The sequence below is a fragment of the Rhinopithecus roxellana genome, chromosome 11 (assembly GCF_007565055.1).
Source record: "Rhinopithecus roxellana isolate Shanxi Qingling chromosome 11, ASM756505v1, whole genome shotgun sequence".
NCBI lineage: Eukaryota > Metazoa > Chordata > Mammalia > Primates > Cercopithecidae > Rhinopithecus > Rhinopithecus roxellana.
Window position 1 is genome coordinate 134,955,475 of NC_044559.1, and position 121,896 is coordinate 135,077,370.

Consider the following 121,896-nt stretch of genomic DNA (forward strand, 5'->3'; position numbering starts at 1 on the left):
AGCCAGGATGGTCTCGATCTCCTGACCTCGTGATCCGCCCGTCTCGGCCTCCCAAAGTGCTGGGATTACAGGCTTGAGCCACCGCGCCCGGCCGAGAGGGACTTTTTTAACCTGATAAAGAGTATATATAAAAAACCTACAGCTGACATTATATTTAATGGTTAAAGACTCTGTGTTTATTTCCTAAGATTAGGAACAAGGTAAGGATGTGCACTCTCACCACTGTTATTCAACTTAGTATTGGAAGTTCTAGACAGTGTAGTAAAACAAGAGAAGAGAAAAAAAAGAGAAGAGAAGGGAAGGGAAGGGAAGAGAAGAAAAGAGAAGAGAAGAGAAGAGAAGGCATATATATGGGAAAGAAAGAAAGAAAGAAAACTGTCCGTATTTGCAGATGATATGATATTATTATCTATGCAGAAAATTCCAGAGAATCTACAACATATCTCCAGAAACTAACAAGCGAGTTCAGCAAGGTTGAAGGATACAAACTAACATACAAAAATTAATAGTGTTTCTATATACTAGCAATGCACATATGGACATCAAAATTTAAAATATCATACTATTTACAGTTCCTTTAAAAAAAAACTGAAATAGGTGAAAATCTAACAAAACATGTCCAGGGCTTTTATGCTGAAAACTATAAAATGCTGATTAAATTAATCGAGGAAGATTTAAATAAATGGAGAGACATACCATGTTCATGGACTGGAAGACTCAACATGGTAAAGACGTCCATTCTCCCCAAATAGATACAGAAGTTTAACCTGATTCCTATAAAAATCTAAACAAAAAGTTTGTAGATGTCAATAAGATTATTCTAAAATTTGCATGGAAAGACAAAGGAACTAGAATATCCAAGACAATCTTAAAAAACGAAGCTGGAAGTCTTATACCACTTATATAGACATCAAGATGTATTTAAAGCTACAGTAATTAAGAGAATATAGTGTTGGCACAATGGTAGATGGAAAGTCCAGAGACAGGCCCACACATATATGAATACTTGAATTTTGATAAAGATGGTACTGCAGAGATAAGGACAATGTTTTAAGTAATGGTACTGGGTTGAATGGATATTTATATGGAAAAAATATATATAAATTTTGGCCCCTATCTTACACCAAACACAAAAATCAATTTCATATTGATTGTAGATCTAAACGTGAACAGCAAAACAGTAAATCTTCAGAAAATAATAAAAGAGAATTATCTTCATAACCTTGGGTAGGCAAAGATCTCTTAAGACACAAAACCCACTAACCATTAAGGACAAAATTGATAAATTGGGTTATGTTAAAATTAGGAATTATTTTTTCAAAAGACTGCATGTAGACACAGACAAGCAAGACACAAAGGAGAGAATATATTTGCAACACAAATAACTAAAGATTTCTCTAATCATTAATTTCCCCATCTATAGGATTACAGGAGGTAATATATCTAAGAGGTTGGCACAGTGCCTGGCACATAGGGAGTGTTCCATGAAGTTTATATTGCTTCTGCTGTAACTGAGTCATCCAGGCCAAGGACTGTACCTCAAAGCACTCCCAGGCTGACAGATCTCTCTCCAGTTTTTGACACTCTACAAAGAAGTCAGAAGAGTTTCCTCAGCTCTTCTTTTACAAACCAGTGTTGAAGACATTTCCTGAGGAACACTTTCATCCCCCCCCAGCTGCAATCCCTATGCAGACTCCCATGCTAGATTGTAAATAACATAGTTGAAGCATTACAAGGCACCAGTGGGGAGGATGAGAGTGGGTTTTCATCTCAGATGAGTCAGCTCACGTGGTGGGAAATGCCCCAAGAGTGCTGAAAGCAGGAGGGAAGAGTGGCTTGTCATGGGGAAGAAAGCCTCTCTTCTCCCAAATGCTGTATCATCTATCTTCACAGCTGCCAGGATGCCCAGAAGTATGAACAGGGGGTTTTCAGTATGATTTCAAAAGACTCACTTTGTTCCTGCAGAGACAGGCCCAGAAAAAGCCAGGGAACATCCTGACCTGCAGAAGGATGAGTGGGCATTTGGAGTAGGCCAAGACCCAGAGGCCAGCCCTCAGGGGGGCCACCATAGTGGTATGAATCCCCACCCCTTAGCCAGAGAGGCAGAACTTTTGAAGGGCTTGGGTTTGCCTCTAGCTACCCACCTTCCTTTTCTTGCTCCCCAGAGAAAAGACACAGAGTCTGAAAGCCTCAGAGCACCAGTATGAAGCCAGGGGTGCTGACAGCAAAGGCCCTGGGAAAAGCCCACCCCATCATTCTGAGGGACAGCACCCGGCACTATCTGCAAGCCTTCCCATAGTTTACAGAGCCTGTCTACACCCTTCCCAGCATCTGATCGAGTTACTGCCCTGTCGGCCAAGAACTATCCTTACCCCCATTTGACAGGTGTCCAAGTTGAGCCTCAGAGAAATAAAGTGAACTATCCAAGATAGTTCTCAGATGAAGGTCTCATCCCACTACCACCATCAAGTTACCGATAATAATGATGATTCTTATCCTTTTTGAGCATCTCTTGTGTGCCAGACATATGACTAAGGGCTTCACCTCCATTAGTTTGTCTTCAGAACAACCACAGAAGTAGGCGAGTATATCCCATTTTATAGACCCAGAGAAGGCAATAATAGTAAGAAATTATACTTGGGGCAGATACTGTTTGAAACACTTTAATATTTATCAACTCACTTAATGTTCTCAAACATCCTGTGAGAATAAGTGCAGTATCATCATCTCCATTTTAGAGATGTGGGAACTAAGGCTCAGAGAAGGCAGGTGCATTGTCTGAGGCCTCACAACTAGGAAGTAGCAGAATAGGGACTCGAAGCAAGGATTCTTCCCACTATTTTGCATCTGTGGCATTCCAGGTGATTTACCCAAAGTGACAGGTCTATGGGATGTTGAAATCTGATTAGAACACCTGTCCAAATGAAAGCCCAGAATCTTCCCACCCAGCTATCATGCAGAGAGAGGGACTGGGGTCCCTCTGGGTAACATGGTTTGTCACCTTTTCTCCTTCTAAGAGCCACCCCCCCCCCCCCAGAGAATGAGCCCCCAGAACCAGAATGCACATAAGCTGACCCCTGTGTGGTGGGAGCAGGCCAGGTAGGGCTGACAAAGCTGGGACGCAGCCCACCAACGGCCCTCTGCCAGTGTTCCGCCTCCGTCCGCTGCTCGCTGGCTAAAACCAGCCCCAGACTCTCCTTCTCTCCCTTTGCCCCCATTGAAAGTGTTGGATGGGAAGCAGCGAGGAAGTCAGGAGGGACAGAAGGTCCTCAGCCCTTGTCTACCCTTCCAGGAGGGGGAGACTGGTGAGGGGTGTGGTAGAGAGGTGCTGGGCAGAGGTTCTGGAGTTGTGGGAAAGGGGTAACCTAGCAACCACTGAGGTCACTGTCACAAAGCAGGCAGACTTGCACACAGAACCCACAGCCTTCCCCTCAATTTGTCCCCTTGCTCCTTCCTGCTGGGACAGCAGGGCTTCTCACACACATGCTGTAGTGGGCACTGCCTTGGTGAGTCCAGGGACCTCTTGGGAGAGGAGATGGACACTGGAGAGCCCAGAAGGGCAGAGGTAGAAAGGGAAGTTCTGTGGCTGGATTGGTGGGAGCCCTCAGGCCCCTCTGCCTGGCCAGCTGGAGCCCCAGGGACAGACAGCAGGGACAGAAAGCTCTGGACAAGGCAGGCTTGGCCTACTAGAGTCCCTGTCGGCCTCTCTACAGCTGCTGTGGGTTATGACCCCCGATGGCTTATTAGATCAATTTAATGGATCATATCGAACATTTAAGAAATGAAACCAAAAATGGGGTAAAAATACCAGTGTGCATCATATGTAGTACTGATAAATATTGCTTCAGGATATTATTGTTTTAGTTTCACACACACATACAAACCCGTGTGTGAATTGGGTCATGACATAAAGAATTCCTTACTGTCATTACAGCCAAACACATTTGCAAGTCTCTGTTCTAAAGAGTACTTTTTCCCACAGGCAGGAGGATTTGGGGCTTCCAGATACCCTGTTCTCAAGATTGTAGCATCTAAGTACTCTAGAGCCCAGTCCCTGACATCAAGGATGTCTGAAGCTTCCTTTTAAGGAGAGAAAAGATCAGCAAACTGTGAGTCAGACTGCCTGGGCTCTGGTTCTTTCTGTGTGACCTCAGCAAGTCTCCCCTGTTTCCTCCATCTCAGACAACACCAACTCATCCCACTACCTGACGAAGGCTGGCATTGGGAGATCTCTGGGGTCCCTTGCAGATTCTGTGACTCTGAGGGTTAATTCTCAGAATGCACTGATGTCCTGTCCCAACCCCATCCCTAGCACTTTGGCTAGATATATATATTCAGGTCCAGAGATTTAATCACAATTCTTGGTTTTGACACCTATCATCTTTCATCTATGTCATTTAACTAGTTTACTTAATAATATAATAAACACAAGCAAATACACCACCCAAACCAAGAACAAGAACATCACCACTAACACATCTCCTTACATGCGCTTCTCCTGCACAGCTCCCCTCCCCGCCTTCCCTTGGAAATAACCACTGTGTGAATTTCGTGCTTAGCATTTCCTTGTTTGATGCTGTTGTTGCTATTTTATCGCATGTTCTTGATCATTTTGCTTTGCTTTTAAATTTTTATTTTTAGAAAGGATCTCAGGCTATGTGGTCCTTTGGAACTTGTGGTCCTCCAGAACACACATAAACTAAACCACTTATGAAAGAGAAATAATATGTTTTTAAACACATCATTTATACAGTTTAGTAGTTACTTTATATTATCCACACATTATATATAGTGGATGACAACAATTGTGTTGTTTCAAATGCATATATCTTGTTACACTGTAGCCTATTAATAGTAATTAATAAAAAGCAAATTGAGTTAATAGGATTGCATAAATATAACATCCCAAAACCAAGAACTGTAAGGTTTCTCATACTGATTATAAGATTCATTCATGTTGTTACATGTAGCTGTGGCTCATTTATGGCTCATTTATTTTCATAGCAATAAAGTATCCCACTGTCTGAATGCACCACAGCTTACTTATCCATTCTTCTGCCATCAGACATTTTGGTTGCCACTAGGTTTTTGCTATTTTGAACGGTGTTTGTATGAATATTCTTACAAGTAGCCCCTGTGGTACGTCTGTGAGAATTTCTCTTATACCTGGGAAAGAAATTGCTGAGTGATACAGCATGCAAATGCTCAATTTTATAAGATGTTACCATTTCTCTCTCCAAAGTGCCTGTTCCTGTTTACACTTCCACCGCCAGTTCGTGAGAGTTCCTGTTCTGCATCTTCAACACTAGTATTAAGTGCACTGGCCTTTAGTCTGTTAGAAAGCATACAATGGCTACAGATGTTCAATTGGCTGAATATCCACTGATGAGGTGAGGCTCCAAATGCCCACCCTGCTGACTGAGGAGGGCTTGGGGTAGGGCAGGGTGGAAGACAAAGGTGGCCTTGGGGGATCTCAACAGATTAGGAGTCCAAGAGAGGTGGTTCTTACTGAACTGCTGCTGCCAGTCAGCCAGACCCCCCAATGGATCCTCAGGCCCAAGTTAGCCCAGGTAATGGGCTTTGCCCCTCCTGGGCAGGGGCCAGAAGCACTGAGCAGAGGAGTTCCAGGGGTTCTCAGCAGGTGATTTCCTCTGTCACTTGGGAGTAGAAGAGGACAGCTAACTGCAACTTTCAGAGAAGGTTTGCTTTGTTTCTTTAAGCCCCAGATCCCTTAGAGGCGAATGGAGAATGGATCAGGAAACTCAGGGGCCAGGTCAGTGGAGTCCTCAGAGGGTCCGGGGGCAGCACACCTTGCTTAGCACATCCAGAGTCCATCTGTACTCCAAAAGGACTCCCTTCAGCCAGGGCCACCGTGAGAAGGGCATACAGACAGCGATCAGGCAGGTGGTTCCAGCAGGCCTCTGGTGGAGAGTGGGCCACCTTTGCTGATGTTGACCTTCCTCCAAGGGCAGATGCACAGCGTTCTCAGGAAGGGGAGGGGTGGGGGTAGAGGACAGAGGACCTGAGCTGGCTTGTCTCCAGCAAAGCAAAATAGAGCTTGAAGCTTCCCTCAGCGTCACAGCCCCAGTAGCTGCTGCATCATCTCTTCCTTTCCTAGGAGGGACCCCCATGGGAACAGAACTTGCTGGTCTGATCTGGCCTAAGCTTCAGCTCTGGCTTCTGGACGCTGAGTCTGAGCCAAGGCCGCTCCTGAATGCATGCGGGAGGATGGCAGCCTATAGCTGGCCTCTGGGCTATCCATAGCCTGGCTTGGGGGAGGCCCTTGCTGGGACCAGCCCCATCCCCAGGGATGTATATAAGGTGACTTTGCTCCATCCTGGGTATTTTGATGAGTAGGTGGGTCTGCAGCTTCTCTTTCTGGTTTCAGATATGGTCTCTGGGAAAAAACTGGGGTGCTGGAAGAGTCTAAGTTCCCTCAAATGGATGCTAGCTCCCTGATAAGGAAGACTAATCAGGACAGGATTGTACCAGTTGGGAAAGGACTCTGGGGGAGGCCTAGCTTGGTGCTATGGAGGTGGTGGTGAAACCCAGGAAACCAGATTTCAGAGCTCCTCAGGAAGGGGCCTGTCATAAGCACTGAGCTCTGAGCCCAGGTGGGCCCACTGCCAGAGGAGGCTCCATTAGCTTCTCCTGAAACCCCCTCCTTCAGTCCAAAGGCTAAGCTGAAACCCGAGAAGAAGTCAGGACGCAAGCCAAGGAGCGCTGGGGACAGTGGGCCACAGAAAGAACTGGTGATCCCAGGGATTGTGGATTTCGAGCGGATCCGCCGGGCATTGAGGACCCCCAAGCCCCAAACTCCTAGCACCTACTGCTTTGGACGCCTCAGTCACCACTCCTTCTTCTCCCGGCACCACCCACACCCTCAGCATGTGACCCACATCCAAGGTAGGGCCCAGCTGGTTGGGGTGGGAGCAGAGGGAGTATCACAAATTGGTCTTGAGAACTGGGAAGGAAGAATTGATGGCAGAGCCCACTTCCAGGCTGGGGCCCAGAGAGGATAGGGGCCAGGATCCCAGGGCTGCCAAGAACCCAGCCAGGACTGCACTTGGTGGGCAGGAGAGAAGCCCTCCAAGGGTGGGTGACAGGTTCCCTACAGGATTCCCCTGACTGCTGGGTTCTCCCATTTTACAAATCAGAGAAAGGGGTAAGTTCTGTCCTGGAGCAGTGCTCTGTTCTCTAAGTCCTCTAACTTAGGCCATGTCAGCCACTCAGCCACCCAGCCAGCCATCAAATATTTCTTGAGTGTGAACTATGGGCTAGGCACTTTTTTAGGCCTTGGGGATACAACAGTGAACAAGACAGACATGGTGGCCGCCCCCCTGGACTGACCTCCAGTGGGGAGGGATGGGAGATGGGGAAGGTGTCAAGTGCCCAGGCTGCAGTGGGAAGATTGCTGTTTTTAAAAGGTGGTCACAGAAGACATGGCCATTAACATGACGTTTGAGTGAAGGACTACATAGGAACTGTGCACACAGCAGGGGGAAGGATGTCTCAAGCAGGTATATCAGCAAAAACAAAGGCCGGGAGGCAAGAGTGCTCCCACTCTGTTGGAGCAGCAGCAAGGAAGCAGAAGCTGGTCTGGCTGGAGTAAAGCAGGAGAGGAGAACGAAGAAGGCATCAGGGAGACAGTGGGCCCAAGTCAGCTATGCATCTGGGCCACTACTGTCACCATTAAGCCACCTTCCTGAATCAGCTGGAGCCCTTGGAAGGCTGAGAGCACGGAAGTGAGATGTTTTAGCAAGGTCATCCTGGCCTCTGTCTTAACTGTGGCTTGGACCAGGGGCTAGAAGTGGAAGACTCCATGGCTCTATCCTGGAGATATGTGGAAGGTAAAGTCAGTAGGACTCGGTGATTGATTAAAAGCGGAGTGAGAGGAAGAGAAGAGGCAAGACCGACTTAGATTTTTGGCCTGAGCATCTGGGAAACTGGAGTGCATTGACTGAGACAGGGAAATCAGCGGAAGGGCCACTGCAGGCTTCGAGGGAGTCAGGGGTTTGGTCTTGGATGTGGGAGGTGGGTGACGTGAGATGCTTTCTAGACCTTCAGGTGGAGGTGCAGGGGAACAGTCGGATCTGGTGTTCAGGGCAGAGACACAGATGTGAGAGCCATTCGAGAGGGGGTGTTTTAAGTGGTGGGCCTGGGTAGGATCACCAAGGAGTCCATGTAGGTACAGGAGAGAAAAACCTGGGGACAGGTCCCTGGGGACCCCAAGATTAAGAGGTTGAGAAGATGAGAAGTCAGCAGAGGAGATGAGGAGAGGTAGTGAGCCGGAACAAGAGTGAGGGGTCCTGGCACCAAAAGGGAAGTGTTTCAGGGAGGGGAGAGCAGCCCTGCTAGGTCCTCACCAGGCCGGTCTTCAAGCCTCACTATCAATACTGATATAATAATCACCCAGGGTTAGCCAGAAGGGTCCTCACGTGTAAACGGCCCCTACTACCTCCAGGCCACCCTGCATGCAGCCTTGCACAGGCTGACTGATAGCAGTTTTCTGTAGAGGGTGTGGCTCAATCTCTTTCCCTGTGATGTGAGCCCGGGCCTTGCCCATCACGAACTGTGACTTAATGCCCTTGCCCCAGCATTCTCATATTTAAGCTGCCTACCTACCCCTGTGTACTCACATCAGCAGTTTGTTGCACTGTCATAGGAAATCAGAAGATCCTCGGGACTAGGGGCCCAGGAAGCCTAAGTTCTTGTCTCACCTCTGCCCAACTCACAGTGTGGCACTGAACAGGCCCTTCCCCTGTCCATTCTAAGTTCCCCCTGTGGGTGAGGTGGTCTCTGGTCTAGGTGGTTGCAAGGCCCTCCCAGCTCTGATAATCTATCAGCCTGTGGTTACTGGAAGAGGTGGAGCTGGAATCACCCTGCCCTTCAGCCTCTTCCCAGCCTCCTGGAGCTCTTAAGGTCCACCTAAGCCTCCCTTCCCACAGCCTCTAACCCTTTGCAGATCTCACCGGGAAGCCTGTTTGTGTCGTCAGGGACTCTCCAGCCCCCTTGCCTGAGTCGACTATCTTTTCCGGCTGTCAAATGGGGATGCCAACCATCTCTGCCCCCATTGGAGACCCACAGTCTAATCGGAACCCCCAGCTTTCTTCTGGTGGGTACTTGGACCATACCTCCCTCTACCCTGGGGCTCATGCCTCTCCCCAAGGCTGCCTCCCTTGGGTGGGTGCCCAGAAGGAAAGGGCCATTGCTCTTAGGTGAGTGAGGTCTGTTGAGGGAACCCACTTTTTCTCCCCTTTCCTTGGACAGCCTAATCTCTGCATTACTCCCCACCCAGCAAGTCCTAGCCAGCAGAAATGCACCCCTGCTTGGATTTGAGGTGCTTGAGGAGTAATAACATGCAGAGGGCAAGCAGATGTTGAGCCTGCAGTCATGTGACTGGCAGCTGTAGGCCAGAATGCTATAGGAAATATTTAGTAACTGGTGTGCTCAGGCCTTGGCCAACCAGAACGATCAGCCACAGTGCTGGCTTGGCGTTCCAGAGGTCTCCACTCTGCCCAGCGTTATCCTTTCCTTGACTGAGGTGCTGGAAGCCAGTTTGGTGGGGACAGGGGAGAGATCCTGGAGAAGGGACTGGGGCTGCCGGTGCAGGGCAGACAGACTTGGAAGGCTGGCTGCGGCTCTCTTTGCCACCCTCTCCAGGAATTAGTTCGATTTCTTAGTAACAGGCCCATTCGTATCTCCTCAGCTTCAGTCTTGGCCTCAGGAACCTAAAAGAGACCAAACTAGATGAAACCATGTGCATCTTGGCACAGGTAACCAAATGTTCTCCAGCATCCTCTAGAAATGCACAGGCTAGGACATCAACATCAGCCCTTGCTAGAAGGAAAGCAACGCCCCACCCCCGCACCTCACCCACTGCCACAACCACCACCCATGGTGTGAATCCAGAGCCTTCTCCCTCCAGGGCACTGCCTGCCCCTTTCCCTTTAAGATCCAGGCAGGGAGGCCAGGAAGGAGAGCAGACTCCTCTACCAAGGCCTGGTGGCACAGGGAGGGGAGGAGGGCCCCTGACTTCAGTTGGCAGGACCTTGTCCCCTCCTCCAGAAGCCTGGAAGAAGGAGTTGAAGGACCTGGCTTCCCGGGTGGCCTTCTTCACCAAGGAGGATGAGCTGAAGAAGAAAGAGGTGGGTGCGGAACACAGGAGCTAGTCTGGGAAGAGGTGAAACAGATCCTTCTCTGAATAAGGAGATCCCTCCCGAGTCAGTTCAGCCTACCAGAGGTGGGGTAGAGGGGACTGATTCTTACAAACATCGGGGGAAAGGTCACAGTGAGGGAGAGAGCACACCTAGGTGGAGAAATCCAAGCAGGGGTTTTAGGACAGGCAGCACTTGGGGGCCTGCGATATCTAAGTGAGATGTTCACAAGGGGACTGAGGAGTTCCAAGCAGAGGCACCTAGCTCAGCAGCTCAAAAGCTGGCAAACTCAGGGCATCATCAGAAACCAGGCTATAAGTGGGCAGCAATGGGAAAGGTGGCAGGGGGGTGGGTGCAGACTTTGAATGTAGGGAGGAGCAGCTTGTTCTTAATCTCCAAACTTTTTCGTATCTAATCACATAAGGAGCAGAGAATCTCAGAAGGTTTTCAAACATGGTAGGGGTGACTCCGTGGGTGCCATTTGATGATAAAACAGTAAACTCACCTGAGAGGCAGCTCAAAGGTGACTGGAATTGCTCTTATGACAGTCTGCTCCTGCCCCTTGTCTTGGGCAACCAGAGTGGGCAGGCAGAGGCCCGGCTTCTCATTCCTGCTCACAGCTAACTCACTGTGGCACTCAGGACAACTCAGCTAAGCTGTCTGCGTCTCTGTTTTCCTATCTTTAAAATGGGGGGAAGGATACTACCAGTCTTAACTAGAATTGCAAGAGCAGGAGGCCCCAGGCCCCAGGCCTCTCTGGGACAGACCTGGGGGCAGCTGAGCTGGAATTAAGGTAGGCGGTGGGCCCTTGCTGCAGGATGCTGTTTTCAAATCTCTGATGGCTATGGGGAGGAGCAGCAGGGAGGATCTGCCTGGGAGGAAGAATGAGAACCACCTGCAGGCGTCCAGCGATCGACCCTCCCTTACTGAGTTCAGGAGGAAGAGTTTTTGCTAGTTTGAGCATGATAGCTGAGAGTGGAAGGGCTGGCTGCCAGAGAGTGGGCTGGGGATGCCCAAGGAGGGGGTCTAAGGCAGGTGGCAGGGAGTGAGTGGCAGAGCTGGATGATACCCTAGGACCCTGGCAATGCTGTGATGCTGGGATATGGGGGGCAAAATGCCCTGGGGATTGTGACCCGGCATCCTGCTCCTCTCTTCCCCTCGGCCCTCTTCCTCCCCTCTTGCTGACTGCCTGGAGTCTCTGGCCACTTTTGTCCCAGCAGGAGGAGGAGGAGGAGGAGCCTCTGCGGGAGCAGGGCGCAAAGTACTCAGCGGAGACTGGGAGGCTCATCCCCGCTTCCACTCGGGCTGTCGGCCGCCGCAGATCCCACCAGGGCCAGCAGAGTCAGTCTTCCAGCAGAGATGAGGGAGTCCAGGCCTTCCTCCTTCAGGATCAGGAGCTGCTGGTGAGGACCCAGTTCTGCTCCCAGGGTCCTGGCTCTCCATATTAGGAGTCCTACAAACCGCTTTAGGGCACGGCCCCTCCCAGGGATACTGATGCCTAGGACCGTTAAGACCAGAAAACTCCAGCCTTGGGGAGCCAGCAGCCAGGGCTATGACCCCCTGCTGCCTCTAGGTTTCCATGTGAGTCCTTGCCCCTCCCTGGGCCCTAGTTCTGTGATCTATCCACTGGAAGCATGAACGCATTGCTATCGAGGGTCCCTTCCTGCTGTGGCATTTGCTGAGTTAGTGAAGGGAGCTGCAATGGTGGGTTGAAGAAGGAGGTCCTGCCCACCATAGCAGGCCACACCCCACAGCCTGGACGGCTAGGCCCAGCCTAGTGTCCACACGCAGAGAGGGGCCTGGCTTGCGCTTCAGTGAGCACAGAGCCCACCATGCTCATGTTTCCCCAGCAAGGCCTGAGATGAGTCCATGCCTCATCCCGGTGGGTGAAGGCATCAGAGGTCCCTGTGAAAATGCATGGATGTCCTCCAAGAAAGGCCAGAGGTAGAGCCAGCATCCTGCCACCTTCCTTGTGACCAGTGCTGTCAGGCACACACTCCCTCTGAAACTTTGCCACAGTGCAGTCAAGTGGATAGAGCAGACAGGGCCTGGCACCCCCATGCCATGGATGGGGAGGCTGAGGCCCTGCCAAGTGATAGTCCATGGGCCAGGTCCCCTGAGGCGGAGCAGCATAGCCAGGACTAAGGTGCTTTCTCCACCATAGGGCAGCCTCACCTCACCTGGAATTAGGTTCTCGGGTCCTGTGGGGAGGGGGCACAGGGCAGGTAAGTTGGATACGGAGAATGGAGAAGGGCCCAGGGGCAGGTCAGGGTGGGTTAGCACGGCGGGTGGGCATCTGGGGATGAGGGTGGGCCCCTAAGCAGACAGAGGCCTGGGGAGAGGCCCAGCCCAGATTCCACTCTGCTGAGGATGAGGCTGACCTGCTGGGAACCAACAGGCCCCTCCAGGTCCTGGGATGACTGACCGCCAAGAGCTGAGGGGGACTCACTTCCCTAGGACTCCAGGGCTTCCACCTTTCACCTCGGGCCCCAACTCCAGCCTGCCATAGCTACAGCCACCAGCAGCAGTCTGGCCTAGGGAGCCCCCATAGCCCATCCGAGACAGAGCTGGATCTTTTCCTGATGCTAACTGACTGGGGAACGCAGGGGAAAATGAGCCCAGAGGTAGCAAGATGTCAAAGGCTGAGGATGCAGCAAGGAGCCAAGCATGCCCACAGCTCTGCAGGAGGGAACCCGGTGCTGAGCAGTTTGCAGAAATGGCATGTGCTGCCCCTCAGGCTGCACTCTGGGCTTCCCCCACCCCTTTTCCAACATCCCCAGACTCTGGGACTTTTGGTGTGTGGCATACCTTGGGGTTCCTGAAATCCCCACACCAAGGCCCTGGGCATGTGGGATTTGGTGTGTCTCTGAGGAGCTGACTGGCCAGCTCTGACCTTGGGCTTCCCAGTGAGGGGCCCTAGAGAATAACCAGCCAAGCAGGCTTCAGGGATGTGGGGTCCACAGAGCCTTCCGCTGAGGCTGCGTTTTACCACCAGCTTCCTGCTAGCATCCCCTCTCAGGGCCTCGGACTCTCCACCTGTCCAGCAGGAAGGTTAAGAATCTTCCTCCCGGACTGTCGTGAGAGAAAGCCCTCTGTTAAGTGCAAAGGCCAATGTGGAGGAAAGGCATGGACTTCGTGGGAGCAAGTTTAGCCCAGCAGACACCTCTGAGAGCCCACTTTGGGGGAAGGGTTCCCTTGGTGCCCTCCAAACCTACATGTGCCTGTACTCTGTGCCTGTACTCCTGGCTGGAATGTGCTGGCCTCCTGCCCACAGGTCCTGGAGCTCCTGTGTCAGATCCTGGAAACAGACTCCCTAAGCGCAATCCAGTTCTGGCTGCTCTACGCTCCGCCCAAGGGTGAGGACACAGCGCTGCAGTGCTCTCTCAGTGGAGGCTGCCAAGGTCCTGCCCTTGATCTCTGGTTCTGCAGTACTCAAATGTCACTCAGCTCCCACCCTGGAGGGGGCCTTCCACGGAGGCTTCTCTGGTTGGTTAGCCCCAAAGTAAACCTTCCCAGCTGGACAGCATCTCTGCTTCCTCCTCCCCAGTTCCTCAGCAGGATTTCCTTACCCTTGCTCCTTACCTCAGCTCCTCTTTCACACTGACCCCAGGCCTAGACACCGGGGAGGAAAAAATCCAAAGACTGTACTTAGCAGACACAGCCCCTCACACATTGCAGTGGGAGACCCACACATACAGGTGCAAGTGTACACACATAGGGCTACACATGTGTATACACATAAACACATGAATACACACATGGACACACTGGGACAGTGGGTGGGGGGTGCATCTGAGTAGAAGGGTGAGGAGTGATGAGAACCAGGAAGCTAACTGGAGAAGACTTCCTGGACAGGAGAGTGAAGGAGAAGAAGGAGGAGGAAAGCACGTCCCCAGTAGACTTCCCAGCGTGGGCCTGGGGATATGGTGGGCAGGAGGGCCGGGCCAGCTAGGGCCGAGCACAAGGCATACACATCCTTATGTGGCAGGACAGGGATGTGAAAGGGCTAGGGGCTCTGCACACATGGGCCAGGAGAGAAGGGGGAGGTCTCCTGAGGGGACCCGAGGGCAGAAGGTGGGATGCTTAGAGAAAGCTGCCCTGGATGGAGGCCCTGCTTCTGGCCCCACCACAGGGGCAGGAAGGGGGCTGGGGGCTGAGGACTCTGCCCCCGGGTTGTGCTTTCAGAAAAAGACCTTGCTCTGGGACTCCTGCAGACAGCAGTGGCTCAGCTCCTTCCCCAGCCCCTAGTCTCCATCCCTACAGAAAAGCTCCTAAACCAGCTCCAAGATGTGCACCAACCTCCTCAAGAGAAGCAAGAGCCACCCTGCAGGTGGGCCCCCACCCCGCCCCCGCCCTTCTGCAGCCTTCTGTCCTCCCAGGTGAGGCCAGTGGGACCTGGAGAAGGGAGCCTGGTGCTGGCCAGGGCCTGGGTTGACTGAGTCTGTCCTGGAGGCAGAGGCTCAGCCCCTCCCCCAGGGATCTTCTAGTGCTACCCAAGCCACTTCAAGGCCGACACAGCCAGAGCAGCCCCCGAACTGCCAGGGGTGGGGAGACCCCGAGGGGGCCACCAGTGTCAGTTTTAACCAGCTGGGCTGGTCTAGCCACATCTAGCCCTTCAGAAGCTCTTTGGTCTATGGGAAGACATGAGTGGAGACAAAACGCTAATGGAAGACAGTGCTTTTATACTAGTACTAAGTGCCGTGGTGGCTGGAAGAGAAAGATTAATTACAAACTGGGGTAGGCCTGACAAAGCAGGTGAGTGGAGCCTGAGAGTCAACAAGGCCACACGGAGCAGCAATAAGTTTGCCTAACACCGCTGGGTGTTCCACGGTTTTCTAGTCCATCCAACAACCCACTGAGGCAGTATTAGCTCCATTTTACAGATGGGAAAAACTGAGGCTCAGGAACAATAGAATGGCCTTCCCAAAGTAACCTGACTGGTCAGCAGAAGGGCTGGGATTCAGACTCGAACCCGACTGACTCCCAAGGCCAGCAGCACTCAGAGTCGCCCTGGGAGCTTGTTAAAAATGCAGACCCCTAAAGATTCTAACGTAGCAGGCCAGGGTGAAGCAGGGTGGCCTGTATTTTCAACAGTCACCTGAGTGCTTCCAACAGTTTGGGAAAAACTGATAGGAGGGGTAGGATTTGATTGAGCAAATGAAAGCGTGGGAAAAGGTCATCCTGGGAAGTGGGACCAGCCAGGGCGAAGGCATGGAAGTCAAGAAGGTATACAATTGGGGAATGCCAAGTTTGGGGTGTCTGGAGCATGGGTGGGCTTGCTGAGAAGACGCAAGGGTAGGGGTGAACTGAGGTTTCTTGAAGGCATGGGTTCTTGCGTGGCCTTGGACTTGGTGTTCCCTTCCACTCTGAGAGAGCAGAGGAGGAACGGCATAGTGAGGAAGACAGGCTCCACTGTGACCTCGGGCAAACCACCTCCCAGCTGCGATCGTCAGCTTCATCCATCTCTCAAAAGAAGCCCCTCCCAGAGTTGTAGGGAGGGAAAATAACATCAGGCACATAAAGAGGCAGGGAGAGATGTAAAGCCCAATACAAGACAGAAGAGCATCTTTCATACTTTTAATTCATTTGAGACGCAGGGTTCTTGTCTTGCCCACTCAAAGGGAAGTCCACAAGGAAAGCAGTGGAGCAAGTGAGTGAGGGCTAGGGGAAGGGCTGGTGCAGAGTCCATGCCTTGTCGCTCCAGGGACAGGTGGGCCTTGCTTCCCAGTGGAACTAACTGCAGACAGCAGGGCCGCAGTAGTCTGGGTCTGGCCTGGGGTGACACAGGAAGGCCACCTGGGTGCTAGCCACGGACAGATGTTCTCTGGTCCTCCAGGAGGGGTGACTCTTGCCTCTCCCTGGAGCAGACAGCTGACTGCACCTGCACCACCTCCCCACCTCCCTGTCTCCCCTGCCACCTGTGGGGTCAGGTTTCCAGCATGACCTTCCCAGCCCCTTCTTTGTATTTGGTCACAGTCAATCCCCGAAGAAAACGAAGATGTCACCTTTTTCAAAAAGTGAAAAACCAGGTAAGATTCCAAGTAGTGGGTCATTCGGGGGGTCACCAAGGCCCACTCTGGCTGGATTTCTCAGGGGATTCCAGTCAACTTGGAGATGAGTCCCTGCCCAAGGAAGCTACTCATTTCATCTATTCATTCACTTATTCATATTCATTCATTAACAAATATTTATTGAGCACCCACGATGTGCTGAGCTCTGGGGATCATTGAAGAAGAATTCAGACAAGTTCCTGCTGTCACGGAACTTATATCCCAGCAAGGAGGAATACAGACAACAAATTAAAACACCTGGGGAGGAGTGGCGACAGATACTGTAAGGAGAATAACAGGGCTCTGTGGTCAGTAGTGAGACAGACTGGCAGGTGGGGAGAGGGCTCCTAGAGCTGAACAGCAGGAAAGATACAGCTCTACCCAAGTCTAGGAAGAACCAACCAGCAAAGCTCCCACCTCTTGGTGTGCTGGTGGAAAAGCAAGCAGACCATGGTGGCTGGGGCCTTCTGGGTGAGGGACAGTGGTAAGGAAGGGATGAGACAGGTGGGAGGAGCTGGCCCGCGGTAAAGGCCAGGTGTGTGCATGGGTGCATAAGGGTTATGAGCAGGGTGCGCTTGCCCCCTCTGGCTACTGTGTGCAGCATGGACTATGGGGGACAAGAATAGGTGAGGGAGACCAGGAGAGGCTGCTGCAGGCATCCCAGTGCCTTAGACTAGAGTGGAGGGCGGGGGTGGCAGCAGGCTGGAGGGGAGAGAAGAGGAAACACATCCTCAATGTATATTATTCTCCCTGTTTAGACCATCAAGAGTCCAGAGTGCCTGGCAGAGGGGCACAGAGTAGGTATCTCATTGATATTTGTTACTTGGATGTTGAAAAGAGAGGTTGGATTCCATTCGCTCCATTCCTCTCAGGTTGGATTCCCTCCTCAGTCACTAGCAGAGCTCAGAGCAGAAGCTGGGCATGACTCAGGCCTTCCCCCTCAGCACTCACACATCCACACATCCACACATCTACCTGCAGCTCCCAGGTGGGGGCCCCACCTTCCTGGTCCTCTCCTGCCTGCTGTCTCTCCTCCCACTAGAGTACATTGGAGAAGCTCAAGTCCTCCGGATGCATTCAAGCCAGAACACAGAGGAGAAGACATCGAAGCCGAGGGCAGAGAGCTGAGGGACCCTAACACCTTCCCCTGCCTTGCTCAAGAGCAGCCCTAAGGGTTCAGGGGTGTTTCTGTCTCCACCACCTTCATAGCAGTACCTGATTCCCTACCATGAAAAGTCTACTGAATAAAACCTGTCTTCCCTGGGAAAGGACAGTTCTGCTCTCCTAGCAGTGGGAGGCCTGTGCTTGGGGTCACCGATTCCAGGAGAGAGCTGGGCTACACGGAACCATCCCCACTCCCCACTCCCATGGGAAAGCCCGAGTGCTACCTCCACTTGGGGCTTCCCTGGTTCTTTTATGTTCTAGAGAACTGAAGGGCAGATGGCAGTTGGGGCACCCTGAGAAAGGGGCTCTGCCCCTCCTGGAGCTAAGACACATAGGACTCTGGGTAGGATAGAGCAGAGGTCGGGGAACATGCAGGCCTCCTTAGAATGATCACTGTTGCCAATTACTGAGTTTCTGTTTTTGTGTGTGCTGGCCACAGAGGCAGCGACTTAGGTAAAAGCTGGTGATGAGCACATATGTGCTTTATATGCAGTACATATCTACACACATGCAAGTCAAACTTGTCCAAAGTCCTACAGTTTACTAGTGGCAGAGTCAGGATCCAAAGCCTGGATGTCTGGCTCCAGAATCCCTGCTCCTAAAAACTGCATTCTGCCTGGGTGCGGTGGCTCACGCCTATAATCCCAGGACTTTGGGAGGCTGAGGTGGGCGGATCACCTGAGGTCAGCAGTTCAAGACAAACCTGACCAACATGGCGAAACACCATCTCTACTAAAAATACAAAAGGTATCCAGGCATGGTAGTGGGTGCCTGTAATCCCAGCTACTCAGGAGGCTGAGGCAGGAGAATCACTTGAACCTGAGTGACAAAGGTTGCAGTGAGCCAAGATCATGCCAGTGCACTCCAGCTTCGGCAACAGAGCAAGACTCCGCCTCTGAATTCAAAACAAAACAGAACTGTATTCTACTGCCTTACCCATCCTAGCCAAAAGCTGTGGTTACATTTCTGAAATCATAAGATCTAGAAAAGACTCTCTGGGAAGTCCAAATGTCTTCCATGACATTTCTGCAAATTCCCTGGAAAATTGGGGTGGGAGGAGGCATTGAGGATTTACAAGGTCATGGTCCCCTGTGGCTCTGAGCTGCTATTTTACTGGCTTAGATCATGAAGTAAGTGGACTTAGTTACATGGATTGTGGCTCCATTCTATTCTTGCAACACTACCCTACCTTACATTCACTCAGATGGATTCCATACCTCTGGGTTTTCCCAAATACTCCATTCACACAAAACTTTTCTGTGCAGCAGGCTTCAATCAAGATTAGTGGATGGATAGGGATTTGCTGTTAAGTAAACAGCTTCATGTTCAACATTAAGCCACCTTGTTTTTAAAGGCCCTCGCCCCTCTTCCACCGGGGTTGTCTCCCCAGTGGCAGTGCATGTAAGAATGTTGTGGCCATGTTCAGGAGAGTCTCTAGGCCCTGCTCCCTAAGGTGCTCCCTGTCCTCTTGGGTATCCAAGTGATTTCTCATTGGGGTCAGGATGCCATGGCCACTTCCTGGTCACTCCTAAGTTTTCTGTGTCTCCAGGCCCTGGAAGTTCTCTTCTCCCTTTCCCCTGATTCTCTCCCTGAAGTATGGAGACAGATTTTCCCTTTCATCTTTTCTCTGAAGGCTCTAGGTCCTTCTTGGGACCCCGTCTCCTTAGCCATGGAGGTAGCCCTTGTTCTTGGCTGTCCAGGAATGTGAAACCTAGCACTGTCCAACCAGAATCCCCTATCCCTTCGCACAGTGAAGCAACCTCATTGTCTAGGGTGATTCCTAAGGTTTGTTGTCTCACAGACAAGGAAATCAAGGACACGGACACACAGAGAATGAGGTTAAGAGTGGAAGTTTTAATAGGTGAAAGGAAGAGAAGAGCACTCTGCTGCAGACAGGGGTCCCAGAGAAATGGGTTGCTGGGTCCATGGTGAAATGCAGGGGGGTTTATAGATGAGGTTGCAGAGGCAGTGTCTTATTTACACAGAGTGGGAAAGATTGGTTGGACCATGTGTGCCTTTGCATAGAGCACAAAAAACTGGTTAGGGCTAGGTGTGCCACTTGCATAAGGTGATAATTTCTGGCCACCCTCACCCTAATCTTTTATTACACAGGACTCTGCCTGGCCTGTGCCATGTTGCCCATTCCTTTACTGTACACATGAAAACAAAAAAAGGGAAGATGGAGCCTCCATGTTGGACATGCCTGGCTCCCAGGTAGTCCTTTTCTATTGGCACAGCTGCCAGCAGTATTCCCCTGTACAAGCTTCCAGCTTGCTTATCTATGCTTGCAGCTCGATTTTTCAGGCTGCTCTTTGTTAGAAAAAAAAAAATTTATTGGACTGTTTTTTGTTAAAAGGGAAGCTCTGCCAAGGATTCTTTTGCCCTCACTATCAGCCTAAATAATTTCTTTCTACCTCCTGTATCAACAGGACTGGTCACAGGTAGGATAAGCATGTAACCCAAGCTGGGCCAATCACATTCTGTCCTTGGAAATGTTTTTTGTGGGGGAAGGAAGGTTGGAGTTTCAGAAGATTCCATCATTGTTCCATGGGGACAAAGTCCTGGATATAGTCACACTCAAGGCTCCTGATTCTTCTCCACCCTTCCCCATATGTGAAGCAATGAAATTCCTTCTCCATCCAAGAGTTGATTTTTATGTGTATTTTTCTACATAAAATTTATCACCGTAACCATTTTAAAATACACAGTTCAGTGGCATTAAGTACATTCACATCACTGTGCCACCATCATTCCCATCTGTCCACAGAACTCTTCATCTTGCAAAGCTAACACCATGCCCATTAAACAATAACTCCCCATTCTCTCCTCTTCCAGTTCCTGGCAACACCATTTTATGCTCTGTCTCTATGGAATTGACTGCTCTAGGTACCTCACTTAAGTAGAATCATACAGTATTTGTCCTTCTGTGACTGGCTGATTCACTTAGTATAATGTCCTCACTATTCAGCCATCTTGCAGTATATGTTAGAATTTCCCTCCTATGAGCCTGTAAAATCAAAAGTGAATTAGTTACTTCCAAGATACAATGGAAGTATAGGCAGTGGGTAAATGCTTCCATTCCAAATGGGAGAAATTGGTCAAAACAAAGAGGCACAGGCCCCCAGGCAAGTCTGAAACCCAGAAGGGCAGTCATTAAATCTTAGAACTCCAAAATAATCTCCTTTGACTCCATGTCTCACATTTAGGCTACACTGAAACAAGAAGTGGGCTTCTAAGTCATTGGGCATATCCATCCCTGTGGCTCTGCCAGGTACAGCCCACTTGGCTGTTTTCACAGGCTGGCATTGAGTGCCTGCAGCTTTTCCAGGCACGAGGCACAAGCCATCAGTGAATCTACCATTCTGGGGTCTGGAGGACGGTGCCCTCTTCTCACAGCTCCACTAGGCAGTGCCCCAGTAAGGACTCTGTGTGGGGACTCCAATACCACATTTCCCCTCTGCACTGCCCTAGTACAGGTTATCCATGAGGGCTCTGCCCCTGCAGCAGACTTCTGCCTGGACATCCAAGCATTTCCATACATCCTCTTAAATCTAGGCAGAGACTCCCAAGCCTCAACTCTTGCCTTCTGTCCACCTGCTGGGCCAATACCACATGAAAGCCACCAAGGCTTCTTATGGCTTGCACTCACTGGAGCAGCAGCCTGAGATGTATTTGGGGACCTTAGTCATGGCTGGAGCTGGAGTGACTGGGACTCAAGGTGCCATGTCCTGAGGCTGCACAAGGCAGTGGGGCCCTTGGCCTAGCCCATGAAACCATTTTACCTCCTAAGCTTCCAGGCCTATGATGGGAGGGGCTGCCATGAAGGCCTCTGAAACTCCCTCGACACATCTTCCCCATTGTCTTGGCTATTAACATTTGGCTCCTCTACTTATGCAAATTTCTGCAGCTGGCTTGAATTTTTCCCAAGAAAGTGGGTCTTTCTACCACATGGTCAGGTTACAAATTTTTCAAACTGCTATGCTCTGCTTTCCTTTTAAATGTAAGTTCCAATTTCAGACCATATATTGGTGAATGCATATGAGTATATGCTGTTAGAAGTAGCCAGGACACCTCTGGAACACTGCTGCTTAGAAATTTCTTCCACCAGATATCCTAAATCATCTGTCTCAAGTTCAAAGTTCCACAGACTTCTAGAGCAGGGGCACAATACTCTCCATCTCTTTGCTAAAGCCTAGGAAGAGTGACCTTTACTACAGTTCCCAATAAATTTCTCATCTCCATCTGAGACCTCCTCAGCCTGGAATTCATTGTCCATATCACTATCAGCATTTTGGTCACAACATTCAACAAGTGTCTAGGAAGTTCCAAACATTCCCACATCTTCCAGTCTTCTTCTGATCCCTTCAAACTGTTCCAGCCTCTTCCTGTTACCCAGTTCCAAAGTTGCTTCCACATTTTCAGTTATCTTTATAGCAATGCCTCATTTCTCTGGTACTAATTTTCTGTATTAGTCCATTCTCACTTTGCTATAAAGAACTAACTGAGACTGGGTAATTCATAAAGAAAAGAGGTTTAATTGGCTCACAGTTCCACAGGCTGTACAGGAAGTTTATGGAACTGGGGGATTTGGTTAAATAAATGGTCATCTAGCCATACTGTGGGGTACTGTGCAATCATTAAAAAAGATGTGGCTGGGCACTTTGGGAGGCCGAGACGGGCGGATCACGAGGTCAGGAGATCGAGACCATCCTGGCTAACATGGTGAAACCCCATCTCTACTAAAAATACAAAAAACTAGCCGGGCGACGTGGTGGGCGCCTGTAGTCCCAGCTACTCCGGAGGCTGAGGCAGGAGAATGGCGTAAACCCAGGAGGCGGAGCTTGCAGTGAGCTGAGATCTGGCCACTGCACTCCAGCTCGGACGACAGAGCAAGACTCCGTCTCAAAAAACAAACAAACAAACAAACAAACAAAAAAGATGTGGCTGGGCATGGTGGCTCATGCCTGTAATCCCAGAACTTTGGGAGGCTGAGGTGGGCGGATCACCTGAGGTTGGGAGTTCAAGACCAGCCTAACATGGAGAAACGCCATCTTTACTAAAAATACAAAATTAGCCAGGAGTGGTGGTGCATGCCTGTAATCCCAGCTACTCAGGAGGCTGAGGCAGGAGAATCGCTTGAACCTGGGAGGCGGAGGTTGCGGTGAGCCGAGATCGCGCCATTGCACTCCAGCCTGGGCAACAAGAGGGAAACTCCATCTCAAAAAAAAAAAGACGTAGTTCAACGTAGTTCACGGTGCAAAGGTGTTCGTATTATATTGTTGTAGGGGTGGTAGAAGTGGGAGCAGATCCCAGATGACGTGTATGCATATAGTATTAATAATATCCACCCAGTGTGTGTGTGTGTGTGTGTGTGTGTGTGTGTGTATAGACACGCACAATCTTGCACATGCACACATCTGGAATGGATGACCAAATTATTAACAGTGATTATTGCTAGGTAGAATTATAGATTTTTTTTCTCAGGTTGTAAAATTTTTCAATAATGAGCATATATTTCTTGCATAATTTTTTAAAGGAGAAGATTTGTGGTGTAGGCCCCAGAGATTTCTAATCCGTGGCAGCTGGGTCCCTGGGACTGCCCCAGCTACATTTCCACCCCTTCTTGCTCTTTCCCTCCTCCCCCACACCCCTACCTTCCCCCAAGCCTTCAGTCTCCTGAAGCCAGGTAGGGAGCAGGGGCTCTTTGGAAGAGCCCACAGAGTTCCAGGTCGAATGGTCCAGGCTCTGTGCCTTCCTCTCTTCCCCTGCCTGCTGTGTCATTTCAGGTGGAAGGCCTGGAGGTTCACCAGGAGGGTAAATCAAGAGAGGGCCCAGAGGCCAGTCTATTTTCCAGGAACATGACGAGGCTTCAATTGCCCCTCTTCTCCTCTGGAGGAATGGGAAGGTAAGTCTCCTGCTCTCCCTGAATCCTTGCCATCCCCCTGATCCCTTCCCCACGAGGAGCTTTCAGGCCTTACTAGCCCAAATGAAGTCATAGGCTGGAACCTCAAGGAGGCAATCTGGACACAGAGGACAGCCATGGTGAGGACTTCCCAGGCTCTTTGGACAAGAGGGTAAGGAGGACTCTGTGCAACACTGTCCCTACTGACCCCAAGGACAAGGAGATGCTGGAACTTCAGGGGGCTTCCTCCAAAAGGACGGGTGTGCTGGCCCCTGGCTACGGCTTGAGGAAGCTTGGCAGACCAGGGCAAGGGCTCTGGAAGGCAGTCGGGGCTGATAGGCTAGACTCTAGGTACCTGGCTGTCACTGCGGCAGGGCTCTGCCAAGCATGGGGCAGGTGTGGATACAGCCTTGAAGTCAGAGCGGCCTGGAGAATCCCCTCCAGGGAAGAGACAGGCAGTCTGGCACCCAGGCACCTGCACCCACCAGACTCCAAACAGGAAACAGTTTAGGGCAGGAAGGGATAAAACCATTCCCATATGGCCTTTCCCAGTGGGCTCCTACAGGAAGTGAGGGATGTTTCGGAGGCTGTGATGGAAAGAGGGCCCTTGGTGCTGTTCCTCTATTTTCACCCGTGAATCCTTTCATTTTCTCAGTTTCCACCAAAACAAGCAAAAATCCTGACCCATAAAAAGCCCTTAATTTGGGGAGTGGACATTTCCAGATGTTTGGGGAGACAGCAACACAAATTTAATTGAACCTTATACATATTAGACAACATGCATCCTAAAAAGCCCCCAGCCAAAGATAGATGGAGAGGCTGCCCTCTCTGTGTTCCCACTGCCACAGGGGTAGGAGTCTCCAAACCATTTTCTCCTCGGCCTTAAGGGGAGGAGTAGGAGTAAGCTGACAGGAGGCCCTTTTGCCAGCTTCACCTTCTCTCAGTGCCCAGCAGGGTAGATTATTTTACTCCATGACACAAATTCTGCCACTGCTTAGAAGGTAAAAGTGGTTGTAGTCATTTTGCTTTCAATGATGATCTCTTTGTTCTGTGGTTGCCAAGATTCCTTTAGAGAGCCCCTCTTGTTGCTTTTTTGTTTTTGAGACAGGGTCACACTCTGTCACCCAGGCTGGAGTGCCATGGCACAATCACAGCTCAGTGTAGCCCTCAAACTGCTGGGCTCAAGGGATCTTCTCACTTCAGCCTCCTAAATAGCTGAGACCACAGGCGTGCAACACCACACCTGACTAATGTTCTTTTTATTTTTCGTTGAGACGGGGTCTTGCTATATTGCTCAGGCTGGTCTGGAACTCCTGCCTCCAAAAGTGCTGGGATTACAGGCATGAGCCACTCTGCCCCACTGGCCTCTAGTTGCATTTAAACAGGTTGAGAATTTCACAAATTTGAATCACAAAAGATTTTTTTTCTCCTGAAGCACTAACCTGAAATAAAGTGTTGTCCTGCAACTTGGGCCTCAGGGAAGCAGGAGATTCAGTAGCCAAGAAACCAGTGGCAACCCTCTGCCCCACCTGGCAGTGCCGCAGCAGGGCATGGGTGGAAAGGTGGAGGGACAGGAGACAGCCGCAGTGAGCTGTGCCCCCACACCCAGTTCTCTTGCTACAGCCCAGCCCTCAGCCTTCGAGCTCTGTCTTCATTATCCCCTTCCCATAAATCAGAGAGAGAAAAAGAAACACACACACAACTTTTTGGGGTCCAAGGACGATGTTAATAAATACATAAAATTTTAAAGATCTGGATTTCCAAGGCACAAGAGTTTAACACAGGCCAGGTTGGTTCTTACAGGAATGACTCCATGTGTGCCCCAGCATCCCAGGGAGGGGAGGGCAGCAGGGGGAGGGCAGGGAGCCCCCCAGGACCTCCACTCCCTGGGTTGCAGGCCAGGGACCCACTGCTTATGTTCCTCCAGCCTGGTTCAGAACAGCCCCCTTGCCTTGGGGAAGGAAGAAGTGAGAAGCACCTCTATCACCCGGCAGGAATTTAGGAGACATCCTCCAAGACCCTGGAGGTGTCCAGGGACCTCCTGCCACTTCCTGAGAGCCAGAGGATCTAAGGCTGTTACCTGTCCCTTGGAGGTAGCATGGCCAGCAGCTGAGCCCAGCTGAGGCCCTTACAGCACCGCGGGTCAGTGTGTCTTCCCCACCCCAGCACTGTGCCAGGGGCTGGTACCCTGCCCTGGGGCACTTGGCCTGGGTGGCCCTTGTCATCTCCAGGGCCAGGCTATGAGTGGACTCTGGTCCTCAGTCCTGGGATCCGACCACCCCTGGGAGAACCACACACTCTGGCCCAGCTTGAGCCAGGTAGGAGACGAAGATGCCTGACTCCAGCAGTAGTGATCTTTGGAGAAGGGCAATGATTGAAGGGACAGCCTGAGAAATCGTGTCCCCTCTGTGTCCCACAGAGTCCCCTTCCAGGCTGAGAGTGATAATTGAAGTTGCCATCCTGGTTGAGCCAGGGGGTGAGCACCAGTTTGGAAACCTCTGGATGCTGAGGACTTGGGGTCCAGGGTGTCCTGAGCACCCTTCTCTGGTGGGCTGGGGGTGAGATTGAGGGGCCAGTCTGTAATCTGGAGTCACCAGAAGTAACACAAGTGACATCTGCAGGGCCAGAGTATGGCCATGAGCACCATCTTCCAGCCAGCAAAAACAAACTGGCCTCTGCTGCCTGGCCTCGCCTGGTGGAACTGCATGGAGCTCTCGGCTTCCAGGGCTGGGCCTGCAATCACCTTGTGTCCCACCCCCGCCGGCCCTGCAGCTGGGAAGCCTCATGCCACATTCCCAGGCCCCCTTCCTCTGGGCCTGGCTGCGAACAGCCTCCCACCTCCCCTGGCCCTGCTTTGCCTTTCTGGGGAGAGGGGCCAAATAGGCAGGGCCTCCACAGGGGTCCTCACAGTTCCGGAAAGGCAGGCAGCCCTGACAGCTTCCAGCTACAGACCAGCTGGGATTCAGACCTGCCCGGGCCCAGGGTCTGTGAGGAGGGGGTAATAGTTGACCCTGGTCCCGGCAGGAGAGACCAACAGGGCCCCTGAGAAGGTCAGTCCCGCCAGGGGCAGCTTGCTGAGGTATCTCCGATTAGGGCTTTCCCTGATCTTTGTCTTCCTCCCACCCCACTTTGTGGGGTAAAGAGCATCATAGCCCCAAACGAGAAGAAGGCGAATGATTTAAAATGAAGTCTGTGCTTGCGCCTGCCCTGCGGTGTGTATCCTCTGAGCTGGGAGTCGCGGGGCAGTACACAGAGTGTTAACGTGCCGGTGGGATGGCAGGGCACAGCTCATGTCACGGGGGAGGCAGCAGGGAGGCTGGTGCCTGGATGCCTCAGGTCTTCTCCGGGCTGCCCTTTATCCTCGGGGACTGGCGTATGTGTCTGAGTCCAGCCCCAAGGCAGCCCCCCGGGGGTGGTAGGGGAGATGCTCCAGGATGCTCCAGGGATCAGTGTCTCAGGGGCAAAGGGGTGCTTGGTCCCTGGGGACCCTGTATCCAGAGCTCCTGGGAGCTGTGTGGCTCCACCATGATGACGGTCCTCTGATCCCGTTGGCTTTCCAGGAGGCTCCACAGCATCTGGAGGGGCCTGGGGTCCTGGTAACGGGCTTCCAGGAGTGGAGGAGGGGGACAGTGAGGTTGGGCCAGGGTCTGGGCTAGGGCTGGGGCCCGAGGCCTTCTTGATGCAGGACACACAGCAGAGCCGGTGGTACCCAGGAATGGAGCAGTAGCGATTGAGCACTTCCATCTGGCAGAAGACGGACCTGTCTCCTGTGCAGGGCTCCGCTGCACACACAGCACAAGGATGGAAGCAACGTCGCGATGCCTGTCAGTCAGGTGGCCCCGCCTCCCACTCACCCACTGACTGCCGGCCCTCCACCTCCCGTCCCTGCTGGACCCACTGTAAAGCTTTTTCCCAGAGCTACAGAGCCGCCTGACAGGAGAGTAAACCCTGACTACATGGAAGAGGAACTAAAATCCTCTAGAGTGGCAGATCTCAAAGTGATGTCCCCACATGCAGCATCAGTGTCACCTGGAAGCTTGCTGGCAATGCACATCCTCTGGCACCACCCAGTCCTACTGCATCAGAAACTCAGGCTGGGGCTCAGCGCTGTGCTTTCACAAGCCCTCCAGGGGACTCCACGTGTGGGCGCATCTGAGAACCCTGGCCCTTGACCATTCGCCCTCAGCCTTGCTGCACACTGGAATCCTTGGGGATGCCCGTCTCCTTCACCCACACATTGGACAATCTAGGGTGTGGCCTACCACCAGGTGGTTCTAACTTGCAGCTGCTCTGGATAGAAGTGGGAACCCTAGCCCCTCCCAATCAACCCAAGATGCCTGACCCACTCCAGCCAGGGTCAGGCTAGAGCCCAGGCAACTCATGCTTGGGACAGGCAGACTGACCATCCTGCCACAGTCAGCACATATCGGGACATTAAGACTGCTACTGCTTAATTTGGAATCAAGCAGATTTCAGTTCAAATCCAGGCTCTACCACTTAAAAGTGTGAGGCCTTTGGCAAGTCACTTAAACCCTCCAAGCCTCAGTTTCTTCACCTATAAAATGGGGCTGATGCTGGCCCTTACCGATGAATAATCACATTGCAGATAACATCTTTAAAGTACCTGGCAAAAGTAAGTGTTCACTACACTAGTTGGCTTTGCCCAAAATACCACACCTTTCTGTGATAACTCCATGTAGGTTTCTCCAGACAGAATGTGAAGGCAGAAGCTTTACTGTCTACTAATTTTTGCCAGAGAGAGAGAGAAAAAAAGAGGGAGGTGGGAAGAGTGGGAGGAACAGAGGGAAAGAGAGAGACACAGGTGGAGGGGCAGGTTTAGGGGAACAAGAGAAAGAGTAGAGAAAAATGGAAAGCCAGTGGCCTCTAGATGGCGCCAGATCTCTGGCACCAGAATCAGAGCCTCCTCCTTTAACTTTGGGAAGGAAAAGTGCAGGAAACCCAGGGACTCCCCCGTTCGGAACCTCAGCCTAGGAGCAAAGAAGTAGAAGACTGGAGGTAGAATGTCCTTTGAGGACATCTAGTCAGAACCCTTATTTTACAGATGAGGTCACTAAGCTCAGAGAGGTTAAGAAATTTGCAGCCAACTGGTCCTCTAACTAGGAGTTAGGGTCTTTGATCTTTCCGCTACTCATCTTGCCAGACCCTGGTCCTCAGGAGGGTGAGGAAAGAAAAGAGAGATGGAACCTAGGAAAGGGGTGAAGAATCTACAGGCTGGCACGTAGCAGATGCTCAGTAAATATTTATCTGTGGGTGGATGAATGGAAAGATGGGAGGATGAACTGAATCATGGGGCTGAGAGAAATTGCTAAGCCTATGGTTACTGGAAACTGATAGCCAGACAGGAGTGCATGCGTTCTCTCATCCAATTCTCTCACCAATCCTATAAAGGCAGCTCAGATCTATAATTGCTTGTTTGAAAATCTTGAAACCAGATATAGTTCAGAATTCAGAACTTTGGGGATCAGAAAAGTAATATTCTGTGTTTATATTATAGAACATCCTCAGTGGAGCCTGAGATATCACCTTGTAACTAAATATGGCTACATTTCTATAGCAAAAGAATAAATGATCTCATTAGTTCAGGTCAGATTTTGCTGCCAGGTAGGTTTGCACCAAACTTAGAAATAAACATTTTGGAATTGCAGGTAAGGGGTCATGGACCAGTAGAGCCTCCTCCCCACTTCACAGCTGAGGAATCTGAGGCTCAGGGAGGTGAAGGTCACACAGACAGTTACAAGCTGGGTTTGTTCCACTGCATGGCCCATGCTGCAACACAAGGGCCACTGAAAGGTCTGGGGAGCTGGGTAGGGTCCATAGACTGTACTTACTTGATGATATCTTGTTAATGGGATGTAAGGGTCCAGATTGTGGCACCCATTGCCCCTCTGGCGTCCCACGTTCCCAGATATCAGCCCTCACCGTGGAGTTCTGGCGATTTCCTATGAGCAGGGAGAAGCAATTCTAGTATTTGGGACTTTGGTCCCAAGGGACTGGACCTGGCCTCCCCATCCCCTCTGGCTCACCTCCACAGGCGGGCAGGCTGCAGACCTGGACGGTGTCTGGCCTATCCCCCTCGCACTGCCCGAGGCTGTTGGCATTGGTCCTGCACACCACCTGCCGCTGCTGGATGCCCTCTCCGCAGGTGGCAGAGCACTGCCATGGGTGGGTCAGTGCCAGGCACAGCGGCCGGGGTCAGGGCAGGTGGAGAGAAGAAAGACGAGGCAGTGAGCTCAGAGCCCAGCCAATGCCCAGGGACAGAAAGGGTATGAAACAGAGCATCAAGTCTTCACTTGACCAGAGGGACATGCAAGGACTGCTTCTAAGTAACCTCATTGGGACATCGCACCCACTATCAAATATTCCTGATACCAATGGTGAAGAGCCATTGCCCCGAGCCTGTAGCCCCATGGGCCTTTCCACAATCTAAATGGTTAACCTGTGGCTCAGGAGGGAACCTCTGGGATCCCATTCCCTACTACCACCTGCATGCACTGTGTCTGGTCTGTGCCTGGGTTCTTAAATATTTTGTGTATCACTTTAGCAAACTCCCCTATTGCAGTCCACTACATGGTGTGACCTGGGGCAGGTGGATTGACGTGATGATATCCTATTAACAGGATGTAGGGGCCTGGATTGTGGCATCTGCTACCCCCTCCCCTAGCTCAGTGTCTAACACTGTAAACCGAGAGAGCTGGGCAACAGGGTCTCCACGGACCCTTCTCTGACTAGCTCTGATAGTCAATAATCTTGTGACTTGATTTACCAAACATGGGCCTGCAGAAGTATGTTCAAAAGTGTCTTCTTCCCTGAGGGGGAAGGGTGCAGTTACAAGGAGCAGGAGGCAGCAGAGGACCACCGTTTGCAGGGGGTGGCCACACACATCATCCCCTGGACCTGACCCACTCTTACTCTGACAAACAGGGCCTATGGAGGTCCTCAATGGAGGGGCAGGGACTCCAGGAAAGCAGCGTTGCCCATTGTGACTGGGTTACTTTTTGGGTCCTGACCATAGCCTTACCTAGATGGAAGGAGAGGAACTTGCAGGACCCCACTTCCCACACTGGAGCATGTGACCACTGAGACACAAGGGTCATGGGGCCACACAGAACTACGAGACAAACATGGCTCATCCTCCCAGGATGAATCATTACAAACAGCAGTTAACAGCTCCTGACTGCTCAGTCAGTCTCATAAGGGGCTGTGAAAGTTGATTATATGAATAGGGTCATACTTGTCACACCCAACTAAATCAGAGTTGAGGGGCCAGCGGAAAAAGCACTCAGGGCACCTAGCACCTGCTCCAAGAATTAAATTTTCCACAAGGCCAGCTGCTGAAACAGGCTGATGTAATTCCAAGACCAGTTTTACCTAGCAACTGCTGAAACAACCTACTGTGACTCCAAGGCTAGTTTTACATAGCACCATCACTCACCAGTCAGAGCTTGCCAGCTCCCAAAAGCTTGTCTAGTGCCAAGGAGTTTGTGTTCAACACAATACATATTATATCTCCTTCTAATAAAACCCCCAACCTTTCCTCTGTTCTTTGGACATACTGAAGACCATCCGGTCTCTGTGTATGCCTTGAATTGCAATTCTTACTTAATCAAAGTTACATTTAGAGATTCATCTCTATGTTTTGCCTATTGCAGCAGGGCCAGTATCTTCCATTATCTGCCATCTCTTTGTTACTTTTATCTGTGGAGTCCTTTGAAGACCAGCAATCTTTCTATTTTATATCAAAACAAGTGAAGCTATATATTATGGAGATGGATATAAAATGCATGCGTTGTGTACGGATTTTTGGTTCTTTACAAATACTCATAATGCAATATTTCAAGCATACAGAAAAGTATGCAGTTATTCACAAAACCCTATCCAGATGCCACTACCAGCTTTAATAAATGAGCATCCCGGAATTTTTGCAAATTGCATTGTGCCCCTCTAAACATTAAGGAAGTGACATCCATTGGAAGTGCTTTTTTACCTCATACTGAAGTGCTTTTTCTCACCTAAATGTATCCTCTATTAATAGAAGTTTGTCTATTTTGGTAAGTACAGTTCAGGCCTGTTCATTTTTCTTGTTGTATAGTACTGTATTGTATGAACAGACCATGATTTTGGTCTAATCTTCTATAGATAAACATTTGGGATATGTCCTAATGTTTTGCTATTACAATGAACATCATTGTGATCAAATGAGGTTTTTAAATTGGGGTAATATCTATATAACAAAAAGTTTGCCATCTTAACTAATTTTTTCTTTTTTTGAGATGAAGTTTTGCTCTTGTTGCTCAGGCTGGAGTGCAATGGCGTGATCTTGGCTCACTGCAACCTCTGTCTCCCAGATTGAAGTAATTCTCCTGCCTCAGCCTCTTGAGTAGCTGAGATTACAGGCATAAGCCACCATGCCCAGCTAATTTTTGCATTTTTAGTAGAGATGGCTTTTACTATGTTGGCCAGGCTGGTCTTGAACTCCTGACCCCAGGCAATCTGCCTGCCTTGGCCTCCCAAAGTGGTGGGATTACAGGGTGAGCCACCACGCCCAGTCCATCTTAACTATTTTTAAGTGTACGGTTCAGTGTCATTAAGCACATTCACATTGTTGTACAGTCATTACCACCATCTGTTTCCAGAACATTTTCTTCTTTCCCAACTGAAACTCCATGCCTATTAAACACTAACTCCTCATTCTCCCTCCCCCAGCCCCTGGAAATCACCAGCAAAGTGCCCTCATATAGTGTTTGTCCTTATATATCTGGATGTCTGGCTTATTTCTTTTCTTCTCCTCTCTCTCTCTCTCTCTCTCTCTCTCTCTCTCTCTCTCTCTCTCTCTCTCTCTCTCTCTCTCTTTCTTCTTTTGAGACAAGGTCTTGCTCTGTCACTCAGGCTGGAGTGCAGTGGCATGGTCATAGCTCACTGAAGCCTTGACCTCCTGGGCTCAAGCAATTCTCCTACCTTAGCCTCCAAAGCAGCTGAGGTTACAGCACACACCACCATGCCCAGCTAACTTTTTACATTTTTTGTAGAGGCGAGGTTTTGCTATGTTACCCAGGCTGGTCTCGAATTCCTGGGCTCAAGCGATCCACCCACATCAACCTCCCAAAGATCTGCCCACCTCAGCCTCCCAAAGTGTTGGGATTCCAGGCACGAGCCACTGCATCCAGCTTGGCTTGTTTTACTTGGCATGATGTTCTCAATGTTCACATCAAATGAGTATTTAAAAGAAAACCCAAGACAATTTCCTCGAGGCAATTTCTCCTTGGTAACCTCCAGGGTCTAAGCCACAGAGCACTCAGATAACTAAGCAGGCTTACTGCTGTCTCCCTTTTGCTACCCTGACCTCCTGACAACCTTCTACAGCACTGCCAGAGTGGTCTTTACAACCTGAAATCAGAGCTTGTAAGGCCTGTGTTAAAAGGCTTCCCTGGTTTCCCATTGCTCTTAGAAAAAATGCAAACTCCTTGCAAAGCCTGTAGCCATGGACCCCCACCTGCCTCCCCAGTGTTATCTTGCAGCCCCTATCCCTCCCAGCCAGCTGCAGCCCCACTGTCCTGTCAGTTTCTGGAACACTGTAAGATGGTTCCTGCCTTGGTCTCTTCCTGTGGCTTGTCCCTCTGGTCTCAGCTTGAGCAACACCTCCTCATAGAAGCCCTCTGACCACCGTCCATCCTCCACCACATTGCCCCACTACTCCCCACACAGCTCCGACTGCAGTCTGTCAGTGCTTGGCTGTGGGTTGACTGATGGTCTAATACGTGTCCCTCACAGGACTGTGGGCTACACGAGGGCAAGAATCAGCTCTGTCTGGTTGATGCTGGGTTCCCACATTCTTAGTACAAGGTCTGGCACCTTGTGCTAGTGCTCAGCAAATATTTCTGGAATGCAAGAGTGTATTTCGATCTGCTCATCTGGAACACAGGGACGTGAACCCATGCCTCCCGGCACTGTGTGAAGCTTACTGGCGATAACGAATGCACATAAAGGCCTAGCACAGAGCCATGGCCCAGGGTATGCGGGAGCTATTCTACTTTAAGAAAAACAAGATTTGATGTAGGGGAAGCAATTCAGGCAGAAACTCTCTTGCCTGCAGGGAGCACCAAAAAATCCCTCAGACCCACCTCCTCCTCAAGCCCCTCCCACCTCCTGAGGACAATCACCTGGGACCAGGCTCCCAGCCGCCACTGGGCTGGGCAGGGCACTCGGAGACAGGGCCGTCGGGCCTCAGGCCGGTCCCCGGGGCAGGCTTTGGCCGGCATGACCTTGTGGGTTCCATTGGAGAGGGGCAGCAGGCACTGTATCCCCCGTGTCTGCACCCCCAGCTTCCCACAGCTCCGGCTGCAGGCACCCCACTCCTCCGTCACCCACCTGGAAACAGGGTGAAAGGAGAGGAGGTGAGACCAAGGGGACACTTCATCCCAGAGGACACTTCCCATCCCCAGACAGCTGCAGCCAAGAGCCAGAGAGTGGGTTTGGGATTCAGAATGTTTGAGGCCTAGGACAACTGTCCACCTGGCTCTGCAGCTACCTGGGTATGTGACCTCAGGGAGGGCACTCTTCTCTCCTGCCGTGTCTCGTCTGAAAAACAGGCATGATGCATATTTAAATCCTAGCACCCTTCGTGTCCTTGGGCAAGCTATTAGCCCTCTAAGCCTCAGTTATCCCATTTTCACATCATGATTACTTCAAAGCCACATACATATTTGAGTACCTACTGGTGCAGGCACTGTCCTGGGTGCTGAGAAGCATCAGGGCACAAAACAGATCAAAGCCACACTTTCAAGGTAGATCCCCCAATCTCCATGGGGCTCCTGGGACAAGAACACTGTTACTGTCACCGTCATCACCCACAGCTTCCGCACAGAGTAGCTATGCTGCTGGCCTGCAAGTGTCTTTTAGCCACTGAGCAACTTCCAACAGCATCTTAAGCGCATGCCCACTGGGTGCATTAGAGGAAACAAAACTGCTCTGGTGGGGATGGAAGGAGGGAGAGCCTCAACTCCTACTCCTCCTTGGGTTCCCAAGGCATCTTTTAGTCACTTGCAGGCAGGTTTCCTAAGTCATCCTCTTCCTTAAAACCCCAAAGGGGTAAGGGTTGGGGGACACCAGCCAGGAGCTCAGGCAGAGCTAACCCTGCATGCTCCGTGATTACAGGCATTAGTGGGAAAATCAGTCTGAATAACAATACAAAGGAATGAGTGAAAGAGAAGCACAGGGGGCTGGTTATGAAGCTGTCTTGGGCAGAGGAGGGGCTGGGTATCATGGTCTGGCCTGGGCACAGACAGGGAGGCCACAGCAACCTCTAGCTAGTTCCCACCCTTGCCCCGATCATATGCCTGGCCTTGGGATTCCCCCAGCCCAGGGGAGCAGAAGCTGACGAGACCCAGGCAGCACCCTACCCCTGCCAGGGAGGACTCCTGGGGAAGCAGGAGGATGGGCAAGGCCCTCTGCGGTTGCTACCCGCCAGCCACCCTCGGCCTCAGTCTGCCTGGGATGTACTAGGGGAGCCCAGTGGAGGCTGAGGAGGTCTTGAGGCTGGCTCTGCAACAGGTTCAGAGGCCTGGCCATGAGCCCTCCACCAGGCACAGCTCTCTCCTCTCCCCAAAGGCTCTCCCCCAAATAATCCCAAGGTCATCCTTGTGCTCAGAAGAGCGTGTAGCCTCAAGCCAGGGAATCCCAATTAGCGGCTGGACCATGGCTGAGGGCTGGCGGGCTGAGTCCCTAGACTCCTGATAATCGGTCAGAGAAGAGGTAGAGATCAGCATCCTGGCCTGGGCCTGGAGCCCAGAAGCACTGAAACCCATGTTGCCTATATGGTCGTGTCTCCATAACCCAGTGCTGAGGGGAGCAGGCTCAGCAGCCCCGCTGCCTGGGGCCCGGGCTAGGCATAGAACCAGACTCCCTGTCCCTCCCCGGGAGCACTCACGTAGGCTGGGAGCACAGGTGCTGATTGCAGCGCCGGCGGATGGGCTTGGGCCTCTTCTTGTGGTCACACAGGTGCCGCTGCACCATGTGGTGGTCTCGTCTGCGCCGGCAGCCATATTTGGCGAACTGGATCCCTATGGGGTGGGCAGGCTGCCGTGGGCCTAGTCTGGCCAGGCCCCCCATTGCCCTGCTGGGGCCTCAGGGGCAGTACCCATGGAGAACCTTGTGGGCCAATCCCACCTCCCTCTGCCTATGCCCCGCCTGCCCATGTCACTTTCTGAGGGACACCTTCCTGATCAGCTCCATCTCGCTCGTGAGAAGATGGCTTTGGACAGCTGTCTGTCCTCACAGTGGGTGAGCTCTTTTAGGGCAGAGGCTCTGCCTGGATATGGCTCTAGCACCCCCAGCCTCATCCCAAAGGCCCTGCCCAAAACGGGCTTCCACACACTGGAGATCTTCAAGGAGAAACTGAGTCATAGGCAAGGACACATCAAAAGAGACAACATTAGCGCCCACCCCTGCCTCTCAAGGGATCCTGGGCTGCCCCAACAATGCACTGGCGGGTCAGGGAACCGGTACCTCCTCCACAGGCCTTGCTGCAGGGGGCCCAGCTCTTGAGTGCCCACTCATAGGTATCCGTCTCCTCCAGGAGCACATTGTTGCTCCCAATGAGGGGCAGCAGGTCCTCGTGGATGATGTACTTGTAGGCCAAGCTGCTGCGGGGGCCACCCTCAGTTGGGGGGAGCACCTGAGGAGAGATGGGGAGCTGGCACAGGACCAGAGAAGGAAGCAAGGGTGGCATGCACTGGGAGGGGAGGGGCTCAAGAGAAGGCCTTAGGGTCGGAGAACCTGTGAAAGCTGGGATGAGGTTGTGCCCAGCATGGTTGGGGTGCAGTAGGAGGTTGGATTCAGACCAGCTGCCATGGGACAAACTCAGGCTGGACACTTGCCGTGTGCCAGGCGCAAGGTCAGCCAGTGCACCTAGGAATGCTCTTCTTTTCATAGACCTAAGTTCGGATGGGAGGGCAGGGCTGTCTGTCTGTCTGTTCTGCTCACTGCAGCATCCACACTGCCTGGCTCTAGAAGGCAGTTAATAAGAATGGTCTGGATACTGACCCTCATCAAATATATGACTTGCAAGTATTTTCCCCCATTCTGCAGGTGGTCTTTTCCTTTCCTTGATAATGTCTTTTGATGCACTAAAGTTTTCAATCTTTATGAAGTCCAATTTATCTATTTTTTCTTTTGCTGTATATGCTTTTAGTGCCTGTCATATCTAAGAATCCAGGGTCATAAAGATTTGCCCCTCTGTTCTTTTCTAAGAGTTGTATGGTTTAAGCTCTTATACCTATTTGAGTTAATATTTGTATATGGTGTGAGGAAGGGGTCGAACTTCATTCTTTTGCATGTAGATATCCAGGTGTCCTGGCACCATATTTTGAAGACACTATTCTTTCCCCATTGAATGGCCTTGGTACACTTGTTGAAAATCACCTGACCATAAATGTATGGGTGGTCAACAAATATAAGGTGAGTCAAAAATATGTGCTGGATTGAATTGATAATACTGATACCAATAGGCCACAGAGCCTGTCCTCCAGGATCCCCCCAGCTGGTGAGGGTGACACCAGGAACAAAACCCATCCAAGGTATCCCTGCCACCAGCCAGTGCTGAGGGCACCATGGACAGAGCTCCTCATGGTCTCATCTGCTGGGTTAATCCCTGCTCTACAAGCCCTGGCCCATGCTCTAGGAAGGGGGTTACGGGCAGCAATGGGCCCCAGTCAGCTCCTTGTTCCCTTTTCAGGAGGCTGGAGCCCCTGGATCAGCTGCCTTAAAGCCCAAGGAAGCTGCTCCTGGACTCCCTTGCCAGCCATGCTATGATGCACACAGATGTGGGATTATACCAGGATGACCCAGCCCTGCCCAGCCTCCCTCCAGGCTCCATTTCCAAGACTGCCTCAAAGGCTCCCTGCATGTAGCATCTGGGGTCTGACAGTGAGAAGATAACTCTCTTTATCTCTCCTCACTTGCCATCCTGCAGGCTTTTAAGTACAAATGAGGAGCTGACCCCAGGATGGAAGGTGACTTGCCCTCGCCCAGGCTCCTAAAGACACCAAAATGGTGCCACGCTGGCTTGGCAGCAGATGTAGTGATCTAAGGGGACAAGGGGGGTGAGCAGGGGCTGCCACTGCACAGAGTGGGGCTCACCAGGATGGCAATGGCTTCAGGCAGGGGCCCACTGGTCTTGAGACTTTCCTTGGCATCCTCCACTGCAGTCTCCCACTCCAGGCCCATGGCGGTGAAGGTCCGGCTTGTGGCTTCCTTGCCCTTAGGGTTGAGGATGAAGCTGCCGGTGACCTGGTTCTTTACCACTGGGCGGTGAGGAGAGAGAGTCACACAGATTTCTGCTCCTCTCCACAGGGGGCAGGCCCCAAATATGATATTCAAGGCCTTCCCAGTGAGCCGTCTGGGCTCCCGTCCACCTGCCTTTCCTCCCCACCCAAGCCCTCCCAAGTCAGACAGGTCAACACACTCCCCGTCACACATAACACACACACCTGTCACGGCCTCTGGGTGCGCGCGCGCACGCGCGCACACACACACACACACACACACACACACTCTTGTTGCTGCCTCTGGATCCTAGTGCACACCATTCCTCCCACCCTTATTGCCTTCCTTTCTTCCTGCCTAACTAATCTCTACCCATAGTTGAGGCTCAGCATAATCCCCTCTCCTCCAGGGAGTCTTCTTTGGTTTCCCAATCCTCAGGGATTCTGCCCTCCCTAGAATTTCTATAGCAGAGCATAGAGGTTGAGAGTACAGGCTCTGGAGTCAGATTGATGGGGAGGAAACTACTCAGCCCCACTGTGTTGCCTCAGTTTCACCATCTGGAGAATGGGAATGATAACTGTACCCAGTTCACACGGCTGCTGCTGCCCCAGGAGGATAATAGAAATCCCCGCCCCCGACTACTGAGGCTCTCAGGACAATGAGAAGAGTTCAGAAACATAGCCAGCTTGGCAAGTAGTGACGTGAGGTAGGCACTATCGCTAGACCACCAGAAAAGTGCTGGCTTTTGGCACTGCTGTGATTGCAGATGCCATGCCTCTCCCAGCAGCCTGTTGGCTCATCTCCATCTTGGTGTCCTCGGCCCAGCACAGGCCCTGGCACAGAGGCAGAGATTTTAAAAATCCATAAATTTCTACCCCTTAATGTCCCAGTCAGTGAGTAACTCACAACTTATTACCAAAAGACCCCAGGAGGCAGGTGGGTGGGAGACATGTAGATGCCGACAACTGGCCAAGGTCCCTGAGTGGTACCTTTGGTACCTGAACTTCCTAGGGCCCAGCAGCCTGAGACCCAAGCCCCCTAGCCAAGTAGGGAGGGCAAAGTCTCCAGAGCCCTGGGGTGTCCAGGAGGAAGGGCCCACAGAGCTCCTACCTGGGACAGATTTAAATGGTCGTAACTGTCATATAAGAGCTAAGGATCCAAGAACACTAACCATGTGCCAGTCACTCTGCCAACTGCTTCAGTTCAATCCTTAAATACATCCTAAGGGCTGGGCTATTGTTAATACAGATGGGGAACTGGATGCTCCTAGACACACAGTGTCCTGGACACACAGTGGGCTACAGTTGGAGCTGGGCCAGAGCCCAGGTGCCCAGAGACACAGCAGCAATGTGGGGGCGGGAGGGGTTGGGGAAGAGGGGTAGAAAAAGAAGAGCCTTGCCCCTTCCTGGGAGGCTGCTGGAGAGATGCCCCTTGCCTCCTGCCCACCCAGGCCTCTCCCTCAGGCTCCCTGACTGCTCTTGGCCCCCAGCAGCTTCAGACTGTCTAGACTAAGGCTGGGCAGCTCCTCAGGCCAGGTGCAGACTCCAGTCCTCCTAATTGCCCTTGACTGCTCCTGCACCTCACTGTAGCAGAGCCCCGACTATGCACCCCTCATTCCAGACAGTGGGGGGTGGACCACCATAAACTCTCCGCTGTCCAGACCCAGTCCTGAATCCAGGCTCCACCACTGACCTGCTCTGTACCTAACCTCTCTCTGAGCCTCAGTTTCCTTTAACTGCAAAATGGGATAACAATATTCATAGATGGCCATGAGGCTTACTAAACATAATGCATGAAAAGTGGCAACTCATGGCCCAGCGCATGGGAGATACTAACAGTGTGAGTTCTCCTTCTCTTCCATACACTTCCTTTCAGAGAGTCCATGTCCCCAATTCCAGGAGAGTCTAATGACAATGGACAGAGCCTCTCCCTTCATTGCCAGGGCTGCCACCTGTCCTGGGCCTCTACATACCCTGTTGGGTACACACACCCCTACACGGGCATGCACGCACAAGCACACACTCACACTCACATACACATGTTCACACGTTTTCACTGAAGGCCACTGTGTGCCTCACACCTGTATAATCACACAACCTGTGCCAACTTCAGAGTTCAGCTCCTGGGCCGCCCCTGCTTCGCTCTCCCCATCAGACTCCCCGGAAAACTCTAACCCTTCAGGGAACTCACCCAACAAACAGGCAAGCAAGCCTGCACTCGGCCTGCCCCGGGTGCTAGCAGCCTCTGCCATGACCTCCACAGAAGACTGGTTCTTCGAGGGGACCGAAGAACTAGATTTCTGGAGACAGCAGAGGGTGGAAGGGCTGCTACTGTTCTGCAACCGTTCCCAGGCGATGCAGTGTCAGTGAGCTCCGCCTCTTTTTGGAAGGGCTGCTACTGTTCTGCAACCGTTCCCAGGCGATGCAGTGTCAGTGAGCTCCGCCTCTTTTTGGAAGGGCTGCTACTGTTCTGCAATCGTTCCCAGGCGATGCAGTGTCAGTGAGCTCCGCCTCTTTTTGGAATAGATGTGCCCCTTCCCTCCCCCGGCCCCTAACTCCAGCACATTCCCCACAGCCAGGCAGGCATAGCAGGCAGGACTTGCCTGAACCAATGTCCTCTAACCTGGGCTCGCTGTGGTAGAGTGGCATGGCTGGCAAGGGAACAGGGCTGGGAGGCAGGAGACCTGGGCCCGGACTGGCTCTGCCCACACCCCTCAAGGATGAATCCGGGCATACCGAGGCCCCCAGTCCACTTTGGTTCTCAGTTTCCCCTTGTGCCTATGGCCTGTTGGGATGATGCCTTTCAGGTGCCTTCAAGAATATAAGTTTAGGAACCCACTGCAGCTGTGTTAAGGGGAGGTGCCAATGCAGATGCATTCTCCAGGAAATGCAAGCTATCTAGGAAACTTTGAAGATATTTACAAATTGCTGTTTTGATGATAACCTAAAAATATGAATGGCAGCATTTGTGTGTGATGTGAGCCTGCCAAGAGATATGTGTTTTGTTTTTCCATTTATGATGAAATTGGTGCCAAGCAGTGTGACTTGGCAGATGTAATAGGTAAGAGGGGCCTCTGTGACATTTCAAGGGGACATTGTGGCCTGTATGTCCTCTGCAAAGGGGTCTGAACACAGACGCCACTGCCCAGCGTGAGAGAAGCAGCCTGCTGCCCAACTTGCCACTGGGACCCTGCTCTGAACCAGGCTCACAGGGTTTGAACCAAAATATAATTCACATGCCATACAACTCACTCGAATAAGGTGTGCAATTCAGTAAAATGTTTTTTGAGACACTCCAGCACCCCAAGTAGCTTAGGACTACAGGCATGCACCACTATGTCTAGCTGATTTTTGTATTTTTTTGTAGAGACTGGATTTTGCCATGTTCCCCAGGCTGATCTCAAACTTCTGAGCTCAAGCGATCCGCCCACCTTGGCCTCCCAAAGTTGTTGGGATTACAGGCGTGAGCAACTGCACCCGACGTGATTTTTAAGTAGATTCAGCCATCGCCACTGTCTAATTCCAGAACATTTTCATCACCCCAAAAAGAAACCTGATACCCATTAGCCATCATGCCTCTTTCCTTCCCCAGCCCCTGGCCGCCACTAATCTATTCTCTGTCTCTACGGATTTGCCTTTCTGGACATGTCTATTTTTTTGACAGCCAATTTAGTTTCAGAAAAAATGAAACCAAACATCTATCACATTATATTAATGGCCTTTACTTAAATTTATTAATTTATTATGGGGTTCTCATTTTTAATCCAGCCTGGCTTCATAGTTGGATAACTGTTACAAGCATAAGGATGTCACCTCATTTAGTGGCTTGGTGTTTGTTATTATAATGAGAATAATGTAATAATTATAATGAGAATAATGTGTGGTAGACTGCAGAATGCCTCTATATTCCTCCCCTTCCTCTATTCATGCTCCTTTGCGCTATAATTTCACCACTTCTACCATCAAGAGCTAGTCTATTTTTCTACCCCTTAAATCTGGGATTGGCCATGTGACTTGGACTAATGGGATACTAGAAAACATGACACAAGCCGTTCCTGAGGACTATGTGACAGACATAATGTGAATAATACTGGGTTAGCCTGTTGAGGACAGGGCCCTGCCACCTCCATGACCCCAGCTGACAGCCAGTACCAACCACCGGAAGACATGTGAGTGAGGCCATCCTAGACCAACCAGCTCCCAGAGAACTACCAGCTGAGGGTATCTGCATGAGTCGGTTCAGGCAGACAAGTAGAAGAACCATCTCACAGAGCCCAGCCCAAACTGATGCCCTCCAGGACTGCAAGATAAGAAGCAATTCTTGTTTGAAGTCACTAAGTTTTGGAGTGGTGTGTTAGGCAGCAAAAGCTGACTGATATACTCTGTGAAAATGGTTTTCCTTGAGCCAGGCGCAGTGGCTCACGCCTGTAATCCCAGCACTTTGGGAAGCTGAGGTGGGTGGACCATGAGGTCAGGAGTGCCAAGATGGTGAAACCTCGTCTCTACTAAAAAATACAAAAATTAGCCAGGCATGGTGGTGGGCACCAGTAATCCCAGCTACTTGGGAGGCTGAGGCAGGAGAATCACTTGAACCCGGGAGGCAGAGTTTGCAGTGAGCCGAGATTGCGCCACTGCACTCCAGCCTAGGCGACAGAGCAAGACTCCATCTCAAAAAAAAAAAAAAAAAAAAAAGAAAATGGTAAAAAAAAAAAAAAAAAAAAAAAGAAAATGGTTCTCCTTTAACAGCCATCTATGTGCGCAAGAAATTATTAACAGTAGTTGCCCTTGGGGAAGAAAACTGCCCCTGGGGTACAGGCATAGGAAGGGGACTCTTTACTAGGTCCCCTTTTAGACCTTCTGAAATGTAAACCATGGAATGGGTTACCCATGCAGCAAAAATTTAAAATAAAATGAAAAGGGGGTCCCTGCCCATTATTCCAGTTAGTACAATTCCACTTGTACTAGAATCTTGCCCTCTGCTCTCCCGGCTCCCACAAATCAGAGGGCAGGGCCTGGGACCCCGCTGTCCCTTCCCAGCACCCCGGCACTCACCAATGCAGTGGGGGGACTTCTCCAGTGCCTCAATCTGGATGTGCCTGGCACCTGCCGGGATCTGCACCAGCTTGAGAGCTCCTGCCACACAGGGTGATCCAGAAGTCATGAGCATTCTAAGCTGGTGGTCCCACTGCCCAGCATCCCCCACTCCCCTGCTGGGCACCCAGGAACATCTCATTTGATCACAGAACCTCTCTGAACCTCTGTATCCTCATTTGTAAACTGAGGATGAGACCTTCTCCATAAGGGTGCTGGGGGGATCTAATGAGACGTGTCCTGTAAACTCTAAGGGCCTCTGTGTGTGTGAGAGCGGCTATTACTTCCCTCTTTCCTGACCTTCCTCTTCCTCTACCTCTCACTTCTGCCCTTCCCCCCTCCCTTTGCGCTCCTCTGACTCTCTCTCCCCCATTTCTTCTCAGACCTTAAACTACTTGCTACTGATGGAATTTAAACGATAAAGGCCGTGAGGACCCCACATGACTGTCCTGAGCCCCCATGGCCCTCCCGACCCAAGGCCTGGACTTTCTCAGAGCCACCAACCTTGTCCCCAACAATCAAAGGGAAGACAAAGTGTAACATCTCCCAAGAGAAAATAGGCCCCATTTACACTAAAGTGTGAATGACTGATATCGGGTTCTTTTCCACAGCAAGTTTGGTCAGATTGGAGATAGAGAGGAAAGTCAAGGAACTCAAAGATACCAGGAATTCAAAGCAGCAAGTGCCGCAGGTTTTAAAAAATGAGAAAGAGAGGAAAAGAAAATTATCAGTCCAGTCTTGGCTGCCCCTTTAGATCTGTCTGACCCCTCCCTCCCACCAATAACCCCAGGGTCCAAGGGATGGCCAAGCTCCCATCACAAAACATCGCCTAGCGGGAAAAATGCCTCTTGGAGCTCCTGGGCCCCAGACTCAGGGAGGAGCTTGCCTGGAAGATGAGGTGATTGGCTGCAGCGCCTGGCTCATCAGCCTGGGCAGCCCAGGAAGGCCTAGAGATGGGCCCCAGGGCCCCTTCTCCCCACCCCAGACAGTGGCACAGTTCAAGGAGGGAGGGCCCCCCGAGGGACGGCAAGAACTCCAGTCAGCCCTTGTCAGCCCTCCAGCCCCAGCCCAACTCACCTGTCTGCTTGGAGGCCTTGCCCAGCGTCCCCTTCACAGTCCTGCAGTGGGAGTTGTCACCCCCGCAGACTCCACACTTGTCATCCGCCTTCATGGACCCCACCTCCTTGTCACAGCCGACAGGCTGAGGCCAGAGGTGAGGTCAGTGGGAGGAGGCTCCCCTGTCCCCACCGCCACCCCGGGGCTCCCATTCCCATCCCTAGGCCCTGGTCAGGAGAGGACTTCTGGCCTGGGAGGTGTCCCTGGACAGGATTCTGGCACAAATTCACCGTGGGACCTGGGTGAGGTCTAAACCCCGGCATGATGAGGATTCTTGCCATCTCCTCTCCCCTCCAATGGGGCTCAGCAATAATTAGCCCCTTCCAGCAACCCAGGGCTATGCTGAGGACCAACAGGGTGTTGCGAGTGGGCCGGTGAGGCAACGCTCATCTTCCCAGGCAGGAGGAGTTGCAGTGCAGCCCTCCAGTCTCCCTCTGCCGGTAGTCGGGGTGGCCCAGGGTGCACCCACCACACACTCGCCACGCGCACAGACGCTGTATGGGTCCCGGTAGCTGCAGCGTGTCCCATCATGAACCACCTGGTTCATGAACACCACGTCCCCCGTGTCCGCCGACTGGCAGATCAGCTCACACTTCTGGGTATCTGTAGGCAGAGGGACTATGCTGAGTCCCCAGCTGGGCTCAGAGAAAGTGGCCCAGGACAGATCAGTGCGTGGTCCAGCCAGAAAGCTCCCGGGCCAGCTCTGGGCAGTTGGGGGAGCACTGAGTGTGGTGCTGGGGCTGAAAATCCCTGCTGTGTCACTTATCAGCCATGTGACCTTGGGTAAATGTTCCGGCCTCTCCCAGCCTTTGTTCCCTATTTTTATTATCCCTAATCAGTAAAATACCACATCAGCTTATTGAGAAAAATCAAGTGATAAAGTAATCATAAGCCAACACTTAGTGAATGCTTACTATGTACTAGATATTTCTAAAACCTTCATGTGCCCTTAAAATACAGCTTTAATGGCTTTTCATGAATTAACTCATTTAACCCTCTCAATACCTCAATGAGGTAGGTGCTAGCATTACAGAGGAGGAAACTGAGGACCAGAGAGGTTAAGGAACTTGCTCAAGTCCACACAGCCACATAGTAAGTGGTTCAGCCTGGATTGTAACCCAAGCAGTCTGGCTTGAGTCCTGCTCTGACCCTTAAAAACCTCACTGTGCCCATGTATGATATATACGTTAACATGTCTGTAAACATTAGAAGGCTGCGTGAAAGTAAGGCAGAAAAGGGGTCTGTATCTGGGTTTGCAAAATGGAGCAACAGTCAGGGAGAAAGAGAGTCCTTTCTGCTCCTAACAATTAAATGTTTCCTTCTTTATGTGGGTTACAGATGTCCTAAAAAGGAGGTTCCAGAAAACATATAAACACGTACTGTACTGCTTAGAAAAAAGGAGGTTGGGGGCTTAGCTAACTTCCTGGAATTCATCTAACAGTCCTGGGAAAAACCCAAAGTCCAGCTGCCCCACGAGCCTCCCAGTCCCTCCTCTCCCCAACGTTGTGGTTGCTGGTTTGGTTTCTGAACGGATCTGGAAGGCTTTCAAACCAAGCTTCCCTCCGCCAATTGCTAAGGAACCTGCTGGGCTCTGCTCTGGCCTGGGCTCCCAGGACAGCTAGTGACTCCTTGTCTCCAGCAGGAAGGGCTCAAGTCTGGAGCCACAACCTCCAAGACCACCTTGGATTTCATGCACAGGAACCAGATTCCTGGAGGGACCTGGGTCTCAGGGGGCTCCAATCCAGGACAGGCAGGATCCTGACCCAGGCAGGCAGCTCTCTGGGCAGCAACGGAAGCCAGCCAACAGTGCCAAGGGAGTGGGGAGCTCCCCAGAGCGGGAGGAATCCAAGCAGAGAGAAGACACCCCCTGCAGGGATGCTCTGGAAGAATCTGGCAATGACAGGCCTCTGAGGTCCATTCCAACCTGAAGAGTCTGTCCTTCTAGACCAGAGCTGAAGAGCTGAAGGTTCCAGGGTGGAGCCCGGGCTCCGGGGAGGAAAGCCGGTCCTGATGGGAGCTGTCTGGGTCAAGGGTTGTGTGATGGAGAATGAGCATCTGTCCCTGCAGGACCCACAGAGAGGCTAGCAGGGGAAAGCTGGAATCAGGATCACTGAGGGCTCTTCCAGTCGAGGCTCTGACTTGCCACAAATCCCAACCCTTCCCTGGATGATCTGCCGCTATGGAACCATCACTGGAAACACTCAAAAACAGACGGGAACTGGCACCACTATAGTCCCCAAATTCAGACTCTTTACATAAGTCCAGAAGTCCTGTGTATGTCCCAGGGCAGCCTAGAGAGTCAGTAAGAAGATCCCACCAGATCCAACTGCCTGCCTTCCAAAATCATCTCATTGACTCTGCTGAAACCACAGCCCAATCAGTAAAACCTAAAAACACAGCATGTAATAGGACTGAGCTCCTCAGGACACTGGTCATGCAACAGGAAGGGTGCCTGCACCTGTATGATTCTTCTCCCTGCAGATAAGGACAGAAGACGAAAGGCAGGCAACCCTAACAGCCAACACTGCTACCGGCCATGGCAACACCTGTGTGTGAAATGTCCCTTCCTCAAGACACTTTCCTTGCATCTGCCAGAAAACTGTCATCATAAGTACACAAATCAGGGATGGCCTTGATGGGGATGATGACCCCAGAAGTATGCCAAGAACAGGCCTACACAAGGGTATATGGCGAGCCTGCTGACTGCAGTCTCCCTTTTGGTACCCCCACTGTCCCTCCACCTTCACTGGTGGGTGCGGGTGTGGGAGGCCCTGCCTGGGCACACACAGCCCCCGCAGATGCCCAAGGACATGGGGTGGGAGGGGGGTGGGGCCCGCTTACCGTCATCAGGCTCATAGGGCACCCAGCTGTGCCTGGCGTTCTGGTGCATGTAGTAGGAGTTGCGCTTGGCACACTGCTGCGCCCGGAAGTCCTCGTAGGGCCCAGGGCACTCCTCGCTGTTGCAGACCTGGTACTCGAACATGGGCCCTAAGCACGGGCGGCCTCCATAGGCTGGGCTGGGACGGGCACAGAGAAATGGGTGACCTTGCTGGCTGGGAAGACTGGGGAGGGCCAGGCTTCCCACATGGCCACCAGGAGCAGCTCAGCCATTCACAATAGCATGACAAGGGCCTACACTGACATAAACCAGAGAATGGCTCCCAGGGTGGGGGCTGTGGAACTCAGCCTTCCAGGTCCCTCTTCCTCCCTGCTTTACCCTTCCGACATACACCACCTATTCCATGGTGAGTGTGATGGACAGATGTACAGACTGACACAGGGACTGACTAACCCTCTCCAGCTGGGCTGGAAGAGAAATCCATCTTATTCACCTTTGTGGGTGCCTTCAACTGTTTTGCAGGCCCAGGCATAGAGCAGGCCCCCATAAACAACTCGGCCACTCCCATTTGCATCCACTTCCACTTAACATCATCATAAACTAAGGAGTGGTAAAAGAAACTTGGATTTGGAATCAGAAGAGCTGGCCTCCAAGTCCTGACCGTGCAACCTTGGCCAGGCCACTTAGCCTTGCTGTGGCTTAATTTCCCCTTGAAAACAGGGACTATAATCCTCTTATTTTACATACCTCCTGGTGTGTCTGTGAAGAATAGTAAGAAAAGGTATTTTATAGTCATCTATGCTCTCTTCTCCATTAAGTCAAGAGGATTGGGTAAGGCTTGATACAAAGTGTCCAAGTGCTGGGATTAACAGTACCCTACTCATAGACATGTGGGAGAACTGCACAGATTTTTGTACCTAAGTGCTTAGCATCCCACCTAGCACAAAGTGCTTGACATACTATAATAATGATTATTATAACAGCAGCTGTCTTCTATTAAGCATTTAATTGTGTGAGCATGGTGCTGAGAGCACACATATTATTTCATTTAAGCCTCATAAAATAAAAATAGTTATTACAGAGGAGCTCAATAAATGGTAGCTTTGATACCAATTATACCGAGGGATAATTGTCGGTCATGCCTGCAAGGTGATTGACTATAACCACAGTCTCTGTATTTCCGAAGGATGAAAGTTAAAGGCAGTCCCTTTCGGTTCATGTGTGTAGAAGGTCAATACAGCCGCCTATATTAAGTATATGGCTATATCATCTAAAACAAAGGAACAGCTGCTTCAATAGGCAGCGAGTTTCCCATCCCTGGAGATAAATAACAGAGTATGAATGACCACTCCTGAGGACACCAGAGCCACTGTGACCCTACAACGCTGCGATTCCACAGTCTTCATCATACCGCTCAGTGCTGTGAGGGGTCAGGCCAAGCCCCGTCGCTGTAGGGGTTCGGAACCCCTGCATTCCAAGAGCCAACCGACCCAGGCAGCCGGCCTTGGCCAGTCCCCATCTCTCGTGGTGCTGTTCTAAAAAGGCTGCTTCAGCTTGGAGATGGAGATGGAGATGGAGAACTAGGGCTCAGATGTCCCAAAACCATGGTGTTGGGGAGAAGATCCCCATAGAGGGGATGAAAAGGGAGAATGGACATCTCCCCCAGAATGCTAAAACTCGGGAGTGGGGAGGAGTGGAAGGACCTTTGACGTTAGAAAGAGGTAAGTTAAGAAAAATTAAAGGATGATTTTCTCCATGTGGTAGAAAACAAAGTTAGAGAATTGATTCTTCCAACAAAGAACTTAGATCAGTGTTTCTCAAAGTTTAGCCAGAGGGTCGGGGTCATCGGAGGACTTGTTACACGCATGAAGAAGTAGGGCCACCCAGACTCTGGGGAATCTTCTGCAGATGAGCTTGAGAACCACTGGTGCAGACAAACACACAGAAGGCAGACCTGAGAGTCCTTAGTGGATGCAGGTAGGAGTGATCTGCCTCCACCAACAATTTTGTGTCCTCATGCACTAGCATACACAACCACCCACAGGGGCCCTTCTCTCCTGCACTGTCTCCCCAGTGCCTTCCCCTTCAAGCCCCTCTGCCCTGGGGAGGGGTTCCCTGCCCTCCCCACCCTTGCCAAGCACACTCACGGAGGGTTGTTGCAGCTCCGGCTGCGGGATCGCACCCCGCCCCCACATGACCGCGAACATGACCCAAACTTGGTCCAGGAGCTCCAGCTTCCATCCTGGCCGTATGTCTGCTCTGGCGACTTCCAGATGCAGTGACCTTTGAAGCACCACTGGGGCAGAGCAGAGGGCATGAGATAACCCTGGGCTGCTGCTGCTGCTGAGCCCACCCAGGGAGCCAGAAAAAGGGATAACAAGAGCATGAGCCTGGGTTTAGGCAGAATCCCACCCCCAGCACGAGCTGAGCAACCTTAGACAAAGGGCTTGCCTTTCTGAGTCTGTTCCTCAGCTGGACAACGTGGGTAACTGTACCTGCTCATAGCATCTGATGAGGTCATACCCAGTATACAAAGCCCTCCAGAAATGGCAGATCTTATGATGAACAATAATAAATGTGCAATTATTTGCACTCCCGGGAGTAATACAAGGCTGATAGGGGAGAGATGACACAATCTTCCCACACTAGCTACAGTTGATCTTGGCTCTGTATCTCAAAATTACCTTCTAGGGATCACAAAATTCGCTTCTGGGAGGCAGGCCAGCCATGTGGGGAGGTCTGTGCATGCAGTGGAAGGAGGGTATGCATGAAGGATTCCTGGGTTTGAATCCCAGCTCAGCAATACTAGCTATGTGTGGCTACTTTAGCTTGCTGAGCCTCAGTTTACCCACCTGTTAAGTGGGACTGTTCTAATATCTCTACAGGCCTTAGCACAGGGCCAGGCAATAAAGGAGGGCCCAACTAGAGGCAACTCCCCTCCCTTTTCCTGTAGGGTAGCACAAAAAAAAAACACTCAAAGCTCTCTGGGCAAAGTTCGTCTCCCGAGAGATGAACTCAGTGGTTCTCAACCTTGGAATCACCTGGGGGAGATTTTACAACTTCAGATGCCTGATCTTTACCCCAGACCAACTGAGTCAGAATCACAAGGGGTAGGAACTTTTGGAGGCACTATAATGAGGTGTAATTTACATACTATAGAATTCACTCATTTCAAGTGTGCAATTCAATGACCTTTCATAAATTCGCAAAGTTGCCCGGTCGTCACCACAATCCAATTTGAGAATATTCTTATCACTCCAAAAATATCCTCTGTGCCCATCTGCAGTCACTCTTTGTTCTATGGGAGGGGTTTTAAGGCTCCCAGGATGATTCCAATATGCAGCCCAGATTGAGAACCACTGATGAACTGTCCTGTGACACTGTAGCTGGGGAGGGTCTGGAACTTTGAAAACACCTGGGAAAACTTGAGAAGTGGAAAGACCTGGAACAGCTATAACCCCTCAAGGACCCGCCAGGCCAGGGGAAGCTCCATCCACCTGTGATGAGACAAGCCCCAGAGCCGCTCAGCAGGACAGCTGTGAATAGGGGGAGCCTGGCTAGGGCAGGAGGCAGGGGGCAGGATGGTGGGGTGGCCCCAGGGCTGGGCTCCTGCTGATGATGGGGAACCACCTCTCCTGTACTTGGCTTCTTCCCCCCTCCCTCACTTGCCTTGACATGAGTCAGTAACCTCAGAACAACCCTGAGGTTGTCAGGTGTTGGCGAGTCAGAAAACGTCAATGAATGGCCCAAGGTCACCACAGTGATCAACGGCAGGGCCGGCAGCAGAGCAGAGCTGGGTTTCAGACCCAGCCACGGGGTCCCCCGGGCAAATGAAGTCCTGGCACCCACACATGCATGAGGGAGCAAACACAGGACATTCATGAAGGTGGTGTGGGGAGAACACGTGTATCTCATGCTCAGAGACAGCATGGGGATAGGGGAGTAGGCAGGACACACAGAGACTTCCCTGCATCCCTTCTCTTCTAATCACTCCCTGTGGGACACCAACAAGTTCCTTAATTAACCTGCCTGGACCTCATTCTTCTCATTTGTAAAAAGGAGGTAAGCCTTCCTGTCAGATGGGCTAGGAGAGCATGCTACCCTCAGCCAATTACAGAGGCAAAGGACTGTGGGCTGGGAGAGAAGAAAGGGTATGAGTTTATGGGAAGACTCCACGTGTATGTACCCACACACTGGTCTCACTACTGTCCTTTAGCACCACCCCCAACTCATATAAGCACTTGGAGGGAGGGGTCAGGGTTCCCCTGGGATCTGCCCCATGCCAGTGATGGATGCCCTGCACCCCAGGAAGGCCACTCCTGCTGCACACCCCACAGGTACCTTGCCAGATGCACACTCCGTCCCATCCAGCGGGGGCCCCTTCTTGGTCTTGCAGAAGTACGGGTTGTCAGGGTGGCTGCACCACAGCTGCTTGCAGGGCTCAAAGGTCCTGAACTGCATGGTAAGGGAATGGGGTCACCAGGCTGGACTGGCTCGTTGTCCAAGGAGCAAAGGGAAGTGATGGAGAGAAAAGAGGGTGTGATGGGTGCAGGCACCCAGGGCACTGCAGGGGAGGCAGCCAGAGCCCCTCACCTGCTTCAAGTTCAACTCTACCCCAAGTGCCAGCAGCCTCCAGGGACCCCTCCTTCCTCCAGGGCACTGAGAAAGAGCCCAGCCATGGCCCATGCTCTCGCTGTTCTCTCTCCAAGGCCTCCCTCCCCCGCTTTACAGAGGCCATTTGTCACTGAGGTGGGACTAGGGTGTGAGGCTCTGGGGAGGTCTGGGTTCACAGTGCTCCTGCCCTGAGCCCTGTGCACATGAGAAGAATTGAGGGGACTGCTGCTTTCCAACCCAGACCCCCCAGCACTCCGACGAGGCTGGGACTCCACCTCCCTGTAACTTGGACACCCAGCAGTGCCAGAGGTTGATGACCTTGTGTTTCAGATTGTCCAGAAAAGCCAGTTTCCTTAATATTCCCTCTTATCATCCCCTACCAGCCAGACAAGCATCCTACAAGTACAGCATTTGGGCCCTAAAATCCCATATCCTGGTCCTCTGCCCACAACTCAGGCACTTTGTCACATCACGTGTCCCAGACAGTGGGGAAGGTGTCCACACATGGTTGGGGGTGCTCCCCATTCCGAGGAGGTGAAAAGAGGGCTGCATTCCCCAGATGGGTAGTATGAAGCACTCAGGTCCCCAAGGCCTATCCCCTTCAGAAAGCCCCCTACCCCTGAGATGGCCCATTCTCTGACAGCTCAGCCTGGGCCCTGGGTGGCAGCTGTTGGGTTCTCTCCTGGGGGACTCTAGCTGATCTCAGGCTCAGCGGTCTCCCCCTGCCCCATCCTGCAGGGTAGGGACAAGGTTATGCTCCCTTGTATCTGTGTCCTCAGGCACAGGCAGCAGGGGTGTGGAACTGATGCTCTGGAGAGAGGTGGTATGCAGGTGCAGAAGGTGGGGAGTTAGACTGAAAGACCTGGCACATCCCCTGAGGGTGTGGGACCTGCTGCTCCACCAGGCCAGAAGCCCAACACCTTATCTGAAACCTGGGCTTCCTTGCAGGGAATGAGCCCAGCCAGGATCCCATCAGGTGCCCACCCTCTCTGCTCTGCTGTTTCCATCTTTCCCAGGGCTAATGCATTCCCAAGCCACTGTGCCCACCTGCCCCCACAGGTGTTCACTCTGCATCCCTGCATGGTGCCTGGCACTGTGTCTGTGGGCCCATCACCAGGCCCACCGGCCAGCTGGGCAGAAGGTGCTTTATGAATGATCAGCCTGGGCCACAGAAGGACACTGCCCTGGCCCCCAACTGCCTGGCAGAGGCCAGATGGCTACTTACTGCCAAGCAGGTCTGGTATCCACTGCCAAAGTCAAAGCGGCACTGCTCATCCATTGAGTAGTCGATCCCAGGCAGCTCTGGGGGCTGGGGCCAGGCAGGATCAAAGGGGTCATCGAGGAGGCAGTCATAGGAGCTGCCAGTGGAAACAAGGAAGGTGAGCCAGGCTGACAGCAGGAAGTCCCAGGCTTTCCCTTCCCAGGGGCTGGGGTTTTCATGAGCAAGGCCTGCAGGAATCTACACCCGCTATCCTGTGCCCAGCGCTGTCTCTTCCAGGGAGGATGGGCTGCCCTGAGCAGCCCCCTCACTCAGGACCTCACTCCCACCAGTGACTATGTCTGGAAGGGCTCCATTTGCAGCCAAAGGCAAGGGTACCCAGACTGGGATTAGATACTCAGCTCGCAGCTGGATTAGGTCATTTTGCCCACCTTAGAGGGACATGTTATGGCCAAGACTAATAGTTGATTCATGGACAATTTGAGGACTCACTCTGTACTGAAAGGAGAAAAACCAGCCTACCGTGCAGGATGGACCCTGGGCAAGCTGCCCTGGTCAGATCCTGACAGGGGCTAGTGACTATATCTCTGCCTCCACCTGCCCCCATCCAAATCTACTTGGTCTCCCATTCTCAGGCCTTGAGGTCCTGAGTCTAACACTTGTTCTGTACCTGAACATCGTTGAAGACCCAGGAGCTGACCAGCCAGACCGGAATTGGGAGTATGCTGCTGGGGCTAAGGATGGGAGTGGGGAGAGGAGGAGCTCCCTCCTCAGCATCCCATTTCCTTGGGGCCTGGGGGAAAGCCACAGTGGCACTGTTCATCCATTGAGAAGTCGATCCCGGGCAGCTCTGGGGGCTGGAACCAGGTGGGCTCAAAGGGGTCGTTAGGAGCCACTGGGTTTAGAGCCCCAGCCTCAGCCCAGTGGCTCATAACCTTCAGCATGCTTAAGTATCACCTGCAATGCTTGATAAATCCTGATTCCTAGACCCAACCCCAGCAGAATCTAACTTACCATCTTCCATGAGCCAGGGGGTCTGCGTTTTTTTTTTTTTTTTTTTTTTTTTTTTTTTGAGATGGAGTCTTGTTCTGTCGCCCAGGCTGGAGTGCAGTGGCCGGATCTCAGCTCACTGCAAGCTCCGCCTCCTGGGTTTACGCCATTCTCCCGCCTCAGCCTCCCAAGTAGCTGGGACTACAGGTGCCCGCCACCTCGCCCGGCTAGTTTTTTGTATTTTTAGTAGAGACGGGGTTTCACCGTGTTAGCCAGGATGGTCTCGATCTCCTGACCTCGTGATCCACCCGTCTCGGCCTCCCAAAGTGCTGGGATTACAGGCTTGAGCCACCGCGCCCGGCCTAGGGGGGTCTGCGTTTTTAATAAGAATTCTATGTAAGTGGTCATCTGAACACATTCCAAAACACTAGGCTAACCCACCTGCGATGCTAATGGGGTATGTTTTAGGCCAGGTTTGGCAGAGAGGCAAGATGAGTCACAGAAGAGTCATGCCGGGGGAGACTTAGGGAAACCAGCCAGCTGTGTGATGTCTGCTCAGAGTGGCAGATCGCATACTCCCCTATCCCAGCTCTGAGGGCAGGAATGACCTACGGGAGGTAGCGGCTGAGCTCCAGCTTGCTGCAGTGGGACCAATGGAAGCGGTGGAAGGCAGCCTGCACCAGGGGCGCCATAACGCTGCCCAAGCTGGTCTCATCTGCGCAGCCATTCCCCTGACCATCATGCTCCATGCCGAGCCTAGAATGGGGAAGACAGAGGGGTCCTGATACATCCCAGGGGCTCTGCCCCAGGAAGGCAGGCAGGCAAGCAGATCAGCAGCAGGAGACTCTGTCCTGACCCGGAGCTCAGATTGCTCTTCCTGGCCTCAGTTTCCCAACCATGCAGTGGGGAGGACCAACCCTCTCTCCAAGGCTGTTTCCACTGGGATTGGGCTCATCCTGCCCTCCAAGCCTTCGCTCCTACTGTTCACCACTCCCAGACACCCACCCCTTCCATGAGCTCCACCTATGTTCTTACAGCTTCCAAGGCCAGATCAAGCCCCACCTGGCCACTGGTCCTAGCTGTCTCACCTGTGGGCTCACGTCCACAGCAGGAGCCATCTATCCCACCATTAAAAACTCACAGTCATTCGCTGGCTTCCCACCGAGGGCCTTCGAGTGCAAAGACCAGGTTTCATTCAACTCAACTCAACCTCATTTCTTGAGCCCCTGTAGGTGCCTGCATCTTGAGCCTCTCCAAGATGCTGCAAGGCTGGGCACAGAGCTTTGCACATGGTAGGCAGTAGGCACCTACTATAATAATAGTTTACATTTAAAAGTTTGCTTTTCACAATTAGTCATTAATGCCAAATCCCAAGAATTCTAAGTTCTTAAACATTCCCAGATGGCTGCATCTGGCTTTGACTGCTAGGTAGATATGCAGGCCTATAAGCTTGACCTTGTGTCTCCACAAGGAGGGGCTCAGAGGTTCCCCTGGTGTCAGCCCCATGTTGCAAGTGTGGAGAGGAGGTCCCACCTGCCTGGAGGAGCAAAGCTGGGATAAAATCTGACAGGGCTGATGGTGTCCCTTGGTTCTGCCATTGTGATATGGCATGACCTACTGAACAGTAGCCCATTTGTGTCCACCCAGCATGTAGCCTCTTGAGGGCTTCTCTGTCCTGGCCACCACTGCAGCCTCATTCCTAGAATGGGGTCTGGTGCATGGTAGGTGCTCAAGAAATATTGAATGAATCAACACACTAAACAAAACCCAAAGCCCTAAGATCAGGCAAGCCAGCCTCTGCCTGGCCCACCACCTAAGCTCTAAGTGCACCTGTTTACAATGGGCTCAGGCCAGCATTCCAGTGAGTGCTGAGTATCAGGGTGGACTGGATTGAATCTTAGAAAGGCCTCAAATGTGGACATGATGGAAGGAAGCCAGAGATCAAGACCACCCAGAGACAGCAGCCCTCAGCATGTGATAGGGACACTGCCACTGACCCACCCAAAGGCAGGGCCACATCTGTTCCCCTATGGCCCTGGGATTTGGAGGCTGGGCCCAAGGCAGGCCCAAATTGCTACCCACGCCCCTTGGCTCCTCCCAACTCAGGTTAGGGCCTCCCTCTACTGGCAACTGCAGGAGGCCATGCCTCAGTGGCAGGCCAGCTCCTCTGACACTTCCCAGGACACACGACTAGGCCAAGCTGGGCAAAGTCTCCCATAGTTACAGAACTCCCTGGAGCTCATGGCACAGCTGCCAGTCCCGCCCACCCTGCTGCTGCCACTTACACGTGGCCTGTCTCATGAGCTATCACGAAAGCCGAGGAGAAGCCATCCTCATGGTTGAGGGCACAGCTCCTCAGGGGGTGACACATGCCAGTGACGGGTGCATACCCTGCCGAAGAGAGAAAGAAAAGGTGGAGAGCGAAGTGGAGGGCAGGTGAGGCAGGACACACTGAGATCTGTGCCCAGCCCAGCCCTCTGGTCAGTGCTTAGAGCGGGGACGTTCCTGGAGGAAGAAGGATGCTCACAAAGTCCCACCTGCAGCCGAACAAACCTGGGCCAAGCCACCCTCACATCCTAGGGCTTGATGGCTTCCCTCTCAGCCTGCGGCTTCCCAGGGTTTATCAGCGCCCCTCTAAACCAGAGAACATCCAGGCCTGCAAAAACACTACTTCCACAATGCCTCCCTCCAGTCCCACAGTCAATCAGCAAACAAGCTCAAAACACTTTCTATGCAGGAGTAGGGGGTAGTGTTATGTTAGGTACCACGGGGAAAACAGGGGACTCAGATCCGAGCCTACCCCTGACCCTGCAACACCCCCTACCCACCCACCGCCACAGCTAAAGAGCTGTGGTTTAGCAGGGAGATCATGCGATGAGGCATGGGCCGGAAGGGCTAGAATTCAAGGAGCAAGACAGGCTGCAGCAGGGAGCTGGAGGAAGGGGAAAGGGAATGGTTTGGAAGGAGTTGAGGGGAACCAGGAATGGCTGATGGAGGGCAGTGAGGGACAGCTGAGACAACTCTTCGGAGGTGGGGAGGACACCGGCCAAGGTGCAGGCAGGCCACACAGGAATCATGGCAGTGCAGGGGGGCCGGCACTGGCTAAGCACTACAATGCATGAAGCCTGTGTCCTAGGGGCCTGCAAGGTGGGGATGATGACAAAGGGCATGTCCCTGCCTAGGTCTGCAGTCCTCCCTCCATGTTAGAGGGGCTGAAATGTTCTTTTATTTGACATGGTTTGGGGAGTATAACAAGAGGCTGAGTGGGAAGGAGGTTTCTGGGGCCTCTGTTGTCCTGGAAAGCTGAGATTTGCTCTACATGCAAGATAAGTACATGCTCTGTGTGTATATACATGTGTGTGCATGTCTGTGTCCATGTGAGTGCCTGTGCATATGTGTACATGTGTCTTTGTGTCTCTACATGTATGCAGTGTCTCTGTGTGTCTGTGTGTACGTGTGTTTGTATATCTGTTCATGTACACACCAGCTGATGTCTATTTGCATGTGTGCATGTGTCTGTGTGTACATGGGCCTGTACATGTGTGTGGATGTCTGTCAGTGTGTGTGTGTGTGTGTGTGTGGTGTGTAAAAACCACATTTGGGGCTTCAGTCGTTCAGACAAGAAATCTTCTGGGTAGGCAGGGCTGACCAACTAATTTCTAGCATTAAAGCAGAAAAACAGAGAGAGCCTTCAACATGGAACCTGGAGATCCAGTCTGAGTCTCAGATCTGCCTCCTGTCTGCTAAACCACATGGGCAAGTCGCTTCACCACCCCATGGCTCAGTTTCCCCATACGGGTATCAAAGCTGCATGTTTGCAGAGTACTTACAGTTGTCAATACTTTGTCACAAACATGTCATGCACCCCTGGGGCCTTTAGCGGCCCTGGAATGGGGGGAGGCAAATATTATTATGTTCCCCATTCCACAATTGGGAGGACCCAGGGAGATGAAGAGATCTTGGACCACTGGGCTAGCAAGACATGGAGCTGGAGGCAGAGCACAGACTTCCTGTTCTGCAGCCTACACAAGCCCCATCCTAGGTGTCCCACAGTCTGCAATGAGGACAGAAGGACATAGTGGGGGGAGAAGCATCTTGAAGCCTATGGAGGGTCTTCCAGCAGCCAGGCTCTGGGACATTAAGCACAGGACCCAGGGCCTGACCACTCATAGCTGCCTGCAGCGTCCACCAAAATATTGGGGACTAGAGTATGGACCCCTCTACTTCCCATGGTCCCCAATAAACCATTGCAAAGCTCGCCCCTGGCTGTCCAGGTCCTGTCCCTTCAAACCTCCGTGTAGTGGGCCCCAGGGAGAGCCCATCTGCCTCCAGGCCCAGCCTCTGTCTGCCCTGCAAGCTGCACACACCTGGCCATGGCAAATACAGTACCTTGCATACCTGAGGGCCCAAAGTTCTGCCGGGTGAGGAAGACAACGTGGTCATGGTGCTCAGCATGGCCGGGGTCCTGGTGCTGCTGGGAGTGTGCCCAGCGACACACCTGCTCCAGGCTGCGTGAGGGGTTCCCGCGCTCGATCAGGCTCAGGGACTGCAGGGGCCAGGAGAGCACCAACAGCCACATGGAGGGTCAGAGCCCCGGACACAGCAGGCCTCTCTCCTCCCACTTACAGATGGGAATGCTAAGGCCCAGAGGCCTGCAGGACCCACCCCAAGATCACCAGCTGTCCCCACTCAGCTGCTGCTGGCACACAGCCCTGCCTGCTTTCGGGGACGTTCACATGCCATGGTTCAAGAACCATGCTGAGATGCATTTCTGCTGGGAACTTCACACACACAATTTCCAATCCCTTCAACTAACCTGCAAGGCGGCTGCTGTTCTGAGCATTTCCTCTATACTTTGAGTTCATTGTTTTATTTAATCTTCACAATAGCTCTTACAGGAAAGTTTGGTTGCTACCCCCATTTAATAATAAGTGACTGATGGTCTAAGATTGCAGAGCACAGGGCACCAGGGCTCAACTAGAACATGACTTGTCTCGGTGGCCACCCCACTGTAAGCCCCAATTTCCCCAAGGAGAGGGATCTCCCAGTGATAAAGGTGTGGAATCATCAGTTTCTCAGATTGCAGGAACCCATCAATCACTGCTTACCACCTCCAAGAGCTCCACCCCTGAAGCCACAATTCTAATAGCCTCAGGTTCTGATTCTGGAGACCAAGTTTCCTGGATGCTTGTCCCTCCAGCCCACACCATCGCTGGTCCAACACTCTGGCCCCACAACCCTTCCCCCCCCAAACCCTGCCTGCTGACAAGGTGGTTTACCTGTCGGTAGCCAACCATGATCAAGCGGACGAGGGCAATGTTTATATGAACCCCCAGCGACTCATCGTGGTAAATCTCATCGACCTACAAGAAGAAAATACAGTTTAAGGGAAGGAAACATTCATCACAGGCCTACTGTGTGCCAGGTACTGGGGCAGGTGCCTAACATACGGTATCCCCACCATGACCTTATCAGGCAAGATACGTATCCCTACTTTACAGTAAAGAAACTCAGGCTGAGGGGGCAAAATGACCTGCCCAAGGACATGCTGCAGCTTGTTAGCTGCAGAACTGGGATTCACATCCTGGACCATGTAATCCCAACCCTGAGCTCTTTCCACAAAGCCACAGTGTAGAGGGCCTGGTCTCAAACTCAGCAACTCTGACCAAGACTCATGTTTCCACGTCTGGAGAGCCTCTTCCAGACACGTCACCTGGCTCAGGGAACCCCAGGCCACTCGCCCTAATATCCCTGTGTACCTTTCCAGTTGCCACTGGCATAATGTCTGCCCTACAGCGCCCTGGCCCTGGGGGGGCAGCAGTGGGCACTCCTCCAGGAGACATACTCCAGGGTCTTGAAGCAGCAGCAGCACCTGGGAGCTTGTGAGAAATGCAGAGTCTTGGACCCCACCCCAGGCCTCCTGAATAAGGATCTGCAATTGAACAAGATCCCCAGCTGACTGGCAGGCATGGGCAAGTTTGAGGAGCACTGCTCTAGATAATTCCTTTCTCTCACAGGCCCGGGACTGTGGGGCAGTGTCCTGCACAGCTCGTCAAAGAATCCAGCCCTTTGCACTCTTCTGCCAGGAAGCTCCTGAACAGTGTCCATGAGGTAGACTCTCGGCCTCTGCTTGTCCACTCCCAAGGACAGGGAACTCACCCTCTCCCGACAGGGACACCCATTTCCTGAGTGGTCCCATTGGATACTCCAGCTTTTTTGTTTTAAATAACCTTGTTTATGAATACAAAACACCTCACTAGAAATAAAAATTGAAAACTACAAAAAAAGAAGAAAATGAAATCACCAACACTACTATTAGCCAGATACATAATAACCACAGTTAACCTGTATCCTGCCACGTGTGTACATGCATGCATCTTATTTTACAAAATTGGAATCATACTGAATATACTGTTTCTATGTTGCTTGTTTTATAGAACATTATTCAATACATTTAAAAGCCTAATCTTGACTGGGCATAGGTGCAGTGGCTCATGCCTGTAATCCTAGCGCTTTGGGAGGCCAAGGTAGGAGGATCACTTGAGGCCAAGACTTTGAAACCAGCCTGGGCAACATAGCGAAACCCTGTCTCTACAAAAAAATGCCACTGCCGCCGTCAGGGATGCGATGCTGCCGGCGCGGTCAGGGATGCGATGCTGCCGGCGCAGTCAGGGATGCGATGCCGGCAGAAGTGGAACCCAGCCTCTGCCTTCTGCCCACATGGCTTCCTAGGAGCTGGGCCAGAGCTCCATGCATAGTCTTGCTCTCACTACTTCCATCTCCCCATGCCCTTCAGTCATCAATTCTTTTCAATTCACAAGCAAAGTGATCAACCTACAACCCACAAAGCAACCATTGTCCACCACATGGAGAAGAGGAATAGCACTTCCAACCATACAGGCGTGACAGTCCCACGGCAGGGGGTGAGCCAGGAGGGGAACAGGAGACGTACGCTTTGTGGGCAAACTGTGGGCAGCAGAAGCCGCATGCATCACTGAGCCCCAGTCCCAAGCCATTTTCCACAGTGCCCAGAACTGGCAGCTGCCCCAGTTCATGAATGGACAGACTTCAGACTTCATAGCAGCCAGCGTCAGGCTTCCACCACAGGCCTTCCTGGCACCCATATCTGGATCCAACTGAGTAGCAAGACCAAAGACCAGCAGCCGCTATGGGAAAGCAGCTCCCCGCCAACACCCCACCACAAGGAACAATGCCAATGCCCACCACAAGAAATGATGATAGTCCAGCGAGCAGCAGGGCTTCCTTCCCAACCTCTTCCCCTCCCCAGTGGGAGTAAAGTGCTCCCATGCATAGAGACAATGTCCTCCTCAATCCACACGCCCTAGACTTATCCTAGGAGGGACTTCAGGGTGGAGTGGGGGGCACTCAATCAGTCACACACACACATAGGCGCCCTGGTGGAATTCTAAACTAAGGAGTCTTTGCTGATTGCTGAAATGATCATGGATCTGCAGTAGGGTGACCCTTAAGTAATCCTTACTTCCCAACCCCTCCAACACTGGATCACGGCCTTCCTTCTGTGCTGGGGTGGGTCTGTGTCGCAGACCTCCCTGAGTGCACTATAAGCAGACTAAGGACAGGATCACAGGCAATGCACGCTCTGCACAGCCCCATCTGTGCTCCACGCATACACATGTAAACCCATCAGTTATCCCGGGAGCAGGAGAAGAAAGGAGTCACTAGGACATTCAGCGGGGGCATCTGCTGGGCCTCTAGGCATCTGGAAATGCCCAGGGCTGCTGCCTTCCTCCACGTGTCTCTCCTGTAGGGCAGACCATGTGAATTGCTGCCAGAATCCTTCCATATTACTCATTTCTGTACCTCACTCAACAGGCCAAACCCACTCATCAAAGCCTCCAATGACCCTTGCTCCAATAGCTGCCATCTCCAGCTCAGGACATTGAGAGGTCCTTACAGCGGGACTGGGCAGGGGGCTGCTGCCTCTCTGAGCAGGAGATAGAATCACAGCTCAACTGTCCAACACTGGCAGAAGGTGGGGTGAGGGCCCCTGATGCCACCTCCCACTCCCTGGTAACTGGCCTAGATGCAAATGCTATGTAAACAGAAAGGGACAGCCCATCTGGAGATATCACTAAGAAGCAACCTGAAACCAAGGGCTTCAGGTGCCTGGTGTTCTGAGGTCTGCAGCACGGGCCCCCCACCCTCACCACCTGGCTCCAGGATCTGGAGAAAAGGGAAACAGTGTCTGGGCAGGAGGGCTCAGGGAAGTCTCAATGGAGGAGCTGGAACGATCCCTGGACCAAGAAGGCTGTGGGCCCTTAAAAGGAGAGGGGCAGAGGCTTGCAGCAGGGGAGAGGAAGGCAAGAGCCACGTGAAGCCACCAAGAGAACTCCAGGGTCACTGGCAACCAAGGTAACTAAAGTCAACTGCTTTGGTGTGAATGTTGGTGTTGCCCCAAAATTCATATGTTGAAATCCAACTCCCAAGGGAATGGTATTGGAAGATAGAGCATTAGGGGGTAATTAAGTCATAAAGGCAGAGCCCTCCTGAATGGGATTAGTGTCCTTATAAAAGAAGCCCCTGAGAGACCCCCTCACTCCTTCTACCATGTAAGGACACAGTGAGAGGGCACCATCTATGAACCAGAAAATGGGTGGGCTCTCACCAGTCACCAAATCTGCTGGTGTCCTGATCTTGGACTTCCCAGCCTCCAGAACTGTGAGAAATAAATTTCTATTGTTTCTATGCTACTCACTTAGGATATTTTGTTACAGCAGCCCAAACAGGCTAAGCCATCCCCCTCCATCTGACAGGGAATTTCTTGCCAGCCAGTGCTCACATGTGCCCAGTAGCGGGGAGCTTTTCATCATTGGAAAGTTCCCTGGGGCATGAGCCCTGTTCAGCCTTCCCACCCACATCCTCTGCTGGCCTTCAGTCTCCTGCTGGAAGTTTCACTGAGCATGTCTGCTCCCTTCCTGGGGACAGACAGTGATCGCAGTCTCTTATGGACTTCCCTCAAAGTACACCTCTGTCAGAGAAAATAGAGATCACTCACCAAATGGAAAACCTGAATTAACACCATCTAAGCACCAAGATAAAGAAACCATCAATCTAGAATCCTGAACTCACAAAACCATCTTTTAAGGACCATGATGAAATGAAGACATTATCAGATAAACAAACACTGTTACACAGACCTCACTAAAGGAATGTCAGGGAAGATGGAAAATGATCCCCAAAAGGAAGCTTAAAGCACAAGGAGAAGTGAAGACTTTTGAGGCTGTGATAGAAAAGGAGCTGGGCAATGAGAAACAGTTGGGTCTTTTCTTATACTAAATAAGGATGATAAAAATAAACTGCTTTTATTTTATTCCCTTTCTCCCCCATTAAAAGAAGGTGGAGTTTGTCCTTCCATTCCAAGTCCCCTGTTCCAGTCCTCTGGGGCCCTGGTATGCTCATCTGCACACACCCCTGCCTTCCCCAGCCCTTGAGTAGGGACCTCAGCATCTTTGATTTGGCTCAAGCTGCCTGAGGCTTTGCACGGGCCAAGGAGGTGGCTGGACAAGGCTGCCGTGTCTGGTAGAACTGCAGAAACCATGTGACACACAGCACCACAGCCAGGACCCCAGCTGCTCTGGAACACACACAGGTGGCTCGCTGACAGGCTCCAGCCTGGCTGTGCACCCAGGGCCTGGCCCTGTCTGCCTTGGCCCTCCATGGCTGCCTCCCAAATGCCAGAGGTGAGGCCAGGGAGCTAGCTCAGGGGAGATCACAGATCGCTTCCCATGGTTGGGCATGAGGCAGGATGGCTATGAGGCACACCCACAGGGCAGAACAGAGCAGTGTGTCCAGCTTCTCTGCTTCTCACTTCTGCGCCAAATTCAAAGTCACCTCTGCCAGGACCCCTGCATTAGGATTCAGTGCCACATATTGACCTGAGATAACCACTGGGTATGTACCAGAAAAACAAGCAAAGGTCAGGACTCTCTCTGGCCAAAGGGAGAAAAAGCAGCACAAGAGAAGATGGTAGAGGGTACTGGAATCAGAGGGAGGGAGGCACCTCTACTCCCCAAGCACCTACTGTGTGCCAGGCACTGTGCCGAGGGCTTGGCATACAGCCTCACAACAACCTTATGGAGAGAGGAATTATTTCTGTCTCATAGGCAAGACATCCAACGTTCAGAGAGGGTAAGTAACTTGCCCAAGCCCACGCAGCTAGAAGTGAGAATGCCAAGAGTTGAACTCAGATCTCTGTGACTCTCAGGCCCCCTTCCTTAGCCTCTACATTCAGCTGCTGTCCAGAACCAGTTTCTGTGGCAGGGTGGCTGGGGTGGGCTTTCTCTGGCCCAGGAGAGAGAATGAGGAGAGTTTACAACTCAAGACGGCTGTAAAAGGTCCACCCACCGCTTGGCAACCAGGCTCAGGCAGGTCTTAAACACGGAGAGGTGGAGGCCAGTGCTGAAAAAGACCCTGGGGGTATTAAGCCCACCCGCGCTCAAACAGAAGCGGAACAGTGTGGTCTCATCGCCACTAATGGCTGGCACAGCCCACAAGCGCCTCCCCACATCACTTTACTGATTCCTCATGGCGAACGGCCTGGAATTCCTATTATTCTAAAAATAAACTTTATTTTAAAATAACTTTAGATTCAGCTACAAGTTGTAAAGATAGTACAGAAACTCCCCATACCCAATTTATTCCAAACGTTAACATCTTCCATTACTATGGTACGTTTGTCACTGTTAATGAACCAATATTGACATACTGTTATTAACTAAAGTCTACATTTTATTCAGATTTTTCTAGTTTCCCCCAAATGTCCTGGTCCCATCCAGGGTGTCACATTCCATTTAATCTTCCTGTCTCCTTAGCCCCTCTGCTCTGTTTCTACTCTGTGACAGGTTCTCCCGCCTTCTGGTTATTGATGACTTTAAGTCTTAAGGAGCACTGAGCAGGTATTTTGTGTCCTTCAATTAGGGTATGTCTGATGGTTTTCTCATGGTTAGATGGGGGCTACAGGGGAGGAAGCCCACAGGGGTAAGGTGCATCCTCATCAGGCCATGCCAAGGGTGCACGATATCAGCATGACTCATCACTGTTGCTGTTGGCCTTCATCACCCGGCTGAGGGAGCGTTTGTCAGGTTTCTTCACTGAGAGTTACCCTCTGCTCCCTGATTTCCAGACTGGATTCTTTAAAAGAAAGTCACTATGTGCGGGCCACATCTAGGGAGTGGGGAGTTAAAATCCACCTCCTTGAAGACGGACGTGAATAAACTGGAATTACCCTGCATGGGCGATTTGTCCCTTCTTGGTTTATTTATTCCATCATTTATGTTATCAGTATGGACTTTTATCTATTTTACACCTTGGGCTATAATTCTCTGTGATTTGTTTTGTTGCTCAAATTGTCCTAGCTTTGGTGGTTGAGAGCTCTTTGAGTTGGCTCCTCTGTCCCGTAAACACACCCCCATGGTTTGGGGATTTGGGGTTTGTTTTTTAACACTTCGTTACTTTCTGGCTGTAGGAGATGCTCTGGGGTCATCTTGCATATTCCCTGCCCCAGCCCCAGAGTCAGTTATTTCTCCAAGGACCTCTAAGGAGAGTGGTATGCTCTCCCTGTTTTCAGGGATACAGGCAGGCCCAAAGGCATACAGAAGCTTGCCTGAGGACAGCAATCATGGTCAGAGGACAAGCCCAGGCCTCAGAAAACCTGACCTGCTCATGCACCTTCCCTGATCACTTACTGCCTCTGAACCTGGACAGATGTGAGCAACATTGCTTGAAGACAGAGGAACGGCCACAATGACCCCTCCTGTCCTTTGTCAGTCCTCGGGAGACGACAGCAACATGGAGTCTCGGGCCCTGGACCAGCCCTTTGGTGCGCAACCCTGGCCCTGGCCCTTCTAACAAGGCACAAGGTGACTCTGCAGACCACATGCTCCAGCCCCCAGCGTCCCCCAAGACACATGCTGCATCCCATTGAGTCCAACAGGCTCCTCTTTTTCACGTTTACAATCACTGTTGGCCAGGAGGCAGCCCAGGTGTGACTGTCACTGCCCGTGCAAGCAAGAGCCTCTGTCATTCCTGATGGCTTCACAACCACAGCCCTCATCATTTCAGTTAACAAAACATCAGAGGCAGGAATGTGAATCCTGGGTGTTGTCTGAAAACCTCCCATCAACACCTTCCAGTAAAATCGATATGGCTCCAGCATCAAATCCACAGGATGCTGTCCGTAGGTTCTGTGAAAATCCAGGGATGCCAGTGGAGCCCTCAGGTGGCACCACCCCTGCTCTCGATGGCAGGCAGGACAATGCCGCATGGAAACGTCATACACTGAGGACGATGCCGAAACATGACCTGCAAGGGCACTGCTCTGAATGTGAAGAAGTTAGGGGAACTCCTCACCTGTTCATGTTGCCTTATCTGTGTGTGTACAAGAGTAACATATGATAGGCCAGGCACGGTGGCTCACGCCTCTAATCCCAGTACTTTGAGAGGCCGAGGCGGGTGGATCACGAGGTCAGGAGATTGAGACCATCCTGGCTAACACAGTGAAACCCCGTCTCTACTACAAATACAAAAAAAAATTAGCCTGGCATAGTGGCAGGCACCTGTAGTCCCAGCTACTTGGGAGGCTGAGGCAAGAGAATGGTGTGAACCTGGGAGGTGGAGCTTGCAGTGAGCCGAGATCGCACCACTGCACTCCAGCCTAGGCGACAGAGCAAGATTCCGTCTCAAAAAAAAAAAAAAAAAAAGAGTAACGTATGATAAAGACCTAACTCTAACTGAGGGTAAAAAGCTCTCTTCTAGCTGGGTACAGTGGCTCACACCTGTAATCCCAGCACTTTGGGAAGCCGAGGCAGGCGGATCACAAGGTCAGGAGTTTGAGACCACCCTGACCAACATGGTGAAATCCTGTCTCTACCAAAAATAGAAAAATTAGCCGGGCATGGTGACATGCAGCTATAATCCCAGCTCCTCAGGAGGCTGGGGCAGGAGAGTCACTTGAACCCGGGAGGCAGAGGTTGTGGTGAGCTGAGATCCCACCACTGCACTCCAGCCTGGGTGACAGAGCAAGATTCCATCTCAAAAAAAAAAAAAAGAAAAGAAAAAAAAAGCTCTCTTCTAATAAGTCTACAGTAAAAATGCTACGTGATGAACAGAATTTCATTGGTAACACTTTTTCGTTCTTAAGGACATAAAACAATGGGGTATCTGACCATCAGTGTGGTCTCAGATTTGATGAAATATGGTACACATGTGAACTTGTCTGTGTGCACACATCTAATTTGGTGTGGTACACATGGGTGCATGTATCTATACAAACACACCTGTGTTACACATGTGGGTGATTAAACATGGTACAGGTATATGCATGTGTGTGGGTACCCATATTATATGTGTACACACATATGCATGTGTGTGGGTACCTGTGTTGTATGTGTGTACACATGTGCATGTATGTGGATGTTTAACAGCAATATACTACTACCTGTGGTCTGAGCTGTCTGCCTTCCCCAGCCCTCCAGGGCTGACCCTTACAGTAAGCAGAGCTGGGTCTGGTTTACCTTGGGTTGGGACACTAAGACCTCACCAAGATGCCATGCTCAGGTGTGCACACACAGACAAGTTCACATGTGTACCATGTTTCATCAAATCTAAGACTCCATGATGGTCAGATTCCCCATGATTTTATGCCACGGACCACATTGGTAGGCCCTGCCTCCGAGGTCACTAGTGAGGTGTTTAATGAGGTCTTGGAGGATGAGGCTGCTCTCAGGGGAGTGGAAGGAGAGCGCTGAGTCTCCTGACTTCTTTCTCAGTTGCTGCAGGCTCAGCTGTTCCATCTCCCCTCTCTGTCAAGCTCATGATCATGCCCTATATTTTAAAGGGCTGGTGTGGGTTCCAAGTGAACACTTTTAGCTGCCTTTTAATCGGCACACCTCTTAAAGGGGTGGCTGTCTCTAGAGCTCCCTGGAGCCTGCAGGCTGGTCTGGGTGGTGCTCCAGAGATCCGGCTGCTCAGCCCACCTCATGCCCAGGCTGCGTGTGCAGAGTGGCTCCAGGGTGCACAGGGATGGACCCACTCAGCCCAAAAGACTCTCTTTCACAAGCCCACAGTGCTCAGCATTTATCCCCCACAACCTATTTGTGAAACGCGGCAGCCTTGATGTCCCAGGCTGGCAACCTCTATGTAAATAGAGGCAGTATGGAGGCCTGGGAAGTTCAAGCTCTGCTGCTTCTCACCACTGCATGGTCTTACCTCTTGGAGCTTGACTCTGCTCATCTGTGGGTATGGAGGAAACAGCTTGCCAAGGCAGGAGGGTGGAGGGAAAAACAGACGTCAAGGCTTTGAAACCAGGCCTGGCCCACAGCATGTGCTCGATCAGCAGCATCCATTAGTTTAAAACTTATTTCAGCCAGGCACAATGGCTCAGGCCTATAATACCAGCGCTTTGGGAGGCTGAGGCAGAAGGATTGTTTGAGCTCAGGAATTAAAAACCATCCTGAGCAACACAGTGAGACCCTGTCTATATATATCTATATTTTTAAATTAAAAATTAGCTGGGTACAATCAGCCATGCCTGTAGTCCCAGCTACTTGGGAGGCTGAGGCAAGAAGATCACTTGAGTCCAGGAGGTCGAGGCTACAGTAAGCCATGATCACACCACTACACTCCAGCCTGGATGATAAAGCAAGACCCTACCTCTAAAAAGTGTATGTGTGTGTGTACGTGTGGAGTGAGATGCTGTCCATGAAAGCAAAAGTGCTGTGTGAACCATAAAACGCTCTTTGCAGGAAGGGTGCTCACTATCACATATCTCTCGCACCAAGATTCCCAGCACTCCTCCTTCTGTGATGCACATCACTCTCTGCCCAGAGGGTTTGCTTTGAAAATTTCTGTGTGTGACAATTGGAACTAATACCATCGGTCAGGGGTCTCAATCTGGCCAGTATGGACAATTTGACATGGATGAGCTCAGTTGGGGGAGCTGTTCTGTGCATTTTAAGATGTTTAGCAGAATCCCTGGCCTCTACCAACTAGATGCCGGTAGCACCCCATCCCCTCTAGCTGTGATAATCAAAAAATAGCTCCAGATATTACCAACTGTCCCTAGTTAAGAACTACTGTTTGGGTGGGCGCCATGGCTCACACCTGTAATCCTAGCACTCTGGGAGGCCAAGACAGGAGGATTGCTTGAGCCCAGGAGTTCAAGACCAGCCTAGGTAATATAGTAAGACCCTGTCTCTACTAAAAATTTAAAAAAAAAGAAAAAGAAAATTAGCCAAGCATGGTGGCATGCACCTGTGGTGCTTGGGAGGCTGAGTCAGGAGGATCCCTTGAGCCCAGTAGGTTGAGGCTGCACTGAGCCATGACTGCACCACTGTGCTTCAGCCTGGGTAACAAAGCAAGACCCTGTCTTTAAAAGAAAAAATAAAAGGCTGGGCACCTTGGCTCACACCTGTAATCCCAGCACTTTGGGAGGCTGAGGTGAGCAGATCACTTGAGGTCAGGTGTTCGAGACCAGCCTGGCCAACGTAGCAAATCCCCATCACTACTAAAAATACAAAAATTACCTGGGTGTGGTGGCATGCCTGTAATCCCAGCTACTCGGGAGGCTGAGGCAGGAGAATTGCTTGAACCCAGGAAATGAAGTTTGCAGTCAGCCGAGATTGTACCACTGCACTCCAGCCTGGGCAACAGAGTGAGACTCCATCTCAAAAACATAAAATAAAATAACTTTTAAATATAATAAATAAAATAAACTTTAAAAAGAACTACTGCTTTACAGTGAATGAGTTTTTTTACTTTTAGCAAAAGCAGTTTTGGGGAAGAGACATAAAAGAAGAGAAAAAGACCAAAAAGAGAGGGAAGAAGAGGATTGTCTGCTTCCAGTGTCAAGGAGAATAAGCTCCTTAGAGATTCATCTACCCAAAAGGAGAATGTCTGGCAAAGCCATACTCTCCACCAGCAGGAAAGCAGTTTTTGTGGTGTTCCAGACCAGCCTTTATGATGGATGTGTAACGCTTGTCAAGGGTAAACAAAATGCCACCCTTCCAGGCAGAGGCCGCCAAGGCCCTGATCTGACAGCCAACTGCGCCAAAACCTCCCAGGTCTAAAAGGGGAAGCGAGCTCTCCTACACGGTCCATCTGAGCAGGCCCCAGGCTCAGAAAGAGGCTCTGAGGCAGGTCAGAGCTGGTAGGACCCTACCATTGGCAGAGGTGCTAGCCAGTGTTGTCCCGGCAACCACCCCAACATCTATGTATTGTCAGTCAGGTGGAGCCGGGCAGGGGGTGGAGGTGGACCAGGCACCTATCATCCAGACAGGATGGCTGCCAAGAGGGTTCCTAGAGGAAACAGAGACTGGAAGCTTCTGGCTACAACCTTGCTGGGAGGAAATGATGAAAGGGCCTCTCTGTCTCTCTTCTCACCCTCCCTGTGCTCCAGCTCCAGGCCCTAGGAGGTTCCCCCATCTCCCCATGTCCAAAGGGGTCCTCACCCCAGAGAACTGGTCCATCATCCCCGGGCCAGGAGAGGGCCCTAGGAATGGGCAGATCCACCTTGGATACCACCATGGATGCCACTTAGGAGCTGTTCTCATGCCTCTTCTTTACGCCACAGTCCACACTGCTGCCTCCCCAGCTATCCCGCCACACCTAGATGCCAGGGAGGTCTCTGCAGGCTTCTGTAACCTGTCACCACACACCTGGGTCTCCTTCCTCAACCCTACCACCACAACCCTGCTGTGCTATCTGCCACCCTGGCCCGCATGCCCTCCCCTCTCCGAATTGCCCTCTCCCTCAAGGCAGGCTCAGCAATGAGCCCCTGTAGACACCCCTCCTCTCTCTACAACCCCACAGGGACAGTATCCCCTCTAAGCTCCTTGGTACTGGTACCATTCTCCATGGTTCCCTGGTTATTCCACAGGACTAAGGCTTGTTTTTGCAGCCAGACCAAAACTTCTAGGACGGCAGCCTCTGTCTGTGATACAAGGCACACAACAGGTGCTCACTAAATGCTGAAAACAACTACCCCTTTATGCTTCAAAGTGCTCAAATGGTTCTCTAGTCCTGAGATTTGAAGAAGTCTTAAGGAAGATGACCCAGTATAGATGAGGAAACAGGCACAGAGAATGACAGCACCCAGCAGCGTGTGCGGAAAGGTTAAGGGGGGAGCCTGGTCATCTGAAGCTGCAGGAATATCCACAGCACCTCCCCAGGTCAATGCAAAAGACACATGGAAGGCAGGGCCACCCAGACTGTCCCTCCAGCTGCCCCTGACAGCAGTGTCTGGAGCCTCGTCAGACAACTTTGGGTGCTTCACTAATGGCTTCTGCCCCCTCCTCCCTGGGTTAAGAGCACAATGGGACTATCCATCCCAGGAACTAGATCTCCTCTCTCTGGTCCCGCCAGCCCAGACCTGGCCCCGGAAATCAGGATCAGAAATGGTCACAGCAGACAGGTGCTCCAAGGGGAATGCAAAGGCAAGCTGTTATTACTGGCCCCATGGAAATCTCCAAGGGTATTCGAGCATCAAGCATCCCAGCCGAATAAAAGCTCCCACACAATGGACAGGATGAGCTGCTAGTCCCCAGGGAGGCAGACTGTCGGTCCCCATCTGCTCACCTTCCCTTGCTGGGAAGTTTGGCTGTCCATCCTCTGCACCTGTTCAGAGGAAGCCTGAACCCCATACCGCCCACATACCCACCATGGCAGCAGCAGGTTTGCAAGGTCACAACTCCTTTAAGCCACAGTCTATCTCAATGCTGTGAGCCTCTCTCCCCAAGAGGAACTGAGCTTCCCTCAGAGGAAGCTCTGCCTCAACTGTGCCCCTCACCCATCCCAGGCCCTGTCTGTTCCCACATTCACAAGGCAACCCAGCAGTGAGCAGAACACCCAGCCTCTAACGGCCTTCTAGAACTTCTGAGAAGATTATTACTCTCCTCACCCACTTTCTGACAGGTTGTGGGGAGAGGGAAGGTAGGACCAAGACTATCCAAACAGCAGTCTCCAAGGCAGGCCCTCGTGGCCCTGTCTTCAGTGGAAGCTGACAATGTTCCCCGGCCACAGCTTTGAGTCATGCATGAGTCAGAGGTCAAGGGTCAAAAGTCAGAACGTGTTAATTTGGCCAAGAAGGTTAGAATGGGTCACTGAACCTGCCTTCCTCCAACAGTAAAGTCCTAGGGACATCGGGGGAACACCAGGGAAGGAGAATAGGTGGGCAGCTGGCCTCCACATCATGAACATCAAGGGCTCAGAGAGAACTTCCCACCTGCTCCTGCCACCATCCACGTGGTCTCATAGCTCCAGATTGGAGGGCTTCCCAGCCCCTTCTGAATGCATCACGTTTCAGGCCAGGTCAGCCCTGGAATGCCAAGTTTCAAAAGTACACTTTGCTCGATGGAAAGAAACATCTCGACTTATAGCCCATCAAAAGACCTCTTCTGGTTTCCAAGGGAAACTCCTAAATTCTGCCTGGGGAACAAGCTCCCATCTACTCTCCCCACTACCTTCCAAACTTCGCTGCCTTCAGCTCTCCACCTCAGAGGTGGGTTTCACTGTTTTTCCCATAGCCCCCAAGAGCATCCCCTCCACCCTCACCCCCGTCATTTGACCTGACTCTCTTAGAACCCTTATCAGGGGCTCAGACCAGGCCACCCAGTGGGTCTGGGAGGGGCCTTGCTGAGGGCACACAGTGCCCAGAAGCCACGCATGTGGAGCCCCTCGCCAAGCAGAGACTGTAGGAGCTGGCACAGGTCATGGCCCCTCCAGGACATACGTGCATGCAAGCACTCCATCTCCTGGGGTCCTTTTCCCAGCCTGTGTGAGGGCCCATTTGGAACCCCAGCTTTAGGATACAGATCAGTGTAAGCTGAAGACATCTGAAAGCCAACAGATGCAGAAAGAAGCCTTCTCAGCTTCCCTTAAAAGCAGCAGCATCTGGGAAAGAGGTTGTTGGAAATCCCCTTAGGGGAATTTCATGGTCATAAAGACAGAAATACCACTTGACCCTGCTTAAGTAAACATCACAGACTTCATCTCCCGTCTGTTCTCCTAAAGACCCACTTGTCTTTCCTAAAGAAACCTTTCTCCCTTCTCCCTTTCTCTCCCTATTAAGCTAAGAACATAAGCCCTAGGTTTTGTTTGTTTCTTTCTTTTCTTTCTTTTTTTTTTTTGAGACTGCAGTCTCCCTCTGTGGTCCAGGCTGGAGTGCAATGGCCCGATCTCGGCTCACCGCAGCCTCCACCTCCCGGGTTCAAGCAATTCTCCTGTCTCAGCCTCCTGAGCAGCTGGAACTACAGGCACACGCCACCACACCTAGCTAATTTTCGTATTTTTAGTAAAGACGGGGTTTCACCATATTGGTCAGGCTGATAAACTCCTGACCTTAGGTGATCCACCTGCCTCAGCCTCCCAAAGTGGTGGGATTACTTGCATGAGCCACTGCACCTGGCCAAGCTCTCAGTTTTCACCACCCCTTTGAGGTACTCATCATAGAGTAACCCTATATACAAGGAACTGGCAAATCAGCTCTTTTCTCCTGCCAGTCTGTCTCTTTCAGTTTAACTCACAAGTCCTCCAGAACTGAACATAAGAGTGTAGGGAAAAGCTTTTCTGCCATAACAGCTGGGTCACCAGCCACGGACAGCACCAGCTGGCACCAGGCCTAGGGAAGAGTGTGAGCTCTGGAGTGGACACAGCAGTGCTCAGATCCCAGCCCTGCAGCCTACCAGATGGGAGACTAGCAAGTTACAGCCTGTCTCTGTACCCCAGTTTCTATGTAAGGACATTGAGGCTACTCAGACCTCTCGTAGGGTTATGGGGAGACTTATGTAAATGAGGTAGAGTCTACAAAGAGTCTGGCTCCCTCCCAGTGGTTACTCAAAAACAATGCTAATAATTTCTACAATGATATTCTTTTTTTTTTTTTTTTAATTCTAGAGACAGGGTCTTACTCTGTTGGTAGGGTGGAGTGCAGTGGCACAATCACAGCTCACTGTAGCCTTGACCTCCTGGGCTCCAGCCATCCTCCCACCTCAACCTCCTGAGTAGCTGGGACTACAGTTGTGCACCACCTTGCCTGGCTAATTTTTTAAAATTTTTTACAGAAATGGGGACTTGCTATGCCCAGGCTGGTCTTGAACTCCTGCCCTCAAGCAATTCTCCTGTCTTGGACTCCCAAAGTGCTAGGATTATAGGTGTGAGTCATGGCACCCGGCTTGCAATTAGATCTTTTGCAGTGGTCTGCAGACATACAGCAGTATAAGCTCAGAGGACAGGGACTGTGTTTTCTCTTCCTTTTGTGTTCCCCACTGTGGAAGCCATTCTTCCTGTCTGCATGCTGTGCTGCTTGCTTTCTGGGCACAGGTCCTGCTGCACCTCACCCCCATACACAGCGGCAAGCTGTGGCCCAGCAGACCCAAACCAACCTTCTAGACACAGCAGTTAGTACAGGGATAGCCACATGTCCCACCCTAGTCAGTCTTCCCTAGGAGGGCAAGAAAGAGCCTTCTGGCATTTGGGTCCTAAGTGTGAGCACCTAGGGTGTTCCCATTTCCCATCATGGGGAGAAAGCCCATCTGCTGCTGGGCTCCACTGACAAGCACGGGCCAGCAGAGTAGGAGACCGTGCCCTAAAGAGCCTGAAGCCCTCGTCCTGTGGTCCCTGGGGCTCCTGCCCCGCAGCTTCTACCTGTGGGCACATCAGCAGCTCCCAGCCAATAGACCCCTCTTTGGTTTCAGCTAGTGTGAGCTGGGTCTGTCACCTGCAACCACAAGAACCCTGACTCCCACCCCACCCCACCCAATACCTAGCCCCACGGAGGGCCCACAGAAGTAGCACAGCACCCAGCTCTGAACAAATGAATGGATGTCAGCCAAGGCTGGCAGTGAAGCCAACTGGGGAGCAGGGCTCTAGCAAACCTGATCCACCCTCCAGAACCTGCCGACACCTCAGTCCAACCAAGAGTTAAGGAGCCGAGCAACAGAATTCGTGGAGGTCCCTCAGGGTACCTCTGAAAGAGTTTCTCTGAAAGATGAGAGAAAGAATGGAGCAGATCACCCAAGACAGCTTTGTGGTCCCCCCCAGACAACTCACCCCCGCCACTGCCCCAAGCACTCTCACTCTCCTAACCCCAGCCAGAATCCTGGAAGTGAGGAGTAGGTGGCAGAACAGAGCTGTGGAAGAGACAGAATCCCACCACACTGCTGTGAGGGCTGTAACCCAGTCCAATCCAGGGCTGTGGCCTGGGAGATGCTGCCGCTCCGCTAGTTCCAGGAATGGGGGCAGAGATTTTTAAGTAGGGCAAGTCATCAGACTCCTCACACCTGGTCAGGCCCCAAACCACAGAATAAAAACTTGTACTTCAATGGAAGGCAGGCATTGCCGCAGCGTGCCTTTCACCCTTATCGGAATCAGATGCAGAGAAAGCGCCCTTATGGCAGAGAGCACCATGGGTCACTAAGAGCAACGCAACATTCCTGTCTGCACACAGGCAGGTTCCATCTTCTCTGGCAGAGGCTAAACAGCCTTCCCTCCCACCCTACACAACACTAATTTTGTCTCCTTTTGCACATTCATTGTAAAATTCCTCATCTATAATGTTTCTGTCCTTGGGTTCTCTTTTGAATGAGTTATAACATCTGCCTGGTTCCCTCATTAATGAGTAGAGTCAAATCTTTAACACATGTTCCTTTTTATTTCTCTATGAGAGTCATGAGTTTACCTTTTCCTGAAAATTATCTTTTAACAAAGCGAAGGATTCTGGGGCTGCAGTAGGGCCTGGCTTACAGTCCTGGGGTCTTCAGGCCCAGCTTTGGGCAGTAGGACCCAGGCTCCTACCACTCTTGGGCTTCCTGAGGTCTCCCCTGGCCCTTTCCCCTTTCCTGCCCTTCCTCTTGTCCCCCACCTGCTGGCTCCAGGGGCCAAACCTGGCTCTCAGCATGGCCTCCCACTAATGGGGTCGGTCCCCAGCTGTGGCCTCAGGCTGGGCCTGTGATTTGTGGAGACTGGGTGGGTGGTCGAGCGTTCCAGGATGGTGGGTGTGTTCAGATTCACAGGCATCCTCTCCCTCCCCTCCCTCACTTTCTCAAACAACTCCATGTGGTAGCCTTTGCTCTTTCTGTCCAAAACCACACACTAAGCTCCTGGGATGGAAGAAGTGTCCACACACAGAGGTGACCAGGGACAGACTTTCTAGCCCCCTGCCTGCTCCCTGGGCTCCTGTAATTGGAACTGATCTCTGCTCCTGCTCTTTTATTGATGTTGACATTGCAGAGAGAACTCTGCTGCTCTCTGCTGCTACCATCTCAATGGGTGCCAGCCACCTGCTTTTCTCATAGATGCCATTCACCTCCACGTTTACCAATCACCTCTCAGGTCTCATACTCTGTGCTGTGTGTGCTGTTGGGATTCCTAAAAAGACAAAGCCCCTCCCCTCAAGGAACTCACCTTCCCAAACCCAGGGGAGGAACAACTTATACACGCAAAAACAAACAATGTAACAATAATAATGACAGAAAACATTACTTGAGTACCCACTATGTGCGAGGCACGTGCTAGATACCCTGGATACTAAATCTTCACAAACCCAAGAGCAGACACTATTATGAAAAAGCAGAGGCTCTAAGGGGCTAAACTGTAGCAGACACAAACTGGGGTGCCAGGACAGCTCAGAACAATTTCTCCAGCAGCCATGGCTGTGTCTAACCCCTCTCCAGCCTTGGAGCACTGATGCTCTCCCTCTCTAACGTATAGTGATCAGCCCAAAGAGTGGCATGTGACCCAGGTTAAGCCAATCAGAGTCCTGCCCTGGGAGATTTTTGCCTGGGAACCAGAGGGGAAACTCCTTTTGTCTCCAGCCATGGATGGGGATAGGAGTCAGCGTTGTGTTGTCAGTGGCCAGAATGTCTGGTAGAGAAGTTGGTCAGAGAGAATCAGGATGTCACAGAGAGAGAAGCGAGCCTGAAAACTTCCTCTAGTTCCAATTACTCTCATAATCAGCTCCAATCTGTCCCTCCCTGAGTCTGACCCATGAACCAAGAAATTACCACATTTGTCTTAATCTAGATTGAGTTGGTTTTTCATCATTTGCATCCTATGATGAGCAACACAGGTTCCCTGCCCAAGGTCACAGAGACATTAAGGGGCTGTTCCCCTAGCGACCACCTCATCAAAGGTGCAGCCAGATTATGGACCCAGGTAACGCCCTACCAATGTTTCCAGGGGGACTGACATGACATGGGATTGACGTTTCTCCCCATCAACTGTTCCATTCCCAGAAATGCATGACCAGTCACTTCACGAAGGTCACAGTACTATCACCAACCACTGCCCACTGACAGCATATGCTCTGCATGGCCATGCTGTGTGCCGTGCACTCGTTTTATCCTCCCCAAAACCTCTGGTAGTAAGTACTGTTAATGCTGCTTGCAAAGTGCAGAAGGAGATACTCCAGAGGGTTCTTAACTCGCCCCCAAAGTCACAAAGACAGGAAGGGGCCGAGTCAGACTGTGTGCTCTTGGTCGATTCACTAATATTCCTCTTAGTGCAGTAGCTCAATCAATTGCACATCCCTCACAGCCTGTCAGCACTGCCCATGTTAGACTGAGGATAAGGCGACTCTATCCCAGCCCTGGCATACTGCAGTCATCTGTCGGTCTGGATGATCATGCAGCTAGCCAACTTCTTTATCCTCTCCAAACAGGCTTAGGGGCAGAGGGCCCTAACATCAAGGCCAGTGAGGGCTGGAAGCTTTGGCCTTCAAAAGAGGCCTCGCTCAAATTCTTCAGGACCCACCACGTACATATCTTCTTTCTTAGCTCTAGTATTCCAGATGAATGTTTATGATGAGCCATTAACCTGGTCACCTTGCAGGGGCTCAGAGGTGAAGGGCACCTGCCCTGCTGCCTCCTGTTGATGTGGCATTTTCCCTTGTGCACTGCTGCCCACCTTCTCCCCGCCTGGACTGTACAGCGTCCTATGCTGAGCTGGGGTCTATCCCAGTGGGTCACCTGCCTCCGGTACTGCACTTCACAGGGGAGGGCTGAGGGTCTGGCCCCCATCCCCAGCATCTGACCCCTGACTGCACTACTTCTACCTTGGGTCTCACTTCACCCAGACAGGTCCCCATCCTTTCCCAGAACCACACAGCCACAGGCACCCTGACAAAGGCCCCATGCTTTCACCCCCCTTTCCCTCTTGTTCTTCCTTGTCTCTGCCCCTTTAGCCCAGGGATGCTCACTCGGGGCTACCTGTGGCCTACAGTGTGTTTTGTTTGGCATCCACAGTCAGTTTCTCTTTTAACATTTGAAAACTGGAAATGTTCACTTAAATATCTGGATTAAAATTTTCCATAATAAAATTTTTAAACACTTTTAAAAAAACTACATTTCTGACTTTTCTTGAAAAACTAGGTTTTCTGTGACGAGAGTCCTGTATCTCTGCAGGACAACTGTAGGCAGCAGCTGAGGGCACGGGCTCTCTGCTTCACCGCGGTCTTAGAATCTGCCCACATCCTTGATTGTCCTTGCCTGTTTGCGCATATCCGACGCCCGTGTCAGGGCGTCAGGACGCACTTCACAGATTGACAGCTCCTTGGCCAGTCTCCCCAGCCTGGGGTTGGGCATTTTTTCCAGATGATGAGTCCCAGGGAAGTCCCTTCAACTCCAACACAAGCAAGGCTCCGGGCCACGCCTGAGCCCGACTCTGAATGTGTCCAAGCCCAGAACCCCCTGTCCACAGGCTCCAGCGCAGGAGGCCAGGTGGGTCACCTCAGCCCAGGTATGTACAGCTGGGATCAGGCCACAGCCTGGGACACAAGTCAGGCCAATTCAGGCTCATTACACCGTCGAACCTGGCTGCCAAGGGTGTGCCTGCTGGGCTAAGGAGTCAGCAATGACTTCCCCAAGTCCACCTGAAAAATACCAGGCCCCAGAAACTTCCATTTGGATCAGCACTGGGGCCCACTTCACCCCACTCCCCTAAGTCCCAGGACACGTGGACACTCACGATATTCATGAGGGTGAGGACGTAGTTCTGCACATGCTCCTTGCCATGGAAGCGAACCACCGAGTCATCCACCACCAGCAGCACCTCGATGCTGTAGCTGCCTGGCTTGGCATGCCGCCGCTTCCGCTCTGTGTCGCCCAGCTGGTCCCCTACCAGGCCCAGCAGATTGGGAAGGTCTCCCAGGCCAAAGGCTGGAACCAAGACAGGAAGAGAGTGAGGTCCAACCCACAGGAGAGGCTGTCACTGTGACATCACCCACCACCTACCTCTGGCTCCATCATGGGCACCCCTTTCCCTGCCTCTGTAAGTAAAGTAGTATTCATGGGCAAGAACCATTTTCCTGCCACAAGGGCAGGGCTAAGTCTTTGAAGCAATGAGTAGCAGAGTGGGGAGAATTGACCCAGAGCAGAATGCCTGGGTTCCAGGAGCCACTCATTCTATCTCTCTGGGCATCCCAGGCCCCATCCCTCGCTTCTCTGGCCTCCGTTGCCTCTCCTATAACATGAGGATGAACCACCCTTTATCTCTAACACACAACGTTGCTGTAAAAATCAAAGTTGGCAATAGCTCCATAAAGGAAAAAAGTCATGGGGCTACTGTGGCCTCCACAGGGCATCTGAGGAACTCTCGGATACTCCTGTGAGCCCTGAGCCACTCGAATCCCACCCAGGAACTGTCAGTGACCCCAAATTTCACCATCGCTGCTTTGTCCTTTTGGCTAAAAGCAAAATAGCATTTATTAACTTGTATTATATAATCCAAGAGTTACTAAACTTTTTCTGTAAAGGACCAGATAAATATTTAAGGCTCTGTGGGTCATTCATTCTTGGTCACAACCATTCGATTCTTCCACTGAAGCACAAAATCAGCCGCAGATGAGACTGTGAGTATGTCTGTGTTCCAATCCAACCTGCCTCCTCTACAAGACAGCTGCCAGGCTGTATCTGGCCCTGGGCCTTACCTTTACTGACCTCTAATCTAATCTAATCCAAACCAATCTAATCTAATCTTTACAACAACTCTATCAGATTGTTGCCCCATTACACTGGTGAACACATTGAAGTTCAAAGATGTTAAGTAGCTTCTCTTGTGGGTCTGTCTGAATCAAAAGCCCATGCTTTGAAACATTACCAACGATGCCGCCATGTAGAAGGGTAACACCTTGAGCGCTGTCAGTCATCTATGCTATAGCCTGAATGAAGATAAACTCTGCTGGGGTGGTGGAGTGAGGGTACATGGAGACATCGCAGGGAAAGCTAAGAAGGCAGGACAGGAGGCTGGGGTCTCTCAAGAAGGCTCCAGAGCCTTAACTCTTAATGACTTTCCCCCCATCTCACTCTGAAGTTTTGATACTCGTACCATTAATTTCTAAGAACCTTCATTTATCCACAGGTATTTGAGAGCTCCCCGGATAGGAGGCTGGGAATGAGGATGTAAAGAGGCCACCACGCTATCCCCAGCATGTATCAGGGCTGTGGCAGCAGGAGGGGCCCTGCGCTATTCAATGGATGGACAGGGGGTAGGTGATAAAGGCCCGGCCTCTGCCCTTGAGCCCACTACCCAGCAGAGGGGACAAATAAGAAATTGGATTGTAATAATACAAGAATATCAAAGGCTACCACAGGACTGATCAGAGAAGGCGCCCTCCTGGAGATCCAGACCTGTTGGGGGAGGCGTCCTAAGGAGGGGACACTGAAGCTGGGGCTGAACAGAGAGCAGGAGAAAACCCACTTCAGCATAAGGGGCAGAGGGCCCTGTCTCTGCCCAGTCCATTGTGATTATTTATGTTACACACGGGAACGAGTGTGTGCAGACCCCGTCCACACGTGGGTGATGCACGTGGATGCATTCACGGCAACCTCTGCAGAGACCTGAGCCACCTCTATGCTGCTACCCACACGGGTTCTCAGGTAACGGGGATCTGAGGACGGGTAACAGGGAACACACAGGGCTCGGTGCTACCGTTTGTTTTTATCTCCTCTTTGCTGAGTGGCACTATAGTGCAAAGGAACAAAGCCCTAGACTTAAGAGCTGGAAAAATGTGTGGCCACTGGCCTGGCAGGGAAAGCCCTCTGGGTGGACGCACAGCCTGGTGAGCAGGGCTCGGGTGGGTTTCGTCCTCACTTACCCTTGAGGCTGGCGCCGCTCTGAGCTCACACTGCAGGCAGTTTCTGGTGGCCCTGGTGTCTGAGCCAATGGCAAGCACAGCAGCCCATAACCAAACTCCTGGGAGAGAGGAGGGCAGCCCCCGGCAGGGGAGAGGAAGGCACAAGGCTCCCTCCATGGAGCAGGGAGAAAAATAACAGTCACCCTCAACACATGGGCTGTGCCCAGAAGTGTAAGCCCTGCGAGTGGAATGCCACACTTGACCTCTCAGAGCCCTCCCTGCCAGGCATGTCACAGGAAGGCTGGAGAGGTTACCCCACTCACCCTAGGTCACACAGCAGCTTCATGACAACAGCCCAGAAAGTAAACTCAGGCCTCCCCCAGCCATGACCACACTCTATCAGGGCACAGCCATAATTCTCTCTCTGCAGACTTTCTGGGGAATTAGGGAGGACCAGCCAGCATTAGCCTTGGATGCTGTGGGGGGCTCTAGCCACACCCTCTTCTGTGGGTCCCTCATCCTTCAGGATGACAGGAGCAGAAAACCCTCAGGGCAGAGCAGGGCCCACTAGCCACTGGGAAGCTGCCATGAGCCACCCAAGAAGCCCCAGGCCAATGGAAAATGGTGCAGCTGCTTTGAAAATACAGTTGACAGTTAAACCTAGAGGTGCCATGTGACCCAGTAATTCCACTGGTAAGTGTGTACTCAAGAGAATTGAAAACGTATGTTCACATAAAAACTTGCACGCGAATGTTCACAGCAGCATTTCATAGTAGCCAAAAGATAGAAGCAACTCCAGTGTCCACCAGATGAATGATAAATGTGGCATGTCCGTACGCTGGATGGGAGTCCCATCATAAAGAGGAGAGAAGCATCACGCCAGGCGATCCCATGGATGAGCCTTGAAAACGCGCTGAGTGAAAGAAGCCAGGCACCAAAGGCACACACTGTATGATTTCATGCTATGAAACATCCTGAATGGGCAAATCCTATTTAGAAAGATAGATATCTTATGTAGAAAGATAGAAAGTAGATTAGTGGTTGCCAGGGGGCATTGGACGGTGGGGAAACAGGAGCAACTACAACTAATGGATGGGAATGTTCTGGAATTAGATAGAAGTGATGGTTGCACAGCATTGTGAATATAGTTTTAAAAACCCAGTGAATCGTATGCCTCAAAATGGTTAAAATGGTGAATTTTACCTCAATTGCTTGTAAAGCAGCCGCCCTGAGCCCCAGCCCGGCTGGTGTCCCTGGCATGGGCAGCCCCAAGGAGAGCTGGAGCTCTGGCTGCAGGAGCACATACCCCATTCGTATTCTCAGGAGGGAATTGGGGGTGGGAACGGGGTTCCGGAGAGTAGGACCATGGGTTAAATAGGAGAGGGCAGCGTTTGGAGCAGGAGAGCATTCAGGACACAGCCTCGGGGCCAAGGCAGGGCCATGGGGTGTGGGCCAGCTCGAGCCTGGGGGCCCAGCACTGGGAATTCCTTCCCCTGGACTCTGAACAGTTCAGTTTCTCCCCAGAGCCTTGGGAAAGGATCACCTAACTCTTCTTTGGAGTTCATGATGGATGTGTATGTATATGTGTGTGTGTGAGTGTGTTTGAGAGTGTGCGAGTGTGTGAAGGGGTGTGTATGTGGGGGGTGTCAATGTGTGTGAGCATGGGTAGATGTGGGGTTGTGAGAGTGTGTGAGTGTGTAGAGGGGTCTGTATGTGTGTATGCAGGTGTGCGAATGTGGGTGGGTATAAGTATGTGTTTGTCAGTGTATGAGTGTGGGTGTACGGGTGTGTGAGTGTGTGTTTGTGTCAGTATGTGAGCATGAGTGTATGGGTGGGGTGTGTCTGTGTGTGAGTGTGGGTGTACGGGTGTGTGAGTGTGTGTTTGTGTCAGTGTGTGAGCATCAGTGTATGGGTGGGGTGTGTCAGTGTGTGAGTGTGGGTGTACGGGTGTGTGAGTGTGTGTTTGTGTCAGTGTGTGAGCATGAGTGTATGGGTGGGGTGTGTCTGTGTGTGAGTGTGGGTGTACGGGTGTGTGAGTGTTTGTGTCAGTGTGTGAGCATGAGTGTATGGGTGGGGTGTGTCCCCCCACACGCCCTTTTCAGGAAGCAGCAGCTGTGGCCTTCCTGAGTGCCAAGAGGAACTGTCCCCTCCACCCCAGGTTCACTGGTGCACCTCAGACTCCCTTACGGTGAAGCAGGGGGCTGGAATCCCCTCCACAGACTCAGCCCAGTAAGCAAACCCATGTAGTGGAGCCTCTGATGCCTCCCTGCTCTCCTTCCTCCAGGGACAGGCCTGCTGCTGTGAGTGACACAGAGATGGAAACTTGGCATCTGTCCTCCAGGACCCCCAGCCTGGGTAGGAGAAGATAACAGACCCAGGAGACTCCCAGGTCTGAGGAACCAAGGGGAGGGACACCTGTGGAGGATGGGGATAGGTGGAGATGCAGAGGTCCCCAGCCTGAGGGAGATTCCCCTAAAGCCTTTAGCCAACTGCTAGGCAGGCTTTGAGCACCTGGCTAGGCCTCCAAGGCACGTCTCTGTGTGCAGAAAACCAGACCCAAAGAGCCAAGCTGAAGCCTCTGGCTTTAATCGAGTATATGAAATGGAGACAGGCACGCCTAGAAATGCTTCTCCCTACACTGGGCTCAGCCCCACGACTGGCCTTCAAATAAAAGTGCAAGTCGCAGCTTTCCAAGAAAGTCTTCTCCTGCCCCTGGTCTTTCTAAGGAAGGCCCATAGACGGACCAGGGCCTGGCTTCACTGGAGTTCCAGCCCTGGAGCCTGGTGTGGGGCAAGAGTCACAGTTACATTTCTTTGGGTCTGAACTCCAGCTCCATGTGCTCAGTGGTCTCAGCTTCCCAGCTACCCCCTATGGTGGCTGGTGATGCAGCTGGTTCTAGGTTCACAGCTCTGGAGCTGAACTTCCCCAACATCTCTTCCTAAAAGAGGGGACCTTATGGTCTTTGGATTCAGAATTGGCCTAAAAAAATGAAGCCCAGGGGAGACTCATTCCTCTTCCCAACCCTGGTGGAGGGAAGGGTGCCCTGAAATCCACACCAGCGCTCAGAGGCCCCACCAGCCCTGCCCTCCCCATCTTAGGCCTGCAGAATCCTCTGGCTCTGGTGCCACGGCTCTCTTGTGAGTGATACTTGGAGAGCAAATGGAGCTTCAATGGATACACTGTCTGTGGGGACAACTGGCTTCCAGGCATTTCTCACGCCAAGCCCAGTCCCACAGGGAGCTGGCACAAGGGTGTGTGTGGTCCAGTCATAACCAGATTTCACCTACGGCCTCCTCATCTCTTCTTGGCCAAAGGAGCTTTGTGACACTGTGAAGCTGACCACGGGCGCAGGAGCAGCACCTATCACATCCAGTTTATTTGCCCAAGCATAAGTCTTGAGTGCCTCTGGTGTGTAGGCTCCTGCACTGGTCACCTGGGCGCAGGGACGCCCCTTCCCTCAGGGGGTTCCCACCCTAACACGTCAGCAGTTACCCTTAATAATACTGTAAGGAGAGCTGCCATTTATCCAGCACCTACTACATGCCAAGCCCTATACTGAGATTTTCATAGACACCATCACCATTACATATAACATTTACAGGTAGACATGGATCATCTCTGCTTTACTGATGAGGAAAATGAGGGCTCAGAGATCTTAGGTAACTTGCCTAGGATCACGCAGTAGACAGACTTGAAGAATTGTAAAATGGTCTACAGGACACACAGCTGACCATGACGCCCTGACACCAGGCAGCCTCCCTGCAGGTGCCCTAATAACTCCTTTCCTGTGGTTCCCACACGGTTGAGTTGACTTTAGGGGGGTAAACTCACTGCAGGCATTCTACCTTCTGCCTTGGCTCAGAAATAGCCTTGAGAAGAAATGGTGAGCTCCTCAGAGACCTCTGGAGTCCCAGGGACCACAGTTCAGGACACAAGTGGCTCCTCTGGCCCCTAGCTCCAGCCAATTACAGCAGCTCCTAGAACGCAATGGGGTTTCTCTGCCAGTACAGCAGGTCTATGTGGCCCAGTCCCATTTTACAGATAAGAAGACTGAGGCCAGGCATGGACAGCTTAAGGACAGAAGTTACCGGGAAATACTCCAGAGGTAGGGAAAGAAGCAGCGCACAGGCCCCTACCTACAGCCTACCTTCATTGTGCAGGTCCCCGTGAGGTTCTGCCCACTCCTGCTGGACGGCCTCCCGGCGGTACACCACATGTGTCCTCCCGCTGGCCTCCTTCTCCTGCTGGCCCCGCTCCAGAGGCTCAATGAAGAAGTCGGTGCTATCTGTGCGGATGAGACCCGCCTGAACCAGGGACAGCAAGCACAGGGGAAGAGAGAGAGAAGAGGCATGAACACAGTACAGCCGACAGGCGAGCATCTGTGAATATACATATGTGACCCTACATGCATGCAGGCTCTTCCTCCAGGGCCTTGAGGAGCCCTGGGATTCCATGACATTCTATGAGGCCCTGGCAGGGGAATGGGAGGAGGTGGTAGGAAACCTGAGCAAAGGGGCCCACCCTCCTTTCAGCAAAGCAGATCCACTTTTACTGTATTGTCTATCCATGGGGCTCTGCATAAAATCTCATTACATCAGAGCTTCTATTGCTTACAAAAAGCAGAGGCACAAAAGCCACTGCCATAAGGCACATGCACACACAACAAGGCACTGCACTCCAGCCCGAAGCACATCACAAGGGTTTGGCTTTACCTAGAGACAGACAGGAAAATCCTAGGGGCAAAGGCTCATTATCCCTAAGGTGTGCTGGTCCCCCACTTCAATACGAAGCGCTGTTATTTCAAGTTGAAAGCACATGGGTGTGCACATGGCGGGATGGGGGTTTGGGGACGGGGAGGAGGGTAGCTAATGCTCATTCACGATAATGAGCCAGGAGTGCGTGTTTTTAATCTAATGTTTCCCTACATCAAATATTCCCTTAAAAAATCAGGTGTTGGCCTTGGAAATAAAAACAAAAAAATATATGATGGCAAAGCCCAGCAAATGTGTTATTATCCCCCAGTGAAGGCAGTTATCACAGGGGCCAATGAAACATACAACTAGATGTGGGTTAACGTATGTGTGTCTGCATACGCACTTGTGTATATACACACACACGCACACGCACACGCACACACACACCACGTCATCCTACAAAGTACTAAGAGTACCTACCGCGGTGGATGGAAAATCATAGGCATTATTTACAAACAAATATTTGTTGAATTCCTTCACTGGTTCAACAAGTATCTATTGAGTGCTTACTACATAACAAGGACTGGGAGCGCAGCTGTGAACACAAAGCAGTGAATGAAGGAAGCGTTTCTATAAATTCACTGGACCTTCTCCATTTGAATTGGAACTCCAGTGAAAACACAACCCAATTCCACCCACTCCCCACCTCCTCCTGTTCTGAGGCTGCATCTCAGGAGCCCCCTCCAAGTCCGACTGAACACCTGCCACTAAGCCGCCAACAGCAGCCAGCGTTTTCTGTGCCCCTTCTAGCTGTTTCTGTGGATCAAACAGAAAGCATCATTTTGGAGCCAAATCAAGACGGTTGCCTTCTGTGCTTCATCAACAGGCCCAATCAAGAGGCCAAGAAATGTTCCAGGGAAAAATGGCATTATTGGAACAAATTTGAGGCTTCCCTATAACCATTTTATCAGATAACACTCAATTGTCTGCAAAAGTTCTGATGTGCTTGTTAAAACGTCAATGTCAAATCTTACACTGAGCACACATGCATCCATGCAGAGCAGTTTGACTTTGTACCTACTGTGTGCCTGCTATGGGCAGGGAGAAACAGAAAAATAAGGCCCAAGAGCTGAGGGCAGCCAATGTCCTGCCCAGTGCTATGACAAAGTGTGGACACATGTCCCAAAGGAGGTGCCATCTGTGGGTCCTGAAGGATGACTATCCATCAGGTTCCTGCTTGCAAGGATTAGAAATTCAACTCAAACCCCCTGACCTGAAGGGGAAGGTACTAGCCCCAGGACACACTGAGGCAGGGGCTAAGACTGGAAGTGAGAGACCCAACACTCTTACCATCGCTCCCCTCAGTTCCCCCTACACCAGCTTCATCCTCCCTCCTCCAAGACAAGCTATATATCCCCTGTCCTTGCAGACACATCTCCAGTCTGCCGTCAGAGACAAGGAGATTCTCCCTTCACAGTCCCATCCAGGCTGAGTCACATGGTCACCCAGGGACTGTCAGCCCAGGTTTCCACAGCAGGCAGAAGGGAGAAATTGTTAGGGTGCAAAAGAAACCGACGCGAAAAGGAAAAAGCATACGAGGTAGAGGGGAAGGCCCCTGGGTGAGAGTGGAAATGCAGGAAGGACAGTGTGGGGAGGGGACCAGGGCATTCAGGCTCAGGGACAGAGGTTGAGCCCAAACTTGGACAAAAAGTAGTGGCCAAATCCAAGGGCCTCTGCTGCCGTGCACCTGCAGAACCCCAACGGGAGGCCTGTCTTCCAGCTGGTGGCTCCAGGCCCGGGACACGCCTCCAAGGCCTACCACAGCTTTGTTGCCATGAGGGCCTGTGATGAACTCTCAGCCAAGCCCTGCATGATTTATCCCATCCCCCTTTCTATACCCGTGTCTGATACCCAGAGGGACCCCTGGGTCCCTTGTACCCCTGGAACAAGCAAGCAAGAGACAGCATGAGTCAGAGGCCACTGCTCCATCCAGGTCACGGGCACACAAACCTGGCTGGCCCAGGGCAGTGGCCTGCGTCGTCTCAGTCCATCACACCTCTCAAGCTGCCTAGCAGAGGCAAACTCTCCAGAGCAAGAAGTGGAAGGCTCTACTCAGCCCCTCCCACACACCAGGTACCTGGTCAAGGCCCACCCCAATTCTGGGGCTTGGTTAAATGGCTCCACAAAGAGGATCCTTCAAGCCTGGCATTCCCTGCCCCACAGCCCAGAGACTCCACGTGGTCTCGAGGGCTCGGTGCCTCATATGAGGGACACAGTTCCCAAAATGAAACCACTGCCTTCCAGCCCGCCCCTTCCTCTGGCCCACAATCATGGGCTACAGACCTTTCAGGATCATCGTGCTCATCCCAGTCTGAAGCATCATACTTTGACAACACCCCCAGTTAGGAAACCTCTAGCTTTTACTTGGATGCTTCCAGTGACAGAGAGCTCCCTCCCTCAAGATGTAACAGATTCTGTGTAGGGACACTCCTAATATTATATTCAGCGTGAACACACTTCCCTACTTTCCATCGTTTATAAATCGTCTTCTTATCACTGTTATTAACAACAGTATCTGCCACTCATATTTTTATACATTATCTTATTTTATCTTTATAGCCCTATAAGGTGGGCACTAATGTTAGACCCATTTCATGGATGAGGAAATAGAGGTTCAGAAGGGTTAAGTAACTGGCCCAGTCACCCAGCAAGTAAGTGTCAGCACTCTTAACCACAATACTGTATTACCTGGGTTCATCCCCCAGGCCTGCTTCTGCCCTCAGGAGCCACTTGGAGCAAGAAAACATTGCTTTCCTATACCACCTGCAAATCCCTGGGCCTCTGATCTGACCTTGCAGAGCAAGGACACTCATTCTCCAACTCTCCACCTCTGGGCAAAACCCTCCCATGGAGGCCAGCACACCTCTCACCAAGGATATGAGAAGGAAGGGCAGGGCATAGCCCATAAAAGAAACAGTCCCTCCCACTCCCCAGGTGACCTCCCCCGCCACCTAGCCTAAAAGGATTCTTACCCCTACGCAGACCATCCTCATTACACCCTCACTGTTCTCAGCAGAATGGGAACCCCCAGGACGCTGGGTCTGGTCCAGCCTCCACACCCTTAGGCCTCTCCCCAGGAAAGGGTTAAAGGATCTGTCTTTCCCCATCCCAGTAAACTGTTTAGGACAAAGAAGCCAGAACCAAGCCCTGTCCTGCGTAATCCGAGAAATAAGTTTCTAAATTTCTTTGTGACTGGATCCCAGCAGCCCCCAAGGGATCAGGGCGGAACCTCCCCAGAGATTGTCCTTGTTCCATTGCGTGCATCCCACCCAGGCCTTGACAGGCAGCTCTTATCCAGGTCTGGGCTCCTCCTGGGCCACAGAGACTCTCCTCCTAGACAGAGAAGACAGGAAAGCAGGCTTGGCCACCAGACCGGGAGACAAGATGGGCCCAGTTCCTTCCCCTCAGACCTCGGTTTCCCTGTCTGCACAATGAGAGGTTTGGCCCAAGTTCCCTTGAATCTCTGCCCTGGCCAGGAAACCAGGCACCACACAGCGTAGACAGGCTGGCAGTGAGAACTTTCTGGCTTTCTGCCTCTTCACTAAAGTACTCCCGTCTCTCAATTTATAGAATGTTTATGTTTCTGAAAAGTGGTGGCTAATTTTAAAGTGCTAAAATCAAATCAAATTTCTGTATAAAAAAATCAAGAAAAAAAAGAGAAATAAATTCTGATAGGATAGAAAATAAATGTCAGTCATATTGAATTTCTACCTATACCTTATTCTTTTACAAACGGTAAATAAATAGGAAATATGTACTAGAAAGTTTCTTCACACAGTAAAACTAAAACAAAGAATCGTTGATTACATCCAATTGAGCCACATACCCGTAGGCCCTTGTCCAATTTCCCCAAATGGAAATTCTCCAGTGCACAAATCTTACCACTCTCTGCTGGGCTAAACTCCCTTTAATGTGGCTGTTTCTGAGGTGCCTTCCCTGGGAGGTGTGTGGCTGAATGTGGTGAGGGTGGAAGATGGGAAGGACTGTGGATTCTCCAACATGACATCGTTTTGATTGCAAAGGTAACACATTTGGCCTACCTCTTCATCCAGAGGCCTCCAGGCCATGTTAACATGTTTTCCAGTATGGGTTCTCTCAGGGGAAGCCCCCAAGTTCAGGTGTAAGCCCAGGACACCCAAAGAAGACATGGTCACATGGCAACTAGGGAGGTGAGTGCTGGCTTAGAAATCACCTTGTGTCCCGCTGTGAACCACAACTGAACAAGTTCAGCAGGTCACCCACAGTTGTCTACTATCAGGATAAGGTCCCAAATATTATAGCAGGTAATTGAGGCCAAATTATTTTGAAATCAGTGTGTATGTGTACATGCGTACATAAAAGTACATCTATTCTCAAACTGCATGTATGTGCATGGAAACTGGGAGGCGAGGGTACCCGGAGCCAACAAAGAGATCTCCAAGAGGAGCACAGAAGAGATCTCCAAGGACTGGGAGATGTGTGGGACATGGGCAGGGCTCTATCTGTGCCAGGTACAGAGTCAATGAGCAAGGACCTGGCCTGGGGTCCAGACAGTTGCAAGTGGCTTGGCTCTCAGGGGACAGCTGCAGGCCCTGGCAAAGGGGGATCCTGAGTCCCCTTGCTTGCTGCTGCTTGGACCAGCCTACCTTTGCCAAATGCCCAGAAGGTCCATTTCAAGATGGTAGCTCCAGTGAAGCCAGCTGAAGGGTGGGCCAGACTGCCTCTCCTTTCTCCTTCCAAGGCTGGCCTATCTGGGGCTTCCCCAGAGGAGAAAGTAGCAGAGCAGGCCACCTCTCAGCCAATCATCCCACCACCTCCCAAGGAGAGTGTATTCTTGGGCCTGAACTTGTTCTGGAACTTCTATCACAAGGGCTTTACTTCCACAGACACCCCTTGATGCTGTCTCAGGTTCTAGGCCTCCAGCAAATCCAGCTTGAAACTGTTCCACTGTAGCAAACAAAAGAAAACCCAGCAACTGGATGCTGGAGTGATACACACAACAATCAGAAATGGCTTCCACCAGATTCCTCAACGGGTGGCCGCTTCCCCTCAACAGGGCCACCTGTAATCTGCATGCACTGTTCCCAGCCACTGCCAGCCACACTCCTTGGCTAGACCATATGGGCTGCTACAACCCAGAAACCTCGACCACAGGCGGCTCCTTCCCTTCCCCCACTGCCCTGCTCACCTAACCCTAGCACTTGGTTCCAGTTATTATTAAACTTCATCGGGACCTCCAAGATATGATCCTTACTTCCTCACTTCCCTTCTCACCACCTTGGACATCTAGGTCTAGTTGCACAATAATTCTCTTGCAAACACCCATACTCTCTCACCCTCTTTCCCTCCATTCTGCTGTCCCAGGGAAGCTTCTCCACCCTGGTTCAGCCCGACCATCCACCTACTCCACACATGCACACAGGTGCCTACTGGTCTCACTTGAAATCAGCAGCTCACCTCAAGTGACATGAAGCTGAGGTTCTGTTGCACTTCCCTGTTAAGACTAACAGCTTAACATTCTGTGTCCCAGCTCTCCCAAATGGCTCAGACCCCCAACACTGCCCCACCCCCAGTCTCATACTCCAAGGCTCCCACCACCCTGTTGTGCCAGTGCCAGTGTCCTCCCACAGCTGGGCCCCCTCTCCTCTTCTGTGGCTGGATGTGTCCCCCCTCCACTCTGTGCTCAGGATCACCTCTCTGTCACCTCCTTAAGGACTCAGCTCCTGCAGTTAGCACCCCCTTTCCAGCTCCATCACGCTTTCCTTTCTACAAGACCACTACTATCCGCATCCAAGCACACTCGAGTGTCCCCCATCTTTGAAACTCCCTACCTCCCATCCCTGCCCAACCACTGCCCATGTCACTGCTTCCCTCCACAGCAGAAAGCGTTGTCTACACTCACCACCTCCATGCCCCCTGGCTTCTCCTCTACCCACCCCAAGTGGCCTTCTAGAGCCACCACTTCCTGGAAACTGCTCACCTGTGACTACCACATGGCCATGGCCAGCAATCACTTCTTTGTCCTGGTCTCACACAGCTCCTACAATCATCAGCTCTCCCTGGCACGTCCCCAGGTCCATGGCTTTAGGTACTGCATGGCTGCAAATGACTTCCAATTTATATTCCCAGCCCTGGCTCCTCCTGGAATTCCTTTATGATTGTCCAACAGCTTCCTTGATAGAGACTGGATCTCCACTGGGCGTCTCAAACTTTGGAGCAGAACTCTAAGTTTGACTTCCAGACCCACTCCTCCCCTTGTCTTCCCCATCTCAGTAAATGACACTGCCTTTTCCCCAGCTGCTCTACCCCAAAATCAAGGAGGAGGGACAAGCTCAGTGATCTAGGTCTTTTCAAGTCCCCCAACCCTGGCAGTTCCATCAGTCAGTTCAGCTGAAAGTAACACCCTACATAACCTGCAGTGGCCAGAACCTCTAACGGGTCATCCAGGGCTGTTGTCTCTGATTCATGGCAGGTAGGAGAGGCGGCCCCACCCCTCACACCCCCACACCCTGGAACCACGGCTCCTGCAGGGACTCTTCAAAGTGACCCAGATCTCTTCCTCCCTCAACATGTCCTTAAGTGTTTATGAAGCACATACTGTTTGCTGAACTTGATGGGGGTGAGGTTGGGGTGCAAAAAGACATGAGAGACTGGCCTCTCCTCGCCTGAGAAGGGACTTATATCTGGAATATGTAAAGAACTCTCACAACACAATCACTAAAAGACAACCCAGTTTTAAAGTGGGAAAAGGATCTGAACAGACATTTCTCCAAGAAAGATCTACAAACAGCAGTAAGCACATGAAAAGATGTTCAATATCATCAGTCATCAGGGAAAGGCAAATCCAAACCACAAAGAAATAGGATGGCTTGAATCAGAAAGTCAGATAACCAGTGTTGGCAAGGATGTGGAGAAACTGGAACCCTCATACATTGGTGGGAATGTAAAATAGCACAGCCACTTTGAAAACAGTCTGGCAATACTCCTCCAATGATTAAACAGCATTACCACACGATCCAGCTATTCCACTTCCAAAGTGTAAGCACCCAAGAGAAATAAAACACATGCCCATGCAAAAAAGTTTTTCATAGCATTATTCCTAGTAGTCAAAAGATGGAAACAGGCCGGGCGCGGTGGCTCAAGCCTGTAATCCCAGCACTTTGGGAGGCAGAGGCGGGCGGATCACAAGGTCAGGAGATCGAGACCATCCTGGCTAACACGGTGAAACCCCGTCTCTACTAAAAACTACAAAAAACTAGCCGGGCGAGGTGGCGGGCGCCTGTAGTCCCAGCTACCCGGGAGGCTGAGGCAGGAGAATGGCATAAACCCGGGAGGCGGAGCTTGCAGTGAGCTGAGATCTGGCCACAGCACTCCAGCCTGGGTGACAGGCGAGACTCCGTCTCAAAAAAAAAAAAAAAAGATGGAAACAAGTCAAACGCCCGTCAATGGATAAATGGACACACTATATATATGTATATATATAGCCATACAATGAAATATTATTTTGCCATAGAAAGGAATGAAGTACTGATATATGCTACAAGATGGATGAACCTTGAAAAAAAGCCAAGTAGAAGAAACCAGATGCAAAAGGTCATATATTACATGATTCTGTTTGTATGAAGTGTCTTCATACAAATAGAATAGGCAGATCCACAGAGATAGAAAGTAGATTCGTCACTGCCAATGGCTGGGGTAATGTTGGATTGGGGGTGAATAGCTAAAGGCCACATAGTCTCTTTGTTAGGTGATGAAAATGGTCTACAGTTGACTGCAGTGATGGTTGCAGATATCTGTGAATATAATTTTTAAAACCACTGCATTGCATATTTTAAATGGGTAAATTGCATGGTATGTGAATTATATCTCAATAAAGCTAATAATTAAAAAGATAACATGCATGAATGGAGGCGAGAAACATGCACAGAGATAATACACAGGCACAGAGAGGACACACAAAGGGGTGACTCACACAGACGACAAACACTCCAGCAGACATTCATGCAGAGACGACACGCATGTGGCACACAGACTGCCTGCTACCACGGAAGCGGGAGTCAGCGAGGCTGGGATGAAAGCCTGCCGACGCTGAGATTTCATCTAATTCAAACCTGATGTGGAAGACTCAAGCCACAGGAGCTCTGCTGGAGGCTGGGGCTGCCAAGTCCTCGGTCCAAGCCAGAGAAAGTCTGAAAGCTGATTCAGACTGAGCTGCAGCCTTGGGGACAGGCAGGAAGAAGGAGCTCTTGGAGGATGGGGCTGAAAGCTGCCAGGCTTGTCCACAACTGGCACGCTCTGCCACGTACATCTGCACGGCGCCCCATACCAGCAGCATCAGCACTACCACAACAAGCCAAAAGCTCAAAGAAACACCAGGAAGCAGAGAGCCTCTGCCAGCTGGAGATAGTTATCTGGGATGACCACTTGGCCACAGTTCCCAAGGTCATGACCTCTGCAGGCCCCACACCCTGGGAGATGCTGGGTGAAAGGCTACTGAGATCTTGCTGAGCCCAGTGCATTTGCAGCAAAAGTCTTTCTCAGGGGAGAAGCAATGTGGTGGGTAAATGCAGAGATCCTAGAGCCAGAGAGTTCCTGAGTTCAAATGCTGGCTCTACCACTCTCAAATCATGTAATGTTGGGACACTTACTTAACATCCTTGTGCTTCAGGATTATAACCACAACCATCTTGTAGGGCTGTTCTGAGAAAGCAATATACCTAAGGCACCTAGGATGGTCCCAAGCATGCCATGAGGGCCATGTTAGTGTTTGCATCTGTGGCCATGATTCTCATGATCACCACTGTCACTTTGAAATATGCCTGGAAGCCCCAGTGGCTCAGGAAGGGAACCCACAGGATCAGTGCTGGGGTTGACATTCTGGAACCACAGGAGGGTTTGTGTGTAGCTCCTGGCTCTGCGATGGCCTGGCTTTGACATGCTGATACAGTTTGGATGTTTATCCCCTCCAAATCTCATGTTGAAATGTGATCTCCAGTGTTAGAGGCGGGGCCCGGTGGGAGGTGATTGGACCATGGGGGTAGATCCCTCATGAATGGTTTAGCACCATCTCTTTGGTGTTGAGTTCTCGTTCAGTTCATACAAGATCTAGTTGCGTAAAGTGTGTGGCACCTCCCCCATCTATTCTGCTTCCGATGTCACCATGTGGCATGCCAGCTCCTCTTCCCTTCCACCATGACTGCAAACTTCCTGAGGCTCTCACCAGAAGCAGGTGCTGGAGCCATGCTTGCACAGCCTGCAGAATCACGAGCCAACTAAAATTATTCTTTATAAATTGCCCAGCCCCAGATATTTCCTTATAGCAACATAAAAATGGACTACCACACATGCCCAGATCTCCTGCCTGTAAGTGGAAAGAAGTCCTCAAGAAAAAAAGAATACCAGTGGTTGAACGTCCTAAGGGGAAAAGTCCTTACCCCCCAAAAAGGGACTGGTAGAGGATGATGTTAAAGGTGAAAAAGAAGACCTGCAGACAAAAGGTTGGGCAGAAACATACCCAGCTGTTAGGGCATTGTCTCTAGGCAATGAGATGGTAGGCAATTTATTTCTCTTTAAACTTTTAGGTATTTTCTGACTTTTCTATGATGTCCTTATCTCAAAAGGCACACCTATTCTGCACAGAGTGTGTGCCTACCACAATGAACACAGAATCAACTCCCATTCCCTAAACAAAGTTTAAAAAAGGGAAACAAACATAATGTATCCCTCCTTTTCTGTCATTCAACTTCCCTGCAAAGTAGTGTAGAGGCTTCGCTGGGGAGGGAAACACCTGGGGTTCCATCCCAGCAGGGTGCTTCCCAGCTGAGCGTCACCAGCCCTCTCTCAACCTCAGATTCCATATCTGAAACCAAAGAGTGGACGGGAAGATGAGATAAGGCATGGGAAACGGCCCTCCTGGAGCCGGGTTCACAGCAAGTGGTGGTCTTTTCCTTCCTTCCCTCCTCCGTCTGACTCTTCTGGTCCTGAAAGACCTGACCCCAGCTACTGACCTGACACACAGTAGGCTTTCCAGGAGACAACAGCAGCCGTTCTAAACCCTAGACAGTCATTAAAATCACCTGGGGGAATTTACAAAACTACAGCGACCTCCCAGACCAATGAAATCAACACCCAATGGGTGGGGCTCAGGAGTCAGTGCATTCTGGAAGCTGCTGGGTGATTCAGACGTGCATCCAGGGCTGAGAAACACTCATCCAAACCCTGGAGGCTTCCAAACAGTGGAATGGCATGAAAAGGGACATTTAAGTGGTCATGCGTGTTTCATAAAGAGAGCAATAGCAGCACAGGTGTGTTCATCATAACACCGGAAATGGGCAACTAAGAGAAGAAATGAGCGTACAATAAGTACGTTCCCTGAGAGGGGGCCGTGGGAGTCCAGTGGGCTGGGTTACTGCACACCTCTTACTTCACGACCAAGGGCCACCTAGACCACAAGTGATCCAGGGTGGGGAAAGCCTGGGAGGTAGAGGGAGCAGCTGTGACCTGCTGAGTGGCCAAGGACCAGTCAATGCCCTCACAGCCATCCAAGCTGGGGGTCCATAGTGCAGAGAGTGAGGACAATTATTAGTAGTCCCTCTGTGCTGATGTTGACTATGAAGGTGATGACTAGCTCTGTCCTCTGGCACCTTGGAGAACAGAGTTGCTCAGATCATCCAAAGCTTGAAGTTCTGTTTTTTGTTTTTGTTTTTGTTTTAACAGGGTCTCACTCTGTCCCCAGACTGGAGTGCAGTGGCACGATCTCTGCTCACTGCAACCTCTGCCTCCCAGGTTCAAGCGATTCTTCTGCATTTCCTGAGTAGCTGGGACTACAGGTGCGCACCCACACCCAGCTAATTTTTTTGTATTTTTAGCAGACACGCAGTTTCACCATGTTGACCATGACCAACTGAACTCCTGACCTCAAGGGATCCGTCCACCTTGGCCTCCCAAAGTGCTAGGATTACAGGCGTGAGCCACCGCACCCGACCAAAAGCTTGAAGTTCTTAAAGGAGGAGTGGTCGCTTTTTATTTCTACTCCTCTTCCCCTGCTAACAGGCAGTTGTCCTGGTCCAGAGGCAGGACCTGTAGGTGCTCAGAGATTGCCTTCTGCTGCAAACCCCTCACTCTGGAGCCCATCCAGACTCAGGGCAGACCTTGCCAGGCCGGCAGCCACCCTCAGATTCCATTCCCCAGTGCCCAGGAGCCACACAGCTCTGAGGCTTCCCTCTCTGTCACCACCATAGCCCACCAAGCTCGGCGAAGGAGCTCTGCCTGGCCACTGCTTGGCCCTGAGTGCTGGCAGCAGCCATGGCTCTGGGATGAGGAGACAGGAAGCAGCCCTCATGTGCCAGCAGGCGGTGTGGCTGCCAGGCCCTGAGTGGAGGAACAGCACCCTGCGTGGAGGCCTTGCGGTTTAAACCCTGCTGTTCAGACGCACACCAGCTGATGGTGAGCAGCACCGGGAAAGGTGCTACACCCTTGGCAGTGGAAAGCAGGCCCAAGAGACGGCCTGACAGGTCACTGTCCCAGCCAGGCCTCCCCTCTGAATGAGCCCTACAGCAGCCTGGCCCAGGGGGTCGCTGACTAGTTCTAAACCATGTCTGCCACGTGAGACCATGCACGTAAATGTTTCTCACTGCATCTGATACATAGCCTGGGCTGTAGTGAGCCACTGATGAGGGACTTGACAGTGGCCGAGAGACAGGTTCCCTCCAGAATGCAGGTAAGCATGGGAGAGTGCCAGGCTAGCTCTAGCCCCACGAGTGACTCCTAATGACACAATGATCCTCCAGGTATCACTGGCCAGTCTCCTCTGCAAAAGGTGGAAGGAGCAGATGAAGCATAATTGGCCAGAAGACCCCAGACAGGTGGTACGGTCCTGTACTTAACCCTGCCCAGGGACCAGCACCACTAGCACAGGTTCCGGATTTGGCCACACTCTGACAGTTCACCTGCCAGGCACTAGCAGCACAAATGCCCACACTGCAGCCACCAGACCCCCTCTCCAGACCCACTCCCTTCGCGTGTTCACCTATGTCTCTGTAACTTGCTTCTCCTAAACCGTTGCCTGCAATAGCACATATTCACTCATTCATTCATAAGATGATGACTGAGAAGCCCCTGATCTAGGTGCTGGGGATACAGACAAAAATTCCTCTTTGCACGGAGCTAACATTCTATAGCAGGGTGGAGACAGGCGATAAATAACTAGAAATATGTGACACACCAAGTAGAAGGAGCCATGGAGAAGAGAAAGGATTGGAGCTTGAAACTGTGAATAAGGTTGCCAGGGAGGACGTCCGAAGGTGACATTCGAGTGAAAGCCTGAGGGGTCTGAGGGGCAGGCCCTGGCAGTCCCTGGGGAGGAATGTTCCCTTCAGGGAGGGCAGTGAGGAGGAGCAATGGCAGCCCAGGGACTGGCTGGCTTCTCCCGGAGGAGTGCCGCGAACCATGGAGGACTCGGATTGTAACAGGACTGCCAGTGCTGCTGTTGGCGAACAGACTGCAGGGGCAAGGGAGTGCAGGGAAGCGAATGCCACCATCTGGGAGAGACAGGAGGTGGCTCACACCACCCCAGTGGTGGTTATTCTTATTATGCTGTGTTTGTTTCCCTTTTAGAATTACCAGTAACAAAAATCCCCACACTGGAGCCACACTGGACCAGTTCTGTACCAGAGCCACGGTTCCCACGAGCCTCTGTGCCTTCGCCCCTGCTGTGCACCCCACTGGGAATGCCCCTTTCACCCAGCTCTAAAGCCACCCCATCAATGCTCCCTCCTCTGTGCTCCGTGGCAGTGGCTCTTGGCAGGTGCTCTATCCCTGTCCCGGTATCTCTTTCCTTATTCTAGACTTGAGCTTCAGGGGGATGAACTGGTTGATGCTGTGCAACTGACTTTGGAATGAAACCATGCTAAACAAGCATCCTTTGGGTCAGGACTTAAAACAAACTCCCTTGGGTATACCACCCTTGTGAGACGTCCACTTCCCCAAAATTGTGGCCGTGGATTAGGGGACGGCATATTTTACCTAGCATCTCCCTATGCAGGGACTACGAATTATGAAGTGACAACATCTCAAAGGCATGATGCACCCAGGCCAGCAGTAGGCCAGGCTGTGGAATACAGGCCTCTCCGGACTGGAGGAGCTAACTCTTTTGAGTGTGGACCCCTGCCAGCCTTGAGGGGTGGATGTGAACCTCTGCCTGGGGGGTGGGTGTGGCTTGGAGGGGAAAGTGACAGGCTGTTTCTGGACAGACCAAAGGTGTAAATATGTGGCTGGCTTAAAAGCAAAGGCTGACAAAGGCCTTCAGCCACCCGTCGGGAACAGAGTTTGCATTCAGACCAACCTGGTCCTAACAAACGATCTCACCTCCAGACATTTCTCTAAAAAGAGGCCTGTTCTACTGCCCCATCAGCCGTGTTACTGAAAGCAGAAGAAAATTAGACTGCAGGGTTTTTAAATGTTCCATGACAAGTAATGTGTACATAACAGCAGCCTCTCCCCCTCCAATATGTTGAAAATGGATAAAACAGCAGCACTGGTGACTTGAGTCTGAGAAACACGAGAAGGTTCCGTTTGAGCATCAAATCCCACTAACTGGGCCATTGACATCTGTTTTTCTTAGTTGGCCTTCCAGTTTCAGGGAAGACAATGACATGCAGAAGTTGAGCAGCCCTCCCCCTCACAGTGGGAGCCTCATAAACACCTCTACTCAGTACCCCCAGGCCCCTTCAACCCCCACCACCATTAGACCAATCACTTTTAGCATTCATCATGCTGAAGCTGTTGCCACAGCTACCGTATCAGGGCACAGCACACGGTTTACGACCTTGAGTCTCTGCTCACATACACTTGGTCTTGCCACTGACAGGAGAGGCTGCCTGGAACTGCGGGAGGAACATTGCCTGGGAGTAAGGAACCTTGGTCCTTGTGCGCCCTGACACCTGACACTCACCTGCTACTCCATGACCCTGGATCTCCTCCCCAACTTGAGCCTCGGCTTCCTCTGCTGGAAAATGAAGAGGGAGCTAGAAGCCCCCAAAGCCTCTTCCAGCCATAGCTGTCTCCAACACAGGCCAAAGTCAGGGTGAATGGTGGAAATTACGCTGAGCTGGGATCCATGCAGGTTTTCATAACACAAGGGTATCTGCAAGCGCCTGAGCTTATGTTGACAGGGACCTCCTTAGTGTTGCTAAGGATGAAGCAGCAGATAAATATTATCACTGTTGTTGTTTTTAGGGCTTTGAAAGCAGGGCAAGACCCACATGCTGAAAATGGAATCCTGGGCCTGGTGGATGGTTTGGGAACTTTCCATTGCAGTGCCTGGGAATGTGGAATCTTCTGGGCCCTCACTGAGAGCCCATCCTGGGCCTGTACCACCCTGGGGCTGGGAGGCAGATGCAGAGGCAAGCACAGCCATCACTCTCACCAGCCTGCTGAGCAGCCCCCAGGCTGCCCTCCCTCTAGCCAGTGCCTGAAGACACAGAGGAAGAAAAATAAAACCAGCCCATGCTGGAATGGGAGGCCGGCTCTGCTCCGGAGGAGCTGCAGTGAGGTGATGTCTGGCTTTTATTCCATATCATAAATAAGTTATTAATCCAAGGCAGACAGTGAGGCATGGTCATGAGGAGACAAGGGAGGTAAAACTGCAAGATCAGACTGGCTGGAGGACTGGAAAACCACCCAGGAACCAGGACCCAGGCCCTGGGCCTCCATTCAGATAGACAGACAGCAGCCCAGACAGGAGGGGGCCTCTGGAAAGCAGGGGAAAGAGCCCTGGCATGGGCGCCCAGAGAGCTGGAGACACACCTGCTGTGGATCCTGCCTCTGTTTCCTAATTTATTCTAAGACATCAGCAATAAGAAGAAGAAATGCTAACTTTTATTGTTCCAGGCACTGTGGCAGCACTTTAAGTGCATAATTTCTAACCCGCAAAACTACGAGGTAGGGACACCCACTTTACAGATACATAAACCGAGGCTTAGAGATGTCAAATCACTTGCCTAGGGGCAATGTGGAAGAATGTTTGCAAAGATGGCTGCATTCGGTCCTCTTGTTTCTGTGCACAGTCTCTTTACAATGAGATGTTACCACTCCTTCCCTCAAATGGAAGAGTCCATTTCCCCACTCTTGGAAAATTTTGTCCAGCTTTATGGCTTACATTGACCAGCAGAATGTGCAGAAGTGACCTTATGCCACGATATGGTTTGGATCTGTGTCCCCACCAAATCTCATTTCAAATTGTAATCCCTAATGTTGGAGGTGGGGCCTGCTAGGGAGTGACTGAATCACAGAGTCAGTTTCCCATGAATGGTTTAGCACCATCTTCTTGGAGCTGTTACTGTGACAGTGAGTGAGATCTGGTTGTTTAAAAGTGTGTAGCATCCCCTTCCTTTCTGTCTTCCTCCTGCCATGTGAGGTACTTCGCTCCCCTTTGCCTTCTGCTGTGACTGGAAGCTTCCTGAGGCCTCCCCAGAAGCGGAAGCCACTATGCTTCCTGTACAACCTGCAGAACTGTGAGCTGATTAAACCTTTTTTCTTTCTAAATTTCCCAGCCCCAGTTATTTCTTTTTTTTTTTTTTTTTTTTTGAGACGGAGTCTCACTCAGTCACCCAGGCTGGAGTGCAGTGGCGCGATCTCGGCTCACTGCAAGCTCCGCCTCCCGGGTTCACGCCATTCTCCTGCCTCAGCCTCCAAGTAGCTGGGACTACAGGCGCCCGCCACCACGCCCGGCTAATTTTTTGTATTTTTAGTAAAGACGGGGTTTCACCATGTTAGCCAGGATGGTCTCGATCTCCTGACCTCATGATCCACCTGCCTCGGCCTCCCAAAGTGCTGGGATTACAGGCATGAGCCACTGCGCCCGGCCCCAGTTATTTCTTTATAGCAGCACAAGAATGAACTACTACATGCAACTCCCAAGGCTAGGCCTCAAGGGGTCTTCCAGCTTCCAACTTCCCCCTCTTGGAATGCTACCCTGAGACTGCCTACTGGAGGATGACTGGCCACAGAGAGAACTGAGGCAGCCCAGCCAACAGCCAGCACCATGGTGGTCATGTAAAAGAAGCCAGCTTAGGCCTTCCAGCCCAGCCCACCCTTCAGCAGAGCACAGCCAAGTGAGCAGGGCTGGGAGCAGGCAGGGGAGGAACCTCCCAGCCCACCCACAGAGTTGTGAGGAAGGACACAATGTTGTTTTCAGTTCCAAGTTTTAGACTGGTTTGTTACACAAGAATGAGAACTGATAGTTACTCAGTTTCCCCACCCTGCCTATTTCCCCAGGAGAGCCTGTGCTGCCCGCCTCCTGAGATTTGGCTGGAGTCAAGACACTCCCATGCATACCACAGTCCCTCTGTGTCCTCCAGGCCCTCACAGTGCCACAATCAGGAAGCAGTGACTTCCTCTCTCCACACTGAAGACTCACAGTCACCCTGGCAGGCAGGTCAGGAGAAGCCCCCTTTCTCTCCAAAGAGTCCCTTTCTTGTTTTGTGTGCTGCAAACAGGAATTGCCAAGAGGTACCCAGTATTTCCCAGTAAATTGGGTTATCTAAGTGGCAAACATGAGAAACCAGCTCGCACTCTTAGAGAGGGTGTTCACCCTGAAGACAGAGACTTGCTCACGAAGGGAGTGCTGAGGGCGGGGAGGTAAACGGGTTTCCCCCGCACGCCCGGTCGGCCCAAGAGAGTGACTGCGTGAGCACGTGCAGGGGGGTCTGAGGCCCGGGGACAGCGTGCCACAGGGGGCCTGCGGGGCCTGCCAGGGCGCAGGAGGGCAAATGGCAGTGTGCATGCCTCAGCGGTCACTACCTCTGGCCTAGGAGCAGATGGCCAGACAGCCACGGAGAGGATGATAGATGCTGTCCCCTCATCTAACTGGGGTTAAAAACACAAAAACAGGAGTTTATGCCTCCTCACCCAGACAGTTGTCCAGCAGACCCCATACTGGGTCACGAGGACACACAGGTGACCACACTCTGCCCTGCGCCTCTGGGAACTACAAGTGGAAATGTTCAGGGCCAGCAGCAAACTGAGGGAGAAGCAAGGTGCACCCTGAGAAAACTAACAGGCCTGAGGCCAGGACCAGCCCCCCACTTCAGTGTGTACCCCACTGAAAACTCAAGAGACACCTCTGGGAGTGGAAGCCAGAAAATGGGATGCTTTTTTTTTTTTTTTTTTTTTTGAGACGGAGTCTTGCTCTGTCGCCCAGGCTGGAGTGCAGTGGCCTGATGTTGGCTCATTGCAAGCTCCGCCTCCTGGGTTCACACCATTCTCCTGCCTCAGCCTCCCAGAGAGCTGGGACTATAGGCTCCCGCCACCACACCCGGCTAATGTTTTTGTATTTTTAGTAGAGACGGGGTTTCACCGTGTTCGGCAGGATGGTAAATGGGGTCCTCTTGACTTCTTCTTTCCTGCCGCCATCCCCTCAGACCTGGTAGACTCAACCAACCAGTAATCCACACCATGTAATAGCAACAGCTGAGTGTACTGGGGACTGCACTGTGCCCTTTACACACATGACAACTCTATGAAGTGATTACTATTATGATCCCCACTTTACAGATGAGAAAACCGAACCACACAGAGGTGAGCTAACTGCCCAGGGTCACAGCATGTAACAGGCAGAGCTGAGATTTCAGTCCAGGCGGTCTGGTTCCAGGGTCACACTCACCCCAGCACGTGCTGCTGAACTCACAAGCAACCCAAGGCCTCCAGCTAACCGCCTTGCTGGGTTTGGTTCATACAATGGCTGAAGAATTAGAACACTTATTAAAAAGTAAAGTAAACCTAAAAATCCATATTTCTCATTTCTCCTAAAATACTCAAAGCTCTTATAATATCAGAGTGGCACAGGAGTGGGCAGCTCCTCTCCCATTTGCCATAATCCCACCACCCCTGTGACTACCCGGTCCTCTTCTCTTTCTTCTGTTACCTACTTACTCCTGGTGCTTCTGAAATTTCCACCTCCTGCCCCTCCAACCCAGGGGCCCAGCCTTATGCTCAATGCTCCAGGAAATGCACACATTTAACACAGTCTCTGATTTCTAGGAACTGGTAGTTGAAATAGGAGATACATCAAGTGAGGGGACAGGGAAGGTGTGAACAGCACAGCAAAGGCAGGGGGCTGAAAAGTGAGGCGAGAGCAGGCCAGCCTGGGCAGGGCAGGGGTGGGGACCGTAGTCTGTAAGCTGGAGCCCATAAGGCTAGAGAGGCATAAGGCTAGCAAGGCAGCAAGGCCTGCACCAACGTGGGGTCAGACACAATGCTCTGGTACCCCCTGCCCCTCCCAGGGTCTTTAGGCACACACGTGTGAGGGCAGGAGGCCTGCAGGTCAAGATGTAAGGGGACAAGCCTGCTGGGTGTCTGGGAGGGGGTCGGTCACAGTGAGACTCCAAGCCTCCACACTCCACACCTCCAAAACAAGGTGGAATGTGGAGCCGACCCGTGGTTTCCCAAGGGGCCCCCAGGACGCCTACTCACTCATCCAGCCAGTCAAGAGCAGCCCCCAGGCAAGGACAGCTGTTTGGCACAGGAGACCAAAAAGCCACAGACAAGTCTGCTGTGCACCAGCATGGAGCTGGAAGGATGAGTGGCTTTCTCAAACACTAATGTGACTCCTGTTTACAAACCTCCATGGCTCCCCATGATGGCAGGGAAAAGGCCAAGCTCCGTGGTGAGGCTGACATTTTCCAATTACGTTTTCACCACTCCCCATCTCCCATGGAGGTCTGAAATGACCTGCCATTTCCTGAATCCTGCAGAGACGCAGGATTTCCTTCCCTACAGAATGACTACAATTCTCACTCCATGGCTTTGAAAACTCCTACTGATCCTTTAAAACCCAGCCCAAATATCCCCTACCCTGGAAGGCTTCCCTAAGCACCCCTCCTTCTCAGTACTCACCTCCCTGGTATGCACTATGCTTCCCTGTATTCCCACAAATCACCGAAGCTTAGTATGGTCTGTGTTGCTTTTTACTGTCTACTGCGCAGTTCAGCCTCCCCTTTAAACCGTGGGCTCCTGGAGTACAGGGGCAGAGGGCTGAGTTTCATCCCTGCATCCCCAGGACCTGGCCAAGGGGATAACACCAGTGATCTATATATCATTGCAGTAAAGGGACTCTGATGGTATTTGTAATATTTATCATTATTAATAGTTACTGTTACAAAGTAATCATGATTGGCCAGGTGCGGTGGCTCATGCCCGTAATCCCAGCACTTTGGGAGGCCGAGGCAGGTGGATCAGCCGAGGCTGAGGTCAGGATTTTGAGACCAGTGGGGCCAACATGGTGAAACTCTGACTGTACTAAAAATACAAAAATTAGCTGGGCACGGTGGTGCACGCCTGTAGTCCCAAATGCTCAGGAGGCTGAGACAGGAGAATCACTTGAACCCAGGAGGCGGAGGTTGCAGACTTTTATCCATTTATTAAGGCCCTGCCATAAACCACGTCCTGCACTTTGCGTTATCTCATTTAATCCTCTGAACAACCCCATAGGCAGCTGTTCCTCTGCCCTTCCTACAGATGAGGAATGTAAGCACAGCGAGATGAAGATGCTTGCTCAAGGTCTCACAGCTGGTCTGTGCTGGAGTGAGCACATCCTGCTGTTTCCCCCAGCCTAGACTATTTCCTTGGAATTACAAACACCACCTTTCATGGGGCCCTTCCATAGGCCAGGTGCTTTTAGTAACAGGTTTATTTCTTTCTTTCTTTATTTTTTGAGACAGAGTTTCGCTCTTGTTGCCCAGGCTGGAGTGCAATGGCGCAATCTTGGCTCACTGCAACCTCTGCCTCAAGCAATTCTCCCGCCTCAGCCTCCTGAGTAGCTGGGGTTACAGACATCCCCACCATGCCCGGCTAACTTTGTATTTTTAGTGGAGGCGGGGTTTCTCCATGTTGGCCAGGCTGGTCTCGAACTCCCGACCTCAGGTGATCCACCCGCCTCAGCCTCCCAAAGTGCTGGGATTATAGGTGTGAGCCACCACACCCAGCCAGTAATAGGTTTATTGAGATATAACATACCATATAATTCACCCACTTAAAGTGCATATTGTAATTGTTTTTAGTATATTCACAGAATTGTGTAACCACTGTCATAATTTTAGAATATTTTCAGCCTCCGGTAAAGAGGCCCCTTACCCTGAAGTTCTCAACTCACCCAGCCCCACCCTACCTTACATTGTAGTCCCATTTTAAAGACAAAAGGGAGGTGCTCAAAGAGCTTCTGTGACGTGTTCAGTGGTGAGCAGCTGGGCTGGGATGCAGCCTCCCCCATCCCTCCCAAAGCCGTCTGCCAGGGTCTACTCCGTATAACCCATCAAAAATGCAAGATCTGCAGAGAGTGGAAAACAGAACCAGATGGTGACAAATCTTACACGTGTGGCTGCTTCCGCGCCAGGCCCTGACTCACAGAGGCACTGAAGGCAAAGGGGGAAACACGGTGCAGCCAAGCCCCCAGCACCCCATCACAGGGCATCAGGCCCCAGGACCTAGGGAGGTAGAGATGGCCGTAGGAGAGGCAACCCTTCAAGAGGCTGGTGGCCTGGATTCTAGATGGGCAGAGTGAGCATGCAGCTCCACTTAGAAGCAGGGACCCCACTCTGCCGACCCCATCCTTGCACGCCACAACTTCTCCAGGATCCACGAAGAACTGGTCCCCATCCCATGTTCCTCCCAGGTGCAAAGTGTTAGTGGCTCTGAAGAGTGGCCCATCAGGTCACTGCTGATACCTGGACACATTCCCAGTCTGGGACTCCCAAGTCTAACAACATCCCAAGCTAGCTGCTCCCAACCCCAGAGGAAGCACTTTGCAGGCAGGACCAGGCCCCACCCCCACATCCCTTATTTCCTGCCCCTGAATATCCTCAGGACTGGCTGGATCATTCTTTCTGCCGGTCAGGAGCCTGGCACTATCTTTCATGTTTACAATGTCTGAACAGTCTTGAGCAATTGCTACCTCCTCCGGGGAGCCTTCCTAGGTGCCCTAACCAAACTAAACGGGTCCTTCTCCTGCTGCCTCTCACCGGATTTTCAAGTTTGCTTTTATATCTGGGTCCCCATTAGCCTACGAACTCCTCCAGGGCAAGGGCCCTGCTTTTTCATTCCTGAATCTTTCTCTTTCCCCTCCCGCAGCTAGGACACACAGAAGGCCCTCCAGAACAGTGGGTGAGAAGTAAGATGAAGTATCCCATACCCCACTGTTAGGCATGAATTAACCGCAATGCAGGAGGGAGCCGTCAACTACAGGTTTACAGGGGCTTGGGGCCTGGTTCCAAACTCCAGCAAGGTCAGCCCCATGCCACAAAGCACCAATGCCAGAGCTGGAACGGGTCTGAGCTTACACATTCCAGCTTCCTTAATGTACCAAGGTGGCAACTGAGGCCCAGAGAAGGGGCCAGCTTGCTCAGAAACACATAGCCACATCTCTCAACTCCCAGCCCAGCCTCTTCAAGAGAGCAAGCTGCCGCATCCCTGCCCCACACCCACTCTTCCATCCTACCCTTTCTTCAAGGTGAGACCAAGCCCCCCTGCCCAGTGTGTCTTCTAGGGTCCACTCCCCGGCCCCACCTGACATGGTGCTCCTTCCTCTGTCCAACCATCACTAGCCTGCTCAAGCTCTTCCCCCTACCCAGGGGGCCCTCCCCACCCTCTGGCCCCAGCAAACTTCTACTCATCCTTCAAGGCCCAGTTCAAATGTCACCTTCTCTGACATTAAAGAAAACAATCACTCTCATTTACTGAGCACCCATCCCCACTGTGTTCTAGAAAACCAGGTGAATGTTGAAACTACTGGTAGGTTTCCCCCTGCATGTCACCCAAGTTCCTCGAGGACAGGGACCTGACTCTTTGCAAAGCAGGAGTAATAAAAATATCTGCAAACACACTTCACAAGATTGAAGGATGCAAAAGAGTTTTGTAAACTATAAAGTCCTGTGCTAATGGAAGCTATCTGTATTATCTTTGTATCTCCGCCTATGACTCAGTTTCCTCATCTACAAATGGATGGAGTTAATAAAAGCACATTCACATATGCATGCTGTGTCTGGGCCACAGGAAGGACTGGTTACTGTTGCTGTCATTATCTGTGTCACTTTCTTTTTTTATGATCTCCCTATGGACCTTGTCCATGGTCAGCACTCAGTACATATTTTTTGAAATGAATGACTTTGGCAGTTGAGATGTTAGAGAATATGGGATTAAAATCCAGAGACCATGTAAGATGCAGAGTTCAATCTTATCATCAGAAATGCTACACCATGGCCTTTGAGTCCAAAGGTGAGCTCAGCTGGGTCACTGGGACACAGCCCCTTGCTGTCATGGGACACAGAGCAATTTCCTGGAGTGGGCGGAAAGTCAAGGAATCCCAGCCTGGAGTGACCTCTGTGCTGGTAGCCCCAGTGGAAGGCAGTCAGGGAGTACCACTCCCAGGGCCTGGAGGGGGAGGCGTCCAGATACTGGACTTGAGGACTGGCCTCTGGAAACAGCCAGGGTACATGTTGTGGTCCAGCCTGAAGCTCAGCCCAGTAAAGTCCATTTCTGCCCCTCATCAAGGGGTGGGGCACCCAGGAAAGTCACTTCCGGGAGCCTCAGTTCTGTACCAGCTACAGAGCAAGCCTCCAGAAGCCTGTACCTGGACAGCCTCTGAGACCCGATCCCGCTTCAGCAAATGCCGCACAGAATCGATCCCATCTTCCAGGGAACATCAAGCATAGCCCCTCTTTGGACAAATGAGAAGAGTAAAGCTCAGAAATGGGGGTGACTTGCCCAAGGTCACACAGCTAAGGAGAACATTTACTCAGAGGCCACCAAAAATCAGCAACACCCTCTGAGGAATGTCCAGCCCCAGGCCCCACCTCCACCATCTGCCAGCCCCCAAAACCAGAGCATGACGACTTGTCACCATATACGCTACACCATGGAGCCATGTGTTCGTGCTTCAGGAGTGCTAGCTCAGAGCCCTTCATGGCCCTGATCCCTGTGGCACCTAGTGGTCAGTCACTACTTGTCAACAGGCTGCTGAGCTGGTTCAATGACAAGGGAGGTTTTCAGGATGCAAAGGGGGTGGGGAGTCACTTATTGTCGGTGACTGTCATCCTTAGTTTAGGTTCTCAGCATATATTAAGCATCTCCTCTGTGCCTCACTTCAGGAGGGCAGTCAGAGAAGCAGGAGCCCTAGCCCTGTCACTGAGGAACTTACAGCCTACCTGTGTGATGACTTTAGAAGGAATTCACCATCTAATTCAGTTCAGCTGCTGGCTTGCAACAGCACTTTCTCTCTATCTGCATGGATATTGTATCCCTGGATGATTCCTGACATCACTTGGGATTCTCAACCAAAACTTGTGGCCATGGCATAGCTCTAGCCAGTGGAGTGACCAAGGACCCCTGTGGCACAGAGCCACAGAGCCAAAGTGGGCTGGCAGCGGAGGCTTAGCCTGGACACCTGACAAGGCCATAGGCTCCCCCAGCTGCCCTGACAATCTGCTTTCTCAAAGTCCATTCTCAGGAACTTTTGCATCAGTTCACCTGCAGAGTTTGGTGTCAATCAGATCCTGGTCCCTCCCCCGAGAGGCAGATTCTGCACCCCTGACAAGGTGCTCAGGTGATTCTACCGCATGCTCAACTATGAAAACCAACTACCATGTAGATAAGCCCTCTCCATGAGGGCGCTATCACCTTCAATGGGGTGAAAATTGATTCTGGGGAAGGCAAAAACATATAAAGCCCAGATAGATACACAGTGTATAAACAGATCTTCAGTATATCTGTGGTATTAAAATTGCATGAGGAAAGCCAGGCACAGTGACATGCACCTATAGCCCCAGCTCCTGGGATGCGGAGGCAGGAGGATGGCTGGAGGCCAGGAGTTCAAGTCTGCAGTACCTTGTGTTTGTGCCTGTGAATAGCCACTGCACTCCAGCCCGGGCAACATAGTGAAAATCCACCTCTACAAAAACAAAACAAACAACAACAACAACAAAAACACCCACCTCATCCTGAGGGGGACTGATGATTAGGGGAAAATGTCTAAAACATTTAGGGGTACATCATGATAAAAGGTGGAAAGCGCTGGTTTAGACAGAGGCAGCCACGAAATCAGCAGGTAAGACTTCTCCTACACGTGGGACGGTGGTGAAAATGCTCCCCGCCCTGTCAGTGAGGAAGGAACCCACAAGCCCTCCCCATCTCAAATGTTCTCGGTCTCAAAGCTGGAGGGCAGAGAAGCAAGCAGGCCTCTTTCCGAGACCCATCAGCTCACATCTGGTGTCTCTGGGGCAGGGAAGAGCCGCCGAACAGGACCCTGAGGCTTCTGTGCCAGCTCACAAGGGCCTGCACACTGAGGAGGAGCAGCGAGGGGAACGAGAGGCAGCCCCAAGTGGGGGCAAGAAAGACAGCCCACCCCATGGCTTTCTGGTTTGCAATGTGGAGCCAACTAGCAGAGGTGCCCCCAGACTCTGGAAGCAGTGTAGAAGCAGTGAGGGTCCTAGGAGAGGGGCCACGCAGAGTAGCCAGGAAAGAGCAGGCTGGCTCTGGGAGGAGAGACAGGGAGGAGAAGAGGAAGGACATGACATCACAATGTTATAGGACATAATAGCAGCCACTAACTGTGCCCGCACCATGAGCCAGGCAGGGGCAGTCCCCAGTGCACTGCCCAGTTAGGCGGGCCACATTCTTAACACTCGCGGGTCAGCTCCAGGAGAGCAGAAGCCATGTCTGCCTCAGGCACCACCGTACCCCCAGCACCTAGAACAGTAAATATGTGCAAAATAAATAAGGGAAAGAACCACAGAGAGGTTAACTCATCCAAATCCTCGCAGCTAGGCAGCGGCTCAGCCACAATTCCAACCCCAGCAGTCAGACTCCAGAGCCTGGCTTCCTCACCCCAGTGTTTCTCTACACTCAGAGATACCAGCCAGACAGCTTGTGATCCAGGGGGGGTCCATGGAGGGTGACGGGTGAAAAAGCCATGGGGAGGGTATGATAAAGGCACCATCCCAACTCAGCCACTTCACACCTGGCAGAGCGTGAACCTAGTGGCCCGCGGGGGCAGGCAGCACTCCCTGAGGAAGGCAGCACCACCCCTGCCTTGGCCCAGACTGCAAAACATGCCCATAGCAATCTCAAAACCACGTGAGCAGGGCACGGGAGGGGGAGGATGCAACTTAATGAAAGTCTCATCCCTTACCAATCCGTCACAGTTGCTGATGGCAACAGCTGCCCCAGGCATTCCAGTGACACCTCCAGTGTACACACACTCCTGCCGTAAGGGCTGCCGGAACAGCTCCCGAAAATCCTCCTGCCACTCCACTGAGGCTCCTGGCACTACCAACCTCCGATTGGGCCACAGGCGCAGGTGCAGTTCCTTCCCGAAAACAGTGACATTGAAGTAGAGGGAGTGGCGCCCCGCCCTGCCATGCCACAGGGTCCCTCCTGGGTGCAGAGGGCTGCGAGCCACCCGGAGGTGACTGGAGTGTCGTGGTAGTGTGGGTGGCATGTCCGCTACCATGCTCTCTGCAGAGGCTGCTGCTGGGCCAGACACCACATGGGAGAGGAAGCGTCCCCGAAAGTCTGTGCTGCAGGGCACTGTCACACCATAGTCACTGAGCTTTCCAGAGAGGTGCAGCTCTGTCGGAGGTAAACAAAGAGTCACTTCAATGCAGTCAGTGCAGAGGTAAGGAGAAGTCGGAAATCCCACTAGGGCAGAGAGGGATAGGAAACCTGAGTGTCACCCTTAGGTGGCCCCATCAGCCCGAGTTCACCCATTTTCCATCCATTGCTTCCTGAGCTCCAGGATTCCTACACTTGGATGAAGGGTGTTCAGGTACTTTGTGGAAATATCACTCCCTGTAGCCCCCAGGTCCTTTTTAAACTTAGCAGAAGAAAGCAAATGATACCAGACAGAGCCTGGTCACTAGCGACAAGACTTCCAACCTTGGGCTCTGCCCAGAAAAGGACTAAAATTCCCCAAAAGCCAACAGGGCAAATAAAGGGAAGGGCAGATCTGCCCAAACTCCACAGCGTGCTGAAGTCACCACCCCAGGCTGGGGTAGGGCCCTCCTCCCCAAGCTTCCAAGAACGCAGCTGGCAAAACAAACACACCTAGAAACCCAGGGGACCGTGGGCGCGTGTCAAAGAGAAGGTGGGGCTGCAGAGGGGACGGAGGGAATGCCCAGTTCTCTATTTTTCCAAGGTTAGAAAGAAAACTTTTTAAAGCAGGACAGGGGCCGCTGAGATTTCTGTATGGCCGAGCCCCAAACTGGGTAAATATAGATCTTCAAAAATAAAAGGATATACAGGGGATGACCTGCCCACTTGGGCTGAATTAACTGTGAGGTCATGGCCCCATGCTCCAGGCCACATGCCAGCAGGCCCATCCTCACACAGCTCTCCTTGAGCCCAGCCAGGCTGGGCAGGAATGACAGCTCCCTGGCTTCCAGGCCTGGTGATTCATGAATGCGAGTTTGGGAGGAATTTTCATTTCCACACAGCTCTACCTCTCGTCTCCCCAGTTCACGTCACTGATAAAACATAGAAAGTGGTGTTTCCTGAAAATCCCCCATGCCCACAGTTCTAGTTTCATCCCCATTATAGCAGAGGACCCCCAAGACTGCTGCAAGAGGGGACCCACTCTGGCACATGAACAAGGCTCACAGAAAAGGAGGCACCCTGCCTGGAAATGACCGGAGACTTCTCCCCATGTTCAGAGCCACCAGGAGGGTACCCCATGCTGCAGGGCAGGAGTGGAGTGTGTCTGGTCTGTACGCAAGAGGCCTGTGTCCACAGCGTTTGACAATGCTAGGTTGGGGGCAGTGGAAGAATGTGTGTTTCTGTGCAGGAGCATGACTGTCCTGCATGCTCTGCAGTAGGAGGCAATCACCTGTTAGCCTTATTCTGGGTATGTAACAGTCTCTCTCTCTCTCTCTCTCTCTCTCTCTCTCTCTCTCTCTCTCTCTCTCTCTCACACACACACACACACACACACACACACACACACCTTGCACCCATGCTCACACAAGTTGGAAACAGAGAAGACACTGAACGAGAAAGACACACAGGACAGAGAAACAAATTGGGAAAGGGGGGAAAGAAGAAACACAGAGAGACAAAGAGACAGATACGCTGCTCCTAAGAAGAGACTCGATGCTCCCAAATTCTCTCCTGGGCTCTCTGCCTACTTCTAGCACTAGAAATGGAGAGAAATGACTGGACAGTGCTGTGGCACAGGGGAAGAAAGACAGCAAATCAGCCCAGAGTGTGCACACTGCCTCCCACCCGCGGGAACCCTGACCGGGTAACTGGAGCAACCTTGGGCCACCCTGACCGCGAGCACCCCGGACCCCACGGGCCCCCGAGCGCCCAACCCGCACGCACCTGGGGTCCGGCTGCCCGCGGCGGCGCAGCGCGCACAGTGCAAAGACAGCAGGCAGGACAGCAGCGCGCGGAGTGGAGCCATGTGGCCGCGCTGAGAAGCGGGCTGGGCAAGGGCCCAAGCCCGAAGTCCCAGGCTGAGGGCGGCGAGGCTAGGGTGCGCCCCGGGCTGTCGGAGCACCGGCCGGCTCCCGCCGCCGCCGCCGCCGCCGCTGCCGCCTCCCCGCCTAGCAGCCTGCCTCCCGCCGGTCCCGGGTCCCCTGCGCGGCACCGCCGCCTGGACCGCAGGCTCCGGGCGCGCGAGGCTGCAGGCTGGAGAGCGGAGCCGCTGACGTGCCAGCGCCCCCGGTGCCAACTGCCGGCGGGTCGGTCAGCCCGCCCGCGCAGTGACGCTCCGGGACTCCACGGGAGCCGGGCGAGGGGGCGGCGGGGCGGGCCGGGGGTGGGCACACCGGGCGGGGCGGGGCCGGGCGCGGGTCGGAGCTGGGGCGCCGGGCGCCCGGAGGCGGGGCGCGCGGCTGGGGAGTGCAGCTGCCTGTGGCCGGGGATCGGAAGTGCCACGCAGAGCCAGAGCAGGGGCTCCTGGCGCACGGAGCGATTGTCCCCTCAGACGCCTGGGCTCCCGGAGTGGTGGCCCGAATCCGTTTTCTATGGCTGCTCCGCCCCCTTTCTTGGCCGCAGGGCCTGCTCTCTGTTTCTGTTCCAGATCCAGGAGGCTAAAGGGATGTCTGGCTGCATTTGGAGGTGTGGTGGACAGTGAGCCTCCCGGTGGAGGGAGACTCCCTCTTTCTTTCACCATGGTCTTGATGGCCTCACTAACCATCGACCCCTTGGATCTACCCATTTTCCAGACACCAGGCCAGGGTGCACGACTGACCTGTGGTCCTCGCCAAGAGCAGGGCTGAGTCTGTGAGGAGAGAACCCTGGCTTCAGAGTCAGACAGCCCTGATTGAAATCCTAGCTCTGAACCTCAGTTGCCTCATCTGTGAAATGGGTGTTAACCATAGCACATAATAGATGCTCAGTAAGTGATAACTGTCCTTCACTTCCATCCCTGACGTCAGTAGCAACTGCGGCATCCCAAGGTGGAAAGAACCAAGAGTCAGAGATGAGTGCTTGATGCTGGTCTTGCAATGGTGTTGAGACCAGGTCAGGAGTCAGTACAAACAACGCAACAGAAGATCCATGCTCTTGCTTTACTCTGTAAATATGTAACTAATAACTTGCAAATAAACTATATTTCAAGCAATCCAGGGATGGGAGTTGTGGAAAGGAGATTTTTTTTGTAATAACCATGGAATAAAGAATCTTGGAAAATGATGCCAAGGTTTTGGAGGACTGGTGCATTTAAGAAGCAGGTTCAGAAAGCTAAAGTATATTATATTCCAAGCATTCCAAGCTACATCAGAGCATCCAGTTATTTGGAAATGCCACAACCAAATTGATCTTTATTAAATTCGGGAAGAATAGAGTTCCTCTTTCTCCTCTTCTGGTCTTTTAAGATGTGTGTTGGCTGGGTGCAGTGGCTCAGGCCTGCAGTCCCAACACTTTAGGAGGCTGAAGTGGAAGGATTGCTTGAGCCTGAGAGGTTGAGGCTGCAGTGAGCTGAGATCACACCACTGTACCCCAACCTGGGTGACAGAGCAATACTCTGTCTCAAAAAAAAAAAGACATGCAAAGTCAAGGTCCAGACAGGATTCTGTGTGTGAGGATTGACAGAGCAAGAAAGTTAGAGGGTGTGTGTGTGTGAGAGAGAGAGAGAGAGAAAAGAGAGAGAGAGATAGAAAAAAGAGAGAAAGAAAAGAGAGAGAGAGAGGAGAGGCTGGGAGAAGACCAGGTTGGAGCTTCACAGCTCTGGCCCTCTGCAAACGCAAGCCCACCAAATGATCTCAGGATAAAATGGCTTCCCTTCTCAGGGTCTCAGTTTTCCAAGCTGCAGAGTGGGGACCCTGTGGGACAGAAGGAAAAAGTCATGGAATAAGGATTGCCCCTTTTCTGCTGTGGGGCCATCTCAGAGAGACTCCCCTAGAAAACTCAGGGGTCCCAGCTCCATTCCACCCCCTTCTTCCTGCCTCAAGGAGAGCAAGTCAAGAGGGGCAGGTCACAGCTGGGGCCCCAGCAGCCCGCCTCACCAGCCGTGGGCTGCGGCCTTCCCTGGAGCCAGCCTTGGCAAGCAGAGAGCAAAACCTCTCCCTGTTTCTTTACCCCCACCCCCTTCCCTGGGGCTACAATGGTTGCTTTTATTGGCAAGTATTGTGTGTCCAAGCTCTCTTCCACTGAGGAAGGCTTTGTTAGGAAAAGGGGACATGGGAGCATACCTCAGAGTCTGGGCCAGAAGGTGGGGAGAGGGCAAGGTGGCCCCAGATTTGGAGTTGAACGGGGCCAAAGAAAGAAATCCCCAGGTGTAAGCTGGGAATCCTCCTAGGAAGTCAAGGTCCGGGTTTTCCAGTGTGTTCCTTGAGTCTTCGCACAGGAGAGAATGGCTTGGGTGTGTCTCCCAACACCTAACACAACACTTTCAGTCTAAGGCCCTGGGGGAGAGGGATGCAGAAAGTCTGTGTTGGCTGCAGGGAGCCAGCAACCAATTGAGAAACCTGATATGAGCAAGAGAAAGTCTGAAAACCAGGTAAGGAAAAGGTAGAGAAATGTGCTCTAGATGAACATGCAAGGTCACCAGTGGGGACCCCAGGGACTCTGGGGACTCTGGGAAGGAGGAGCTCAGAGGGAGATTTCACTGCCGTGGATCAAGCTGAGGATTCCACAAGGGAGACAGAGAGGAAGCAATGTTCCTGGTTGGGAATGGTACGAGCATGGGCAGGAGGGGGCAGCCTGCCATGAACCTCCCAGGCAGGAGGAGAAAAGGCTGGACTAGCTAGAGCCCATGGAAGGCTCCTGTGACAGGTAGGTCAGAAAGACAAAGTGGAGATGTCTATCCCCAAAAGATGACTGTGGCAAGAGTTTGAAACAGATGGAATGAGTGGGCTGGGGCTTGGGCAACGGCCCAGGATTTGACCCTGAGGAGGAAGGTGGTCCCCGCCTCCACCCACGTTCCTTTGAGCATAAACAAAAACGCAGAGATTTGGAGATAGAAGGGTTTGGAGGCAGTCTCCAGTCCTGTGCCCCACCCCACTTTATAGTTAGGTAAACTGAGGTCTGGAGAGGAAAAGAGACTTGCTTCTGGTCACACAGCTAGTTTAGAGGAGGGCCAGTTCCCCTGGTTTCAGATCCAAGGCACCTGCTCTCTTGCCTGTAAAAGCACAACCTCTGTTGAGCACCAGCTCTCTTCCTCTCTTGCTCCATCTTGCAAGACAAAGATGAGGAGGTTCAAGGTTGAGACAAAATATCCCCACCTCAGCGGGAGTCCCAGATGCCCCCACAAGGAAGTCAGAGTGTCAGCTTGTGACAGGTCTCTGCAGCAAGAGGCCAAAAGCTCTGCGAGAGTGACCCAGAGGCAGGGGGTCCAGCAGGCAGCTATCATTTGTTGAAAACCAGCTGCTGTGCTAAGTGTTTACCTGTTTTATCCATACCTGGAGGAGATGAGGATCCTGAAACACAGGAGGAAGGACCTTGTCTTCTAGCCCATGGTGTGACAAGTGACCAGCAGGGCTCTGAAATGCTCTGGAGAAGAGGAGTTCCACCCTAGCCCAGTGAAAGCCATCACCATCCACCCTGGATAGCCAGTTAGGAAGTCAGACAGCCGGACCACCCTAGTCACCTCTCTCACCCACCACATCAATCCCTTCTAAGTCCTGCGGAGTCGACTCCAAAGGATATTCCAAATACAGTAACTTCTTTCCATTTCAAATGCAACCCCCTCTCCCAGCAGGCCACCAGCAGCCCTTCTCTGGACACTGCTGTAGGTTTGTCCTAACAGATATCCCCACTCCTCTCTGGGCCCCGGAATCTCTCCTCCAACTACACCCAGAGATGTTTGAGACATCACGTGGCCCTCTCTGCTATTAAACCTCCAAAGGCTCTGTTCCTCTTGGAACAAAGATCAGACTCACTGTGCCCACCTTCCTGCCTCTGTTACTGACAAAGCTGGTCCTCTCAAAAAAAAAAAAAAAATGAGGTATTATTCTCTGTTCTGTGCCGGAAAGTCAGTATGCAAAACTGAGAGTGAGCATCAAGCAGTGCAGGCTTTATTTAATGGCCATGGAATCGAGAAGTGGGAGCTTGGCTCACAAATCAACTGCTCAGCTTGTGAGTGCTGGAAAGTCACAGATATAGGGCATCTTTAATGAAGACGTTTTGCATTGAAAACAAGGGGAGGAATATTCATGTCCTTTCTGGGAATGGGCGGAGAACTTCTGGGAACCAGAGTTGCCACCTTCCTTTTTGTCCTTTCATGGTTTCTTCCAGCCATTGGCATGGTGATTATCAACTGTCATCATGCTGGTAAGAGTGTCATTTAGCCTGGACATTAGATTATAATGAAGCTAGAGGTTCTTCAGAGGTCAAGTGAACTGTCATCTTGGATCCCACCAGTCTTAGCTGCTTAGTCATGAGGGGGAACTTCTGACCTCAGATGTCCTGTTTTCTAAAGATAAGCAGAGTTAAGATGGGGTGAAAAGTCACTGAGGTCACGTACACTGAATAATACCTCCACCGCCCTCCAGCCTAGCTCCTTGCAGGCACCTTTGCACAACAGGCTGTTCTCTCTGCCCCGAATGCCCAACCCTCTCTCTTCCCCTAGTCAACCCCTGCTACCCTTAGACATCATCCTTTTAGTTCTCTCTTCCTCAAACCTGTCCTGGCCTCCCAACCAGGTCAAATCCGCCTGCTTTTGTACCCTCTCTGGGCCCCTGCACAGCAGTTTTCACTGTTGAGTTTCTCCTGATTCTCTGTGATTCACAGATTAACATCTGCTTCCCCCAGACTGTGAGCTTCACAGGGAACAGGGACCACATTTGGGGTTCTCTCCTCATTGTATCTCCAGTGGCTACCCTGTGTTGGGCACATAGGAGGCCCTTAATAAATATTAGTTAAATTAGTAATCAAATGAACAGAAGTTAGAGAAAGAACAGTTCATGGAAAATTTGGCAAGTCAAGCATTTCCCAGAATAATCATTCCAGGGGAAAACTTGAGACACATGCTTGGAAGTTCTGAGTGACCATCAGCGAAGATCACCAGGCTCCACAGTCAGGCAAGGATGCAGGAGACGAGTTGCCTTTCTGAGTTGCCAAGCCTTGAAAAGATATTAAAAATAACAAAAACAACCATCATAGCTAATATTTGTTGGCCAGCCCCTTTATACATTTACCTCCACTCCTGCAGCAACTTTGCAAGGTCAGCATCCTCATCCCCACTTGCAGAAGAGGAGTCCAAGGCTCTGCCACTGCGCAGCTTCCCCAGTGCTCACGGCGCTCATAGCTGGTAAATATCAGAGCCATATTCAAACCCAAGTCAGATTCTAGCTCCCAGGCTTCCAGGCACACGGTGACACTGCCAAGAGATTCTCCTACCTCCACCTTCTTGGAGATCATTTAGCTCATTTTGTTTTCCTTGTTTATTATTATTATTATTATTATTATTATTATTATTATTATTATTATTTTGAGATGGAGTTTCACTCTTGTTGCCCAGGCTGGAGTGCAATGGCTCGATCTCGGCTCACTGCAACCTCCACCTCCTGGCTTCAAGCGATTCCCCTGCCTCAGCCTCCCGAGTAGCTGGGATTACAGGCATGCGCCACCACGCCTGGCTAATTTTTGTATTTTTAATAGAGATGGGGTTTCACTATGTTGGTCAGGCTGGTCTTGAACTCCTGACCTCAGGTGATCTGCCTGCCTCCACCTCCCAAAGTGCTCGGATTACAGGCTTGAGCCACCGCGCCCAGCCTCCTTATTTTATAAAAGGTTTGGTAGTGGAAATGACAACACATACAGAAAGGCACCACCTGCCTATTGTACAGAGGGGCAAACTCAGACCCAGAGAGCAGAGGTGACTTTGCAACACCACACAGAAAGATCATTCAGGGGCAGGACAGCACCTCAAGTCTCCTGGTTCCTGGTTCATAGTGATCTTAAAGCATTGGTGATATTGGTTCCCCCTGCCCAGGACCATGGCCTTTGGTTATTCATTGTTAGTTCCTACCTCAGCCCAAAGGGAAGGAAGAGGAAAAAGAGTTTGAGTCTCTTCCTGCTGCTACCTGAGAGCCATGGTCATGCACAGCAGCTCTAAGCCAGTGGTTCTCCAATCAGGGTCCGCCTGTGCAGCAGAATCAGCATCCCTTGAAAGTTTGTTAGACATGCACATTCTCAGGCCTCATGCCAGACCTACTCAACCAGAAACTCTGGGGAAGGGGCCCAGCAATCTGTTTTAACCTGTCCTCCGGGGGACTCTGATGCATGCTCAAATTTAAGAATCACTGTTCTAAACAAAACCTTGAAAACTGGGACCAGGCTGGGAGCAATGGCTCATACCTCTAATCCCCAGCCCTTTGGGAAGCTGAGGCAAGTGGATCGCTTGAGCCCAGGAGTTCAAGACTTTCCTGAGCAACATGGCAAAATCCTGTCTCTACAAAAAATACAAAATTAGCCAGGCATGATGGTGCACCTGTAGTCCTAGCTACTTGGGAGGCTGAGGTGGGAGGATCACCAGAGCCCAAGGAGGTCGAGGCTGCAGTGAGCCATGATCACTTGACTGGATGACAGAGTGAGACTGAATCTCAAGAAAAAAAAAAGAAAGGAAGAAAAAGAAAACTGGAGCCAGATGAAGACTGAGAGCAAACTCACTAACTGAGGATCTGTGACTTGCTCCTAATTCAAGGCCACCACCCTCATCTCCCACCCCCGGTCTCCAAAGCCTGGGCTGGTGCTGCATCTGAACTCCAGGAGTCCGGCAAAGCTCCAGAAGCCTCCAGATGTGCGGGAGAGGGGCTGTGCCTCGTGGCCTTCTCCTCATGACCCTTCTCCTTTGTTTCCCCAGCATTCCCTCTGCACATTTTTTGGCAAGTGTCTAATGACTGTAGCTAGGAGACAAGGATGGGTTAAGTTAACCACAGTGATTTGTCATGCATTACAGAACAGCTGATGCCCCCGAGACTGGCTGAACCATGAGATCAGTTAGAAACAATGCTGTTTGTGCCCTGTGTGTAGATGCTGTGTGGTTGTGGTTACTGAATGTTGGGGAGTGCAGGGAGAAGAGGTCTCCTTGTGTTTGTAAGGAAGGATGCCAGAAAGGCCAACTGTCCTTTGGGAGTTTTGTTTCTGCCATTCCCTCTTCTGAAACTATAGGTCTATGATTGCAACATCGGCATCCTCCTAAGCAAAGTCCAGTGTGGCCCCTGGCATTGGCCCTCTGGGGTTCCAGAAAGTAAGGCAGAAAGCAGTGATCTCCCCCATTTCCTGGTGCCCCTACGGTATAATGGAAGGACTCAGAGCGATTTGTCCAGGGCACATTTCTTACTAGCTTTTCTTCCAGTCCTAACATCCTCTTAGATGCCATGGGTGACATCCTGCAGCAAAGAGGGGCCAGACCTCCATACTGTTCCTTTCTTTAGATCAGTAAGGGGACTTTGGCTTACATGTCACCAAACACATTAAACATGGCTTAATTTATTATCTCATATAAAAAGGAATCCTGAAGCAGGCCAGTTCTGGACCTGGTTAATTTGGCAGCCTGACAGAATCTTCCAGCATCTCGGTCCCTTCTTCTTCCACTTTGTCATGCTTGGGGATTAGTCTCATCCTCAGGCTTGTTCCCTCTTAGCTGTAAAATGACTGCATTAACTGCAGGCATTACATATTCACCAGATGGAATGGGGACCAGAGGCAGTGGAAGAGGGAGTCCTTTTTTTTTTTGTTTTTGAAACAGAGTCTCCCTCTGTCACCCAGACTGGAATGCAGTGGTGTAATCTCGGCTGACTGCAACCTCCACCTCCCGGGTTCAAGTGATTCTCCTGCCTCAGCCTCCTGAGCAGCTGGGATTACAGGCATGCATCACCACCCCCAACTAATTTTTTTTTTTTTTTAGTAGAGATGGGGTTTTACCATGTTGGTCAGGCTGGTCTTGAACTCCTGACCTCAGGTGATCTGCCCGTCTCGGCCTCCCAAAGTGCTGGGATTACAGGCATGAGCCACTGCACCCGGCGGAGTTCTTTCTTGTCTCTCCTTTTTAAAGACTTTATTATACAGATTTTCTTTTTGTTTTTGTTTTTGTTTGTTTGTTTTTGAGACAGAGTCTTGCTCTGTTGCCCAGGCTGGAGTGCAATGGCATGGTCTCAGTTCACTGCAGCCTCCACCTCCCAGGTTCAAGCCATTCTCCTGTCCTCAGCCTCCCAAGTAGCTGGGATTACAGGTGCTTGCCACCATGCCTGGCTAGTTGTTTTGTATTTTTAGTAGTGACGGGGTTTCACCATGTTGGCCAGGCTGATCTGGAACTCCTGACCTCAGGTGATCCTCCCACCTCAGCCTCCCATAGTGCTGGGATTAAAGGCGTGAGCCACCGTGCCTGGCTGAGACTTTATTATACCGATTTTTAAACGTAAACAAAGGAAGACAAAAGAGTATGGAGGCCCCTTCCCCCAGTTCCCATCACTCAGCTTCAATCATTATGCTCATGTGGTCAGCTCGGTATCATCCTTACACCTTCCCTCCACACCTGGGGTCATTTTAGAGCAAACACCCTACATTATCTCCCATTTAGTATCAGCAGCTAGTAAAGACTCTCTCTTCTTTAAAAACAAAATCAAAACAACATCAACAACAATGAAAACCATGTTTTTGTCACACCTAGCAAAATTAACAATAATTCCTTAAAATCATCTTGCATTTGATCATTGTTCAAATTTCCCCAACTGTCACAAACATTTTTGTCTTGTTTGGTTTTTAAGACTTGGTTTGGGCCAGATGCGGTGACTCACACCTGTAATCCCAATACTTTGGAAGGCCGAGCCAGGTGGATTGCTTGAGACCAGGAGTTCGAGACCAGCCTGGCCAACATAGTGAAACCCTGTCTCTACTAAAAATACAAAATTAGCGGGGCGTGCTGGCAGGGGCCTGTAATCCCAGCTACTCAGGAGGCTGAGGCAGGAGAATCACTGGAACCCAGTAAGCAGAGGTTACAGCGAGCGGAGATCTCGCCACTGCAGTCCAGTCTGGATGACACAGCGAGATTCTGTCTCAAAAAAAAGACTTGATTTGTTCAAGTCGGTATCCAGGCAAAGTCCATACATCACATTTGGCCAGTATACCTCAGAAGTCTCTTTTCATCTATACCATAGATGGGGAACCACACCTAGGGCCCATTGAGCCCGCCGCATGTTTCTGTGAATC

The 121,896-nt window shown here is 51.7% G+C and overlaps 2 protein-coding genes across 5 annotated transcripts; one reads left to right on the top strand and one right to left on the bottom strand.

Annotated features, from left to right (window-relative positions):
• The first annotated feature begins 5,318 nt into the window (after positions 1-5,318).
• Positions 5,319-17,470, top strand: TBATA (thymus, brain and testes associated). Of its 3 annotated transcripts, none has more exons than XM_030940757.1 (9): positions 5,319-5,390; positions 6,671-6,906; positions 8,966-9,115; positions 10,069-10,148; positions 11,375-11,560; positions 13,432-13,513; positions 14,343-14,487; positions 16,134-16,186; positions 17,250-17,470. In XM_030940757.1, the coding sequence occupies exons 1-9, from the start codon at positions 5,350-5,352 to the stop codon at positions 17,333-17,335; spliced, it is 1,059 nt and encodes a 352-aa protein (XP_030796617.1). In that variant the 5' UTR covers positions 5,319-5,349; the 3' UTR covers positions 17,336-17,470. The 3 variants fall into 3 exon arrangements, with proteins under 3 accessions (XP_030796617.1, XP_010361155.1, XP_010361156.1); XM_010362853.1 differs by having other exon boundaries at positions 11,378-11,560; XM_010362854.1 differs by having other exon boundaries at positions 10,072-10,148; positions 11,378-11,560.
• Positions 17,471-24,976: 7,506 nt separating this feature from the next.
• Positions 24,977-113,005, bottom strand: ADAMTS14 (ADAM metallopeptidase with thrombospondin type 1 motif 14). 2 transcript variants are annotated; one of them, XM_010362852.2, is made up of 22 exons: positions 112,621-113,005; positions 110,435-110,874; positions 84,672-84,828; positions 78,418-78,608; positions 58,701-58,784; positions 57,820-57,967; positions 55,707-55,812; positions 54,034-54,177; positions 52,438-52,570; positions 50,940-51,053; positions 48,746-48,894; positions 46,601-46,776; positions 44,229-44,362; positions 43,721-43,844; positions 42,605-42,685; positions 37,428-37,591; positions 35,796-35,964; positions 35,218-35,350; positions 33,452-33,659; positions 29,318-29,447; positions 29,123-29,233; positions 24,977-27,055 (listed from the first exon to the last, which is right to left on the bottom strand). In XM_010362852.2, exons 1-22 carry the CDS (start codon positions 112,700-112,702, stop codon positions 26,562-26,564), a joined length of 3,672 nt encoding a protein of 1,223 aa, XP_010361154.2. In that variant the 5' UTR covers positions 112,703-113,005; the 3' UTR covers positions 24,977-26,561. The 2 variants fall into 2 exon arrangements, with proteins under 2 accessions (XP_010361154.2, XP_010361153.2); XM_010362851.2 differs by having other exon boundaries at positions 57,811-57,967.
• Positions 113,006-121,896: the final 8,891 nt, after the last annotated feature.

Bases quoted from the DNA above. Each gene is read 5' to 3' on its own strand.
- TBATA (XM_030940757.1), top strand. From the start codon at position 5,350: ATGGCTACAGATGTTCAATTGGCTGAATATCCACTGATGAG. The intron at 13,514-14,342 runs GTGAGGACACAG...TTGTGCTTTCAG, and splicing joins GCTCTACGCTCCGCCCAAGG to AAAAAGACCTTGCTCTGGGA. The intron at 16,187-17,249 runs GTAAGATTCCAA...TCCTCCCACTAG, and splicing joins TTCAAAAAGTGAAAAACCAG to AGTACATTGGAGAAGCTCAA.
- ADAMTS14 (XM_010362851.2), bottom strand. From the start codon at position 112,702: ATGGCTCCACTCCGCGCGCTGCTGTCCTGCCTGCTGTCTTTGCACTGT. The intron at 110,875-112,620 runs GTGCGTGCGGGT...TACCTCCGACAG, and splicing joins CGCGGGCAGCCGGACCCCAG to AGCTGCACCTCTCTGGAAAG. The intron at 27,056-29,122 runs GTAAGTACAGTC...CTGTGTGTGCAG, and splicing joins CATTAACAAGATATCATCAA to CGGAGCCCTGCACAGGAGAC.